The sequence below is a fragment of the Castor canadensis genome, chromosome 12 (assembly GCF_047511655.1).
Source record: "Castor canadensis chromosome 12, mCasCan1.hap1v2, whole genome shotgun sequence".
Lineage (NCBI taxonomy): Eukaryota > Metazoa > Chordata > Mammalia > Rodentia > Castoridae > Castor > Castor canadensis.
Window position 1 is genome coordinate 33,787,536 of NC_133397.1, and position 121,896 is coordinate 33,909,431.

The window sequence follows — 121,896 nt, forward strand, 5'->3', positions numbered from 1 at the left end:
ACACAATTCATTAGAAACTCCTTGAAGAATCAAGAGTTCTAGTTACAGAATACCTATGTGCATCAGTTAAGAAAGATATAAGAACAATTTGATAATTGTTATATAGCTCAATATATTAGGGTCACAATTTAAAAATATCTTTGACTCATTCTTATATATGCTTAAGTTTTGGATTAGTTTTGTATTTATTTTCAGAATGGTTGATCATACTGAAATTTAAATGCAAAAGGAAGGATATACCCTATTGGAAACTGAAAATCTAAACTAAAAGAAAGAAGACTAGTAGGAACTTCAAAATGTTGAAAACTCACAACAGAAACTAAAAACTGTGATGATCAAAATCATAAGTACAAGAGCCATAACCACAAGAGTAAAGAAAACAAAGATAAAATGGTTGCAGAAGAGGTAAAAATTTTATAGGATTTGGGGCATTATGGGACAAGAAACAAAAGAACAGAAGAAAGGTACAAGTCATGTCTGCACAAGGACATGGATTATAGCAGGTTAATGACTGTTGCTCATTCAAAGGACGGTAAAATTGGCCATTAGGTGAGAGACTTGAAGTGCCATCACTCGTGTACCTCCCATAAAGGAAAATGGATAAGGCTTCTCTCAAACTTGACAAAACTCTAAAAATTTTTATATATTATAGCGAGTTGGAAGTTGACAAAACTTTTCTAATTAATAATTTAGAATAGCAATGCTTTAGTCAACTGAATTATCTCTTATCTCTCCTGAGAAAAGTTATAGAAAAAAATTTAATCATGGAAAGAGGCAGCTAAGCAGGGTATGGTGGCTCACGCTTGTAATCCTAGTTACTTGGAAGCTGGAAAGCCAAGTGATAGAAGCTTGAGGTCAGCTCAGGCAAAAAGGTAGCATGACCCCATCTTAACCAATAAAAGCAGAGCATGGTGACATGCACCTCTCATCCCAGCTACATGGGAATATAAAAAGGAGAATCACAGTGCAGGCAAGCCCCAGGCATAAATGCCAGGCCCTATTTGAAAAATACCTGAAGCAAAAAGGGCTGAAGGCATGGCTCAAGGGATAGAGTTATTGGTTGAGATGGCATCTTGTGAACGTTTTGTCCGAGTTGGATTGAACCATGATCTTCCTGATTTCAGCCTCCCATGTAGTTAGGATTACAGATGAGAGCCATGAGTGCCCAGTTAAAAATTGCCTTTTATTAGGATATATATCACTTCATTGTAAATAAATATTCAACTTGTGCTCAGTTTTTACTTGTAATTTGGTACAATATTCTCTTTTGGTATAAAAGGTCTCCCCAAATTACACAAGCTAGAGGCCCTCTCATTCCTGCATCTGTCACTGCATCTCTATTACAATATCCTTTGCAGAACAGTGTTTCTTAGACTTCAATGTGGATTTGAACTCTCTGGGGATATTGCTTCTGAATGTAGCTTCTGAAATTCTACATTTTTAATGAACTCTCAGGCAATGCTAACACTGCTTGTCTAGGGACCACACTTTGAGAATCATAGATGTAAATCAATGGTTCTTACCTGGCTGTGCATTGGAGTCACTGGTAGTGCTTTTAGAAGACATACAAGCCCCGCCCACTGTATAGATTCTTATTCAGAAGGTCTTAAATGGTGATATATATATATATATATATATATATATAATGTAGAGAAAGAAGACTTTTCATATACTGTTGGAGGGAGTACAAATTTATGCAGCCGTTTTGAAACTCGATTTGGCAATATCTTCCTAGAAGAAATTGCAAAGAAGCCACTTGGCAAGCCAACCGGGGAAGACAATATATAGATTCCCACCCTGGGGTCACAGAGCCAGGTGAAGGAGGATGGGCTTTGGCTGGGAGGCAGTAAATATACAACAGGCACAAGGTATGTTCTCTATGATGCAGGAGCTCCACTTCTGGGAATTTACCCTAGCAATAGTGTATGTATCAAGATGACATACAGACTTGTTTAATTCCACATTATTTATAGTAAGGGAAAATTGGCAGCAGCAACGTCCATTAATTGATTTATACAAATTATGGAACACCTTTCTAATGAAATAACAGTAGCTAATCTTAATTAAGCAATTACTATGTGCTAGACACATTTCTACATTTTTTAAAGAATTAACCAAATTAACCTTCACAGCAATCATATTTCCATTTTACAGACAATATAATTTATATATATATTGGCATGGGAAAATGTCCAAGGATATAATAAGCAAAAAGATGGTAGCAGAATGCTCTGAATAATACATTATGCATTACCAAGAACATACACTAACAAAAAAGAGTAATATATTTGATTCTCAATGCACACTCCCTGTGGTAGAACTGTGGATCTAGATTAGATGCGAAGTAAAATCCAGTTACATCAGAAAAGCTGTTGTAATTTGGTTAGCTGGTAACACTTCAGAAGAAGACGAAGTAAAAGGGCCAGTTTGATATGGTGTTTTAGAGTATTCTATTGATTCTATTGATGGTCAAGAGAGGAGTCATTCTGAGTGATTTCTAACATTAAAGATGATGAGAACTGACCCTTAGATGCTCCAATGTCTCATTTCTCTTAGGACACACACACTAGGAAGAAATACTCCAGAGCAATGTGCTTGGGCTTTTCAGTTCATCACCTACTTTGCATTAGGCTGTTTTTATCTTTGTGGTTCCAAATTTCTGGTCCATAGCAAGAATTTTTTTGAATATGTATTTCCAATATTTCATTAAATGAATTTTCAAATGTACAGAAAATATTTAAAAAATTACAGAGGACACTCAATACTTATCATTGAGATTCTACAGTTAACATCTTACAATGCTTGCTTTATCGTATGTCTATTTATTTCTCCAGCTAACCATTGATCCACCTTATTTTTAGCATGCATTTTCGAAACAAGTTGCTGACTTCACACTTTCCCCTGAATACTTCAATATGCACATAAATAACCTATGCTTTAATATTGTTCATTGTTCTTTTCCTTTCTGTTGAGAAAAGAAATGTAGAAATGTGCTAATCTTCAGTGTACTATGTGATGAATTTTGATTGATGCCTGTATCTGTGTAATTCATACTTCCATAAAGAGAACATTACCATCCCTGAGAGCCTCTTCATGCCCCTTCGTGGGGTATTTCCCCACCTTCACATCAAGCCCTCCCAGGCAACTGCTGTTCTGATTTTTTTACCACCATAGATTCCTGTTCTAGAACGTCACATAAGTAGAGTGGTTCGATATGTTTTGTATAAGACTTCATTCACTCAGCATGTTTTTGCAATTCACTCATGTTATTGTTGGGATTAGTTCTTTGTTTGTTCTTATTATTCAGTAGTATTACAGTGTTTAAATATAGTGCTGTCTGTTTTCCTTCTGATGGATGTTTTTTGGTTGTTATGAATAAGACTTTTGAAAAAATTCTTGTGCAAGTGTTTTTGTGGGCATGTATTTTCATTTCTCTTGGGAAAATAACCAAGGAATGGAATTGCTAGGTTGCAGAATATGTGTATGTTTAGATTTGTAAGAAGCTGTTAGATCTTTTCCCAAAGGGGTTGCACCATTTTTTATTCCCATTAACAGAGTTCAAGTTTCTCCACATCCTTTCCAACATTTGGTTTTGTGGTCTTTTAAATTCATAGTCAGTTTTTGTGGATGTATTGTGGAATCTCATTTGTACTTTCCTGAGTATGTGTATGCATGGATGGATTTGTGTATATACACTGCTTGTAATAGATTTTCTTTAATTTGTTTTGAAAAAAGTTTCAGACTTTCCAGAACAATACCAAGAACTCCCATATCCTTTACCAGATTCTCTAATTGCTAATATTTTATTACACTTGCTCTATTACTCATTGTCTCCCTGCTGCAAACTATCAAAAGTCTTCTCTCTGAACCTTTTGAGAGCAAATTGAGAACATGATATGATTTCACCCCACACATTCCAGTATGTGTGTTCCCTTAAGCAGGAACATTTCCCTTTAGAAACAGCATACAGCTTTCTACATCGGGTTATCAAAATTGGTATAATACTGTTCAGACCCTATTCAAATTTTGCCAATAATCCTGCAAATCCCTCTTTTTCTCTTGTGTTCTAGAATCCTGTCCAAGAACATGTGCTGCATTTAGTTGTCATGTCCCATCAGACTCTTTCAGACTGCCACAGCTCTCCTCTGCCTGTCCCTGTCTTTCATGTGCTTGACAGTTTTCAATTCTGTTGGGTGACCTCCAACCCTGGCTTTTCTGATATTTTTCTCATGGCCACCTTGAAATTATGCACTTTGGGCAGTAAGTTACTGAAATACTGTGTTGTTCTCAGAACTTTGCATCTGGAGGCACATGTTGTCACCCTGCTAGTCTCTCTGCCTCACAGTCAACATTTTCCCTTTTGCAACTGATTAGTGTTTTATGGGCACACATTCTGAAATTAGTTAGTATCCTGCTCCTTATCAAACTTCCAACTACTGGTCTTAACAGTCATTGCCTAAGTGGACCACGTTTATGTAGGCTTCCAAATGAGGAATGTCTATTGTCATCTCTTCTTCTATTTTTTTATTAGTTTGTGTTCTACTGTAAGAGCTTTTCTTTTCCCTCTATTATTTGTTCATTTATTTATATACATGGATTCATGGGCTCCAATTCTATTCAAAGGGGGTAACCAATTACTGTCATTAGTTTTGAATGCTTAAATTATCCCAAATTTGACCCTTTCAAGCTGGCTTCTTTGTCCTTTTGATGTAGTCTCATTGTTCATAAAGAATTTCCTTATTTTCAGACATAAGAAATTTCAACTTTAATTTGTACATTACCTGTTGCAGCCATTTTCCTAAAGATTGCTGGTAATTTTTAATAAAGGATAGTATTTGGAATCCAAGATCTGGGCACTCAGATGTTAATTGCTACTGTGGTGTCATAGCTTTTAAGTCCACACGGTGGACAGAGCTAGAAAACGTCCATGCTTTCCAAGTCTATTTATAAATGTATATATGTATATATGTTTACATACATACATATCTATAACTATTTCTGTATTTATGTATATGCATGCATGTATACATAAAACATACACATAATAAAAACATAATTTCACACCAGTACCTCAATTTCAATTTATTTCTTTAGGGTTTTTTTTCCCTAGATTTTTCTCCTTCAAGGTTTATAAATATCTTCTCCATCAATGAGAATTTTTGGCTCATGTTATCTCTGATATATTTACTTATTTGCTCGGTCTCCTAACCATGCCCATTTCTTCCTTCCACCAGCTCTACCTCCCACCTTCTTCTTGACGTGTACCCCACTTGCTTCCTGCCCTGTGTCCTGGGTCTCTGAGCTGCCTGTGCATGCCCCTGCATGGCTCCTGAAGTGATTTCAGCTGCTGTGCAGACTTCTCCTGCTGGGAAGGGAAGAGGTAGCTAATTTAAAAAAAAAATCCTGAACAAAACCAACCTTCTATTCCATTTGCAGTAGGTCTATTTCCTAGGTCCTGTTCTTGAATCTTTACAAAGAAAAACACTCAACCTTTAAGAAATAGCAGATGATTGAGTGTTGTGAGTTACAATTTCATTTAAGGTTCCAAATAAAAAGGCTTCTCTAAAAATGGCTATCAGAATTATGACCTGTTCCTGCTGCAGAATCAGCTCAAGCCCATCACGACTTTGCCAGCAGGAGCTAATGCTACTGTGTAAAAAGTGACCATGCTTATCCTGCAAAGGTTTTAGTCAATAATGAGGAGTTTGAGCAGAAGCCTCCATTTGCAGAAGTGTTTGGTGCCCTTCAGCAGGCACAGTGGGTGAGGACCTCAGCCACCGGACCAGTCCTTTGGCCTCCATGCTCCCTTGAGGTTTCTTTGAGGTTGACAAACCTGCAAATGCCCATCTCAGGTTTCAGCCACTGACTTGAACTCCATGGGGTTTTCTCATCAGAGGCTTTGTCCATGACCTTAGGGGAGACACGCTGCTGGAGTTAGTTCCCTATTCCATAAATTGGAGAAATAATCTGGCTTCTAGAAACAATCTGATGCTCCTTTCTGGAAACGGTAGGTGGTAGGCACACCTTTAGTGCACCAAGCACTGATGCAAGCTCTTTGATTTCTAGCATGGCATTCACTCACACCCTCCATTGCATTCCTTTTGCTCATAGGGAATTTGAGCTTAGGTCTTGGCTTAGTGTAGAGGAGACTGCACAGAGCTGGGGCCCCTTTGTCTCCGGCCACATGCTCCCTAGTCACGTGGAGCCCGATTAATCATCTCTGAAATGAGCCTCATCTGCTGACTTAAAGCAGCCTCTACTCTATGATAAAGATGGCAAATACATTTCAATACATATACTATGTTTGATTGTTAGTGGAGGCCTGCATGGTAAAGGACTTTTGAGACCTCATCTAGACTCAACAGGAGAATGTCGTAATAGATTAGTGATGACTGCCATGAAAAGGAAAGGAAGAATTGAGAAAATGTACAACATAACTTGCCATCTCTGACCTACGACTAAGATTCATGTTCTAGTTGAAGCTAGGCAAGACAGTTTGTTGGAGGAAGTTAGTAATTGTATTAATTTCAAGACTATCTTATTGGCAGCACTTTTTTCACATGTTTTCCTTATTTACATTATTAATATTTTACCACAACTGAGTTCTCTGGCTAATGAAAAGATAAGAAAGGTATAGAAAGTGAGTATTTGTTGATCACCTGCTAATTCTTTTAGGAGCTTTACAAAACATAACTCACTATTTGAAACAAACCTATAAAATCAGAATGCCATGCCTCTTTTTTAATAATAAAGAAATCAAGGCCCAGAGAACTAAAATATTTGACTAAACCCTAATAGAAAATTTCAAATTCAAGGAAGACAGTCATTCTGATGTATTTGGGCAATAGCTCTCAATTTGGGGGGGATTTAAAAAAATTTAAACTCGCAGCCCAGATAATTATACCAGAGTCTGCAGGAAAAGTAGGCTCAGGCAAGAAGGGCCTTAAAAATGCCCCAAGAATTCTAATTAGTTGCGTAGGGCACCAACCAATATAGAAGGACAGAGGGAAAAGGATAATTCACATTTATAGAACATCTACTCTGAGCACACCCCCATATCCTATTTAATTTAATCCTCATGCAATTCCTTGAAGAGAAAACTGAGGCTTAAGAAACATGAGTACATTGTTGACGATCATGCCATAGATATGATCTCTGCAGGTTTGTAAACCTCTGGTTCCAAAACACTTGCTCTTTTCACAGTAACCATTTATTTCATTAGGTTTCTGAACCCAGACTCCATCCTTTAACTTTAGTGTTGACTAAATTTAGATTCCATCCAGTTACCAAATCTGACCCCAACCTGTGGTTCCCTTCCTTGCCTTGGTTCTCTGGCACACTGGAAGTATCACTCAAAATCATAGCAATTGGTTTCATAGGAAAGAAATACAACAGGTGTTTCTTAAAATTTCTACCTTTTATACTGTGGACTTGGAGCAGTTCAAGGTGAGGTTGCTTCTAGAGTCAGGAATTCTGGACAGTCACCTTGCCTCTGAAGGGTGTCTACGTGTAAGCTAGGTAAGTTTGGCGTCTCCTCTGTGGTCCCAGGTAGTGCAAACAGACACAGAGGAGTTATAGCCTTTCTTCCTGGCCCTGTGAGTTGTGGGCACCTGTGTTCCTGCTTTGGTTGTGGTGATACCACACTGACTTCAGTGCCTATAATCAGCATCCCGAGTGTTCATGGTATAAGTGAACAAATGATCAGAACCTTAGAGTAGGAAAGGATCTCCAACTTACTCTAGTCCCAACATCTGCCTAAGGCCAAAATACCCTCTCTAGCACCAGTGTCAGATGAATTTGGACTGTTTAAGTGCGTGCTGGGGATGGTAATGCTTGATTTCTCCCACTCATTGACACATTGTTGGGGCGCAGTCGCAGCTCAGAAGCTATTTAAAAATGAAGCTTCTACATTGCTCTCAGTATATTTCAAGTTCCTCAGCTGACTGATTTTCCTCCATCTTATCAAAAATTGATTTCTGTGAAGTTGATCCATCAACCAAGTAGTTTATGCAAATGAGGCTATACTAAACAGGGTTAGTTCTAGGCAAAATTATTAATTAGGTCTCTAGCGGACTTTATTTTCAGTATCTTTAATTGTGCTGCCTTTCTTTGCAGATAGCCATGTCTTAAACCCTCCACTCCATTTTTTTTTCTCCTATTGGAATTCCTGCTGAGAGAAAAAGTTTAGAAACATAGCCACCCTCAGATACAGGTGATTGATCAAGCATGATTGTCCCCTCGCAAGAGCATTTACACTTTATAAAGGATGAAGTCTTGAAAGGTTTAGTGTAAAGGAACAAATTTGAAATAAATATTAGTCTCCAGACAGTTGGAGGGAGGATGGGAGGTAAGGGAACAGCTTCCCAGTGCTTCTAACACCACCTTGTGTAGGGACACCTAACATGTCAACATGAGCCTGGGGCTAGCTTCCCATCTTGAGCTGCAATCTGGTCTGAGCTTCTTCTGCACTATCTGAACACTAGTGGGTCTCATGAGAAGTTGTTGAAGTACAACAAATGGAGTTAGAGACCTGAGTTGTTGGAGGTCAAGGTGCAATAGAGGCTCATTTACATTATGTTAAGTGAAATAAGCCAGGCACAGAAAGACAAAGGTCATGTTCTCATTCCTATATAAAAACATAGACAGTTGATTTCATAGAAGAAAAGAGAATAGTGGTCATTAGAAAGTAGGAGAGCAGTGGGGAGAGGAGAGACAGAGGGAGGATGGATAATGGCTACCAAAATACAGTAAGCAGGAGGAATAAGACTTCATTTTCTACAGCCTAGTGGGGTGACAGTAGTTCACAGTAACCTTATATATTTTATGAAGAATAGAAGAGAGGAGTTTGAAACTTCCCAACACAAAGAAATCATGAATGTTTAAGGAGCGGGAAATGCTAATTACCCTGATTTGATCATTATGCAATAATACATTGCAGAATTATCACACAGAACCGCATAAATTTGTACAATAGAAAATAAAAATGAAAATAGCAAAAAAAGGAAAGGAAAGAAACAAGGCAGCCTATTTTCTAAAATTAAAGCCCTGGAGGATCTCAGTGACCACCTGGGTTTGACTAATGATCTGATTTAATTTTCTTCTCAAAGATGGCACCACCGACAGGGCAGTCTCGGCTGGATCGTTCCTGTTGCCAAGTCAGGAGGCAGCCCTCCTTTGGAGGGAATTTTTCCTTAGAACAAAGAGCCATGTCTCTTGATGTTGGGCATAGACATTCCTTGAAAGGCTTACTGTTCAAAACAGACAAAGTCCCAGCTTTAGGAGAGATGAAAATATCACAGCCTGAAGTAGTTGAGGGCACCGTGGAAACTAAACTTCTTAGCTCTGAAGTGCAATGATGAATGTGTGTGTGTTTTATTTATTATTTACTGAGAATCCAGTCCAAATACTGCATTTTGGGAACCAGCAAGCAATGCTGATTATACTGCATTTTGGGAACCAGCAAGCAATGCTGATGGAGGTCTCAGCACGTGAGGAATAAAATGGGCTTTGAGTCCAGGAAAGGCTTTCATTAACACATACCTGGGCTCCATGGGGTGAGGCAGTTTGCACACACTCCCCTTTCCTCATCACAAACCAATTTTTCAACTTGGTTTAGACTCCAGGAAGCAGTGAAATTGGGGATTTCAAATGAGCCTTTCAGTCCAGATGTGTCCATAATAGAAACCACGGGGCAATGGGGCATAATTAACCATCTCTCCTTCGCTGAGACCGCAGAATGGCATTAATTCTGCCAAGTGGGCTTGACGTGAATTGGCTGCAATGTCTGAGTACATTTCCAGCTGCTGCTCATGTAGCTCTGGCTTCCAGCAGGATTTGCATTCCAAATAAAACAAGGCCTGAAATAGATGTGCGATACATGTTCAAAGCTATTTTTAATCAATGATCACTTGGTTAGCTGTGAAAGATTATCAGCAGGTCACAATCCATTTCGGATTTTGCTATGTCCTGCAGAACTGATCTAAACACACAAAGGACTTCAGCTTCCTCTGCAGTCCTTGGGTTTCATGGGTTCTTTGGAGGAGGGGAGAGAGGAGGTGAGTGGATGGTGGTGGCATCACAGATGTGCCAGTTACAAAGACCAGAGCTGGAGGGTCATTTGCTTGGGCTAACGCAGTTCTCTACTTCCCACGAGAAGCTTCGTGGTGTAGTCTGAAATCCGAGGATTCTACCTAATTTACCAATTACTGCCCAGCAAGCCAGTCTGTTAATTCACCAAAGAACTAGGAGAGAAATGTTTATTTCTTCATTGCTGACTCCCTTCTAGTTGTGCAGTGAGCACTGCATATTTCTTTATAGATAGCATCATCCCGGAAGCTGAAGATTTCAGTGGAGATTGCTGCCAGTAGCATGCATTAATTTTTTTTGTTTTAATAATAGCACCTTACATTGTTTAGCACACTTACTGTTTGCAAGCAAATCTATAATCTCATTTGCAAAAGACATTTACATAGTATGAATGCTTAAGTACTTACTATTGCATATTAATTTTTGTTTAACTGTTGATATTTCCTCCTCCCCATTCCTCTATTTTCTTTTTCTAGAATATGTTTTGCTTTTTTTTGTTTTGTTTTGAGACAGTCTCTGTATGTTACTCAGGTTGGGCTCAAACTCATGATCCATCTGTCCCCCCACCTCCCTAGTGCTGGGATTATAAGTGTGCACCACCACCTTGGCTTGTGTTTTGCTTTTGAATCCAGCAATTTAGGCATTTTTTAAAAAATACATGTGTTGATGACTATATTTCAAGTACACCACAGTCTTGATCTCCAGGTCCACTGTATTTCCATTTTACTTTTAAAAACTACCACAACCTGCAGAGGTTGTGTACAACTGTAATCCTAGCACTCAAGAGGCTTAGGCAGGAGAATCATGATTGGGACAGAGAGAGAGACCCTGTATCAAACAAATAAATAAATCCAAAAGGCCTACAACCCACTGTCTTTTACTCACAATACTTACTTTTCCCTCATTTTCATCCTTTTCAAATATTAATTTATAGTTTTCAAAAACCTTTTCGCTATAGCTTATTGAGAGTTTCGATGTAGACTGTCTTTTTGTTGTTGTTGTTGTTGTCTCACGTATGTTTCTTTTCTATTCTTTAATTGTGCAAGGATTGACTTGTCTATTCTGGCAAGAATACTTGATTGTCACATACATGGAGGAAGGAGGTAGGAGCCCAGAGGTGAACATGTTCTGAGATATGTTTAAAAAAGAAACAGAGGTAGGTGACCCACTTAGTTGCTTGGGGCTGTTCTGGTTTTAGCACTGAAAATCCTGCATCCTTGGAAACTCCTCTTATCCTGGCACACTGAGATGGTTAGCACCCTAGCTCCCTATGTGTCCTTTATAAGAAAGGGAGAAAATACAACTGACCAAGGAAGCTGAGATTTGATACTTCTACCTCCTTGTTTATATGCTAAGGTGATTAAAGCATATCCAACACCTTCCTGGGTCCATAGGGGCTGGTTTGTCATCAACTTTTCCTGACCTTACTTTTCCTTTATCTTTTCCAAGCCCATCCTCATCATCCAAAAATTCTCTCCTACCATTTTGGCTGTAGCAGCCAGGGCAGACTTTAGGATGTAAATAAAGAAAAGCTAAGTAAGAAAATTACAGTTCCATAGACAAAATGGGATTGCCTTAAATTAAAAAGCTACTGCATATCAAAGGAAGCAATTACCAAAATCAAGACACATCTCACTAACTGGGAGAAAATCTTCACCAACTACTCAATAGATAGAGGATTAATATTCAGAATATGCAAAGAGTTCAAAAGTTAAACACCAAAAGAACAAATAATCGAATTAATAAAAGGACAAATAAACAGTTTTCAGAAGTAAAATTGGCTAATAAATAGATGGGAAAATGTTTAACATCCTTAGCTATAGAGGAAAGGCAAATCAAAACTACATTGAGATTCCATCTCACCCCAATCAGAATGGCTATCATCAAGAAAACAAACAACAACAAATGCTGGTGAGGATGTGTGTGTAGGGGGAAGGGAACCTTCATACACTGTGTGGGAAAGTAAAGTAGGATAAGCACTATGGAAATCAGTATGGAGCTTCATTAAAAAAGCAAAACAAAATAAAAGGAACAAACAAACAAAAAAAGAAAAATAGACTTATTTTGGTCCTGTCAGGCCACTCTTGGGCATATGTCTGAAGGAGTGTAAATTAATATACGAGAGAGATATCTAAATACTCATGTTTTTAGCATCATTGTTCACAACAGAGAATCTGTGGAAGCAGCCTAGCTGCCCAACTACTGACAAATGAATAAAGAAAATGTGATACACAACTGAGGCCAGTAGGAGAAGGGGACCAGGAACTAGTTAGATCAAAAAGAATTAACCTAGAAGGTAACAAAGGAAATTAATGTGAGTCAACTCCCTGTATAGCTATCCTTATCTCAACTAGCAAAAACCCTTGTTCCTTCCTATTATTGCTTATACTCTCTCTTCAACAAAATTAGAGATAAGGGCAAAATAGTTTCTGCTGGGTATCAAGGGGGTGGGGGGGAGAGGGAGGGGGCGGAGTGAGTGGTAAGGGAGGGGGTGGGGGCAGAGGGGAGAAATGACCCAAGCCTTGTATGCACATATGAATAATAAAACAATAAAAAATTTTTAAAAAATTAAAGTTAAAAAAAAAAAGAAAATGTGGTATATATACACCATGGAGTATTATTTAGCCATAAAGAAGAATAAAATTATGTCATTTGCAGGAAAATGAATGGAACTGGAGATCATTATGTTGAGTGAGATAAGCTAAGCTCAAAAATACAAGTATTGCATGTTTTCATTCATATGTGGAATCTACACCTCAAATGATGGGTGATGCTGATGATAATGGGACTTGAGTGTAAAAACGGGGATGTCTGGGGAGACTGGCAAGAAGGGGAAAGAAGAGGGGACTGGGAGATGAAGAGGATCAAAGTATGTTACATCTATCTATCTGTCTGTCTATCTGTCTATCTATCTATCTCTACCTATCTATCTTACATATACACATATAGCATTATGAAACCTACCAAGCACTGTTTGAAAAAATGGGAAGGATGAAAAATGATTAAGGGAATACAATGGGGGGAGAGTTTGTTCAAAGTACACTGGACTCATCTATAGAATCATCACAATGAAACCCCATTGCACAATTAATGTCTGCTAATAAAACAATAGCAAAAATTTCAATTCTAGGGTAGGGGCTAGGGAATTGGGGAGAGGGTAGGTTAATGTATACCCTACATGTATATACACATTGTCTATGTTTATTTTAATTAATAACATATTATGGGATACATCTCACATTTTCACAAATTTTTAAAAACTTAAAAATGCTTTCATTGGTAAACCCACTATCAATTTCTGTTTTGAATAGAAGTAGACTCTCTTCAATTATTTTTTGTATATATTTTGCTGATTTTTCCTTTTGAGATCACCAGCCCTTTATCTCAACCTTACTATTATATTCTACAAGTATATTTATAGGTTTTACCTTTCTGCTTAAAAAAAACTAAAGTGGAGTTCACATTTCTACTGTCTTTTAATATAAGTAGAATTTGTTGTTTTTTCATTATTGTTATTTTCTGACTTATCAATACCAAAGCAACATTCAACTGAAATGAAAACAAATTGGCAGTGCTAGGCATGTGCTCTACCGTGAGCTCTGTCCTCAGCTTCTGAAATAAATTGTTCATTTGTTTTGTCTCATTAATTTGGATTTATTGTGCCATTAGCCTCTTTCTAAGTTTCTCCTGATTGTCTATGTGAGAGCAGCCTCCTGGATGGTCCCAGTGACTCCCCTGGGACCTTGTGTACCCTCTCCTGAATTAAATAGGACTGACGTGTAACCACTGGGATATTGCAAAAATGCTCCTATGTGACTTCTGAGACAAGGTCATAGAAGACATTGTAGCTTTTGCTTTGCCCTGTCTTGGATCACTTATTCTGAGGACAGCCAGTAACCATCTTGTAAGAAATGAAGCAATCCATGGAGAAACCCATGTGAGAGGACCTGAGGCCTCCTGCCAACAACTAGCACTGAATGTGCCATCTTGGAAACAGACCCTCCAGCCCCAGTGGAGCCTTCAGAGGTCTGAACCTTGACTGCAGCCTTCAGAACTGAAACCACCTAAGTAAGCCACTCCTAAGATATTGATCCACAGAAATTGTGTGAGACAGTAAATGTTTATTGCTGTTTCAAGCTACTATGTTACATAGTGATAGAGAACAACTACAGTCCATAGACCTCAACAGAGTTTTCCTTACACCACAGATCTTCATGGGATGAAAGTGCAATTAATAGAAAATATACTGAACACTAGAAATGACAACTTCCAAATTCTTCCCAAATTTACTTTTTGTTCTTGCTTTCCTTATTTGCCATTTTTCTGCTTCTCATGCCCTCCACGGTATATAAAATAAATTGCTATCATCACTTCATTTTCTAACATTTAAAAAAAATTTTTGTTGGGATTGGGCTTTGAACTCAGGGATTTGTGCTTGCAAAGTAGGTGCAAAATAGCTTGAGTCACACCCCCAATTCATTTCACTCTGATTATTTTGGAGATGGGGGTCTCATGAACTATTTGCCCAGGCTGGCCTTGGACCTTAATCCTTCAGATCTCAGCCTCCCAAGTAGCTAGGATTATAGGCCTAAACCACTGGTATCCAGCTCTTAACATTTTTTAATACCATGATATTTTTGTTTTTAGTTTAATATATTTGTACTTGTTCTGTTGATTTTAACCTAATGTTTTCTTTTATGATTATGGCAACATATGCTCTAGAATATTTTATCTTTAAAGAACCCTGCCTTGACTCCCCATCATCTTTTAGTCAGTGCTTCATTTCTTGACTCTACAGTGATCTGCATGAAAAGTCATCTTCATTGTTTTTTAACTTACCTCCTTTGATTCTCTCTTCAATTAATTTCACCATTTCACTGAGGTTTTTCTTATCAAGATCACTGATAAGATAAGGGTTAGCTTTTCCAACACCAAGGCCATGCAATCTGGTTTTCCAGTATAGGAGCTGACCTTCTGTGGAGTTCCATCAAACCCCACCATGGCCAATTGCTTCAGTAGTCAACCACAAGAGTTGGACTTCAACTTCCTTATGATTCAGGAAAGAGTTACTTTTTCCTTAAATAAAAAATGTGGAGAGGAAAGATAGAAGATTCCATAAAGCATACCACTTTTGCATCCCAGATGGTGCATGGTAAAAGCCCTCCAGCCCTATGGTTGTGTTCCCTGGAATCTGATGTCCAGTTCTGTTAGATCTCTGTGCATTGAGACAGGGAATCCCCACATTCACTACTGCTCTTATGTCCTTGTTGTCTCCTGTTAATGCTGCTCCAACAGACCTGGAAATATATGCTGCCTTTTGCCTTTGTTAGCATGGCAACCAGTAAACTCCATGTTATCACATTGAATGGCCATATCTTTGTCCTGATGTCACTCAGTATGTAAGGAGCATTCAACACAGCTGTCTTCCTTCTTGTACAAATGGTACTTTTTCTCTTGGCACCAGCCTCTACAAGTTCTTCCACAATATCAGCTGCTTCTTGTTAGTCTATGCTGCTCTCCCCTCATTCTCCATCAGACCTCTAAATGTTAGTTACAGGCCACTGCCAGGACTTTTGCTCTCTTCTCTGCTTATACTTCCCTCTTGGCTTCATGTGTCAACTGTTTTCCTGGTACATAATATAATGTTACTAGACTGTCTCGTTCCTTATCTGAAACTGGAGATGTCTAACAACACTGATAAATGAATTCTTAAAATAAATTCATACAATTACGTAGACATTATGAGTCTCAACTTTCTGCTTTGAAGTTGCTTTTGAACACTAGCATGCTAGGCCCAACTGTCTTGACATTTCTACTTAGATGACTAATTGAGGACTCTAAATGAACATGAATGAAACATGCTGATTCTTTATCCCCGAACCCCCATCTGTTATTTCTTCAGTTTTTGTCTAAAGAGATTCTCTCCCTCTTCCTCCCATCCATTGTACCATAAGTTACCATCAGTTCTTCCCAATAATATTATCTGGGTATGGATCCAGAATTGGCTCACTTCTCTCATTTTCTACTGCCAGCCTCACTCAAGCCATCAGCATCTCTTCTCTGAACACCTATTGTAGCATCTTAACTGGCCTCCCCTGCCTGCTCCCCTACCCCAATTTTTTTCTCTACTCTTAAAAGTCTTTTAAGCCCCAATATTACCATTTCATTTCCTTCCCTTCTTAAAACCTCCAGTTGTTTTCATTACATGACTCTTGTCCATCTTTCCTGCTTGATTTCATAGTACACTTCCTCTTGCCCATTAGCATCTAGCTGCAGAGACTGATTTGATGTCCATGGATAAGCCAGAATTGCCTAAGGACCTTTGTGTCTGTTTCCTCTCAGTCCAGAGCTGCTCTTTGCATGGTTGCCTCATTCTCATCATCCAGGCCTTTCTAAAAGTCATTTCCTTAGCAAGATCTTCTAAGACCATATAACAAAAGAAGTACTCTCTTCCCACTCATTCTTGTCCCTTGCAACCTTGTCACTATTCTTGTATCTACATTTCTTTCCCTTTCTTATTCCTACTTATACCACTCTTGAAAAATATCTAGCCTGACAGGCAGTCTAGCATAGCATTTAGGAGCCTTAGCTTGGAAACCAAACCAGCTCTTCTTCTCAACTCTTATACACAGTTGCTAATCTCTCTGTGCTTGGTTTCCTCATCGGTATATTGGGGTTCTTTAGTTATTTTGAGGATTAAGCAGGTTATTACAAGTAAAGTGCTTAGAATATGCCTGGCATTCAACTTAGAGCTCTCTAAGTGATAGCTATATTAAGTCGTTTGTCCTCCTCCAGTAGAATAATGCTTTGTGAGACAAGATTGGTGCTGAGAACCTTCTGCCTGCTCTCCATATCCATGTTCCCCACTTCTCCACTCTGCTCATTGTCCTGATCTATTAACCCAGGTGGATATCAGCAGTCTTTGTTTCTGACTTCAGATGTGTTTACCAACACAAAGCACCAGCAGGAGTAGAGGAGAGTGAAGAGTGAGTTTGGTTTTTCCCTGTAGGGGTCCTTGAGGATAGTTGTGTCCTTAACTAAAAGTCAAGAGTCCTATCAAGTGATCTCTCCACTAACTGCTCCTTGCCTGCCTTTCCTGCTAGTGTTAATAAAGGTGAGCATCCTTCTCTGTTCTCTGCCCATGCGTTCTTAAACTATCACTTTGTTAAATTCCCCTCAAATCACCCAGTTTGAATGTGCCATCTGTTTTCTACCAGGGCATCAAATATACAAGGACCTAGTCCTTATTGTTTATGGTTGATCCCCAAAATCCTGGCATAAAATAGAAACTTACTACAATTCTGTGATGTGAATGTAATCCATGAATGGATGCACAAACCATGTGAAGGACTGATGGCAAGGTGTTAGTCTGGGCAGTGTGGCATAGAAAAATGTTCTAGAAAAGAAAGAATAGAAAGTGTGGCAGAGATAGCAGTATTTTGCATGAAATTATGGTTGAACTGTGAGGTGTGAGAGAGAAATGAGTCTGAAAAGGAACCAGGTTCCTTGTTCCCATGGTCCTTGTCGGCTGTGTTGAAGAGTTAGCCTCTTCTACTGGCAATGAGGAGGTAATATCTTAGTTTGTTTGGGCTGATACAACAAAAATAACATAAACTGGGTGGCTTATAATGAGCAAAAGTATCTTTCTTATCATTCAAGAGGCTGGAAAGTCTCATGTCAGTATGCCAGTAGCTTCCACTTCTGGCTAGGGATCACCCTCTTGATCATAAATGACACTGATTTACTGTCCTTACCTGGTGGAAGCGGCAATGCAGTTTCCTGAGACCTCTTATAAAAAGACACTAATTCCATTCATGAGGATTCTGCTCTCATGACTTAATCACCTTCCAAGGCCGAACCTCTTTCTTTCTTTCTTTCTTTTTTTTTTTTTTTTTTGGTGGGATTGTGGTTTGAACTCAGGGCTTCATACTTGCTAGGCTGGCACTCTATCAAGTGAGCCACACCTTCAGTCCATTTTGCTCTGGCTATTTTGAAGATGGGGTCTTGTAAACTATTTGCCTGGGCTGGCCTAGAACCGTGGTTCTCCTGATCTCAACTTCCCAAATAGCCAAGATAACAGGCATGAGCCACTGTCACCTGGCTCCAAGGCCACAACTCTTAATACTGTCACATTAGGATCGGTTTCAACGTATGCACTTTAGGGACAACACAATTATTCAGACCATAGTGGATAATGAGAAAAGAATTGTATGACTGTGTGTGTGTGTGTGTGTGTAAATACTATAAATCTATGGTATGATATTTTAGGGCCCATTGTTTTTTATAATAAAACTGTTAAAGTGAATTTGAAAAGTACAGAAAAATATAAAGATGAAAATATGAGGAACCTGCAAGCTCCAAAACCAGGTAGTATTTTTTGTGTGGTTTATGTAAAAAAAAAAAAAAACTGCATCAGCTAACTTTGTTCTAGTGCTCACATACGGGCTAGACACTATTCCAGATTCTTCCTATTTAATAACCAATGTAGCCCTCAGGCAACCCTGTAAGGCAGGTTCTGTAAAGGTTCCTATTTTACAGATGAAACAACTGAGGCACAGGGAGGATAAGTTTCATCTCCAAAGAACAGGGCAATTCTAACCAGACAATTGGGCATCACTTCCCATGTCTAATCACAGTATGCAATTATATTAGATTTTTCACTTTCTTTTTAGCAGTATTGAGGATAAAACCCAGGGCCTCAACCATGTTTAGCAAGTGCTGTACCACTGAGCCACAACCCAGGCCCCTTCACATTTTCTATACTGATATTTGGCACCGAAACATTTACAGGTGTAGATGAACAATCAGGCGAAGTACTAGTCACTTGGAATTAACTTTTGGACAAGACTGGGTGCGTTCAGGGTGGCATAGCTGTAGACTAGGATTAACTTTTAAAATAAAGAAATCCTTCTTCTGATTAAAAAGAATTATATTGCCTATATATTTCTTTGACGAAATTGTCCCTTCAAAGTAGAGATATATCGGGACCAATTAATTGCAGTGGCCTATCCAAAATGACTTAGCAAAAGTGTGGGGATACCATCCAAATAGAGGGAAAGATAGTTCTTGAATTAAAGAAGGTGTGTGGCCCATGAGCCATATGGATGGAGAGGTGGCCTTCCAGTGGCCATCTTTTCTATATTTTAATAGAGTCTATCTATGACAGGAGAAACGGACACCAACATAAATGAAATTAAGCAAGTGAAAGACAGAAACAAGCAGAATCTTAGAGGTTCACAGAGAACTGGAGGTGTGGCTCAAGCAGTAGACTACCTGCTTTGCAAACCTGAAGCCCTGAGTTCAGACCCCATTCCCACAAAAGAAAAAGCATCTACCAAGTAGGAGGTTCACAGAAAATGAGGCATAGACAGACAGATAGCTGGAGGGAATGAGAATGAGAAAGTGAGAGTGAACTCTGGTAAATTGTTCGAAATCTGATCAATCTGTGCTTGAAGTCTTAGTCTTGGCGTTTCATTTTTCTCCCTTAAGTTAGTTTGAGTTGGTTTTCTGTCCTTCACAACTAGAAAAAAAAATACAGAATGGTACTAGAAATAGGCCATTGCCAGAGACAGATTCTCCAATGAAGAGCTGGTGGAGTATAAGTGTGACCCAGGATGGTGAGGATTCTTGTAGCAAGGACTGGAAGACTGACAATCTTTGTCATGTTTTCTGAAACATATGGCTTAACGGTCATCTCTTATTTCTTTGATTTAGATCAGGTTCTTGTTGAGATTTGAGCTTTAGGGGAATCATCAAAAATTCAAGATGTTGTTTGCTTCTTGCTTATCTTTCAAGGAAAGCAAAGGCTTCAGTATAAATTGGTCCCTGTGAAAGAGGGAAGGAAATAGTCTAGAACTTCATTAAGTGATACCTTTCTTCCATCTGCATGTGACAGTAATCTAAGACTGCTGTGAGTTAGATAATCAGGTACCTTGTGGAACTACAAAAGCTAACATCTCTGCCCCAAGCTGAAGTTAGTGTTGGCAGAGGCCAGAAGGTGGAAGACAGTGGGGGATGTGATTGAGACTCAGGGTGAATTTGGGAAACCTGGAATCCTGGTCTTTTAAGCCCTTTTCCAAACTATCTTACTGAGAACTTGCTGGTGGTGAAGATAATTGTTTGTTCCATAGTAAAGAGCCAACCAGTGGAATTCAGCTTGGGCACAGGGCTAGATTAGTTCTTTCTCAACACCTTAACCTGAGACATTTAGGAGTCATTCAGCTGAGGGCTAAGACCTGTTGCTAAGGAGCAAATATGCAAAGTATCTGGTCCAAAACCAAGGAAAATACAAGACAAGATTTCTGGTGTTGTTCACTTACAGAAGTATGCTCAAACTGTAGATAACTAGGGTTTTAAAGAAGCCATAGACCGGTTTGACCAGAGAAATGCTAACTGAAGGAAGCTTGAGGTTGCTGGTTTCTAAGGCAAAGAGACTAAAAGTGAGAGGGTGCTCAGGATCAAGGCCTCCAGAAGGAACCGTCTCCTATCATTTATTTCAGGCCCCGCTGTAGAGGACAATGCACTTGAGTGATCTGTCCATAGGGGAAAGCCAGGGGCAGTCAGATTGGTTCCACTCTCAAGATGCAAATCCTTGCTACGTTACTCAGCTGGATATGGTATATGTGTGCCTATATCACACTACCTTTCTAAATGGAGTTTTAATTGAAGACATCCTGCTTTCCTTCCTCTTGTGTGTAATGGAACTAAAGGACATTATTGCATTAGTCCTTTAAATTGCAAACTGTTTGACCAGCAGGGACCACATCTGGATGTGAGAGCCGTGGGTATTGTCTTGAGATCCTGGATGTGGAGATGGATTAGAAACTGGGTGTTACTTGTGGTTGTGGCTCTTTGGAATACGTGTGACTTGGGATATCCTCTAGTTACGCAGACATTAGGTGGAGACACTTTTGAAATTATATGTGCAGAGGTATGTGTCGTATGTGGTAGGCAGATGTGGAAGCAATGTAGTTGACATTTGCTCTTCCTGTTTGTTCATCTGTTTTCCTTTTCTGGGAAGGAACTGCCTCTGTCCAGTCTCACGAGGTTTTCTGTTAATAATACTGCATCTCCTGGCTATAAGAGTGGCAAGTGATCCAGGCCTGGCCAATAATGGTTCAAACCCATGGCCACGGTGACCAGATATGATATGAATATAGGCTACTGGAGAATTTTTATGAGATTTTAAATCATGGGTGCAGAACATCTGCCTTCCTTTTGAATCATGAGCTAAAACAATGTCACTAAGGTGACATTTTCTAGGATTAGGAAATACTTGTAGTAGAAGAGAATGAGGCCATTGTAGAAAGAAAAGTAGAGACAGGATGAAGCAAGAGAGGATGGAATGGAAGAGAGAGAGGGAAATTTGAGTCTCTGGCTCCTGCTGTACCTAAGTAGACCTTGGAAGTCTTGTGAACAAATATATTCATTTACTTTCCCTTAAAGTTAGTTTGAGCTGGGTTTCGTCTCATTTGTAATGAAGGATCAAAAGAGCTGGATATCAAATCATGAATTATAATATTTGCCCCTCAAAATTCTGTACATTCTGCTTAATTTCTTTCCAATATGTGAAAAGACAAAAGAAAAGTCTGAGATCATCTTGATTTCCCCCTTTATGTGCAATTTATTACCTGTCTGGACACTTGAAGAGTTTTTTCTTTATATTAAAATCTTCTTCCAAGAATGCATTTAGTTGTGGGCATTTTTTCATATACATGTAATTTTTTCTCTGAAAAATTGTAAGCTTGTTAAATATGTATACTAGAGGCACAATTTTCCAATTCCTGATCTTTTTCAATTATGTCTTTGATTATAGCTTCCATTCCATTTGCTTTGGTTTCTAGGGCCTCAAATCCATAAGTTGAATCTTCATAAATTGCAAACAGTGGGAAAACAGCAATATTTTGACAACCTAAAAAGCAGCAGCTAACCTATAATGGTCAATATGGGTTGGGACAGATCTTACATCCTTGTTCCAGGCATCCAAACCAGGAGAAATTAATGGTATTTGTACCTTTTTTTTTTTTTCAGATGAGCTATCTTTCTGTTGAAGAGGATTAACACAAGGTTTTACCAATTGTAGTCTTCAGCACAGTTCCATCAACCTGGTGGTTAATGAAAATGACTTAATTTTCAAGGTATTATGTTTTTACTTTTTACCTCCTTTTAAACTGAAATACATTTCAAGAGAAATTTTACAAAGCTTGTGTCGGGCACCATTTAAAGTTGGAAGTCTGACTTAAGAGCCAGCTAAACAAAGCATCATGTACTTTGTGTTTCTAACATTCACTTAATTAATTCACTCACAAGCAAGCATCAGTGAGCACCTTTTATTGTGCCAGAGCCTGTGCTCCCTAGGCTATAAAGTTGAATGTGATGCCATCCTAGTTTTTCAGGAGCTAGCAATTTAGTGGGTATAAATCTATAAATGACTGATGAGTGTATGATCTAGACATTGCTCTGAGAGGAATTTGGGGAAGGCATCATACAAGAAAGGTACAGACATTTGTACTACCAATCTTTGTAAAATTGACAGGAGCATACCAATGAATTGGAGAGGTGGCACTGGTGTTATTTGTTATCATTGTCTGATGCCCTTTCAATGGGGGTATGACTGGGGTTCAGCCTGCTGGTTGACATTCTTCTTACAATTTTATTCCACTGTTGTTACATCTCATAGTGTTTTCTTTTGAGTGGCAGGTCTGATGTATAGAATTGCATGGGAAACTCTGCCTCTCTCCTGGTTGGTTTAATTTTCTCTCTACTCACTGGGTATGGGATCCGTGTTCTTACATGTTTTAATTGCTTATCTACTGCAACATGTATTTATGCCATTTTGAAGAGAAAATAATGATTTAAATAAGCAGAAACTAAGAAAATTTAAAATAATCTGGTCTAACCTCCCCATCTCTACTGCCATTTTCTAGCTGGGAAGGCCATACAGCTAAGCAGGAACTGAATGAGAATAATGATGATGATTAAATAATACTGACAATTTATTAGATGTTTTCACAAACATCATGGCACTTTGTGTTCACAAAAATCCTCAGAGCCTGATGTTATTGTGAAACCCTGTTTACCAGTGAGGAAACTGAATTTTAGCAATGCCAAGTCATTTGTTTAAAAATATCCTATTAAATCCCGGGGCTCTCAGCTCAGTATCTATTGCTCAGTAACAGTATGCTGTTTTTGTTTGTTTAATTGAATTCTAGTTAAAAATACATTCTAAACTTGCATGGTCTTTCAAAAATCTTGATGAAAACGGATACAAATGATATCTAGCGCCAATACTTATTTTCCTATATTTCCTGCAGTCTGTGTCACAAATGATGCTTCTCACAATACACTGCTTTGTGTTATTGTATAGTTTGTGTTCATAGGATTTGTGTTGTCAGAGCACAAAGATTTTTCCATGCTTAAAATCTAGTAAATTTCTGTTGTTCCCTCTTTGTGTTTTCTCTTACGTTCACCAAATTGTCAGCTCTTTCCCCTCTCTTGGCAAGCTGCCAGACTTCATTTATCATGCCTTTGGCTGTTGTTGTCAGCCATTGCAGTGGTATCTTTGCAAAAATCTTATCAACAGTCTATTGCAATACCAGTGGCTACTAAGCCTTCCTTCTCTTCCTTTTAAGTAATGCTAAGACCCTATCTTAGTGTGATTTCTGTTGCTATAACAGAATACTTGAGATTAGATAATTTAGAAAGAAAAGAGGTTTATTTTGGTTGAAAGTCCAAAATTGGATGGCTGGTCACATGTGACAAGGACCTTGTGCTGTGTCAAAACAGTACAGAAAAGAAGGAGGGCTAGAGGCTGCATGTAGAAGGGAGAATGGGAGGAGGGGCCTTCCTTTGTTAAACCCATTCTCAGGGTGACTAACTCAGTCCTTCAGAGCGAGATCTTGCTTATGTGAGCAAACCTCTGTGAGCCTCATCCAGAAAAGGAATCACATTGCACGTATGCACCTGGCAGAACTGAGAAGATGGAATTAGATAAGGAAGGAAATTGCCTAGAATAATGCCAGACATATAACAGGCACTAAAAAGAGTTAATTTCTGCACTTATTATTCCTGGGAATAACTGTGTGGCTGAGTGGTTGCCATCCTAATTATTCAGTTCAATGTCACAAACTCACCAAAATCCTCCTTCTTTTGCAACATTATGTCAGCTCTTCTGCTTGTTTTTGCTTCAACTCTGAATTTCTTGATCCAACTATCTCTTTTTAAATATTTTTGCCCATTCTTTAAGAGTTTTTAGGGCCTATAACTCTCTGACATCTTTAGATTGGAGAAAATGATTCCTCTGGGCCATTCCTCTGATATTTTTCGTCACTTCTTATTCTCACAGTAGCTTGCTAACTCCACATGTAATCTAATAAACCAACTCCCAAGAAGCAAGTTTTCATTGAGATTGTGGAAAAATTGGTTTCTGTCACTTAACAGTGATGTGTTCTAGTAGTTCCATTGGCTTGTTTCCCGTTTTCCCCCAAGTTTTTAGAAAATTGATTCAAATAAATATTTCTCAATTCCGTATTATTCACATTAACTTGCAGGCTGTGAGGGGTTACCTTCACTTATAACCTTCTCTAGTTAAAGGACAGGCAAGTTCCTCTTCTGATTTTAAAGCTTCACTTTATGATCAGAAAATTCATCATTTGGCAAACATTTATTGATAACAATAACCTGAAACAAGTTCAGGGGCATTGTGGTAAATAGAAGTTTGTCTAACCTTCTAGTGAGTTGTCCCTTCCTTATTTCTTTAAAAGATAGTCATATCTTTGTATTTTTATCATCATGAAATTTGGCTTCTTACACAGATGTGAATGCTTGTGCATAGAATAGTTCTCACCAGCAGGATTATCCTAAGGCTACATTAAGATGGAAAAAATTAGACAGTTCCCAAAATAATGACTTGTGGGTTTATGGTTTGGGTGTAATTTGCCTTACATGTGCTTGATTTAAAAAGGTATCTTGTTTCAAGTTGAAACAATATGGCTGAAAATGAGAGTGATGATGTGTTTTGCTTTTGGCTACCATGATTGCTATAGATTGTCTATTTTAGAAATATCTGCGCAGAAGTGATTTGACAGGTAAATGGAACAGAGAAGAGAGAGAGAGAAAAAAAACACAAAAGATCAAGAAATCTTCTAAGAATAGCCCCTGTCTGGACTTTCTTCTCTCTTATAGGAGCTTCTGCAGGTAATTAGAGTGCAACAAGACCAGAGGAAGCTCTGTCTACACAATGCGAGTTGCTGGTTACTCTTGTCTGCCTCATTCTCAGCTTTTCCCCTTACTGGTCTTTGAGTTGGGGCATGGTCAGTTTTATCGTTAAAATCAAAATATTTAGCCATAGAATCTTATTGCTATAAGGGGTCTTACAGATCATTATGCCACAGGGGTTCCCAGGAATCCCTTCTCAATGTCAACAAGTTTTGGACTACCATTGAATAGCACTAAATCTTAGAGCATTCACAACTTCAGAAGATGTATAATGACAACATGTCACTATGAATTCAACAGCCATTTTACATGAATGTAAACTGTGTTAATCAGAAAAGCAATTACACATATTTGAAACAAATAACTACCCCTACATGAGTGAGACATGCCATTTATCTCTGTAACTTGCTAGGTGCACACGTGGGTTTCGTGGGTTTGGAAACCCCATGGATTCAGAGGCCCCCAAAGACTTACACCTGGGGAACCATTGGTCTAATTTAACTTCACATTTTAACAGAGTAATTAAATGTGGCTATGGATATTAAGTGGCTTTCCAACTCAACTGGTGGCAGAGCCCACCTCAGCAACATCTTTTCTATTGTACACCACAGTCTTCAACTTTTCTGAAATGATTATTCATGCAGATGAGCAGAGAGAAGTATTGTAAATGAACTAGCTCAGAGGAAACTCGGACATGCATCTCACGCAGACGAGGATGGCTCCCATATTTAACAACAACCACCACAACAAAACCCTTTCAGCTAATTAGACTGTGAGTACAGTTCTTGCATAACTCTCCCACTTGAAAAATATTTCTTGAGGGCAGCAAGGAGGCAGAGGGTTAGTATGTTAGATACTTTTGAACCTATAGAGTAAAACTTGGAAAGCATTAAATTTCTGATCACAGATCATAACTCCTTCCTCCCCACAAAAAGCAAAGTAATTTTTTTAAACCTTTAGGATTCTGGATTTTGGCAATGTACAGGCACAAAAGTCAGCAACAATGGACATTCTTAACTTCTGCCAAGTTGGGAGAAGCAATTCTGGCTGTTGAGTTGAGAAAAGAAATGAGAAAAATTACCAGCCAAACAATACATTATAATATTGGCAGACAGAGGAGGAGGAGTGTGTGAAAGACATTAAAAAGCCATTCAGTGTAAGAATGACTCAACTCAGCTGGAGAAAGATGAAAAGAACAACTGATAGTTCTTGGATATTTTTTAATGTTCAGATACAAGTGGGTGTCTCAAGGGTAGTCAGGTCTTCAGCCAAGGTTTCTGTGAGTGATTAATATGAGGTTAAAGATGCTGAACTGAAGGCTGATCAAATTCATGTTTTCCCTGGATGACCCATTTCTGGCAGTACTGCCTTAGTTTAGAGAGCTTCAGGAGTCCAGTAGATTAGCCCTAGGCCTCTGCCGATCTGGATGACTCTAGGGAGTCTGGGATGATTCTAATTCCTGTGGAAATGTGGGTCATTTGGGGGTGGATCCTGCATAGTCCAATCATACCTGTTATGTGGGTGTAGTAATCATGAGTTCATTTAGTTAGATCTGACCGTTTAGTAAGATGATAAAGGCTGGGCTGGTTGCTGGTGGCTAATGCCTGTAATCCTACCTACTTGGGAAGCAGAGATAGGATTGCAGTTTGAGGCTAGCCTGGGCAAAAAGTTATTGAGCTCCTATCTCAAAACAAAAAAAAACTAGGTCAGGTGGGGTGGCGGCACACAATGTAATCCCAGCTACGTGGGAGGCAGAGGTAGAAGGATCACAGTTCAAGGCTGGCCTGGACAAAATTGCAAGACCCTCTCTAAAAACAAACTAAAAGCAAAAAGGACTGGGGATGTGGTACAAGTGCTAGAGTGCTTGCCCTAGCAAGCATAAGGCCCTGAGTTCAATCCCCAGTGCCTCCCCCAACTAAAAAGAAGATCAAGACTGCTTATCTAAATGTTACTGAGTTTTCCCTAGATAAAGGATCTATCTTATAACTAAAAATTGGCAGTCTTCATCTTAACCAAATGATTTGAAACTATGAGATTCCTAAGAAGGAAGGTGGGGCCAGCCATGCAGAAACCAACTCCCATCTCCTGCTCCTCAGGAGCAGGAGCTCTGCCTGCATTGTCTTTGGGGGACAGCACATTTGGGTCTTAGACAAGTCAAGAGTAGATGCAATCAGTATTGACAGAAAAGCTATGAGAACAAACCATGGTTGATTCCACATTCCCTGCAGCTAAATGTAATAAAAACCGGGTCCAAGGAGTCTTGCTGGACCTGGGTTTCCCTCCCTCTCCTTCCCAAGCCTCTCAGGGAGGGAACAGTGTTTACCATGGAGCAGAAATCCTTTCTCTTCCCATTAACTCTCCCCACGGTGCCGCAGCGCTGGCAGCCATCCTGAGAAAGCTCTGAAAAGCATGTTGGTTAACCTGAGCGAGCGTCTTTGCTGCTGGGCAGATTCGGTTGCCTTGGTGAAGTCCCTGTGCATCTGAAGAGCGGCTCATCTGTTCCCGGCTGGGGATCACTTGTGTTCACCCAGGCATGGCACCCACAAGAAACCCTGAGACTGGCGAGCTGGTGCCTGGCCAGCTGTGAATCTTTAAGAAGAAGTGAATAAGCCAATTTTATTCCCTATATTCCAGGAGCACTCATTCTTGAAAGAAAAGTAGTCACAGGAGAGTTTGGTACTGGGGGGCTGGGGCATGAATGGCAAGTTGAGGAGAAGGGGGAGGGAAAGCAGAGAACAACAGACTAATGATGTGACTGAGGCTAAGGTGGTGGTGAGAGATTCTGGCCAGTTGCCTTGGGTGAGAAACTTTGTAGAGAATTGTCTAGAAAGGATTGTGAGGATGTAGCCTAAATGATATGCTGCTTTACAAAACCTCTTGCTCCTTTTTTAAAAGAAAATCACAGTGCATACCCATATTCTGCTCTGTCCAGTTGTGGGAGCCAGCAGACACAAGTGGCTATTGACTGCTCTCAACAGAGATATGTGGTATCACATATACACTGGATTTTGAAGACTTAGTAGGAAAGAAGCAATGTAAAGTATCTAGCTCATTGATTATTTTTTTACATTAGGTATACGTTGAAATGCTAATATTTTAGCATACTGGGTTAAAAGAAAAACAAATTATAGGCCAGGCATGGTGGTTCACACCTGTAATCCTAGCTAATCTGGAGATTGTGATTAGAGGATCAAGGCCATTCCAAGCAAAAAGTTCTCAAGACCCCATCTCAACCAGTGGTTGGCTGTGGTGAATGCTGATCATCACAGCTATAAGGAAATGCACAAATTGGAGGTTCATAGTCTGCACTGGCCCAGGCATTAAAGCGACACTCTTTCTCAAAAACAACTAACACCAAAAGGGCTGGTGGAGTGACCCAAGTGTTAAAGCAACTGCTTAGTAAGTGGGAGGTCTTGAGTTCAACCACCTATACTACCAAAAAAAAGGTGTGTATTTACTAAACTTAATTTTACCTTTTACTTTTAAAAATGTGTCTACTAGAAAATTTTAAGTTACATATATTGCTTGCATTATATTTCTCCTTGACAGCATTGATCTAGATTATTCTTTGAAGCTTCTGGAGTTTGATTTGTGTTTACTTGGGTTGGTGCTGGTGGTACTGCAGGGCTATACAAACAAATAGCCACACCCATGCCCATCAATGGCCAAAGTGGAAGTGTGTTGGGAGGGGTCAGACTTGACCTATCCCAGGCCCCAAAGGAGTGGATAATGTAGTCTCTGTTGTATGCACCTGTTGCTGAATACTTTTTCCTTCAAGTATTTGCCCATGTATTCAATGTTGTAAAGAACAACTGACCAACCATCATAAAATTTGTGCTCAGTTTTAATTATTTTTAGGGAAAATTCTTATAAGCAAAATTACTAAGAAGTGTGCACATATTTAAGGCTTCAGAAATACATACCCAAATTACCTTTGGTAAGTATATGTGTATGCAGACACCTGCAGACATTCAGAAAGATTTGGAATCTGGTGAAACTAGCACCTGTCCTTAAATACATAAAAAGGAAGAATGGAAATGGTTGATACAGAAAAATCTCAGGGGGCAAGTACTGGAAATAAAAGGGTTGCTTGAGTAAGGGATGGAGAGAAAAGAGCTTCTCCTCAACTATAACTATCACTGGTCTTCTCTCAGTAAGAATCCCTGAGAAGGAAGAGAAAGGAAAGGAAGATGGGAGAAATGGGAGAAACCAGTGAGAATGAAATGGAGAGAATAGAGCCGAGCAAGACTAGACATGGTTTGCTTGGTTTCTAATAGATCTTAGGAGCTTGAAACAGCTTGGGAATGCCACTCCACAGAGCAGAAACCTTCTGTAAAGCCACTGTAAGCTAAAAGCCTAACAGATTTCAGCAATGCTCAGTAGCAGCAGCCTTGAGCGGATTTATCTGAGAAGTGGCCTTGAAGCAGCTGTAATTCTTTGTTCAGTCAGGACTGGGTAGAAAAGGGCATTTGCATAAGTGATGAGATAGAATGGCTCCTAGGGTCCTCAAGGTCTGAAATGCTCACTGTGTATCGCCCTTCAGCCTCTCCATGGAAAGTTGAAGGAGGTGGAAGTTTTCAGTGACCTATCACAGGGGTCCCTGATGACATCCCTGGCATGGTATGACTGTGTAGCATTGTCTGTAACTATCTGGAGCACAGATTCATCAGAATAGTGTTCTTTATGTCACATTAAGGCAAGACAAGATACTCATTCTGAAGACAGTAGAAACACATAAAATCCTTCAACAGAGTTCAGCCTATGCACTGGATCTGAACAAATTCAGTGCAATTTCTTATGCTGTAACTCCTGCATCTTTGGGACAGAGCAATGAAAACGAATGTTCTAAATGATGACCCAAGGCACTGCCGGGGTGTGAAGTGCCTCACAAATCATCAAAGAAAGATTAAATTATGCCTTGTACTTACCAAAGCCAAAAAGTGAACTAATAATATATTTTAGAAACCGTTGCTGCAGGAGCTGAAACTGAAAACATGACAGTGTTTATCCCCAACGTGACTAGAACTTCTCAGTCACCATAATTAAAGGTTTTCATTTAATTCTATTTTACATATGGATAATAGGTGTGAGAAGCTCTTATGTGTTAGGACTTCTTGAAGGCAAATTGTTAACACCTGCCAGACTGGCAGGCCAGCTGCATTGACATCACTAGGGACTAGTTAGAAATGCAAATTCTAAGCCCTAATCTCCCTCCACCCCAACCTCCCAAGGCATGGAGCTACACTCCAGCATTGTCTCCAGGGAATTCATATGTGCACTGAAGTTTGAGAAATGCTAGCCTAGGGGACGGAAGAATATTCAGTCTCTTGGAAAGGAAGGAACCCCTTGAACAGGGCATCTGGGGCTAAAACTATTTCTTTAATGCTTATTTTATGTTATAGGTACTATATAAGTACTTTCCATGACTTGTCTCATTTTAATGAGGATAACAGTACTATGAAGCCAGTATGAAAATTAATTCCATTTTATATATAAGAAAACAGAGATACAAACCCAAACTCATACACACTAGGTAGTAGAACCCAGATTTACGTCTGGACTACCACTTGTTGGCAGGACAACATGCTGTCTCTCTTCCTCAGGTTTTAAGCCATCTATAAGGAGGGCAAATATGAAGTCCGATGGGTCTTGGCCCCATGAGTTTCTCTATCCCCTGGACTTTCGTGGTTCAAGTTATCACAGAATGTAGATGGTGGAATGGCTTCCCAAAGCCATCAGTTAATGGGAGAGTCCTGGGTGGAGCTCAGGCTTTCTGATATTTCACTTCATGCATTGCTATTGAAAGGAATAGGAGGTCTCAGTGGGCCCCAACCCCCTTGTTGGAGAAACCAGTACCAAACATCCCATGTAGATAAGATAAGCAATGCGGCAGGGCTCAGTTAGGGCATATAGAATGTGGGGAATGTGAGCGGGGGGTACATGCAAGATGTGAAGTACGTGCAAGATGTGAGGTATGCGCAAGATGTGCTCTGCCTGCTTGCCCAATGTTGATAACGAAAATATGCATGCCACCGCGGTCTATATAAGATTTCCCCTAAAGAGGCTCAGGGTCATGTTTTCCTAACCGGTCCTGCGTGTCCGTGTGGGAGCTCGACCCTGGCTAGCCAGCCCAATAAACTCTGCTTTGTTGATTGCATTCACGCCTGGCTCTCTGTCTCTCGGGGGAATAGGATTCCGGGTCCTAACATTTGGAGGTTCCACCGAGATTTCATTTTCTCGAGAGACAGAACCTGCCTGCGAGAAAGCAGGGGCGATCCCAAGTCCTAGGCGTTGGGAGGGGATCCCAGACCCTCATTTGGAGGAACTTGAGTGTTCCATTTGGGCCGCGGCAGGGATTCGGCCAATCCCCAGGGAGATTCATTCTGGGAATCTCGCAAGGAGGACCACAGGGTCCTATTGGGAGAGGCTTTCCTCTCATTTGGGCTTGAGCATTTTAGGAACCCTGGCGCCAGGTGAAGAACTAATTGAGCTAGTCGACCGACCACCCGTCAAGTGGACGCCTTTCGGCCTGATATCCCAGTTGGATGGTGAGGAGGTTGAATGGGGTGCGCACCAGTGTGAGAGAAGGACCCGTCCGAGCGAGTGCTGGAGAGTGTTGTGTGTGTGTGGAATTATTGTTGCCTTTACCCTTTTTGTTCTATCTCTCTTGGTGTTTGAGTCTCCTTCCACAATGGGACAGGGACAAACAACCCCAAAGTCTCTGATCCTTTCTCACTTTCCAGAAGTTAAAGAAAGGGCCTTAAATGCGGGTCTGGTCATCAAGAAAGGTAAGTTCGACACCTTTTGTTCTGCAGAGTGGCCCACCTTTGGAGTCGGGTGGCCCATTCAAGGTTCCCTCTCCCTAGACCTGATCACTAAGGTTAAAGCAGTCATTTTTCAGCCAGACAATCGAGGCCATCCAGACCAAGTTCCTTACATTTTGGTTTGGGAGGATCTGGTGAGGAACCCTCCCCCTTGGTTAACAGTTTTTCTGACCCACCCCTCCAGTTCGGCCCCCGGGGCTAAAACCCCAGTCACGCCCGCCTTGGTCATAAAGGAGGAGGAAAAACTTCCTCTTCCCACCTTGACCGGTCCTCAAATTAGGGCATCTCCTTCACCATCTCTGGTCTTACCAGAGAGTTCCCCCCTTTACCCATCCCTCGCAGGGGCAGAGGAAGATCGGCCGCCTCCATACGTGACTCCCCCTGGCCAAGCCAGTGCCCCGGAGGAGGAAATTTCCTCATCCTCCTCAACAGGACTGGCAGCAGGAGGAGGAATGGGTCGAAGACTTCGCCCCCGAGGGATCCGGGAAAGGGAGGGGGAAGACGGGCCCCCCTCATCAACACAGGGGGAGGAAACTGTCCCTACACTTCCAGTCCGGATGGTGGGCCAAGGGGGACCGGGAGGAGGGCAACAGTTTCAGTACTGGCCCTTCTCCTCCAGTGATCTATATAACTGGAGGATGCAGAACCCGCCCTTTTCTGAAGACCCCAAGTGTCTCATAGATCTCCTGGAGTCCATCATGCATACACACCGTCCCACTTGGGATGACTGTCATCAGCTGCTCAATACTCTTTTTACGACGGAGGAACGAGAGCGCATCCTCAACGAAGCGAGGAAGAACGTCTTGGGGGATAATGGGAGACCCACAACTCTCCAACCGGCCATAGACGAGGCTTTTCCCCTACGCCGCCCTAATTGGGATTTCGGGACCGCAGAAGGTAGGGAGCGTCTTCGGATCTACCGCCAGACTCTTATGGCCGGTCTCCGAGCGGCTGCCAGAAGGCCCACCAATTTTGCAAAAGTGAAAGCAGTCGTTCAAAGGGAAAACGAAAGCCCAGCCGGTTTCTTAGAGCCCCTCTATGAGGCATACTGTCAGTACACCCCTATTGACCCTGAGGCGGACCTCCACCGGTCTGCTGTGGTACTCTCATTCATTAATCAGGCAGCTCCAGACATTAGGAGAAAACTCAATAAACAGGAAAACTTAGGGGAGATGACTATAAGGGAAATGCTGCAGGTAGCGGAAAAGGTCTTTACCGCTAGGGAAACTCCAGAAGAAAGGGAGGAAAGACAGAGAAAGGAAGACAGGGAGGCCCAGGAGAAATTGAGAAAGGAGGACCGGGAGTTCCAGGCTAAGGAAAACCGAAAGCAACAGAGAGAAATGGCTCGTATTTTCCTAGCGGGTGTCCGGGACCAACCCAGGGGAGGGGGCCACGCCAGGACCCCGGATAAGGAACACTGTTTTTACTGTAAGGAAACGGGGCATTGGAAGAGAGAATGTCCTAAGTTAAAGGGAAGAAGAGGGTTTGGAAGGAGACCGGGGGAAAACAGGGAAAGGGAACGAGCAGTAGAGCAGGCCAGAGTCCTCCTAGCCGGAGAAGAGGACTGAAGGAGACAGGGCTCAGACCCCCTCCCCGAGTCCTGGGTAACAATGCATGTGGAGGGGAAGCCAATGGGGTTCATGGTGGATACCGGTGCCCAATATTCGGTTTTAAACAAGGCACATGGACCTTTGAACAAGGCACGAACAAGTGTTGTTCAGGGGGCCACCGGTACGCAGTTATATACATGGACTACCAAAAGAAAGGTGAACTTAGGAAAACACCAGGTCACACACTCCTTCTTGGTCGTCCCTGAGAGCCCCACTCCCCTGCTCGGACGGGACCTACTCACCAAAATAGGGGCCCATATCCATTTTGAACCAGATGGAATAATTGTGACTGATCGAGAAGGGAACCCGATTCATGTCTTGTCCCTATCATTGGCTGATGAGCATCGTCTGTTTGAGAGTCAACAGGAACCAGGAGGGGACATGACTCATTGGGTAAAAAGATTTCCCACGGCCTGGGCAGAGACTGCGGGAACCGGCCTCGCCAAACACCTCCCACCCGTAGTTATACAATTGAAGGCTTCTGCTCTCCCCATTCGGGTGAAACAGTATCCTATGCCTGAGGAGGCCCGAAGAGGCATAGCCCCTCATATCCACAGGCTAATAAAGGAAGGAGTACTGCGGCCTTGTCAGTCTGCCTGGAATACTCCTCTGCTCCCTGTCCGAAAGCCGGGAAGTGGGGACTATAGGCCTGTGCAAGACCTACGAAAGGTAAACGAGCAGACGGAGGACATTCATCCCACCGTTCCGAATCCCTAAACCTTGCTCAGCCACCTACCCCCCTCGCAAGTATGGTATACAACCCTTGATTTGAAAGATGCTTTCTTCAGCATTCCATTGTCAGAAATTAGTCAGCCGCTATTTGCTTTCGAATGGCAAGAAGATGGGGGCCAATCCGGACAGCTCACTTGGACCAGACTGCCGCAAGGATTTAAAAACTCTCCCACCCTGTTTAATGAGGCCCTGAGCCAGGACCTGGAACCTTTTCGTCGGAGCCACCCACGAGTCACTCTATTACAGTATGTTGATGACTTACTGTTAGCGGCAGAAACCCGAGAGGAGTGCATCAAGGCTACTGAACACCTGCTAACGGAATTAGGTGAGCTGGGGTATCGGGCAAGTGCCAAGAAAACTCACATCTGTAAAAGGTCAGTGACATATTTGGGTTATCGGATTGCAGATGGGGCAAGATGGCTGACTGATGCCATGAAACAGACTATTCTGGCTATCCCATCCCCGACATCCACTAGGGGGGTGAGAGAATTCCTGGGCTCCGCGGGGTTCTGTAGACTCTGGATTCCAGGATTTGCGGAAATAGCCAGACCCCTATATGAGGCCACCAAAGAAGCTCCAGATTGGAGTTGGGGAGAGAGAGAACAACAAGCCTTTGATCAGCTAAAAGACGCTCTTTTGCAGGCCCCTGCCTTAGCCTTGCCAGATCCTACAAGACCATTCACTCTGTTTGTAGATGAGAAAAAGGGGGTAGCCAAAGGAGTCTTGACCCAACAGCTAGGTCCCTGGAAGAGACCAGTGGCATACTTTTCCAAGAAATTAGACGCAGTAGCGGCAGGATGGCCCCCCTGCCTCCGCATCATAGCGGCCATTGCCGTGCTGGTGAGAGAAGCCGATAAACTAACCTTTGGACAGGCCCTCTGGGTAACGGCCCCTCACCCGGTGGAGGGAATCCTTAAACAACCCCCTGGAAAATGGATGACGAATGCCAGGCTCACCCACTACCAGGGGCTCTTGTTGGATTCCCCTCGGATCACATTCACAGATCCCGTAATCCTGAACCCTGCCACCTTGTTGCCTAACCCGGAACTGCAGACACCTGTCCATAACTGCAAAGAATTCCTCTCTGAAGTTACACAGGTACGGGCTGACCTAAAGGATACCCCCCTGTCCGGCTGCAAATTAAACTGGTACACGGATGGAAGCAGTTTTTTCCAAGATGGAGCCCGAAGGGCAGGGGCAGCTGTAGTCGACCAAGAAGGAAATACGGTATGGAGCAGCGCCCTCCCACCCAGAACATCAGCCCAAAAAGCGGAATTAATTGCCTTGGCAGAGGCCCTGGAGAGGGCAAAAGGAAAGCGAGTCAATATCTACACCAATAGCCGCTATGCTTTTGGTACCATCCATGTCCACGGGGCCATCCAACGCGAAAGAGGATTCCGCACAGCAGAAGGAAAACATCTAAAGAACCTAGCCGAAGTCCAGCGTCTATTAATGGCAGTGGAAAAACCGAAGGCAGTGGCAGTGATGTATGTCCCAGGCCACCAGTCTGCCAAGACGCCGGAAGCTGTCGGTAACAACAGAGCAGATCAAGAAGCAAAGAGAGTAGCAATGGTGAGTCCTCCCATGGAGACAGGGCAACCTTCCACGGTTGCGGCGATAGACGTGCCGGTCCCAGAGCTCCCTCCGCTACCCCCCCGACCAGAATACTCCACAGAGGATTTCACTTGGATGAGAGCCCACTCCCCCTTTAGAGAAGGGGAAGACGGATGGAAAAGCAACTTGGAAGGCAAGTTAATTCTGCCTGAAAAACTCGGACGATTCCTGTTGGCTAACTTACATAAGTCCACCCATTTGGGGCGGAGAAAATTACTAGACTTGTTGACATCTGCGCAGCTCCGATTTCCGAACCAGACCATAGCAGTCCGCCAAATTGTGGAAGATTGTGCCAGCTGCACAATCATGAAACCAGGACGAAGGGAGGGGCACCATACAGGTACTCGGGAACGGGGGAGGGCTCTGGGAAGAAGTTGGGAAGTGGATTTTACTGAGGTAAAACCGGGAAAGTTTGGGTACAAATATTTGCTGGTATTCATAGATACCTTTTCAGGCTGGGTGGAGGCTTTTCCTACAAAGAAGGAGACGAGTCAGGTAGTGGCAAAGGCTTTGCTAGAGGAAATCATACCCAGATATGGGGTGCCTGAGGCAATTGGGTCAGATAACGGTCCGGCTTTTGTAAGTCCTGCAGGGACTAGCCCAGACTATGGGGGCCAATTGGAAGCTACATTGTGAATATAACCCCCGGAGCTCAGGGCAAGTAGAAAGGATGAATAGGACACTAAAGGAGACTTTAGCCAAATTGGCCCTGGAGACTGGCGGTGATTGGGTGACACTCCTTCCCTTGGCCATCTTCCGAGTCCGGAACTCCCCCTATGTCCATGGGCTAACTCCCTTTGAGATCCTGTATGGGGCTCCACCCCCCATCATTCAGAGGACCTTAAGCCCAGAACTAGGTGATCTGGCCCCAAATTACCTGACCATGTTGCAGGCTTTAGCTAAAGTGCAACAACGGATTTGGCCCTTAATTCAAGCATACCACGCTGTTAAGAGGGACCCAGCTCCGGAACATGGCATAGTCCCGGGTGACATGGTATGGGTTAAAAGGCATCAGTCCAAAACCCTAGAGCCTAGATGGAAAGGACCTTATGTTGTACTGTTTACTACCCCTACCGCCCTCAAGGTCGACGGGATTGCAGCATGGGTACACCATTCCCATGTAAGACGGGCTCACCCTCCGGAGAAAAAACAGGAAAATTGGTCCGCACGGAAGCATCCAACAAACCCACTCAAGCTCCGGCTGATACGGGATGCTCCGAAAAACGAGAACACTCCAGATGCTCCGCAGCCCTCCTAGAATGGGATTATCACCTGGGTCCACTACACCCACATCAGACTGGCAGATCCGGTAGCTATGAAGAAAGGCTTCCTGCCAACAAGAAGGGTGTCCCACCACAAGGAAAATTTTTTCAAACTCAAACTTCATACTGGACCTTGGTAACTTTATTCCTTTTTCTAACCCTGTCCACCACTTGCTGGGGGCATACAAATCCACATCAACCTTTTAACCTGACCTGGATGATTGTAGATGTGTCCACAGGAGACATTCTTAACCAGACCTCCAAGGTGACCCCTCCCAGCACCTGGTTCCCAGAATTATACTTTGACTTAAGGGCCTTATTCACTGGCAGGGGACAATGGGATTTGCGCCAAAGTTACTTCTATGTCTGCCCCGCTCCCCAACCCAACCACAGAAAAAAATGTGGAGGAATCGCAGACTATTATTGTAAGTCATGGGGTTGTGAGAGCTCAGGGGATATATGGTGGCCACCCCCCAAACAGGGGGACCTTATTCAATTAAGTAGAGTCTCTCAATCTGGCATTACATACCACCAACCTAGACCTATAAATAAGGGATGCCCAACTCCCCCCAATTGTAATCCCATTATGATAAATTTCACTGATTTAGGAAAAAAGGCAACGAATTGGGAATTGGGTAAATCCTGGGGAGTCAGACTCTACAAAACAAATCATCCAGGAGCCCTTTTTACTTTGCGGCGTGTGCAACAACCAGTCTCTACTCTAACAATAGGCCCTAATAAGGTACTTAGGCCACCCTATGTAAAGCCACCTCCCCGACCTTCCACAGCTCATCACCTTCCCTCAACCATAGCCCGGGCTAATGTTACAACTCCAAGACCATCAGAAACCAGCCCTCCCCTGGTGAGGCCCAGTCTCATGACCAGATCTAAAGACCCCCTCTGGGAGCTAGTGGGTGCTGCCTTCCTGACGTTAAACCACACCAACCCTAACATGACTAACTCCTGTTGGTTATGTTATGATGTGAGGCCCCCATTCTATGAGGCAATAGGGCTAAACACCACTCACGATACCTCATCTGAGGAAAACCCTACTCAATGTTCCTGGGGAGACCGTAAGAGAGGTCTGACCATACAGCAGGTAAGCGGCCAAGGAACCTGTTTAGGAAAAGTGCCAAAGAACAGACGGGACTTATGTACTGTTATTAACGCCAGTTCTACCTGGGAAAATGCTATTAAATGGGTAATTCCAAAGGACAATGGGTGGTGGCTATGCTCGCGGTCCGGACTCACCCCGTGCCTATCAACTAAGGTGTTTAACAGCTCTAAAGAATTCTGTGTTATAGTGACTGTGCTGCCCCGCATCCTCTATCATTCGGAAGAGAGTCTATATTCATACTGGAATACAAAAATGGTTGAAAAAAGGAAAAAGAGAGAACCTATTTCCACAGTAACTATTGCTACCCTACTCAGCCTAGGGTTAGCGGGAGCAGGAACCGGCATAGCTTCTTTGGCCACCCAGCAGAAAGGGATGTCTTCGCTGCGTGCAGCCATAGATGAAGATATAGAGAGAATAGAAACCTCCATTAGCCACCTAGAAAAATCCCTCACTTCCCTGTCTGAGGTAGTACTTCAAAACCGACGAGGTCTGGACTTGTTGTTCCTCCAAAAGGGGGGACTATGTGTTGCTCTAGGGGAAGAATGTTGTTTTTACGCTGACCATACCGGAGTTGTTCGTGACTCCATGTCTAAACTTCGAAAGAGCCTGGAACAAAGAAAACGAGAAAGAGAGGCCGGGGAAAGCTGGTTTGAGTCTTGGTTTAACCAGTCCCCATGGTTGGCTACCCTTTTATCTGCATTGGCAGGGCCAATAATAATCATCCTATTACTTGTTACCATAGGACTCTGGATTCTAAACCGACTTATGACTTTTGTCAAAAGTCGAATTAATACTATCCAACTTCTGGTCCTCCGCCAACAATATCAGGCTCTTCATCCCCTTGAGAATGATTCCTCAATTTAGGCCATAAGAAAAGGGGGGAATGAAAGGAATAGGAGGTCTCAGCGGGCCCCAACCCCCTTGTTGGAGAAACCAGTACCAAACATCCCATGTAGATAAGATAAGCAATGCGGCAGGGCTCAGTTAGGGCATATAGAATGTGGGGAATGTGAGCGGGGGGTACATGCAAGATGTGAAGTACGTGCAAGATGTGAGGTACGCGCAAGATGTGCTCTGCCTGCTTGCCCAATGTTGATAACGAAAATATGCATGCCACCGCGGTCTATATAAGATTTCCCCTAAAGAGGCTCAGGGTCGTGTTTTCCTAACCGGTCCTGCGTGTCCGTGTGGGAGCTCGACCCTGGCTAGCCAGCCCAATAAACTCTGCTTTGTTGATTGCATTCACGCCTGGCTCTCTGTCTCTCGAGGGAATAGGATTCCGGGTCCTAACACTATCAGAAAATACTGAGACCACAAAATGTATTTCTAATCCCATTTTTCCAAAGTAATATCTGTTAAACTTGAGGTTTACTTTTTTTTTCCAGCTTGAGTTATAATTGACAAATAAAAGCAGTATATATTTAAGGTGAATGACATGATGTTTTGATATATGTATACTCTGTGAAATTATTACTGCCGTGAGGATAATCAACACATCTGTCACCTCATATAGTCACCTTTTTATGTGTGTGTAGTTAGAAGACTAACTCTCTACTCTCTTAGCAAGTTTCAAGTATACCATACAATCTTATTAATCCCGTGGCCGTGGGGAAAAAAAAAACAAAAACAAAAACAAAATACCATGCTGTATGTTAGATATCCAGAATTTATATGACTCAAAATAGCTTAACCACAGGAGACTTATTTAACAGTGGGGAGAGGATGTAGACAGTGACACCCCTCCTTAAACCCATCAAAGTCTCCTGTGGCACTTATTTCCTGTTGCTCCATTTGCTCTAGTTCTGTCCTTTGTGCAGACAAGTGTCCCTCTGCTTCCTCTTCCTTTTGCGGGTGGATGAAAATGGCCACTCCAGCCCTGACTTGACAACATCCTTCAGTACTCGTGTCCACAACCACGTGACCCTCATCATTGTGTCTATTTCCAATTTCCAGAAACAGAACTCCAGGGTTTTTATTGGCTCCTCATAACGATCTGCCAAAGTCAAGTTGTTATAAAAACACAGCCAGGAAGCCACCTCTTATAGTAAGGTTTGTGAGTGTGGAATAATTCCAAATACAGCCCTCCCTTTGGCTCCACAGGAGATTGGCTGTAGGACTTCTTCTTACTCCGTTACCAAAATCTGTGGATGCTCAAGTTCTTATATAAAATGGCCTGGTATTTGCATACAGTTTGCCCACATCTTACTGTATAATTTATTATTATTGTTTCTACTGGCAGTATTAGAGTTTGAACCAAGGGCCTTGCACTTGCTAGGCAAGCACTCTGCCACTTGCGCTACATTTCCAGCCTCATACCACATGCTTTAAACCTTTAAACCGCCTCTGGATTACTTCTAATGCTTAGGACAATGTATGTGCTGTGTAAGCAGCTGTTATACCGTATTGTTTAGGGAACAATGACAAAGGAAATTCTGTACAGATTCAGTATAGATGGAATTTTGAAAAATATTTTCAGGGTTAGAGATGAAGTTCAGTTAGGAGAACATTTGCCTAACATATGTGAAGCCCTGGGTTTGAGCCCCAATATTAAAAAAAAAAAAACAAAAACCTATGGTTTGTTAAATCCATGGATATAGAAACCGTAAATGCAGTAGATCAACTGGAGAGGATTATAGGCTAGGCAGGCTTGCCCAAAAGTCAGTAGACACATTGTTGAGATCATTTATTTAATATAAAAAGGAGATCATACACTTTGTAGTTATTTTTTCATTAATATTTTTCCAACACACTTCCCTGCCTGTAATATTTTGTACTCTCCTTTTAGGGACTCTGTAGTCTCCACTCTACCAGTTCGCTCAACCAATTGCTGTTTCTGGACATTCTTCCCTCCAAGTATTTGCTAATATATCCAGTGTCGTCAACAACCATCATAAATCTTTGTACCTAGTCTCAACTATTCTTTAGGATAAATTTTTGGGATACATTATTAAAAGCAAAATTACTAGAGTTAAGGAATATGAACATTTTTAAGACCTCAAATTACCTTCTGGAAAAGCTGCACCAGTTCATAATCCCTCATCAGCAGCACAGTCAAAGGCCTGCCTTCCCACACCTCACCAGCACTGGGGATTATTCTTTTTTAATCTCTCACAATTTGATAGGCAAACACTGGGCTGATTATTCTTATAATTTATGTTCTTACTGAGATGAAACAATCTTTTATATGTCCATTGGCTTTTTGTATTTTTTATTTTGTGCCACGTTCATTTTTAAAACGCAAGTATATACAAGGGAAAAAGAAAGACTCCAGCAACTGTCATTTGCTGTCTGCTTGATCCTTGCCCTAATTGTACTTGTGGCTTCCTTAAGTTGATTATCCCCACCTAAAAATAAACCAGCATCACATATCTTCCTTTGAACATTATTATTTGAGTCATAAAATGATATGTAAAACCAACCCTTTATTACACATCACTGTCACATTGACCCTTTTTGCAGACATTCTAGGAAAGGTGAATTGATATTCCAAGTTGTGTGGTAAAATGTCTGAGACCAGAACATGCAGGTGGATTAGAAGGATGAGATGGGAATGAAGGAAGAAGGTGAGATATTGAATTCATCTACTCACATGGAAGTTGAAGTTTAGAAGAAGAGAGTTTTTTTTTTTCTTAATTATTATCTTGATCTCTAAGGAAGGAGAGAGAAATGTATATGGGGCTGTTTACTTTTAATCCTCATATTACATCCAACATTAAATGATAGACCACAATCTCCTACTAAAGTTGAAGTGTGAGCAGTATTAATCTTCTCACAATTACTTCTTTAGGAATGGAAGATATCCAAGATATTAGGTTTAGGAAAGAGGAGGCTCCCTGAGGACCACAGGTCAAACATTGTGAGACAGAGGCAGAAGATAGTGGAGCTTGGCTAGTTACTCAGAATATCTTTCTCTGTAGGAAGAAAGCCTCTATGGTTTGATTCAACATGGTTTCTCAACTTCCTTTATGATAAAAAAAATCACTTAATGCTATTACTAAAAAATAGACATTACCAGGCCCTACCCAGGCTCACTGATTTAAACTCTTCTGGCTGTGATCCTACCATTAAAAATTTTAGAAAATGCAAATTTAAAGGGTCTGAGGAAAGGCCCTTTGTCTGAGATAGCTTTTAGTGCCTAAGACACCATCCAACAAAACTCTCAACTCATAGGCAGAGTCCCAATGTTCATATTTGAGCTATGTCAACTCTACATCCCGGGTCATGAAGAGAGCCAAGCTGTGCCAGTCAAATCTCTCTCTCTGAAAAGTAGAGATGGAATTTAGTGACAGCCAGTCAATCTTTGAAATTTTAACATGAAATCTGAAGAAGATGGGACAGCCTCATTCTGCCACATGGGACAGAAGAATGAAACACAGATTCCTTTTTTGCTTGAAGAAACTTGATTTGCTTTCAGTAACTTGCACCCAAAGGCCAATACTTTAAAAAGTCGCTTATACATTACTAAAGCCTTTAAGCTAAAGATGAACTGAGGTTAATGGTCTTGTATTTTAACATGCAAATTCTTCTGGAAAGGCTATCAAGTATTTATAATTTAGAATAAATTACTTTAACTGGGGGACAATGTGGTATTAGTAGGGAAAAAGGTAGAAAATGAGCAATGAAGGTGACCTGAGGAAAGGAAGGCTAAGCAACAGGGCAGCACGAAGTCCAGATGTGGCCTTGGTAAGCAGTGTGTAGGGATTTCAGATGGATAACAGATGCCATTTAGGATCTGTTGGATTCAGTTTTCAGTTGTAAACAATACCTAGTTAAGGTTCTTCAACCAGAGCTTAAAGCACGAGTAGCTTCATTCAATATGGTCAGTAGAGTTGAATCAGTGTTCATTCATCTAGTCAATTTATTGCACAACTAACTATGCTTAGTCCTGTGTCCTTATAGAAAAGTGAGACAAATTTTTCCTCAATCAAGAAGATCTTGCAGTGGTTGTCTGACTCTTGGGGCTGGGTATATGCCTCATCTGGCTATCTTTGTTCATGTTTCAAGGTCTTATGGACTCCTTTGGAAGTTATCTCAGTGCTCCATTATGATCACAATTACTAGATTCTTCTATGGAGTTTTAAAAATGCATCTTCTAGTTCCTGACATTTCTTTTGTATTCTAAACTCTGTAAGAAGCACCACTTTCTCAGTCCTCTTTAATTCTATGTATCCAGTTTGTCCTCACAATTACTACATATTAACTTATGTTAAGTATGCAAGAGGGAAGATTATTATTCCCTGGAAAGGATTAAATATCTGATTTAATCCTTAATATCTGGTCTCTAAGGTCCTTATGTTGCTCTTTTATTAGTGGTAGCCCACCACTAAGAAGGCATGAACCCATTGAACTTGGAAAATGTGGCCAAACCTTTTAGGATCTGATGCACTCATACATTTACTCCTTTATTGCCAGGGAGATAACTTCAAATTTTACTCTAAGATCTCTAGAAGGCTGAAAAAATGGGATTATTATAGGTTGTTTGGTACAATTAAAACTTTATCTTGGTGATACATTTATAAAAGGAAAACCGGAGGGCTGATCCTGGGAGTCCATCCCTGGGCCCTAGTTGAGTTCACAGGGGGAAACACATTGTAAGGAGGACATATCTGGTCTCTTGAGTTAAACTGAACCCCAAGGCTACCCTTGGCCTGTAAGTGAATAGTTGCGATCTCCTGGTGCAGGTTCCTTGGCTGTGGGCTGAAAGGGCTTATGAGAATGAAGGTTAGAAAAATCTGTGCTTTCTATGCATTCATATAAGATTATGCAGTGATTTGCAAATACAATACACTCTTTTTTGCTATTTTTTTTCTGAAGTAAATCTTTAAGTTTTTTGCAGAGTGTGAACTCCCAGTTCTTATTAGATCTGTGCATTATTTCCCTCATTTGTGGCTGGGCAAACAGAACTGTTCAGAGATTCAATGCCCTGTCTGACATGAAGAAGTAAGTGAAACAGCAGAGCTGGTGCCCTGATTACCCCTTACTGCACTCCTTGCCCAGCTAGCCTACCTCACACACTGTCTTCCATGACAGCTGCTATCCACAGCTTCTTGGGGGAAACAGGGAAATTCAAAGTGCAAATGGAGGAAAACGAAATTATTTCAGTACAGAATTCTCTTAACATTTAATCTTTAAGATCTAAGAAAATATACTGTAAAGAAAGTGTGCTAACACTAATGCATATTTGGGGAGAAAACTGCAGATTCAGGGAAAAATCTATGTTTACTTTAACCATACAATGACTGCTTTTTGTTTCTTTCTGTACACTCAGGGATTAAACTAAGACCAAACAGCCTGGAACAGCTTGATGACTCCTCCTCTAAGCTTTGGAAGGTGCCAGGTGTCCTTTTGAATTTGACACCCTATAGGTGAGAACAATACCCAACTGGTAGCCCCAAGTGAGCTTTACACTCTTTTTTTTTTTTTACATTTTTAAAAATATAATCTTTTAAGCCCTTCTGCAGCCTGATTTATGTTTGAGTTAACTGTGATGTTAAAAATAAAGCAGAATGATGTAGCACTAAGAGCATGCCCTTTGGAGACAAATAGTATTAGGTTCAAATTCTGCCATTTAGGAATGGTGTGACTGGAAATTCCCTAAGTATATCTCTCATAGGTGGATAGTGGTAATGATCATTAGATGGTGCATTAGAGTTTGTTAGAGGAACAGAGCCAGTAGAATATATATGATTTATTGAATTGGCTTATCTGATTAGAAAAGGTTGTGCTGTCCATCTGCAGGCTGGAGAGACAGAGAAATTGGTAGCTGCTCAGTCCAAGAAGCTGGACGTCTCAGAACGAGGGACACCAATGTAGTCCTAGTCTGAGCCTGAAGGCCTGGAAGCTTCTTGGAGAGTTGCTGGGGAGTCTGTATTGAAAGGCTGAAGAAGCTGGAGCTGATATCCATGGGCCATGGCAGCAACAATCGATGCACTTGCTTAGGAAGAACGGGGATGGCAAGTGCTGCCTGGCTTTCTTTTCTTTCACTCTTACTGCATTTGGGCCCCAGCCTATTGGACAGTGCCACCTGTATTCAGGGTGGGTCTTCCCCTCAGCTCTTCCCCCACATGTCATTCCTCTCTGGAAACGCCTTCACAGATGAATCTTTAGAAGTGTGTTTTACATTCCAAATTTTTGTATCGGTTACTTTTTTAAATCTCTTTGACAAAATACCTGACTTAAACAACTTAAAGGAGGAAATGTTTGGGTTCGGTCCACAGGTGCTTGGCCACTTGTGTTTGGGGAAAACATAGTGGTGGTGGAGAAACTTATTCACCTCGTGGTAGACAGAAGCAGAGAGAGAGATGAAGGAGCCAGGACAAGATACCCCCAAGAACCTGCCCACAATGACCTACTTCCTCCAACTCGGTTCCACCAGGACTTCCCAAAATAGTGCCCCCCAACCAGGGACCAATCCCCCAATGCACATGTCTTTTGGGGGAACAATTAATATTTAAACCACAAAAAGCAGCTATTGTTAAATAATTAACTTAAACAATAAATATGACTGTACTAAGTGATGTCAACAATCACTAAACTATGTTATCTCATGTAATTTTGTTTTGTTGGTTTGAGTCAGAGGCTTGCTATGTAGCCAGACTGACCTTGAACTCGTAATTCTCCTGCCTCTACCTCTCAAATGCTATGATTACAGGTTTGTGTCCACCATGCCTAGACTAGATCCTATGCAATTTTTCCGAAAACTCTAGTAGATGGGCATACTAATAAGTGTATAATTAATTGATGTTGGTTGCTTTCTTCTTTGACTAAGCAATGTTGTACATAAAGACATTGTATTAAGTACTAGTGGTTCAACATCAGATAAGTCATGATCTGTTTTCTCACGGAGCATTCATATTCTTGGGGGTCAGTGAATGAGATAAAGGAAATACAGTATGGCAAGGGCTATTGAGAGTTCCATGGGAACAAATGAGGAAGAGAATATAAAATACACTGGGAATCAGGGAAGCCTGAGTCCTTGAGGCTGTGTGATCTAAAAGGTCACTGAAATGGTAGAATCATGGACTTTTGAGTTCAAGTACAGTGCTGTCTACTTTTTGGATGTTATTAAGACAAGGCTCTGTGTGCCTCCATCTTCTTAAGGAAAGGACCACTCTAAAACACCACCACAATGTTTTATGGGGAAGCTTTTAAAATTCGTAAAAATATAATTGCTTTTAATAGAACTCATGTGCTCAATTCCCCCAGATTTGCCGCCTAAGCTATGTGAAAAGAACACTTTCAATGTTCTTGTGATTCTAAGGCAGGCTATAAGGTGATTTTAAAGGGATTGAACAGATCTCATGTCCATTCCCCTTGTCCATGAGCTAGATCCTCTCTTTTTCCTCCTCTGTGAAGGGACTATTCCTTCTAAGAGGGGAGTTGTTTGTGGGGTTTGTAATTCTATCACCGACAGAGTAAAACATGATGGAGTCACAGCCTTCCTTTTAAACTGAAGTGAGCATTATTGTTGCTGTAATGAGATTTGAATTCTGCATATATGACTTTCTTTTTTCATCAGTCAGAACACTGGTTTGGTGAACAATCAATCATCACGTGACTGGTGGCATCTTTTGGATTGGACATAATGGGCATCACAGGTAAGAAGCTGGGTCTCATCAGGTAATTGTTGTCACTCACATCCATTACTTGGCTATCATCTGGTGAATTGTAGACCTGATTGTAAAAATAGATTTGAACTGTGTCTTTTTTTCTCCTTTTCCTCCATCAGCTCCAGTCTCTAGAAAGAAGTCTGTATTGGGTAACGTGCCCTGAGTGGCAATTTCAAAGGCAGGATTTTTTTTTTTTTTTAATGAATGCTTAGATGACTAACCCATGGAATTTAATTCCTGGTGCATTTTTTGGATTACAAAAGAATTGATTGAGCTTATGGAACAAGAGTAAGTCATTCCTGTAAGGGAAGTCCTTTTTAGCATTCAATAAAGAGACCGATTGAGGTTTACCAAAGTTAGAATAGTTCTGCTTTTGCTAAAAAGGAAGCAATTTGGTACAGAAGAAAACATTTTAGATTGTTAGACAGGAGTCTCAAGTTCAAGTCCCAGGCTCTGTCTTTGATGAACCAGGTGGTATTTGGCAAGGCATTTCATACTTCTGAGCCTCAATTTCCTTACTTGTAAAATATGCAAGATCCTCTTAGCTATTTTTTTATGATTTTTTAAGAGGGTTTACTGTAGTGTGGTGATTAAAACAAAACCTTCTGGAATCAGATAAAACTGGTTTTGGAGCTGATGTCTGCTTCTTGTTAGCTTGTGATTTTGGAAAAACCCACTTAATATTGTCCATTTTATCTTCTGTAAAACTGGTACGAGAGCAATAGCTTCAGTCCAAACTTGCCATACAGGTTAAATGTACTGTGCTTAGCACAGAGCCTGGCACATTTAAACTCCCAATAAATGGGAGCTGCTATTATTATGTGTCCTTTTCCCACTTGTGTTATATTCTGCTTAAATAATCAGAAATCCAGGAAGCCCTCAAAAGTTTTATAGAAAAATTAAACAAAATATTCATATTCAGCTATCCTTATTTTTGCAAGAGCTTTGCTCTGACCTAGTGCTAGTATGCAGAGGAAAGGATGCATTTTTGCCTCTGTGTCAAGTCTATGGTTCATATTAACTTTCAGTCATTTAAACAGTGAACCAGCATCACTAAGTGCCTTCTAGATTCTTGACATTCAGCTGCCTCTCAAGATAAAAAAGCAAGTGTGACACCTTTCTTGCTGTTATGAAACTTTCAGTAGATATAGAGGAAGTAGATATAAGCAAGTATGTTGTTTATCAGGACTCTCTTTCCTAGTGCTTTGTGGAAGTCCAATCAGATTTGGGACTTAGAAGGCTGTGTTTTTAAGTTTTCCCTAAAATTAACTTTTTATGTGATGATGTTTGATTCAGATATATCACAGCTTATATTTGAAGTCCACATAACTTCAGATGGTCCTCATTGAAGTCTGCAATTGGTAGAATTCTTCTCTTTCTAAAAGATTTTTTTGTACAGTTATTTTGAAACAAGCAAACAACAAACAAAACAAGAAGATGGAGCAGACTCTGGTTCCATTTAAAAAAAAATGAAACATGGCTGACTTACACTGACTCCTCACTGTGCGCTGTGGTCTAAGCTCTTTGGATATAATAATCCATGAATCTTCTCAACAACCATGTGAGTAGATTCTATTATAATCCCGTTTCACTGGTAAGAAAACTGATGGACAGGCAGACTGAGTGATTTGTTGGACAACTAGTTAATAGCTAAATTGGGATTTGGTCTCTCTCAGTTTGATCCCAGAACCAGACAGGTCACCGGAGTTTCTGAATGGCACAAGATACTTGTAATAGTTTTTTTTTATTGTTTTATTAAATATTGAATTCTAGAAAATTAAATCACAGCAGGCTGCAAATATAATTCTGACTTTTATTAAATGTCAGAATATTGGATCCTTGGATGCATTTTACTTCTGGGCAATTATCCAGGTTTGAAGCATATATTTAACTATTTGCTGTTGTGATTATTGTATTGACTTACAGTGGCAAATCAGAACACACAGTGAGGAGAATTGAATTACTGACACACCTTTTGATCTTGGTGTGAGAGTTCAAATGCTACCCATGACCAGCAGGCCTTCTCCCTTGCTTGAGTATTTCCTTTGAACTTGTTATTCTACTCAAAGAGTTGTCCTCTAACTTGGACCTAGTGAGTTCCACACAGGAAGTTTATTCATTCTTATCCTTCAGCCAGGTGCACACTTGGTGTAAATAAATGTTCTTGGTTTGTGAGTGAATTTATAGCTACTATCACAATTATTTTAGTTTGAAAAACCAAAATTGCTAACTACTCCAATTTTTTTCCTTGCTAAAAGTTCTCTAAAACATTACTTTTGGAGTGGATATAAAACATCTTTTTTTTGGTCTGTCTCACCCAATCCTATGATGCATAGTCATTTCTAAGTCTACATCTCTTCCAAGTAAATATACATATCACTTACTTCTTGTACTCATCTTTCTTCTTACTGTGTCCTTTCTATCTACTTTAAGCTAGATTTAAAATGGTCCCAACCTCATGTCCACCTCAGTTACAATATGAATCCTGGCAGGCAGAATCCTGGCCTCACCTTCAGAATTAGTTCACACTGGTGTCCAGTACGTGATCACAAAAGCTGGACTCCACAGTTGACCCCAAGCACTTCCTTATTATCAGGACTCCACCGCCCAACACCTACCAGAAACTTCCTGCCAAATACCAAATGCCTGCCCTGCAAACCTCTCGCTTCTATGTTCCTGCCTCTGGACCATGCTCCAGGTATCCATGAACTCTTGACTATTCCTGATTAACTACGCCCTTTGAGGACTGAGCCTTGAGATGGACTCTGACTCCCTCTGTGCCCAGAACTGTGGGCAAATGGTAAACTGCGAATATTGGGCTGAATGCCTGGGCTCCCTCTGGAGACAGTCACAGAAGTGAGTCCTGAAGACAGTCTAGAGGGGCCACGATGCTTACAATTCTAGAAAAGCAATCTAAACCTACCAAATGAAAAAAGAAAGGAAATGCCACGAGCTTCAAAGTGAAGTGATAGTTGCTGTCCAAGGGAACAAGTGAACAGCAGTGCCGGGTTGAAGCTGGAACTGAAATGAATGACTAGGAAGCCAGAGAGCAGGCAGGGATGGAGCAGGGGCAGGTGAGGGAGTGAATTTTGTGGGTCTTGTGATCCTTTTATCGGCAGTGAGTGGTACCTGTCAGATTGGTCAGGATGTAGGACATTCAAGTTTGCAGCTGGCCTGGCTGTACTCTGCTTCCTTCTGCCTGTTCTTGCCTGTCTTTTGTTGCCAAGGCCCCAGCAAGCCTCCTGTCTGCCAGAGTTTGTGCTCTGTTCCAGTTTTGGTTTAATAGAATTGATGTTCCTTGGCGCTCCCAAGACACATGGTGTTGCTCTGTTTGGCTCTGGCACTGCTTTCCACGGAAGGAGAAAAGAAAAGCGGACTGCCAACAGGCCATTTCTTTCAACTGAGGTCCCACTGTACTTCCTGCTTCTTATGAGTGAAAACCTGAAAGATTCTGAGTAAATTTTTAAATGAAAACATTTTATGTTTTCTATCATGGAACATAGGGGATCGTCTCTAATTAAAGTCAGCAAGTGTTTATCAAATGTAGTTAGCAGCATTACTTACATCCCTATTCTTTTTATAAAAACCAGAGAAGCAAAAATAATGTAAAATGTGGTTCCGGACTTCAAGGGCATACACAGAGGTCCTGACATTTATCTATCTATCTGGCTGTCTGTCTATCTATCTATCTATCTATCTATCATCTATCATTTATCTTTCTATCTGTCATCTATCTATCTATGTCTATATCTATCTATCTATCTATCATCAATCATCTATCTATCTTTGTATCTATCTATCTTGCAGTACTGGAGATTGAACCCAGGGCATGGTGCATGCGTGGCAAGCACTCTCTCACTGAGCTTATCCCCTGCTACACTTTGACTTGAATACATATAAAAATGTAACTGATACTACAATATGGTTCATGGGCTTAGATATGTCATGACTTAAATCATGACAACTGAGAATAAATCACACATTTGTTTCAGTCTCACTTTCCAGCACCAGATTTTTAAAATAATTCTTTTTTTCCAGCTTTACTGAAGTATAATTGACACATTGTAACTGTACATATTCATGGTGCACTACTTGATGTTTTGATACATGTATTTCATTGTGAAATGAGCACCACTTTCAAACTATCAACATATCTATTACATCACAAAGTTTCCGTTTTCTTCCTTTTTTTTTATTTGTGGTGAGAACATTTTAGATATGCTCTTTTAGCAAATTTCAAGTATACTAACTGTAGTCACCATGCATATGTAGTCATGTTAGATCTTCAGAGCATATTCATTTTGAATAACTGTTATCTTGTACCCTTTGGCTGACATTTCCTCGTACCCACATTCCACCTTACATTTCTTGATCACCACAATTCTATTTGCTTCTATGAGTTGTATTTTAGATTTCACATAAAAGTGAAATCATGGTGTATTTGTCTTTCTGTGTTTGGTTTATTTCACTTAACATAATGTTCCCTAGTTTTACCCATGTGCAGACATTCAACTTGGCATGACTACAACCATCTCAGTTGTAATCACCATTTTTTTGAAGGTGACCCTGGCATCCATCCCAAATCCTGTAGGACAAATGAAGTTGTCAAGGTAGTCAGCTGAGTGTGGTGTGTGAATCACTGACACCCACACTGATGTGGGAGATATTAATCATGTCCTACATGTGAAAGCCAGGTACATTCTGGTTGGCCATGCCTTATCTTTGTCTAGCTTAGTATTTAAACCCCTTCCTTCTGCCTTGTTGCCACCCAAGACACACTTCTGTGTATAAATCCCCAATAAATTTTGCGTCGTGCAACCCTGGATCCATGTGACTCTTTGATCTCATGGAACTTTCCACTTTAGAGACCAGTTCTTATACACCAAGACTGGTTATTTTTTTTCCCCTTTGAAACACCATGTTGTCACAAATAGCAAGATTTGCTTCTTTTGAAAGGTTGAATAACATTCCAGTGTGTGTGCACCTGTGTGTATGTATGTGTAGATGTTTTCTTTCCCCTTCCCTTCCCTTTTCTTTTTTCCTTTTCTGTTCTTGTGGTTCTGGCAATGGAACCCAGGATATAATACATGCTAGGCAAACACTTTAGTGCTAACTATAACTCTATGTCACATTTTTAAAGAATTCTAACTTCAAACTCTAACTTTCTATGAATCCACAGGGATAGAACTACTAACAAAATTACACAGATACAGACACACACACACACACACAACAACATACACTCACACTTCTTTGCATTACTACCAAGTCATATCAATCATAAAGCTGACCAATGAATAGCTAATAACGACTGGCTGGATGATCAGCCCATATATTGCTTGGCAAATTGGATCAAAGCACAGACAAGTGGCCTCAGACTAAGTGAACGATTTAACATAATTTATTTTCTCATACCTAGGGGCTTCTATTTAATTTTCACAATCCTGTGTCTAGTATCTTTTAATAAAATATAGTAGTCTGTTTCTCAAAACTTCCCTGCTGGTAAAAGCCATGAATTTATTTTAAAATACTTTCTTAATTTCTGGTCCATAGGAATAAACTATGCCTCTGGGAAAGAAATGCATTGCATGGATACTCTTTGTGAAGGTAAACACACAGAGGCACTCTGCTTTCTGTTAATTAATGATAGTGATGCCAAGTTTTTATAGGAAACCAATTTTGCTTTTGAACTCCAGGGAGATATTTGAGCACAAGAAATGTTTCAATTTAGGAAAACTATAACACAGCCAAAAGTCCGAAAGTATCAGGTGAATTACCATTTGTCTAGACAATTGGATGTACTAGGAAGAGGTCCATGAATGTTCAGTAAATACAACTAGATCCTGAAAATATTTTCTTGAACCTAAAGACAACTCTGAAAGTTGGGTTTTGCTCCAACATTTTCCCAGGAGTTGGAGTTCAAATGCATAGACTGGGACTGTGGGAGCTGAGAGAGGCACACCGGGTATCACCTTGCCTTGGGCATGCAAGGGCCTTCCCAGGCTGGTAAGGGATCGATGTTCCCTGTCTCCAGTGGAGACTGAGTTTAACCTTTTTGCAGAGCAGAGGTTTGGGCATTCAGTTGTTTCTATTCATTAGGAAGTTATTTATGAACACTTACTAACTGTGAAAGGACCTCTTCGGTATATGTACAGCAAACCTACACTGGTGTTGTCAAAAGTTTCATTGAACAACAGATGCCACTTGTCAGTAGGAATGAAGAGTTTGACAAGGTGAGAGGTGAAGGATGTAGGGGCTGAGTCACCCTGCAGAACTCTCCAGATACCTTCTCCAACTTATGCAATGGGTGCCATTCCAGTTCTACACCATTGAGGCTGTGTCTGCCTTGGGCTTGTGCACAATTGTCTATGGGGAGGCACAGGTGGTGATCAGAGTACTAACTCCAGTACTGATCCCCCACCACCCAAAAAAAAAAAAAGAATTACAAATTGGAAATAACCTAAGTGGGGGGGGGCATAAATTATGACACATTTATGCCATGGAGTATTATGTAACTATGAAAAACAGCTAGGACGCTTTATGGGGACAGATGCCCACCATAGATTGCTAAGGAAAATGTCAAATGCACCACTGGTGTGGACCAGTGCTACCTTCAGGGAGTGGAGTTAGTGGGGCAAGGGAAGGTCCATACCTTTGTCTTTCTGTATTTTTGTATTCCTGCAAACTTTTCAATTGACATGTATTCTGTAGCTAAATATATATTTGAAAAAGAAGATTAAATAATTTAAAAGTGTTTCAGTCAAGTTTCCCAGAGTAATCCTGGCATTACATAGTAGCCCAAAACAAATCATAATTGCAAACAGAGGTTCTCTGGTAACTTGAGGCTAATAGATATTTCATCCAAGTGTATTTGTAGGATGTGCTCTATCTTCCAAGAGGGGGTGGGGCTGTAAGCCCAAACTAATCACTGATCTGGTCCCTTTCTGCTATCAGATTCATGATAGAACTATTAATACATTGTGACTCAGTTTTTATTTTGTGGTTTGCAAAGCATGTTTCAAATCTTGAATAAGACAACAAACCTGGGAGGGTATCCTATTATCTCCACTTTCAGAAAAAGTAACTGAGATTTACTTTTTCAGGAAGTAAATTTTTTTGAGGAAGTTATTGATGTGCTGACACACTGACACAAGTAGTTAAGGCAGAACTGAAGAATGAGTCAAATAGGAATTTTATTCCCAGCAAGGGCATTAATTCCAGAAAAATCACCATTTTTCTAGATCTCAGGTTCCTCAACTATCAAACAGGGAGGGGAAGTTTTCTAAGTATGAAAGTACAATTGTTAAAGAAGACCAAGTAGGCCTTCCCTATCCAACCTGTACCCTCAATTAACTTTGAAACAATTCCCTGGCTTTATTTAAGGATGTTTATATTGTGCAGACATGGAAGATATTCTTTCTATTAGCATGTTTAGGTGTAAGTCAAAAGACTGCATACTGTGAAGTGACTTAAAAGACAGATTCTATTCTTGCAGATTGCTGACATGGTTGTGTCATCCCTGCTGTGGCCCTCTTCCCCAGGTGGCAAGCTTCTTCCCAATCAGAAAGCTCCCAGATATTGTGCATCTGTATTAACTCAGGTGGTCATGGCCCATTGGAGGTGAATAAGTCTTCTCTCTTGAGCCTTGTAATTTCATTTTATATAAGGATTCCACTTGAATTTAAAGAGGAAGTAAATATGGTTTTACACAGGTGTAGTTGGTACGTGATAGCTGTAAATAAACATATGCTAAATAATCAGATTTGCTGTGTGACTATTTGGTAATGGGTCAGAGTGAAACAGATCACCTTTTCCTGTAACTGAACTAAACTATCACCTTAATACCATCTCCCAAACAACTGAATCTTAATCTTAGGCTGATCAATTAGATTTTAATAACCTATGACCATAGGGTTATCCTTTAAGGTAAAGGTTTTATTATTACTCAGATAAAGTAAGGAAAACAGGAGATGACTGTCATAGAAAAGAGAGTTTATAACTCACAGTTCCCAAGAGGATGGTGCACACCATGCAGGACCATGAGGGGAAATAACAGGGTTGGTCAGTAGGCAGAGGCAGGGAGTGATGGAAAATATGAGCCTGAGCTGTTACTGTGGTTTCACTGGGAAGGAGTGGGGGAACAGGATAAACAGGATTAGGTGAGTTTGAAAGTTCTTGAGTGCTCTAGGGCTTAGGGAATGAATGTCTGCCAGTTTAGAGAAGGAACAAGTCTCAGGACCAGAAGCTCTTTCTGGTGGAAGAGCCCAAGTTAATATCTTGAGATGTAGATAATTTCTTTCTTTCATGACCTCATTCATTGCTACATAACCTCCTCTCCACTGAACTTACTCAAATTTCCATCCCAAATTGTGCTAATTAGTCACATTCCAATAGCTAATGCATGTACATTTTTCTTGTCATAACATCGTTAACAAGGGAAAGAAGCCCCACTGCCAGAGCATATAGACTGGGACAGGTACAATCCAACTTCACTTGAACTTCCTGCTCCATATGCCTAACTTCCACTGTGCTCTTCACACTTTCCACTTTGACTTATGGTGCTAAGAAAACAAACATTATTTTGTTGTTGTTTTCTCAATGTCTAGTCCACATTCCCCTGTATTTATTAACTTAGCTCCTTTCATTTCTACTTGTTAACTTTGATGTCTTTTCTTCCTCCTGTACAATACAGTCCTCCCCTAGATCAATACTGCTCACTCAAGTATAGCTATACCTTTAAGTAACTCTCAAAAGACTTGAGTCCTTTTTTAGAGTCCATATGCAGAGTCCAAAGGCTACCTTTGGGCTCTTGACAGCTTGAGTTAAGGTAAGTAGGGCAATAGCTACAAATACTTTATTCTGTTAAGTGCCAGGCCAAAATCCATTCTGATGACACTCAAAGAGTGGTTGAAAGGTGGGGAAAAAAACCCGAAAACAAACAAACAAAAACTCTTCCCAGCTGTTAGAGACAGGAAAACAGCTCATGGTTCTACATGAACCCAAAGAACTCCCTGGATTGATCTTTCCTGTGACTGTAAAAGACAAGATAATTTTCACTTGGGCTTTTCCACTGCTTTCTGGAGCATCTCCCACAATAATTTCCAAACCTTTCCTGTCCTGGATGGCAGATGGAGCAGCACCTTGGGTGACAGAGAGAGTGCTCAGGTGAAATAAATGCCTGAAGAGAGAAACGGTGCCTAGCTTGCAGGAAGACAGGCTCAGACATTCACTCTCTAGCTATTAGGAATTCTAATTTCTGTATGTTTTGGAATTCAGGGGATCCTTGGAGCAGGATCAAAGAAGGAGCAAAGTCAGGTAGCAGGGGAGACCATGGTGAGTTGGGGGCTACCTGTTTGAGAAAGGAAGCAGTTTAACCACTGTATTTAGTTTCTATTGCTGCTATATCAAATTACCAACAACTGAGTGCGTGAATACAAGACAATTTATTATCTTATGATCCTGTAGTTCAGAAGCCCAAAATTAGTCTCACTGGGCTTGCACCAAAATTGGCAGGGCTATATTCCTTCTGGAAGCTCTAGGAGAGAATGTGTTTCCTTGCCTTTTTTACTTTCTGGAGGCTGTCTGTGAGCCTCAGTTCATGGCCAGCTTCTTCGACCTTCAAAGCCAGCAGTGTTACATCTCTCTGGCCCTTTTCCTATTGTCACATTCTTTCTTTCCCAGAATGGTCTGGGAAAGATTCTCTGGTTTTAAGAATTCATGTCATTACATTGAACCCATCATTACAATCCAGGATAATCTCATTCCAACAAGACCCTTAACTTGATCACAGCTGCAAAATCCTTTTGCCATGTAAGGTAACATATTCTTAGCTTCTGGAAGGGGAACAATTATTGAATCCTACCACATTCACAAAGCTGTTATCCTCACCAAGAGAAAAAGGAAGATTTACTTGAGCTTACTTTGTCCATCTCCCTGAGAGCTAATGGATAGCCAGGTTTTTTTTTTTTTAGTTATATATTTTATTTGACATCAAACCAGTCTGTGACAAATGAAATTTTATGAGCAGCAACATAAATATTATTCATGACCTACCTAATTTTTCTTTATTCAAATTATAACTTTAATTTCAGTTGTAGGGGCAAATTTGGTTTCATCATCTTTATACCTCTCCTTCAAACATACATAAGTTTTCTCTACCTTTAAAAAACTTTAAAGACTGGGAAATTAGCTCAGTTGTAGCATGCTTGCCTAGTAACCATGAGGGCCTGGATTTGGTCTCCAGCACCTAGAAAAACAACCTTTAATCTTTTTATCCTCTGTAGTTACAGAAGGACTCTTCTTCTTTCTTTGCTAAAATTTCTTCCTCCCCCACAAATTAACATGTGTTACCTTTATTTTTTTTCTCACCTTCTATTTATTCCTTAATACCCAGAAATTTGATTCCTGTTTTAAACTATTGACACTCATGGTCTCAGGGGTCACATTTCCCTGGAGTCCTTTCTTTTTTACTGATTGCTGAATGCTCCTGTAATTCTCAGTGCCACTGACCTTGTAACTGTACCCTTGGCTTTTGTGGCTCTCCTGATGAGCTCACATTATGCTGCCAGACTCTGGTTCCTCCTCTTCCTCTTAGTCCCTGCCTCAGGACACTATTTCTGCTCATTTTCTATGCCTTCTTCCCACAGACTTCTCACAGGTGCCTCTCGGTGGAGGCTAAATCGACTCTCTCCACTATCTCGTAGACATTTCCCCACATATATCTTGCTATCTCTCAAATGTAAATGGCCAAAGCTGCAATCCCAAATCTGTTTTCCCTCCTTATTCATTCATCTACTCACTTATCCAAAGTCATTTATTTATTTTAGTCAACAGACCCATCATCTCCCTAGACAAGTTGTTGTGAGCAGTTGACCTTCAGCATTTGTATTTGTCTGCTTCCCTGCTTTGGTTGACTTGTCCATCATAGTATCTCTGATGTTTCTTCCCTTGCTTCTAATGTGGCTGTCATGAGTCTCGATACCCAGAACTGGGTGACCTAGAGCCTTTGTCACCATCTAATTCATCACATTGCTGGATTATTTCCTAACACCTCTTCTTCCACTATACCCTCATCCTTCTTTCCATTGCCTAAGGTCTTGGTGCGCTTAAACCCTTTACAGTCTGAATTTAAGTGACACTGCCAAATTTATCCTGAACTTTCCATCACAAGTCCTCCATCCTGGTAGGACCAGGGTGCTCACTCTCCCATGAACTAACTCTGGTTTCATGTGGTTTTCCATTCCTGAAATGGAATGGAAATGGAATGGAACTTGCTCTAATAGATCTTCAAAAGTTTATGTCCCATCAATACTTCTATGCCATCTCTACTGATAAGACTTCTCCTTCCTCAAATACATTAACGTTTACTGAACATATTATGGAAACTTCCATAAGGCTCAGTCAACGCATTTACCTATCTACCTGTGACTTTCACTATGTCCTCAGTTCTTTCCATTGTTACTATGATGTGCCACTTTTCTATTAGATTCTTTCCCCTCTTGCCCATACATGAATCTCTTAATCTCACTTCTAACTTTAGGTATTATTCCTTTCTTTCTCCTTTTTTTATGGAAAAAATTCCTTGAGTGATCTATACATACTGGTCTAATGTCTCACTTCCCATTCTCACTTGAACTCATTCTAATCAAGTTTACATCCCCAACACTCTGCTAAAACTGCTCTTATTAAGGTCACTAGAGACCTTTTTCTGCATGGCTAAACCTAATGCTGAATTCTTGGTTCTCCTCTTGCTGGAGTAATCAGAAACTTTGAGACACTGACAGTCCTCCCTTGTTTGAAACATTTTCTTCTCTTGACTCCCAGGACTTCATACTCTCTTACCTTTCTGGCCACTTCTCTTCAGACCCTTTTGCTACTTCTACTGATCTCCTAGACCTCAACAGATAGAAGTTTTCCATGTCTCAGTTCTTGTCCTTCTCTTTTCTATCAATTACTTTCTTCTTGGTTGATATCCAGTCTGATAGTTGAAGTCTTATCTATATGGGAATCCTCTTGGTGCCCAGATTTACATCTTTAGTTTGAACCCCTTCTCTAACTCTAGACTTGCATAGCTAACTGCTCTCTTAACATCTCCATGTGAATAGCTAATAGGAACCTTAAACTTATTGCTGAACTCCTGATATTGTCCCCACTCCAATCTATACCTTCCATAACCTTCCCTGTTGGTAACAACTCCACCTAGTTCTTTTCTCCTGTGCCACACATTGTACGCATCAGCAAATTGGATTGGCTATACTTTCAATATCCTGAAACCAATCACTTCTCACCGCTCTACCTCTGTCACCTGGTCTATTTCTTTATTACATATACCAATAACGGTTAAGAGCACAGGCCCTGAAGTTACAACATGCAGTTTGGAATACTGGCTCTGCTACTTAATAAGAATATGACCTTGAGCAAGTTATTCACCTTCTCTGTGCTTCTCCCCACTTTACTCATGCAGAAAATGGGAGTAACAATAACAAAACTACTACTACTAATTGTTATAAGAATTGAAGGATAAAAACATATAAAGAGCTTATTAGGGCCTGGCAAATAGTTTGTGATCAATACACGTTAACAACATATTATTATTCTATAAAAGTATAAAAGCTCCATAACAACATGTAGAAAGTAGTAGGCAAGAAGATTAGAGAAATTATGGAGGTGGCCATTCTCCTAATTGTAAACCATACAAATCTGTAAATATCCAAACCCACACTAAGCCATGCTGGGAAATTATTTTTCCAAACCACTCTGATCTGTGACTGCTGCTTGGTAATGTTGCTTATTTTGCGCAGGTTTTATCTAACTATAGATTTATAGACAATCCATTGATAAAATTTCTGATTATGTACTACTTCCTATTATCCCTTCTTCTTCCTTTGTTTTGACAATAATTTCTATAGTATTTTTCTTCCAAATCTCCTTTCAGATCCCATAAATCTAAGATAGCCTTAGTTCTAAGCCCAGCTATATTCTGAGTTGATTTCCCTGGCTTTTTCAGGTTTCCATATCTAGTTTGCTTTCATTGCTACCAATTATAACATTTTAAAAGGAGCCCTATAAATGCAGTTAACACTGCTATGAGAGTCATTTTAAGTTCTCATTTTATTGGCCCAAAGAACCTGGGCTTCTTGGCAAAAATAGTTGATATGGAAAAAGGTAAACTTCTGCATAAAGATGGAAAAGGGCAGTAAGTAAGTAAAACGGTGTCCACAAAATCAGGACCAAGACAGCAGGCATCTTTCAAAAAACTTAATATATAAAAGGAAATTGAGTAATTAAAGAATTTCTTTAAATGCTTAGAAAATAGCCTTTTGTTTTTGGAATTAAACTTCAGCATTGGAAACTTCAGGAATTTCTTTTGGCTAAATATAAGGACTCTTAGGAGAGAAACTCCTTCTGTTGTGTTTGGATTTCAGTGGGGTTCGGAAGAGCACATGATGACTTGGCTGGAAAACACTAAGAGACATCTCTCCCACTGCCAGCCCTCTCTGACTTGCCACTCACATAGTCTAAGGCTTTCGATCACATGCAGATTACAGACACCAAATAAATCAGGCAGATGGAGCTCATATATCAAAGCCACCTACTTGGATTCCTTTTTGGCCATTGGTGCATTTCCTTTCTCTCTGTTTTAATCAACCTCATAAATCTGACCCTGACAAGGTCCTGCCTCTCCACACCATAGTTGGAGGTGAGATGGTAATTCGTCCCCAAGCCTTTCATTGGCTTTTTCACTTGAGTGACCATCAATGCCACGTGCTGCCCATTTATTACTGGGGCTCAGGTGCAGCCATGAGGGGTGTATGCCAAGTCCTGCTAAACTGGTAACTCTTTCCAAAAGGACAGGGTAGTTTTCCAAGCACTGTGCACTTCACAGTGCCCACTGAAACCCTGGCATGCTGAGAGCTGTAAATAACACACACATTGTTGGGTATTCTTCTGAGTATCTGGTTCATAACAGCTATTCACAGTCTGACTACTGAGTACCTGAACTCACATAATTTTTCAAGGGGTTTATTCAAATCAGTAATTGAGAAAAACTTAACCGCCTAGGGTGGTGATCTTGATCTCAGAGGTGAGGGCAAATGTCTGTGAACTTGTGTCGAATTCCATTTTCAGGGACATCTGTCTCAATTTTTGTCTTTCTGGTCTTGACGATGAGAATCTGAAATGTTGACCCAACTCATGTCGGCAAAGTTTGGATTTCTCATCACTTGTGCAAAATTGCCTTCTTTCTGCTAGGACTTGGGTCTTTACTAACTTCTATCTCCTTCTCCTTCTCCTTCTCCTTCTCCTTCTCCTCCTCCTCCTCCTCCTCCTCCTTCTCCTCTTTCTTCCTCCTCCTCCTCCTCCTCCTTCTTCTTCTTCTTCTTCTTCTTCTTCTTCTTCTTCTTCTTCTTCTTTCTTCTTCTTCTTTCTTCTTCTTCTTCTTCTTCTTCTTCTTCTTCTTCTTCTTCTTCTTCTTCTTCTTCTTCTTCTTCTTCTTCTTCTTCTTCTTCTTCTCCTTCTCCTCCTTCTTCCTTCTCCTTCTCCTTCTCCTTCTCCTTCTCCTTCTCCTTCTCCTTCTCCTTCTCCTTCTCCTTCTCCTTCTCCTTCTCCTTCTCCTTCTCCTTCTCCTTCTCCTTCTCCTTCTTCTTCTTCTTCTTCTTCTTCTTCTTCTTCTTCTTCTTCTTCTTCTTCTTCCTCTTCCTCTTCCTCTTCCTCCTCCTCCTCCTCCTCCTTCTCCTCCCCCTCACCCCCTTCTCCTCTTCCTCCTCCTTCTCCTCCTTCTTCTTTTCTCTTTTTCTCTCTCTTCCTCTTCCACTTCTTCTTCTTCTTCCAGGGATACTGTCTCTTTTTCTGTTCTCATCCAGATATTGTCCTTCCTAACTTAATTAATGTCCCTTTCTCTTCTCAGAGCTTCCCTGTTCCCTATTTGAGGGAGGGAAGGTGCAGGCACCCCCTATTCACCTAGCATGATTTGTACCCATAAAATGTAGTAGCTATGGGCAGTCATTTTCTACAGAGGCCTTTCTGTCTAGCTCATTTTAAGACCTTGAGAAATGGAGATACCTTATCGTGCTCTGGCAGCTTATTTCTGCTAGTCACAAAACAGCATTAAACCCCTTTTATGGGCTCATAACAAAATAGCCTATTGAAAGAACATAATGGCTCCTCATACTTTTGAATGCTCATCATTTCACCAATACTACAGATGATTTATGTTTTAGGGGTTTTATGGTAGGACTTCATGCTTTTCATTAGGACACAATCCCTAGGAGAGTGAAGTTCTGTACCACATTCAGGATTATGGCCTGCAAATGTGAATAGTCTCCAGTTATTGTTGGAGATGACAAATGACAACAGCTGTCATTTATACATTGAGCAGTTATTATGTATTAACCTTTGCATCCATTATGCTGTTAAGTGCTATATATTCATTGTGTTTGGGGATTCTCCTAGCATCCCCTACTTTACAGATGATGAAGCAGAGGCTTGGAGAGGGCAAATAATTCCTTCAAACACAATCCCATTGGAATTTGAACCCAAGTGTCTCATACTTCTCATCTAATCACCTTATTTCTCTGTTGCTATGTCATTACAGTGTATTACTAGGCTTACCTGTGTTGGCTTCAGGAACCTACATTTTCTAGCTTTCCCTCCTGTTTTCCTTCCCAGTCTCCCCTGTGGTGCCTTCTCCTCTATTGGAGCTCTATAGTTTCTTCTGCCTCAAAGCCTGGACCTTGACTTAGTTTTTGTTACTACACTTTCCCCTGAGTGATTTCATCTAGTTCCATGAATTTAAATATCAATATCCACATATCACCTATGTGCTGACATCTCTAAATTGCAATCTCCAGTCCAGACTGCTTTTCTTATTCTTAGATTCACACATCCAACTGTCTAGCTGTCTGGGATTGCTAAGTGGCATCTCAAACTCAACATGTTCATGATGTTTTTCTACTTCTCCTCCTAAGTATATATCTCCTCTAATCTAATACATGGCACACCATTGAAACACTTAGACCAGAAATGGAGCATAATTCTTGATTTCTTTTTTTTTCCTCACCTGCTTCTTTCCATCTACTTCTCTCTGTTTCTATTACTATCTCTTTGGCCAAGTCGCTAATAATACCCCTTGTCTGACTGGTTGCCTCCTGACTGGTTACTCTGCCTCAAACTTGCTACCCCAACCCCAACCCTAACCCAGTTGTCACATAGAAGTCTGAGTGACACTTAAAAACATTAATCAATTCATACCCTTTCCCTGGTTAAAACATTTCAAGGATTTTCTTTTGACTCAAATCCAAACTCCACAGTATGGTTTTCAAGGCCATGCATGATAGGCATTGTCTAACTCTGCAATTCCATCACTTATCATTCCCCTCTCATTCACTACTTTCTAGCCATAGTGGTCTCCTCTCAGTTTTCTGATGAGACAAAGTTTTTTCATGCCTCAGGACCTTTGTAGTAGCTAGTCTCTTTGTCTGGAATACTCTCTCCCTGACTCATAGGTACTCACTAAGGTTAATTGAATAAATTAGAATGATAGATTGCTTCCTTTATTTGAATATTATAAATAATAACATGGAAAATGTGTCACTAATAAATTATTTAGCCACTTATATTTATGACACTTAAATTAGATGGTCTTAATATAATAGACCTATGGATTTTCTGAAGCATGCTTATGTGTTTACATGGATGGAGTAGGGCGGAGAGAAGAGTGGGAGGAATGTTCCTAGCATGTGATGATCAGGACTCACTCATCCCGTGAAGTAGATGTTGATAGCTCTGTTGTTCAGATCTCAGATGTTTGGAGGTTGGACAACTGGTTCAAGGTGCAAGGTAGAGCCGTGTGTTTCAAATGTGAATTCCTAAGACCCTGGTGCCTTTAAGTAGACATAACGGCAAGAGAAGGTTTTCAGGGAAGAGAGAGAGACACCTGGAAAGGGCTTTTTTGTTCATCTGGGCAGCACCAAAAGAGACTGTGAATCGGAGACACTGGATATCTCAGCTACATTCAATTCTGCTTTGGTTGTCAAACATGGCCTGAATAGCTGAATCAAACCCTAACTTCAAAACCCAGTATCTGCACACACAGATAAGGTGGTGAATACAGTTAGGTATGGCAATTAATGAGTCACCATCTGCTAACACATCACACTTTGAGTGGGACTTAACATGGTTATGGGTTTCTTTGAACATTTTTTTTCCCTTGCCATATGTGCTTAAAGGATCCAAAAAGGAAACAGCTTAATCCAGGAATGTGAAAAAGAATGGTGACATTCTGTGGTGTGTCAGTGAAATGAGAAACTTATCAGGAACCATCTATTTCAGGGGTTTTGTGGTATTTTATGGTTCCCAGCATCTAGTTGGTGACAAAATGGCACTGTCAGGATGACTTACCACATGTGTGGGGGATAGAAGATTACCATGGGGTAGGTGCTACTTCTAAAATTTACTTTTGGCTTTTCCCTGGACTGGGTTGACACACATACAGAAAACAGTCCCTTTCTTCCAAGGGCTCGAGATAGTATTATTCCACTTGGCTTACCCATATTCCTCCCAATGGAAACCAATTTCTCTGTACTAGATTTTCCTCTTGCAATTTGTTTATATCTCTGTGACAGCACTCATCCCAAGGTATTCCTGTGCATAGCCTCCTGTATTTTTGGTTTTTTCCCTCACTAACTTAAAACTCCCTGATGATAGGGACCATGGTTCATTCATTGTAGTATAATCCAGTGGGGTCTACTGCAACTTACATTGGAGGCGTGTGATATATACTATTGAATTAAAATAAAATTGCTTCAGGAAACAATTTAGAGTTATGATTTTCAGATACCTCAAGTATTTACAGAAATAACATGCTATAGATCAACAATATAATTGACTGTATCTTTACATTAAATGCTGGAAAAATGGCTGGTATCACCAGGAAATATTCCTGATTCTTTATGAAAGGTAGCATGTAGCTTTGGGTCAAACTATATTGACTCAATTGTGAATTCTGAGTGTTTGAAATCAGGAAGGATGTTGTTTTGAATCTTGGCACCAGGACAAAAGGTAAAAGTCTCTTAGAATATTCATGGTTGGTATGGTTAGCTTAGCATAGGTATGTCAATAAGTCATTGCATTGCTCTGGATACCTGGAGAGCTGTCTGTGCGTGTGTGTGTGTGTGTGTGTGTGTGTGTGTGTGTGTGTGTGTAGTGTTTTCATGGACATTTTTATAAGGAATTATTTATTTAAAGAACTTCTGACTATAAAGACAAATATGACGAATATCATAAAACACCTAGATATTATGGCAAATATTTTTGTTTTCTAAATATTTAAACATGGCCAATATATCAGTTGTGATGTTTAAACACTATGGGAATACTGGCAGTAACAAAAAGTGACTCTAGAGGAATATACTGGATAATTCTCTCTATCCTAGAGAGTCAAGAGCTGAAAGGTGACATAATCAAAGTAACATTTGAGCAAAATGTGTTGGGACTGTAATAACTGTAGGAAGGGTTGATCCTGGAATCACGGAGGCAAAGAAGCGAGCTGTAATATTAATCCAGATGTAAGGTGTTAGAGGCATGGCAACAGCAGAAATGTAAAAGGAATGAGTGGATATAAAAAGGAAAAATGTCTACAACTTGTATAATTCTAAAATATGGAGTTTGTGACTTGTCAACAAGAGAGAAAGAGAAGTTGGGAGTGGCAGCTAGATCACAGAAAAATATGAGAAATTAGTTTTATACATGTTGAATTCAGTGCAGTGAAACACCCAGGTGGAATTTTCTCACTCTATCCCTGTCATTTTAGGACACAGTTGTTCTCTGAGGGATTCACTGGGGTATTAGATGTGAAGACAGCAAAGAGAAATTTAAGACAAGCAAAGAAAAAGCAAAGTGAAAATGTTGAGTTCACAGCACAGCCAAAGCTGAGACAAACCCTCATGTTCTGGCTAGATTCTTAATCTCCAATCACCATCACTCCATGCCAGCCCTAACTGCCCTCAGACTAAGTTTCTGTTGTCACTCGCAAACTTGCAGTAAGTCAAAAGAGTAGTTCAACTACATGACTTAAAATGTAGAAAAATACTTATTTTACAGTGTCCCCAAATACTGAAACCTTCAAATGTATTAGGTAGACATAAAATCCAAGAAGTATATCTGACTGTAATGCTAATATGTCTGATGTTATCCTCTTGGTAAAATTTAACTCTTCCTTTGAGAAGCAATTGAAAAGTCCACCTGACTCCTCCAAGCAGTTAGTTTCTTGTTGTTCATGTTATCATGCTACAGCACTAGCCTCTTGTTCTGTTTATGGGTCTTTTTCTTGGCACTAGACTGGGAGTAACTTGAAGATTGAAACCATTTATTTCTTCCTATTCCTCACTCCCTTAACAAAGTGGAGGTTTGAGGGTGATAGTTCATTGTTGGAAATATCCAACAGAGAAATTTAAAAAATGTGGATGGAGCAACGTGCAGTTGCTGTAGCAAAGCCAGTGTACATATCATATGTCACCTCCCTGCCAACGCCACTAATGCTGCACCAGCAGAGGCAGCGCTCTCATTACATACTGCTGGCCCATATTTGTAATGTGCGGCATTTTTTATGAAATACTGTCAAAGGCAATCCATCATATAGTAACCTTTGGATTATATGCCTAGACTGGTCTTAAACAGAGACATAAATGAACCTCAAAGATAATGCTATTTTCTCAGAAGGGTCTGATCAAAGAGTTCTGGCTAGGAAAATGAGGCAGAACAGTATGTTCTTTTAAGTTAAACAGCAGTGCCTGGAAAGAGAGGCTTCCTTCTATCTAGCTCCAGTTAGGGACAGTGTTATTGTGAAGATCAGTTAACTCTTAAATGTGACTGAATACTTATTTTTTGTAGAACATCAGGTGAGAACGTGACAAGGGAATGAGGACATGCTAAAGGGTTGACAATTTTTAAGACTCTCAAGGTTTGTAATAACTTTATCTCAAGAGGCATCTTTTAATATAAAAGGACACATGACAACTTAAGTGAATCTCTGACATCAACTGTGGACTCACAGTTAAAGGCATTTCTCTGTGTATTGTTAAAGATCTAGCATTTTGTACATATCATGGAACATAAATAAAAGAATGCTTCTACATTTTGTCATTTTTGTGTAAATCCAGATAAAATTCTTTGATGAGCTCAGTGTTTCCCATTAAGGGAAAGCTTATTGCAAAAGGAACACTAAAATTACAATTCTTTGTCTTTCTTAATTAGACTTGAACTCACCATAGTTCTTGCTGAAGCTATGAGAAAATCCAAGCAATAATTCACATTGTCAGGTCAGCAGAAACGGACATGGGGGTCTGATAAGACTGAAAGATTTGCTTAAGGAACCTGTCTGTGAACTGAATAGCTCAAAAGTACACGCTCTTCAATGGAAAAATACCCTTGGAAGATGCTGAGCACAAAAGTCAATGAAAATAAATCCCAGCAAGATTCGCATGCCACCTTTACAGATGTCGTTCCAGCGGAAATATATAAATCACATTAATACCAATTGATGTGGGGCACTAATTAATAAGTCCCATTAAATCATGGAGTAACGACATTTAACATCTAATGAATGCCTCATAATCTCTTGATCATTAATATTTCATAATCAGAACACACCAATTACCATCCCTGGGCTCATGCAGCAGAGTTCCCTGTCTCTGACATGGGCCCAAGGACGTTAAGAGACACAAGAGTATTGCACCTGTGCTGTACAGGCTATATACCTACACAATTAACTCCTAATATCCTGGGTCTTAACGTTTCTGCATTTTGCAAAATGAGAACCTAACTTGCTATTCTTGGAATTAACATCTGTGACTACTGTAAGCCCTGGAAGAGCTCGGATGTATACTTTGGCGCACACTTCTTTGCGGATTGACCTTCTCAACTCAGGAGGAAAACTTGCACAGGATAAAATCATTACTTTGGTTTATCACTGGGGGCTTTCTTTATTCAGAGGTAATAATCACTGAGCAGGTGCCATTGCAAGGGCTTATTGATCCTATGCTCTTCTAGGAATTCCAGGAGGCCATCACTCTGGCGGGAGGTGGATGGAGATGGTCAACAAAGAAAGAGTCCATCTCAAAACCGGCTGAACGAAGTGGAAGACAATCTCTGGCTGTGGTTCTGTCGCTCCAGTCACACTGGGTGTCTTCTTTCAGAAGAGGGACTGGAGCAGAGAGCTTACAGCGCCTGAGAAGGAAAGAGCGACGACACAACAGAGCGAGCTGCATCCTTCAGGAGGAGGCAGGAGAAAGGTCGGCAGCTTCATTCAGATCAAGGCTCCCAAGAGTTAAATACTGCCGCCGCGCAGCCCGACTTGGAATGAGATTTGCTCCTAGGTACCAAACGGGACACTGATCACAATCAACTTGGACAAGTGACAAGAATGAATTTGATGGTGGTGCAAGTCGTTTAAGGTCGTGGGAGAGGGAGAGGACGAGAGGTGCTGTGTTGGGGGTAGGTGAAGAGAGGCATGAGCCCAGGGCAGAGATTTAAGGCACAGGAGTGGGGAAAGAGCGACAGGAAGAGTTGCAGAAAAGTAAGGGGAAAAGTAGGGACCGGGTGAAGGGGCGAGAGGACGGTGAGAGGGAAGAGTGAGGGCGGCGAGTAGGGCTTGAGAAGAGAAGGGGATCCGTAGAGAGCAGGGCGGACAGTGGGACCTGGAGTAGGGAGAGGGGCGCGGGCGTGCGCGGGGAGTGGGCAGAGAGAGAAGAGGGGGCGGGGAGGAGGGGGGCGCGGGGACCCGCCGGGGAGGGGCGGCGGGAAGGAGCGCCCAGGCGGGGAGGGGGAGCGGAGCCGTGGGCGGGAGGTGGGGGGCAGGTGGGGAGAGGGAGGGCGCGCGGAGGAGAGCCGAGGCCAAGAGCATTGTGTCTGGCGGCGGCGCGCGAGCCCACCAGCGGCTGCGGCGGGGCGGGAAGCCATGGAGCCGCGGGCGCTCGTCACGGCGCTCAGCCTCGGCCTCAGCCTCTGCTCCCTGGGGCTGCTCGTCACGGCCATCTTCACCGACCACTGGTACGAGACCGACCCCCGGCGCCACAAGGAGAGCTGCGAGCGCAGCCGCGCGGGCGCCGACCCCCCGGACCAGAAGAACCGCTTGATGCCACTGTCGCACCTGCCGCTGCGGGACTCGCCCCCCCTGGGGCGCCGGCTGCTCCCGGGCGGCCCCGGGCGCGCGGACCCCGAGTCCTGGCGCTCGCTGCTGGGGCTCGGCGGGCTGGACGCCGAGTGTGGCCGGCCGCTGTTCGCCACCTATTCGGGCCTCTGGAGGAAGTGCTACTTCCTGGGCATCGACCGGGACATCGACACCCTCATCCTGAAAGGTGAGCGGCCGGCGCGCCCCGCGTCCCAGCGCCCGCGCGTGGAGCGCAGCCCGGGCTCCCCGGGGCGCGCGGGTCCCCGCGGCCACCTCCCCGCCGCGGCCCCGCGCTCTGCTGCCCAGCGCGTTCTTTCATCCTTCCCCGCCTCCTTCTTTCCTTCTCTCTCCATCCCTTTCTCTCTTTCCGGGTGCCCCCTGCTTTTCTCTCTCCCTCTTCTTTCCGTGCCTCCTCTTTCTTCCTCATCTGCCCCCTGTCCCCTTTCCCCAAGTCTCTGCTCGACCCCTGGATGCTGTCTCCTTCCCTGCCTTTGCTTGCCTCTTTCTCTTCTCTGTCCGTGCACCTGCCTGACTTGGGATGTTTGTGTGGATTTTCTTGACGCTGCTCCCCATGAGGGTAATAGTTGAAAATCTGATTTTCCCCAATTGGGCTCTTTCCCTCAAGTTGTTTTCCTTTTAGAAATACCCTTTGGAAAGAAAGTGGTGCAGACCTCAGAGGGGAGGGGAAAGGGTTTTCACTTGGACTGTGCTGATGTTGCAATCACATTGAACTGATTTGGGGGCATCCCAGCCTGGCGGGCTCATGGGCAGCGAAGGAGGCCAGGCCCCAGGAACCTTTCTCCGAACACCCCAAAGTGCAGGGTTTATGTGGCCTGGACTTCAAACACCGGCAATTCACTGTTGGAGGCAGCTCAAGAAAGACAGGGAACCTACGTGTTTCTGCCTTCCTGAAGCTCCTATCTCCCACCCTCCCCAGGGTCCAGGCAGGAACTGAGGAGAGAAAATGACAAAGCCCTCTAAAGTAGAAGGGTCCAGACTTGGGCATTGGAGTGTCTGCATATCACTTTCTCATGACTGACACCTTGTCAGGTGTCTTTCATTGTTTTGTTTTTTGGCATGGAGTTGTAGGACATCAGTCTGCTATTCTGAAATCTATTGCAACACCTGGTTCCCATGCATGTAATCAGGTAGCTTGAATTTTTTTTTGGTAATCTCATTCGTGTAAAAATATTCAGTGTAACAATCCTATTGGTGAAGCTTCCTTTAACTTTCAGAACTAAACCTTTAATAGGATTTTTCCCCCTCTGAGAGAAAAATAAATAAATAAACCTCCTTCCCTTGGGCTCATTATTCTGAAAAAGAAAAAAAGTTCAAAGTCAGTTCATTTTAAATATTTAGGAGCAAATGAACAGATGCACATTGAATTACAGCTTGAAATGGAATTGCATAGAAAGGAGGGGTGAATAATGTGCTGGCCTTCCCAGTCTTGTTGGTTGGCATATTCTTCATTTCTCAAACATGTCAACTTCCTTCTTCCTGTGGCTAGCCCAGCTGGGGACTGCCATCCAAATCTGTCTGTATATGGAAGGACTCCAGCAATTTTGGGGGGGAGGGAATTGGATACAGTAATCTCCCTTCGGGAAGTGCACCTTTTTCTTTTCTCTCTTAACTTGCATCCAAATCTGATTTCTCCTCATGAAGATGCTGCATAATTAATTCTGATAGTAACCCAGTCCATGCACAAACTGTAAAAGCTGAATGTGGAGGCTCAGTTATGGAATGCTTGTTTAGGCCAGGCAATTTTGAAAGCTAAGCAGTGTAGTCTGTCTTTGGAAATGACAGAACTGCATTTCCTTACTTGATGTTTGGAGCATTTGATTGCATGCAATTTGGATATAGTGTTGTGTCTGGAACAGAAGGGCTGGGTTCAACCCCTAGCAGGAGAACTCCCACAGAACACCTCTGGAAATGCCTGGCTACTTAAGGTGGCCAGTTCCTGGACAGTCCAGAAGCAAATGATCTTAGAAGTGGAATGACTTCATTAGAGGTCAATCTAATCTCTCATTTGTTGTTCTAACTCCCCTCTATAATTTCTGACAAATGGTTGTCACTTCCATAAGTCAGAACTTACTAGATAAAAGAAGTAGTTTTTCTAGTTGTGAATGCATCTTTTAGATGAAAACAACCTCAGATTGTGAAATTGATTGTGTTTAGCTAATTGTCTGTGGAGATCACTGAAGAGTCTGGTTGTAATCAGATTTGGGGTCCTTCTCTGGCTCTGTTGCTAAATTGTAGTATGTTTCTCCACAAGTGTCCAAAGCCTCTTTGGCCTTTAGTTTCATTATCTCTAGTATTAGGAAGGCTGACAATTCTTTAAGAATTTTCTAGTTCTAAAATTTATCATTGTTGTAATAGTAACAATGTAAATTTAGCTTCCTTAAGAAATGAGCAGTTTGGAGGAAAGGATAACACTTGTCCATGATATCATCCTAATTTGTTATTGGGGAGATGGCCAGAAATGCCTTGAGTAAGTTCAGCAGTATTTTGCTACTAACTTACCTTGTGCTGGTAACAAAACTCTTCTGAAGCTCAGCTTTATCATCTGGTAGATGAATGGGTGACATGGACTGCATTACGATTCTGTGAATAAATTGAGAAAGGAAAATGTCACCAATATTTTACTATCTCAGATGATTTTGGCTCCCATCTTAGGTAAACACTACCTTTGTTTTGGCATCTGACATCAGTGACTGTGGTATGAATTTCCTAAGTGAGTCATATAAAACTAGAAATTGATAATGCATTGAATTAAAAACTGTGGATAACTAGGGTCCCAAGTTCTATTCTAATTTTCCCTCCCTGTATTACCTTTCTTGTGAGCCCTAAAATTGCTTATTACTTTGAAAAGTTGACTCAGATGGGAGAAATGGGGAGTGGTGGGAAAGGGGTATAAGAATTTTCTGTCATGTTAAGTGAGCTTTCAAGAGGCAAATAAGCCAGACTTTTTTTAAATTTGTGGGTCTAGAAGGCAAAACCAGGAGGTGGGTGAAAGTTGCAGAGAGGGAAATGTAGAAGACATTCTCAAAATCAGAATTATTGGACTGGTGGAGTGGTTCAAGTAGTAAGAGAGCCTGCCTGGCAAGTGTGAGGCCCTGAGGTCAAAGTTCAGTGCCATAAAAAAAACAACAAAAAGCAAAACGCAGAATTATTTGTATTTCCTATTACTGGAGCAAGACAAGTATTTCTGAGAGATGTATGAGAGAAACATAGAGTGTGGGAGATGACAGATTAGTTTAGAAATGATTTATGTATAGGCTCTGTGTTATTATCTACTTAAGAGAAGTCAGATGACCAGAAAAGCATTGGTCTCAATGGAAGAAATGTTGGCGAGAATCATCAAATTATGACTTTTGCCCTCTGTCTATGCATCTAGCTCAGACCTGAGAAGGGTTTAGGTTGGATCTTCAACCAGAACCTTCAACAAGACTAGAGATAAAGTTATGATAAACCATTAAGAAATGAGAGTAAATCCCTACTTTGCTCTACCAGGCTGACAAAGAACTATTCACCAGCAGTGTGACCCTGTATGCACAATAGCAGCCAGTGCACACTGCACTATCTTGTTCACCAGGACCTCATGAAACCTTAGCGAATGTTTCAGAGATATTTTGTTCACACTGCATTTTTGTAGTTTTCAATTCAGTAAAATGCCCATTGAAAGCCTATTATATGCAAGATAACACTAGGAAGAGTTTGACTATACTTGTAGGGGTTCTTTTGTGTTTGACTCTAAATTATTCTTCCATTTTTGCTGTTCCTGCAGCACCAGCTAACTTTTAACCCTAAGCAAGCTTTGCTGGTCAAAGGACTAATTCAAAGAAAATGCAAATGAAGTCACTTTCCACCCAATAAGAGAGATCTGGATTAGTCAGGGAGCCTTGTGGTAGAAACTTGAACAGTGGACTTACAGCTTAAGGCTTGAGACTCCTATGTGCCACTGGGGAGGTTGGAGGGTTGAAAGAGGCCTTTATGTATAAAAATCACAGAAAGCTTGCAGGCAAGTGGATTTGTCATGGTTTATATAAGGGTCCCAGGAAATGAGAGGAAGTGACCTAAAGATAGGCTCTTCATTCAGTCATTATCCATTTATCCACTCAACAAATAGATACTGGAATGTCAGGTATTGTTCTAGGCATAGAAAATACACCTATCGTGAATAAAATGGATCAGCATCCCTGCCTTCTTAGAGGTTTGTATTTTCTAGTGAATTATATAGTAACTACTGTTAGTAAGTTCTGAAGATTATCTGACTAGCAGAAAGCACTTTGAAAAGGCTGATGGCACTGGGGAAAAAATGACAGAAAATACAGTGCAAAGTGATGGAGGTCCACACCCTATGGGGGACTCCTAGCCATGCTGTTCAAAGTGCAATACATTTGTTTCAACTACTGGCAGAACAGAAAGATAGGTGAGCAGAGGGAAGCACACTCAGTTGGAAGAATTATGGGATGCTTCTTTCAGTTGTGGAGAGCCCCAACTTTAATAAATAAATAATGGTAGGACCTGTGAATACATTATGTAGAGGCTTGGGAAAATCAATTTTGAATAGGAATCAGGGTCATTGAAATTATATTGGATATTTCAAGTATTCTACTAGCTTTTTTTTTTTTTTTTTTTTTTTGTGGTACTGGGTTTACACCTTGAGCCACGCCACCAGCCCTTTTTTGTGAAGGGTTTTTGTCAAGATAGGTTCTCGCAGAACTATTTTCCCAGGTTGGCTTTGAACCATGATCCTCCTGATCTCTGCCTCCTGAATAGCTAGGATTACAGGCATTAGTCACAGGTACCCAGCTTCTACTAGCTTTAACTTAAATTATTTTTTAATTAAAAATTTCCATTAAAAACAAATTACTTCTCAAATATATGTGCTTTGTGCCTGCAAATCAAACTTTAATGCTATATGCTGCTTGCAATAAGCAAAAGGAAAATTTATGTTGTAGTGTTTTATTTTTATGACATTAAAAATAATAGGATTCCAGAACTGTGAGGATTATAATTCTATATTCATAATGTTAATTTATATAAATCACTTGGGATTGAATGCTTGAGACTTGAACTAGAAATATGTCTTTGTGGTTTTAAAAGCATTTTTCCTTTAATGAGATAAACAGACATATCAAAGACAGTGGGATAGAAATACTTTGTCATTTTGCTCTCTGTATGAAAAGGAAAGTAAGAGCTTTGGTAGGAGTTCACTGGACCTGTTCTTCACGGTGCTAATGATTCATCTACTTCCCCTGTTGCTTATTCTTCACAAAATTAATAGCCTGCACGGGACCTACCAAGTTCTACTTGACACAGAAATAGATTGGTGCTTTTCTTCAGCTCATTTGTAGACCAAAGTATCATTTGTGAGGGAATTAATTATCTCCCAAGAGCAGATCTGGCTAGGGAAGCTGAAGGGATAGCATTCTTTCTCTCCTTGACCCACCGAGTTCACAGATAGTTCTCAGATCTTGTCTTGGGCTAAAAGATGCAACTGGCCAAAGGATTCCTTACTTTTGGGGGAGTTGGAGATGCAATTAAGACTTCTTTTTCATTCTTTACTTCTCAATACAAGTGGTATCTGAAATTCTTTTGACTGTGCATATATATGATGCTCCTAAATATAATTTATATTTATTTTAAAATTATGTGCATTGATTGTACTAACATAGACAATATAAAACATAGACAAAAGCAAACTTTGAGGGGATATGGTAATAAAAAGATATAAATAGAAGTTGAACTATTTACATCCCACCTTCTAAAGAATTGCAAGTCATCCCCAGCACATATACACCCCACTTTAAAGACTGCGTCCCTCACTGCTTGTTAGCAGAACCAAGTCTCTCAAGTTGGCAGAGGAAAGAGGATTTTTCCCATAAGGGCTGAAATTTATGGTGGGTCTCCCAGTGCACTGTTATACCAAACACATTGATCTTGCACAGGGGAGAGAAGATACATTTTATTTCTGCATCAGTTCTGACATTAGGCATAGTATATTAAATGAGCCCTTTTGATTAAACAACTGCCAGTTCACACTACACAACTCTTAATGGCTAGATTTGTAGTTTCATCTTATCCCACAGTGTGTTGAGGCTGAGCATACCCAAATGTGAGATTCCGTTTCAACACATTCTATTGCTGACACTCGTGAAGGTTATCTTGAACAGAAATTAAATTCTTGCCACTCTGTCATCAAAAGAAAATGCTTGTTTCCATTCTTGCCATCTGCACACAGGAAATATCTTTTTAAAGTAATTTATAAACGCAAAAGCGAATGGTGCTTGAAGAGGTTTGTGATCAAAATTTCCAGAATCAATGACATTTTTCATTCACCATATCTTATAGATAACATTTAGCAATGGCCTTAAGGGGAAAAATAGAAGAGATTTTGCTGTGTCATAGAAAGTTCACATCCAATTATATCCAAGTTGCTGTGATTTTTTTCTTTAGCTACTGATTTTTCTTCTTCAAAGCTCAAAAAAGAGTCTCAAACCCCATCAGGCAGACTTCTTATAAGTGCAAGTGCTCTTGATTGCTACACAAGATAAGCTTTTGTTGGGGGAGCATCTGGAGTCACCAAGACTCCCTGTCACTACTAAGAGTGAGACCCTGAGCAGGGGAACATTGAAAGGATTTAGGGAGGTCACAGGATTTTCCCAACACTCACCAAAAGTGGACTGTCCTTCGTCTCTGTGTCTACCTGCACTCCAATTTATTACATGATAACCAAGGATTATGTAATCACAGATTATCAGATTATAATCAGGTTGTTCATCTGGGACATCTGCAAGAAAACCATGACCTTACATTGGCTGTGTCCTCATCTCTGAGCCCACCTTTCTTCTGTCCATCTTATCTTTAAGGGAAATTCCACTGTCTTTCTTTGAATTGTACTTGAGTGAACATTTGTGTTCTATTTTCTTGTATGATTTGCTGGTTCAAAGAATACAAACAATCAAATTTGGTCTGTGCCACTTCCTGCTCACCTCCTTACAATAGCAACTGGTGGGATGGAAGGAAAAAGTTGAAAACAAACCAACTGGAGGATTGGCAGATAATAAAAAGCAAATATGTCTCCTTTGAAGCAAAACATTAGCTCAGTGTTTTGGTAATTCAGATAAGATAATTTTAACCATGTGGGTCTGCTTCAGATTTAAAAATTTTTGTTTTTTCTAATAACTTTTCAAAAAAAAAGAAAACAAACACAAACACTCCACATCATTGATTGTACATAGCTGTAAAGATTTTTAAAAATCAAAATAAAAAGCATTTGTAAATAGACAATGGACTTCATCTTCCAAACCTGGTAAAATTTATGACAGTTTAGTCTTTTGCTCTCTCATAGTGTCTCCCTGTTGTTAAGAGTGGTTACAGTGATTAATCTGTTTTATTGCAAGTTCTAACTAAAAGGATGTAACTGAACATCTTGGAGCGTGAGAGAGCTGGCTTCTGCAGTGAGGAAGCTGACAGTCTTTGTTTGCTGCAGAGTAACGGGAAGCTACATGCTGTACTCCATCTTTCCTGTAACTCAGCCAGATAAGCTGATTGCAGACCAAACAATCATGTCATAGGGACAGCCATCAGGGAATGCATTAGCAATTAAAAAAGGGGGAACAATATAAACCACATTTGACTTTCCCTTTTCTTGGATAACTGCGAACACACTGCAGCAAGTTATTTTCTATAACTTGCTGAATGTCCATCAGTGCTCAGACTTTTTAATATTTCGTCAATAGACAAAAATCAATCAACGCATCTTTTCCCTTAAGAATCAACAAGATCTGTACTCCCTTTTGGTTTTTCCAAGTTATCTGACTCTATACAAATAGATAGAGAACAGACTCTGGAAATTCTAGACATGGGAAATTGTGTTTGTGTAGATAATTCTAGAAAGCATGATTGTCTCATTATAGTAGGTCACTCAACTGCAAACCAACAGGGATACATTCATCTGCCATGCAAAAGCTCTGACTTGAGTATGTAAGGTCTGGAGTGATAGCAGACCAAGAGGGGTAGGGAGGTCAAGGTGGGAGGCTCTATTTAGCTTGGACCTCTTTTGTCTATATTTTAAGGCATTTTTATTTGGTGTGGGATATGTAAGCATTTGCATTCACTCAACAGCAACCACTGTTAGTGTTAGGAAAAAAAAGAAGAGGGTCTTAGAAAACATGTGTAAGTCCTTTAGGTCCAAGGGAACTGAGCTTTAGCTTCCCACACCCAGTGCAGGACGGGCTCTGAGTTGGTGGGGGAGTGGGCTGTTTGAGTTTTACTGCCTTTGTAAAGGCTTTCACAATTTAGAATACTGCTTACAGTAATGTTTACCAATTTTCATGGAATTTTAAGTTTGAACATCCTGTCAGACATTAGTCAATGAAGTCCTGGAGAAAAAACCAAAACTGATCACTTGTCATGTGATTGAAAAATTATGGAACAGTTCATCAGAGTCAAAATTTGACATAGTAGAAGATAAACTGTGGGGTGGGGGGGGGGTAGCAGAATTTTAATGTCCAACTGGAATAGTGAGCCAACTGACAGTTGGCGCTCAGTAGGTGTTTTATCCTGCTGCTAATTCAGAATCATTTATTGCAGATGATTTAATCCTTAGTCTCTACCATACTGCAGGGAAACTTTGCTTGGTGTTCCGACAATGGAAGTATTGGTCTAAGGAGACTAAAACTCCTAAGGACTGGAAAAATTAAGAGATAGGCTGAACATAAGAGTGGCAGGAAAAGCAACAGTGACTGCTAACATGAATGGTACTGAAAAATACTCTTTTCTTCAGGTGTTTGAAACAAACAAAAGACACAAGGTAAGTGTTGACTATTCAGCAGTAAAAGGTAAAATCCATTCAGATGTCCGCTGAAGAAGCATCAAAGTCATGTTGTTTTTCCTTCCTTTTTTACTTGTTACCTTTTCCTCTTTGAAAGGAGCTCAAATTGGTAGGAGGCAAATGGGGAAGCACAGGTAGAATCAAAGATTCATGGAGCTGAAAGGAACTTCAAGCAGTGATGCTCACCTGATTTTTATACTATGATGCTCTTAGTGGGTGATTTGCACTTGTGCTGCCAACTCCTGTCAATTACATGCAATTCCTCTAACTCCCTCCTTTCTCTTTGAAAGCTTATTATCAGAAAACCTGTGAGTGAGAGGGATGTTGTTATTAGCATAATCTCAAATATCCCTTTGGAATGGAAAGCGCCTTGATTTTGCATAGAACTGGGGAGTGAGGAGGGCTTAATCCAGACTGTGCACTTTCTGGGGATAAGGGATGGAGATGATGGTGTGGGTGCTTTTGTCCCTTAAAGTTAAGTGGTGGTCTAGGTGCCACCACTGATTTAGAAAATTGGCAGCTGTATAAATAACTCATTACCCATTAGTCCTCTGAACAGGTCCCCAAATACCTGATTTGGGTAGTTCAAAAGAAAATGACAGGAGAAACCATAAAAGGGCACAGTTGTGTATGCCCTCCAAATGTGACAGTTATTGAAATGAATGTGTCTGAAAGGCATTAAATAGAGTAGTTCTCTGTCCTCGTAGCCATGCACACACATTATTGTGTAGTCATATTTTGATTATGCCATGGGGGAAATTGAGCGCTTTGTATTTTGGAAATTTGTGGCACAGGTTCTTTTTAGAGTGTGCTTTTATTTCTGAAGTATCACACAGTTCTTGTTTTAGCACTCTTCCAGTTCTGTGTGCAGGTTAAAATGACAGACCTATTTCCCAGCATCCATCCAGTTATCCCCACAAATATGTACCTCTTTGGAGTTGTCTTTATTTCTAGAAGGGTCAGATACAGCAGCATTTCTGATGAGGTATGAAGCATTATAATTTGGGTTGTGGGTGTAGTTTTTAAAAATGAAGTTAATAAGGTACTTGCTAAACATTTACTCATTCCTGTAGGTAGGTTTATTAGTTAGGAATATTTTAGTGTCAAGTAACAGAATACCCAAATTAAAAATAGCTTAACCTATAAGGATAATGCCTTATCTTGCATAGTAAGTCTGGAGGAATCCTGCACCCAGGCTAGTTAATTACTAAGATTCGCTGCTGGAAGCTTTATCAGTGTCCGAATAGGCAATTTTGCCTTGAGCCTTGTCTCTTCTTGGTCACAGCAGCTCTGAGTCACTTTCTCACATGGCAACAGTTAAAAGGCTAAGAAATAGGAGAGGCAATACCCCCTCCTCCCATTTTTACCATAAATGTAATTTCGCAGTAGTGGTTTAGCAGACTCTCCACAGTTCTCATTGGTTACAATTATGTCACATGACTATTCCCTAAACCAATCCCTAGCAAGTGGAATGTGGAATGGAATGCCCGTGATTTCTGTAGACCAATCAAATTTTACCCCTGGTGCTGGGGCGGGGCAAATCCTCTCAGGAAGTTCTTGGCTGCGTGGCATCTGAATAAAATGTTAGCCGAGCAAGAGTGTCTGCTCTGTCACAAAGGTAGAGCCTGCCACAGCAGGGACATTCAAATGGCAGGACCACCTTAGTGTGGTCATTCTGTAGCAGGACAAGACTGAGAAGAGAACCCAGAGGCCTTTCCAGCTTTACTGCTTTCTCTGGGTCCTTCCCCGAGGACACACGGAATTGTCTTGAAAGCCCCGTGCTTTTCTTTTTGAAGAGTGTTTTGTGTCTCCTTAATCCCTCGCGACCCAGCGCCTGCACAGTTGTTTCCAAGGAGGCTTATTTATAATTGCACTTTTTAAATGGACGGTAAAAATGTCCATAATTGTTTTAGAGGATATCAGTGTGCTGTAAGATCAGATGGCACAGTTGGTAAAATTTAATACACATTTGATTGGTTTGGTCAGTGTTAATGCAATTCCCAGATACACAGCCTTGGTCCCTCTACGCTCCCCAAAATGGAAGTTCAGTGTATCCCATGGAGATCATTATTGTGAACATGCCCCACCCTGCCCCACCTCTCAAGCCAGTTCATTATAAAATCTGTTCAAGCCATGGTCTGCGTTCTTTTAATTTCTCAAGCCCTTAGAGGAAAACAACGACAATATTTATTCCTATCCCTTCACTGGTGCTGAGTGACCATCATTACAACTTCCTAGTACATCTATAACTATAATAACTTTGAGAAAGAAAATTAGCACAGCACTCTCTGTGTCCTGGTGTGTTGATAGAAGCACAAATTTAAAAACTGAGACATTGAGCTGGCCTATAATCCTAGCTACTTGGCAGGCTGAGATCGAGAGGATTGCAGTTTGAGGCTAGCCCCAGAAAATAGTTCAAGAGACTCCCATCTCCAAAATAACCAGAGCAAAACAGACCGGAGGTGTGGCTCAATCGGTAGAGCACCTATTTTGAAAGTGCAATGCCCAGAGTTCAAATGCTAGTGCCACCAAAAAACAAAACAAAATAAAACAAAACAAAAACCCAAAGAATGCACATACAGAAAACCTGAGAAACTAAACAGTTCTACTTCAAAGAAAAGCCAGTTTCCTAATCCCTGAAATTCTTGTGAAGAATCATTTTCTTTTTGAAATGACAAGTTTAAAAGGCCAGCTGAGGAAGTGGCTGTTCAGCTTTCTGTGTTTGGATGAGGGGGATGGAGGAAGGGTATGAGATGAACTCTGGTTACCTCAGCAGAGATGTTCAAGCCAGGCCTATCAAGTGAACTTTGTGTTTCTCGATGGAGTTGCTCTGCACCTCTGGGCCTCTCCTATTTATTAAATCTTGACACCTCTTCAGGGCAGGAATCTTGAAGCAAGACAATCTGAACTGTTGCAGATGGGCTGAGCTAGCAGGATTTTGCACAGAAGCCTCAGAAGATGGTGTAAAGCCACAAGGTATGTGGGTGGGCATATATTTGAACCACCAGATTCCATGCCAACTTGTAGGCTCAAAAAGAAAAAAAAACAAGGGAACAGAGAGGAAAGGAGATAAGAAGGCCAAGAAGGCAGGCAGTAAAGGGCAAGTGTTTGATAGGTCTGTGGGGAATTATCCCGGTAGGATATTATTTACTTAAACATCTGTTAGGTGCATTTAACTTTCTAAAACACAGTCTTAGGTCTTTGATTGGACTGAAAACCTTTGATGTGTTCCCCAATAAATTATACATAGAATTACCAAATAATCAAGTAGTTCCACTCATAGGTATATACAGAAATGAACTGAAAACAGATACTCAAACAAAAACCTATCTATCTATCTATCTGATCACAGCAGCAGCACTCTTCACAATAGCAAAAAGATGGAAACAATCCAGCTGTCCATCAACTGAATGGAAAAAGAAAATATGGTATATCCATCCAATGGAATATTATTAAGCCATCAAATGAATGAAATACTGATACATGCTACAACATGAACCTTGAAAACACTATGCTCAGTGAAAGAAGACAGGCACAAAAGGCTGCATATTGAGTGATTCTGTTTACATGAAATATCCAGTATAGGCAAACATGTAGAAACAGTGAGGGGAAATGGAGAGCAATTACTTAATAGGTATTGGATTTTCTTTTTGGTTTATGAAAATGCTCTGGAAATATCTAGGAGTGATTTACGATGTACTAAATGTCACTAAATTGCATACTTTAAAATGGTTAAAATGGCTGGAGGCTGGTGCCTCATGCCTGTAATCCTGCTACTTGGAAGGCTGAAATCAAGAGGATTATGGTTCGAGGCCAGCCTGGGCAAATAGTTCAAGAAACCCCATCTCCAAAATAACCAGAGTAAAATGGACCTGAGGCATGGCTCAAGTGGTAGAATGCCTCCTTTACAAGTGCAAAGCCCTGAGTTTAAACCCCAGTCTCACAAAAAAATAATAAAACAATAATTATTAAAATGGTTAAAAATGGTAAACAACAAAAGACTCCCAAATCTCTGATGATTTCTGTGTCCACAGCTATAAGACTAAATTTCTCAGTAGGTCACATTAAAGCTGTCACCACGAGGCTCCAGCTACCTCTAGTTACATGCCCAACTCTTTCTCCATGAAATCTAGGATCAGGCTATGTTAGACGACTGGATGTTCCCTCAGTACACATACCCTTTCATGCGTCTGTGTGATTGCATATCCTGTTTCTTTTGTCTGAAATGCCATCTTTCCTTATCTGTCTGAGCAGTGTCCACTTTTCCTTGAAGCTTATTGCCATTATTTTCTCTCTAGCTTTTCTTGACTCTACCTTCAGCTCCTTCCTCATTTTCTGCAGAATTACTTGCTTTAAAGTGGTCTACTCTTACTCACAGTTTTACTTTCCATGATCAACTGTGGTCCAAAAATAAGAAATGAAACATTCTAGAAATAAATAATTCATAAACTTAAATTGCACACAATTCTGAGCAATAGGGTAAAATCTCATGCTCTTTTGCCCCTTCACCAGTGGTAACCACACTGGTCATATGCCACCTGCCTTTGGTCACTTAGTAGCCTCTGTTTCCAAGACTGCCTGTCTTGGTGCTTTGTTCAAGAGATCCTTATTTTATTTAATGATGATCCTAAAGTCTAAGAGTAATGATGCTGGAAATTTTATTACAGTGTATTATAATTGCTTTACTTTATTATTGTTGTTACTAAACTCTTACAGTATCCAGTAGATAAATTAAACTTTTTTCATAGTTAAGCATGTGTGGGAAGAAACATGGTATGGCTAAGGTTTAGTACTGACCACATTCATGCCCCCCTTGAATGAAGGGGGACCAGTGTATTAATGAGGACCCCATTGTGCTTTATACAAACCTCTGTTCTAGTCATTTCTACATTGTACTATATCTTATTTCCTTGTTCATTTTTCTCGCTTAGTATCTGGTTCATGGAAATCTCATAGAATTGGAATTTTTTTTTTTTAACAAAGAATCACCGTATTGGGTTGATTCAGCGATGACAGTCATCTCTGATCTATTCTCACCCACTCCAGAGCCCTTTGTCCTTTGTTCAAGGACAAAGAGAAGGGAGAATTATTCTCAGTTTTCAAAGACTAAGACACTAATAATTCAAAAAGACAAAATACTTGGCCTTAAAATAGAAGAAATAATAGATGTAAACTACAACAACAACAAAAAACCAAAAAGCCAACATTCGTGGTCTGCCTTTATTTTGCAACTATTTAGAATATCAGTATAAAATGAACAGAAAGCTTCTTCTGAGGGTTTTCCTCATAAACCATTCTTAATCCTAACTGAAGGGTTGCATTATTTGTTCTTGTCTTGCTGCTTATCTCCCTATGAAGTCCCTACCTTCAGGAACTCTTCCATTGTCTCAGTTCTTTCTTAGGGCCTAAGTAGGGTGGTTTTCAGATCATAGGAATTCAGTACACTGGTAGTATTTTGTAAGTTCACTCTATGCATACCATTGTACAGTTTTGGCTTATTAAGTGTTTTTCCAATAAAATTATTGCAAGCCTAATGACATCCTTCCCTTGACCAGAAAGCAGAGTAGCTGGGATGCATTGCTGCAGAACTCTGGATACTGCCCATCATTGAGCTCTTAACTAAACCATTTTGCTGCTGTCAGATTGTTAGCAGGGAGTTCCTGTGTGCTAAGAAAAGCCTGGAGAATCACGTGGGGCATGAGAGTGCTCTTTGGGCTCTTCACTCAGAGGTGGCTCTTCAAGAGATGAGGGGCTTGACTGGCATTCAGAAGTGATCTTCCCTAGCGAGTTTATTCTGCAGTTTATTGAGGTGATGGGAGTCAGGAGACTCTGGTCATTTCTTCACTCTGCTCTTAATTGCTGTGTGACCTTGGGCAAGTCATCTCACCTCTGCAGATCTTGATTTCCTCATTTATAAGTAGAGAGGTTGGATTAATGTAACCAGTTGGGTCTGTCACAGCACTTACTGCTGTGATGATAGGATGTGGAAAACAGCAGCTTAATTAACTCAGTCAGGTGTCAGGCTGGGGAAAGTTTGGTTTTCTCTAGAAGTGTTAGGACAGCTCAGTTGAGGGGCCATTTCCTGTTTTCAAGTTGTTCACTCCCACACGGCTTTCCTCTACTCTTTGGAATGTGACATGCTTTCCTATCACTAATTTTCTTTTTCATTTCCTGAAAGTTTTAAAGGAGAAATAAAACTTTACTCTATTACTTCAGGAATTCTGTTTCGTGGTGGGAGCAATGTTTGCCCCTTGGTTGGAAGGACTCAACTGCATACTATTTTTCTTCTTAGATGATTTCATAGGGAATTGGTATTAATAAGGTATATCTGGTTTTGGGAAATGGAATTTGAGTTCATAATGGAGAGCAGAAAAGGAGACTACCCTTTAGAAAATTGCATATTATGATATGCATAATTTAAATTCTGCCTTCCTTGCTTTATAATCATCTTTGAAGAACTTTTGAAAAATTTTTGATTTTATTACTGTAGGAAAAATTTCTAGTTTGCTTTACTTCTCCACTCATGAGAGTATCTAATTTATATAATCCGTATGAAATCAAAAAGAAGTCTACAGTTATACCTCATTTTGTTCAAAAGTTTTAGAAATGTGCTTTCTAAGTTTAATAGTCCACTGTGTTAATTACCTGGGAGTTATGTTTGATCACTTTAATTCGTATTGTGAATCTTCATCGTTCATTTTTGTTTCTTGCTTTTTTTTTCTTCAAATGATATTTCTGGATAGCTTACCTAATATTGTAATAGACATAATAGTTAATTTCCCTGGAAGTATTATTCAAAAAACTTGAACATGGTATGACTTTCCTTGATTCCAAGTTTCTTCCTTTGTGCAGATGAAGGGACATGCTGTAATCAACATGACAGTGACTATAATGTCTGGTTTCCTGCAGGGTTGAGGTTTGAACTTAGGACTTGGCACTTGCTAGGCAGGTATTCTACCACTTGAACCACTCCATCAGCCCTTTTTTGTGTTGAGTATTTTTGAGATAGGGTCTTTCAAAATATTTGCCCAAGCTGGCCTCAAACTGTGTTCCTCCTGATCTCTGCCTCCCTAGTAGCTAAGATTACAGGTGTGAGCTACCAGCACTTGGCTGCTTTGGTTATTTTTGAACTAGGGACTCCTTGGCATGGACTGCCATTCTCCTATTTATGCTTCCCTATTAGCTGGGATGACATGTGTGATACCATGCTCAGCTCTTGGTTGAGGTGAGTCTCACGACTTTTTCCTGGGCTGGCCTCAAACAGCTATCCTCCTGATCCTTCTGATCTCTGCCTCCTGAATAACTAGGGTTGCAGCTTGAGGCATGGTACCTGGTCAGGACTGTTTTGTTTTTTCCCGTCAATCTTTCTACCCCAAGTAGACATGAGGTGGCCTGCAGCACCTGCAGCGGGTCTGGCTGGTTCTCATTGAGAGAGCTGTGCCTTTGGCCTGTTTGTGAGCATTTTGGTCATTTGGAAGACTTACTTCAAAGAATATCTAAGATGAGAAAAACAAACCTGTTCAAAATTAGTTATCAAAACTGCACTGAATGGTGATGAAGACAGAGGTGAGGGGCCAGGATATAACTGGTCTTAATTTTGACTCTTGGTTTGGGAATATGTTTCTTAGCATTTTTTTTTCATTCTTTTGGGGTGTTTGTTTGCTTGTTTCACTTTACAAACAGTAATACAAAGGGAAGAGTCTTAGACAATCTGTGTGAGATTATGAATTAGGAAACTGAAGTTATTTTGTAGAGGCCATAAAATAAGGAGTGTGCTGCTTATGGCATACAAGACAAGACACCTTAAGTTTACACAGGCACTTCCTTTCACATAATGCAAAGTAGTTTTTACAAAGGAGATATGTGTGTTTTGACTAATCCTATGTGTTTGGGGTGAGTAGTGCTGGAGCTATAGTAATTGCTGCTTGCACACTCTATATGGTGGGGATGATGAGAACTCTGGGAGCTGGGTGTTTTTGGCCTGGTTCTTCCGGAGCCCTGTGAGACATTGGTGAGTCATTTAACCCTCTCTAGGCCTCAGTTTCTCATTTTTAAAATGAAGGGTTGAACTTCATACTTTCTAAGAGATTTTCAAACTACTGCATTCTGTGACTTATTCAGAGCATCAGGAAATAAGGGGTGAGTTTTCCAAATAGCTAAAACCTACCTTTATGCACGTCAAAGCTTGTTTCTATCTGACTGGATGGATAAATTTATTCAGTGCCTTATGTGTATTTCTGTCTTTTGAAACAGAAATCGCTAAATTTAACTTCTGCTAATGACTCAAGGTTATCTTTGTGTGCTATGATGTAATACTTACATGCCCCAAGGGGATGTAGAGGTGTGTAAGAATGTGCCTTAAAACTACATGACGCAGACTACTATCCTTTAAAAAATGATTGTGCTTGTTCCAATTTTTTGTGTGTGTGCTGGTGTTTTGCTAAGTATCATTTTCTTTTGCTTCTGTTGTCTGCCTCTAGCTGTCTCTTTTTGTATTCCCCTTTGCTGTTTCTAATGGGCAAGAAATAGCAGCCAGAGATGACGCAAGTTGATAGTAGGTCTGAAGTTAGGACAAGTAGTCCTAGGTGACATTTTATGAGCCACTTTGGGACTTTATTGTCACTGCCTGAGGCTTTTGGGGGTATTTTTCTATATTACAATAAATAATCTTTAATAAATATAGTATCAAGATACATGACATTTCTGATTTACAGAATGATGTGGAGTTTGTGACTATTCTTCCTAGAGGAGAAAATGAAAATGAGAGTGGGACAAGAATGATACAGCCAAGGGACTACCAAAGGGCTCAGAAATATAAAGAGGTTATGCAGATGGGGGCGGTCTGTGAGCGTGTCTGGATGATTGACAGGCACGACCAGTCTCATTTGTAGAGCATCCCACACAATCGTCATGTTCACAGCCTCCTTTGCCCATTACCACCTCCTTGAAATAACGTGGATAAAGGGAAATTGGTAGCAGGGAAGGTTAACTTAGGACCTGTGGATGCAGAACTTTGAAGTCATTGTTATCCTATTGACTCTCTAGACTACTTTCAGTAGATTAAGAAAATTTAAATTCGCTACTCATGTTCTGGTATTTACAAATAAAAGCTATTTATTCACTTGCAACCACAGTAATGTCCATTTCAGAATAACTGTGGACATTGACTAATTTGCACTTGTTTAATCTGCAAGGCTGGTAATTTTGGGAAGCCACCTACCTCCTCCATCTTCCCTCCCCATGGTCTCACCTCACCCATCCAACAACAAAGCAAGAGGGCTATTTTAGGCTTTGGAAGCCATATTAAAAATATCACCGGGGTTCTCTAAGCTTTTCTGACATTTAAAAAGAAATAAATAAAAGTAGGGCCAGTCTTATGCAGGGTTGTCTTTGCTGTGTTTTCTGAGTGCCCACTGGAAAAGAAGCAGCATGCCCTGCAGTGAGATCTGGCACTTGCTGGGACCACACGTTCCCTGTCTGGGAGGAGGATGGTAGCTTGGAGCCCGGAGAGTCTAGTTTTATTTGTGGCTGTAGCTTCATCTAGAGTTGTGTTTCTGTAGCTCATGAAGGTGATGGAGGAGTGTGGGGGAAAGTTATTAGAGAACTAGGACTCTGTGTACCACCCATTTTGGCATGGAAGTTAAGCACACTACAATTATGTACACTTGTTTTAGCTTTTTCCTTTCTTTTAAACCAATCACTGTGGATAATCATGGGCACAGTGTGAAGGCAGCTTCTGCTTTCTGCCCTTCCAATGCCTCCTCCTCACTAGAAAAACTCTATCTGAATTGAGCTCAGGATTCTGAATTACAGTGCCTTAGCACTGTAGCCTGTCTTATTTATCTAAGGGTTGGGATTGACTTCTTCTTTATTGATATGGGCTGATAATCATGCAGTCTATTGGGCTGTTTCTGATTATTCTGGCTATCTTAATTATTGGATTGTGCATGATCCATTCTGTTCAAATAATTTCGCAGCAGAAAGAAGCTGAAGAGCACATGCATCTACCTAATTCCTACCTGTGTCTGCCTCCAGCCCTTTGTGTCATGTTAAATGAATCATTTTGCTTCCCTGTTTTTCATTTCCCTCTCTGTGAGCATGGAGAGAATGGCATTTATCTTGTGGCTTAAGACTTAGGGTCACTAAAGATTCAGGTGCTATTGGAATATAAATTGTTGCTATCAGCTTGATAGGATCATTCATGCTGACTTCATGTGTTTATATTTTTTTCTGGTTATGAACTTTTGTAAATATATATAATCATTGTAGAAATTGCAGTAAACCAGAATGAAGGAAATAAAAATCATTATAACCCCTAACTTAGTTATATCAACCTGTTAGAAGATTTGTTTTCATTCAGTCTTCATGCACATATATATATATATATATGCATTTTGAGAAAATGTCAAATATATCACTTCAGATCCAGCATTAAGCCACAAGAATGTTCCACATTTAATCATTTTTTATATCTTCATGGTATTTTAGTGTATGGATGTGTAGCTATCTAGTTAACTAATCTTTCTGGTTCCCATATCTCCTCATATCCCTTATTTACCCAACTGACTGAATCGTCTATCTAAAATAATATCTAAAATAATAATATGATATGATAGATCATATCACCCACTGCTCAAACCCTGTGGCTCCTGATAACTTAGTGGACAAGACCTGCTAGAGTAGGGTAGGAGATTTTCTCGTCTGGCTTCTGTCAACCTTTCCTTTCAGCTCCTATTTCTCACACTATTTGTACCAGAAATACCAAACCTCTCATCAGTTCCTATAAACACTCCTTACTTCTGCTCTTGGCTTTGGCTGTTCCACTATGTGGAACACCTATTCCTTTTCCCCCCAAGGATACTCTGAACCTGGCTGCTGTGCTCAGGAGGGCTTCCCCCACCTCCCCTCACCAGGAACCATTTCTCCTGGCAGTGTTTTAATGTCTGTTTGTGTCTCCATCACTTAAATTATTGCTGGTCTTTGCCAATCTGTTCTCCACGCTGGACTGGAGTGAAATTTTGTTGTTGTTTGTTTGTTGCTTGTTAAAAAATTCAATTCTGATCATTCCTTCTACTAGTTTACAATGTGGAGCCACTTTCATCAAGGCTGATGGTAGAGTCCAAGTCTCAACCTAGATTTCAGATCTGCCACAGTGTAGACCCCACTTTCCCTTCCAGCAACACCTTCCCCAACACCCCCTTATTCTCTGCACCCTAAGCCTGCAGCCCTTCCTGTTCAGGAGCGAACTGTTTTCCTACCACAAAGCCCCTGTGCATTCTTTTTTCTGCTGCACATGGGTAATCCTTCCCATCCTTGGGACCTCAGCCTTTTCCCCTTTCCCTTGTGGCTCAGAAACCCTGTTCTATGATTTCACTGTGTGTGCTTCTCCTTTATGTCACAGCTGAAAATTTATATCTGGTTGTGTTACTGTTTCAAGAATGACTATGTCCTTCACTACAGCCTAAGCTCCAGGAGGGAGGGCTTGTGTTTGTTTTCATTTAATGCAAGGTGAGATTGGATGGGAGGAAAATCACAGAGTCCAGTAGCTGAGGTTAGATGAGCTCTTCAACCACTTGAGCTACATAAGACTAGTTAAGTTAGAAGTGATCAAGTGGGGTAAGGCAGGAAAGTTGGTTAAAGGGTCATCCATAAGAAGCACCTGAACTCTTCTAACCCTTTGAATATCCAATGAAATCAGCTACCAGCCCTGTTTCACAACTAAGAACCAGATAAAGGAGAATGATGGGGGAGGTGAATTCAACTAAGATATATTGTAAGCACTTTTGTAAATGTCACAGTGTACCCCCAGTACAACAATAATATAATAATTTTAAAAAGAATCAGAGATTTGGTTTGCTGAAGGTCATAGAACATTGGGTAGTGTGACCATAACCCAATGTTAAGCCAACCTCCAGGAGAGGGAGGTGATGCAGAATGTCCAGGCTGTGTCTTAGGAAGTGACACACGCCCTGGCGTGCAGTTCATAGAACCTGTGTTGGTGTGTCTGTCTAAGGCACACGTGTTCACATCTGTGTGGCTCACTGTGGGCCTTAAACCAGCCAGGTAGAGAAGTGGTACAGCCAGAAGCAGGGGAAGCTTATCTCATGCTCACAGACCATGTCCTCGTGATGTGTGGTGCTCTTTGACACCTTTTGAAGGCTCTATATCTGTGTGGACAGCTGTTGCCCAGGGTGCCTGGGTCCTTAGAGAGCACTGTGCTAAGCCCTGAGGCGGAAGTCACCAGGTGCTCAGACTTTGGAAAACTCAGATACTTCTGAGACTTGCAGGGAAGAAGAGGTAGGCTCTTCACTGTCAGGGTTGGGCTCTTGAACTGCCCCCTGGGAGGCATGAAGACTGTGGGATGCCCTAGAATATTGGCTATCTAGCCCCAGGCTTTGAAAAACAAACAGACTCAAAACAGAAGTCTTCTGGTAAAAAAGAATAATCCATAAAGGATGTTGCCTGAGAGATTTAAAAAAAAAGTCTTCAGAATTTTCTTAAATTAGGTTTTTCTTTTAATTACCTACTTATCCTTCAGAAACTTGGAGCGGTCCCATTCCTTATCAACATATCCCCTGTCAATTATGCACAGGCTCAGGCTGATGGTGCCGAGGGTGACGCTTAAGCACAAGGCAGCTGGAAAGTGTCCCCGTGGGTTGAGGGGAGTGATAGGAATGCTGATGCACTGCAGCTCTGGGCAGCCGCTGGCTCTGTCTGCTGAGGGGCCAACTGAGCACAGCGCAGGGTGGGGGGCGGGGGGGGCAGGGTGCCAAGTGGATGGGGCTGCCGGCCTGGGCTGGGGAAGGGGGAGGAGAGGGGCAGCGCTGCTGAGTGACGGGTGGGTGGGGGCTGGGTGCTAACCTTTGATTTCTGTGATCCTGGTTCTCAGCACTGAATTCTCAAACAGCTAATTTAAGGGATCCTTAGCAAGATGTCTAGTGGCACTCTCCCTGCCTGATTGACTACGTCATCATGTTGTTGGATGTAGTATTAAAGCTGGAGACATTGTGTGGGCACTCTTGGATGAGCTGTTGGCTGAAAGGTGGGGGGTGTGTGTGTGTGTTATGGGATGCAATGAGAAGGGTAGGGTACAGGTCTGGACAATTTGCAAGTTATCTTTTCCTCTCTTTGTCCTCGATTAGGCAGTCTGTATGTCTTTGCTAGGTCTAGATGTGATAAGGACAGGTGGTAAACAGAAAGAATTATTGTTCTTCTTCATGCTGTCATTGGACTTGGAGCAAAAATCCATTTGTTTTTCAAGCTCAAACACTTGCTGGCTATTTGGCCTGTTTGAACTATGTGGGTGGGAAGGAGGAAGAACGGAGAATTCAGTTTATGAAGTGTGCTCTGGGGGATTGGCCCCCTTCTCCATGTGTACAGAGATCCCCGTCTGGAGAAGTCAGTTACAGGCCTTGGTCAGGTCCTGAGGTTTTCTTTTCCCATCACGACATTAGGGTTTAAACCAAACCTCCACCCCTGATGGACTCATGTGTGTTCCAGGCTCTGGGATTCCTTTCCCTGGCCTCCCTTCTTCCCTTCACTCACTTCTGACACACAAAAGTCATACATTTGTTTTTCCTCAGCCCTAAGCAGGTATCTAGGTACTTGAAAACCTGCTCCGCACCAGGGAAGGATATCTTTGGACAGTGATTTCCTTGAGCCTCCGTTCTGACTTCAGTGTAGAGAGCAGCTTCCATGTATCAGAACAAGAGCAAAGGCGATAGGAACATAGAGATTGATACGATGATAAACGCAAAGCCACATGTCAGTGTGGGCCTGTCTGCTCTGTCCTTGACCATTTAAAAGGATTCATTAGGCATCATTAGATGTAGTCATAGTGATTCTTATCTGCAGAGGTTGGTTAGATCTCTCAGAAGTGGTTTTGGAGGTCCATGCAAATTCTGTCTCAGCTCTGTTAACCCTTAGAGTGAGTCTTCACTTGATCTTAGCCAAAAGACTGAGAAGCAATTTTAGCATGAGTCTTTAGGCAAATTATTCTCTGAGCCTCAGTTTCCTCCGCTGCATGAAGGAAATGAGCAAGGCTCTCAGCCTGGGGCTGGCATTAGTACATTATTATCATCACTGTTTACTTATGTGGCCTTGGACAGGACTCTTAAGTGGCCTGTGCCTTGTTCTTATCGTGAAAGAGGAAAAATACCTTATGTAACAAACAGTTATGGTGAGGAGGCACTTTGAACAAAGCATAGCATTCTAGATAATAAATAAAAACATGATTATCATTTTCCTATAACTAGACTACAGCAATTCCGGTGGTCTCAGAAGTGTGATATCTGCCCACAGACTGATGGAGTGATTTAGAGATTTCTGTAGAGCTGATGGAGTAAGCGGAGCACAAGGGAAATAGCTATAAAGGCTGCCAAAGGAGGAAGGCCCTTCCTTGATTGTCACTTCCTGAGGCTGCCACTAATAGCTTTAGGATTTGGCTTTTCCAGGCTCTTGTGATTGGAAGGTGGGCAATGAGTATTAGAGTGTACCCTTGATAATGCAACCAACTTGTAGACTTTATTGCATCTTTTCTTTTTGTTTTCTGGCACCTACCAAGCCAGCTAACTATGGAGGGCAGGCTGAAGAAGTAAAAGGAAAGGAAATTCAGACTTCTCAGTTTTGCTTTATCATTGCTAAGAAAAAATTGAAAATCTTGTTTAAAATCAATTTATGTTTTTTAAAATTGATTTCAATCATCCATAAATGCCCATGAGGACAGCTTTATCAACTGTAAAGTCATCTATAAAATAGATTCTCTTTTTTAAAAAAATTATTTTTAATGGTCACATAGTAATTATACATATGTCAAGTAGGACATAACTTGACATTTCAGTACTTGCACACAATGTGTAATGATCAGCTCAGGGTAATGGGCACATCTTTCACCCCCGGCATCATCAACTCTTTGTGTTAGGAGCCTTCAAAATCACCTGTAATTGTTATTTTGAAATGCTCAATTAATTGCTGTCCACCATAGTTATTCCACTGTGCTCTAGCGGCAGTACCTGAAGAAGCATTCCTTCTCTCCAACCGTGCTCCTGGACTTACTGACCATCCTGTCTACATCCTGCCCTTTTGCACGCCCTTATCAGGCTTTGGTAGACTCTTTAGATCCTGGAGACCAGTTTTGAAAGGGCTCCTAGTTTCCATTTATCTTGATATGTATCTTTGACACATTTTGTCATAAATCCAGTAGCCCATCTGGTGAAGGGAACACAAAAACATCGTTCATGGTAGCAAATGTGTTTAATTTTTTTTTCACAGTGTGAACAGAGTTATTGCCCTTGTCTGTATTTTCATAAATTAGCTGTACTAAATGTTGCATTCTTAATCTCCATATACAGTAGTAATTAGTTAATTCAACTTGATTCCATGTTCATTTCAGAAAGGAAAAAACTTCAGAAAGTGTAGCTCAGTTAGAAGAACTCTATCATGACGCCTGTAAAGGACCAGCTGTGTATTGTTTTTAGGATAATTTTCCTTGGAACACTGCCAACCCGTTCTAAAATGTGTAGCCTTTCTCTAGTAAGTTGCTCCTTTCTGAGTATTTTCGAAATTGCTGAAGTCATCAGAGTTTGTAACTCATCATGAAGCAAGTAGGAGATCTTGCTCTCTCTGTTCCTCCTAATGTATATATTATAAAAAGGGACTAAATCATAATATCAAAACATAAAATGTATGTGAAAGGGAGAAGTAGAAGTTTTTGCATACAATCGAAGTTAAGTTTTTATCTACTTACAATAGTCTAAGACAAGCACTATGGCTCGCATCTATAATCCCAGCTACTTAGGGAGCAGAGATTGGAAGGATCACAGTTTGAAGTCAGCCCAGGCAAAATGTTAGTGGCGAGACCCCATCTCAACCAATAAAAGCTGGTGGTTGTGATGCACACCTATCATCCCAGCTACATGGGAAACAGATGAGAGGTCACAGTCCAGGCAGGCTCAGACATAAATGCAAGGCCCTATCCCCAAGATAAATAAAAGTGAAAAGGGTTTGGGGCATGGCTCAAGTGGTAGTTGCCTGCCTACCCAGTGTGAGGCCTTGAATTAAAAAAAAAAAATCTGCTTTAACTGTATGATGTTTTATGTAAGCCTCATAGTAATTAAAAAAAAAACCCAAAAAACCTGTAGTAGATACACAAAAGATAAAAAGAAAAGCAATCAAAATACAACACCACAGAAAATCATCAAATCACAAAGGAAGATAGAAAGAAAGAAAAAGACAACGGAACTACAAGACAGTCAGAAGACAAGGGCACACTATATGTTCCCAATGGGAGACTCACTTTGGCTTTAAGGACATACATGGGATGAAGGCTGGAAAAAGACATTCCATGCAAATGGCAATCCAAAGTGAGCAAAGGTGACTAATATCATACAAAATAGTCTTTAAGTCAAAAACTGTCACAAGAGACAAAGAAGTTTACTAAATGACAATAGAGGAGTCAGCCCATCAAGAGGGTATAACAATCATATATGTGTGTGTGTGAGTGTGTGTATGCATTCAGTATTGGAGTGCCTAGATATATAAAGCAAATATTAACAGAACTAAAGAAAGAAATAGACAGTAATACAGTAATGGATGGTAGGGGACTTGAATATTCTACTTTCAACATTGTACAGCCCAATGTGCATAGTGAATATTCTCCAGGATAGATTATACGTTAGGCCACAAAGCAAGTCTTCACAAATTTAAGAAGATTGAAATCATATCAGGTTTCTCTTCTGACCACAATGGCATGAAACTAGAGATCAATAGCAGGAGGAAAATAGAAAAATTTATCAAACAAGTGTGAGGATACAAAATCAACATACAAAAATCAATTGCATTTCTATAAACTAATGATGAACCATCTAAAACAGAAAATAAGGGAAAAAAATCCCATTACAATAGCTTTAAAAAAGAATAAAGCACTTAAGAATGAGTTTAACCAAGGTGGTCAAAGACCTGTATGCAGAAAACTATAAAATTTTGATGAAATAATTGAAGAAGACACAAATAAATAAAAAGACATCCCACATTCATGTATTGGAAGAATTAATATTATTAAAATGTCCATACCACCTAAAATAATCTATGGATTAAATGCAATCCCAAATTCCAACCCCAAAAGTTCCTACTGACATTTTCACAGAAATGGAAAAAATTATAAAATTCATATGGAAACATTAAAAAAAAAGCATGAATAGCCAATACAGTCTTGAGAAAGATGAACAAAGATGGATGCGTCACACTTCCTGATTTCAAATGAATTACAAAGCTATGGTAACCAAAAAGTGTGGTTCTGGCATAAAAACAGACACACAGATCAATGGAACAGAATAGAGAGCCAGACAGAAGTCTACATATATGTGGGCAACTAATCTTTCTTTGACAAGATTGACAAAAGAACCAAGAATATACAATAAAAAAGATAGTTTCTTCAACAAATGGTTTGGGAAAATTGGAAATTTATATCAAAAGAATGAGATTTAATACCTTTACCATACTCAAAAAATAACTCAAAATAGGTTAAAGACTTAACCATACCATACTCAAAAAATAACTCAAAATAGGTTAAAGATCCTAAATGCAAAATGCTAGAAGAAAAAAAAGTTCTTGATATTGGTCTTGGCAATTATTTTTTTTTTGTTATTAATGACACCAAAAGCATAGGAACCAAAAGCAAAAATAAAAAGAGTAAGATTAGTCCCACTAAAAAGCTTCTGCCAATAGCAGAAACAATCAACAAAAGGAAAAGGCAACTTATGGGATGGGAGAAAATGTTTGCAAACCATACATCTTAAGGCTTAAGGGGTTAACATCCAAAATGCTTAAGGAACTCACATACGCAATAACAAACAAGCAAACAAAAACCAACAAGAAGACAATATGAATGGCAAACATGTATATGAAAAAGTGATCAATACGACTCATCAATCTTCAGGAAAATACAAACAAAACCATAATGAGCTATCATTTCATACCTGTTAGGGTGGCTATTCTTAAAAAGAAAAGATAAGTGTTAGCAAGAGTGTAGAGAAAAGGGAAACCTTATACACTCTTGGTGGGAATGTAAATTGGGATGGCCACTATGAAAAATAATACATAGGTTCCTTGAAAAATTAAGAATACAGCTACCATATGACCCAGCAATCCTGCTTCTGGGTATTTATAAGAATTCAGGATGTTGAAGAGATACTTTGCATTTTTATGTTCTTTGTAGCATTATTCTCAATAGCTAAGAGATGGAAGCAATCTAAATGTTCACTTACCGATGAATGGATAAAGAAAATGTGATATAGACATATAATGTGCTCTTATTCAGCCTTAAAAAAGAAGGAAATCCTGTCATTTGCAACAACATAAGTACATATTATACTGAGTGAAATAAGACAGTCATAGAAACACAGTACAGTGCTGCATGGGGTCACGTGTATGTGAACTCCAAAACAGCCTCCTAGAAAAAGAAAGTAGAATGGTGGTTACCAGGAGTTGGGAGCAGGGGGAATGGGGAGAAGGATGTGGGCTAAGGGCACAAGGTTTCATCTATACAAGATGAACAGGCTTTGTAGACTTAATTTACACCATACTGATTGCATATAACAATACTATTTTGCATACTTGGAATTTGTTAAACAGTTGATGCTAAGCGTTCTTACCCCCCCCCCACCCACACATACACCACACACTCTCACGAGAGAGAACTATGTGAGGTGATGGATGCTAACTGGCTTGATTGTGATTATTATTTCACAATGTGTATGTATGCCAAAACATCAAGCCATACACCTTAAATATATACAATAAGAAGAACTAAGGTAGTAAGTTTTACAACATGTATTTTACTATGAGAGAAGTTGGGAGTTAAAAGACAATGATTGCCACCTATTTTCTCATAAATGGTGGAGCAGAGAATGACATTACAAGAAGTGTTGCAGTCTCTAGGCCATAAGGAGGGCAGAGGAGAATTGAATGACACCAACCTTTATGAAGAATCAACTATGGGCTGGGCACTGTGTTAGGATGTTTTGTATATATTATCTTATTTATCCCCATGAGAATTCTGTGAAATTGGTGACCACCTGTTTTACAAATAAGGAAATACACATTCCAAGTGGTTGAGTTTGTTGCTGTAAGTTACACAGTTGATTACCAAGCTAATATTGTGGTTTACACTCTCACGTGCCGCTTCTTATACACATGTAGTAAATGCAGAAAAAAAGAATACATTCCCAAGTTACTCCCAATATTTGGGAGCACAAAGGCATAACCTTACACCAGAAAAATTTATTCATTGATATTTACACTAAGAGGGAAGGAAGCTAAGGTTTGCTTTTCACACTGACTCTTTGGATGCCTTCCTGGATTCAGATGTTAAGTTCAGGTGTGTATCAACAACACCTTTAGATCCATGTAATATAAGACAGCTTCTGTTGTGACTGTACTGATGTCTCTGAGGTCAGTATGTGATAACCAGAACAAGAGTAACCAGCAGTGATTGTCGAGCTTGTCTTTGTAACACAGTATTTCCCTTGGACAGGAAACTACCACTACCACCATGTGTTTGAATTGAGCATGTGCTGGGTTGCTGGCTGTATTCAGTTTCACTTGAGTCAGTGGCTGAGGGGACAGGGTACAGGATGGGTGTCAGTTCTTGTCTGCCTCTGCCTTCCCACCAATGGTGTAACTGACCATATCCCTTTTTTTCACCTTGGTAACTCTGAAATGGGAAAGAAAGAATAGGAATTCTCTCTGCATTGTGGCTCGCTCATATCCTGCTAGAGGAAGAAGATAAAGGAAAACATAAGAGGAGAATGGGGAGGAAGAGAGAAGTACAAAGTACTCAGCTGGGGCTGAAAACTTCCATAAGTTAAACAAAATACTGTCCTGACTTTAGTCTCAAATCGTAAATACCAACCACACCAACCAAATTATGATGGCTCTGAAAAGCTGAAAATTCCTGTTTTGAAATTTTAAAGTATTTTATGACCATTTGTTATAGACACAATGTAATAGCAACACTAAAGAACATTTAGAAATTAATTCAGCGAGTCAGTGGCCATTCACTACCTTAACCCAAAGACATTTTCAGCTTCTGTGCAGGAATGCTGTTATTTAGATGCTGTTATTTCTTATTTGCTCCACTACCACTTTTTTTTTTAACTTCCTGTGATGATGTTTACTATTTTTGGCATGCCTTGAATCTGTCTGGCATTGACCCTTCATCTTTGGCTCCAAGCAATCATGTATTTACAGTTCAAAGAACTTCACTTGAGTCTTGTCATTAAGAAATAGTCCAGTTGCTTGTATTCATTCAGATCTTTTAAAAAGTAGCAGCAGTAATGATGATGATAATGTAAACTAGCACTAATAATAAATGATTGCTTCAGTTAATCCTTCTGTGAGACAGAGGGGTGATCACTGGCTACCACAGCTGAGGGAACTCAGAGTTTGAATAACTTGCCAAAGGCACAGAATGTAAATTCAGGTGGTATTGCCCAAAGACAATAGAGTGAACTGATATAATTACATAACTACCAAGAAGTCCATCCTGGTAGTAGTAATAAACAGTTTGGGCAGAACAAAATAGTATGTTCTGGAGAGAGAACTCTAAACACAGATTAACCTTTGGTACACCTCCCAGGTACTTCCTTTTTCAAGGATTCTCTTTCATTTCTTTTACTTCACTTGGAGACTTACTCACCTTCACCTAGACATCTCCCTTCTCTAGTATAGTGGCCACCAGTACCATGAAACTGTGCCCTTGAATGAAGCCTGTCAGGAAGGAGATGTGCTATAAGTGGAAAAGAAACACCAGGTTCAGATTTTGAAGTAACTTTCAAAATATTGATTCATGTTAAAAATATTAAATGTTAAATTTATATACCTATGTTTACATATACAATGTTAAAGTAAACCTCCCCTAATTACCTTTATTGTGACTTTTAGAAAATTTAAAATTACAGGACTTGCATTATATGTCCCCTGGGCAGTGCTGCTCAGGCTCCTAATTTTGTCTCTCTCCAGTGTGTTTGCCCTCTGCAGCTTTGCCCTCTGGACTGCTTTCAGCCATTTGAGGCTCAAAAGTCAGTATGAAGCCACTAAACTTACTCTACTTGGTTTGTTAGTATAAGTCAGAGTTCAATGAAGAGGTGATAAGGGAAGCATTTTCTTTTGACTGCTTAGCACCTGAAATTAATTTCACTCTGAAATTAAATCTCTCTCACAAAACATAGCCACTAGCCTGCCCTGTGATCCCCACCTTCCTTTTTAAACTGGGATGCAAGTTGGCAGAGCTGATGGGAAAAGAGTTCTTCATTTTTCTACCCACAGGCCAGTTATGGAATCCCAAGTTGCCTTTAAAATGTTTTACAAAACATTGCAGACTGCCACTGGCCCTCTCTGCTGGAGCCTTAAGCATCAGTGCTACTGCTGTTGTCGACAGCTGTTTCAGATGGACTCTTAAATGTCATGTGCTGGGAACAAGGACACAGCTTCCACTTATAAGGAGCTTGGGTCATTGATAGGAGGCTGACTTTTTGATTTACTAGGAAATGACAGACAGTAATCAAGAGGCAGGTTATGAGACTTCATCTCTACCTTCAGTAAAAAGCTGGAGAAGAGAGTGCTGTGTGGCAGGAACATTTGGGGAAGGCTTTTTCTAGACAAGGGACCTGGAGGTCCTAGTAGGCTCTGGAATGTTTTAAGGTGAGGGTTGTAGGTGGAGGAAGGTCACAGAAATGGGCATAACACTGCCAGGGGAGACATTTCTGGAATGGGCAAAGGTAGCCCCTGGGCACCAGTCCCAGGTAATTTGCAAATGAGATGGGGTCTGGAGAGTGATGGGAGAGGCCTAGTGTCTGAATTTGATTCAAGGGGAAAACACTTATATGTTCTTGCTCTGGGGCATGACAGAGACAGACAATGAAACCCCAGTCTTATCCTCTGAGGGACCATGACAGATTTTCTCATCTTTTGACTGTCCAAGTTTGGAAGTTGGCACATTGACAAAGCATTAAAGCTATTTAATCAATAAGTATATAGCACTTATATGTGCCAGGTACTTTATTGTAAAATAAACACATAAATTATATCATGACAAGTAAAACTGTTTCTTCTTTACAATGACAGTGATCAATTTAAAGCAACAGAAGCTTATGACACTATAAAAGGCAGGCAGACATAGCAAAAACCATAAACGTTTTCATATCCATTTGACTGATGGGCCACTCAGTCCCCAGAGGCCCAGTCTTCACACAACAGGTTTCTTTTCTTTTTCTCTTCTGGTGCTGAAGATAGAACCCAGAGCCTTGTGCATGCTAGACAAACACTCTACCACTGTGTTATAACTCTGTCCTTTGGTGTTTTGAGACAGGGTCTCACTAGGTAGCTCAAGCTGGCCTTGAACTTATTATGTAGACCAGGCTGGCCTCAAACTCACTAACCACCTGCCTCACCTTCCAAGTGCTAGTATTACAGGTCTGCACACCTCACCCACCCCCCAGCTCATACAGCAGATCTACCTAGCAGTTTCTTGATGACAGGTTGAGGGCTGTGAGAACTGTGGACAGGAGGTCAGCTAGCAATCCCTTTGGGAGTGAGATGACAGAGTCTTGCACTGAGGTGGTGAGTATGGAGAGGAAGTGTGAGAGCTGATGGCTGGGCCATTGCTCAAGTAAGTGTCGCACATGTCTGCTTATCTCCCTGTCTGCTTGGGTTAATCTGTGATGGCCACTTACAGATTCCTGGAATATGGCAGTGGTTCTGTATAATGAATGTAGACAAGTACCTACACTTACAGGGGTGTTTAGATGAGGCTGCGTCCTATGCTGAGTCCTGAATGACTCTTTCATTCCTCACAATAACCCCTTGAAGTAGTTGCCATTAATTCCCCTCTTTTGCAGGTGAGGAAACTGACTCAGAGATGTTAAAAGTGTTCAAAGTCACACAGCTGGGATTCCAAGGCCTTTAAGCATCACCTATACTGCCTCATCCTTCCTTGATTGATAGTAATGGCTTTTTATAGCATTTTCTGCTGCGTCTCCTGTTTCTTTCTCATTTAACCTCCAGTGAAGATTTCTGTGACTTAGCTTGGAACTAGATAATCTCTGTTAGCACTGAAAACAACAGAAATTCCCCAGATCAAAAGCTCCATTCCTCACACATGTACAATGTATTTATATATCTTATGCCATAGTTTACATCATCATTAAAGTGACTCTACTTGGCCCTTTAAGAAGCTAATTAATCACTAAATATAGACCACAACTTGTTCTTTTCAATCCTCTGCATGTTTCTTCCCCCCATTGTGTGATGCCATCTGGTGCTATGAGCTCATGCTTTTTGTGTTCCTTTTCAGAGAGCCAGATTCATCGCTATCTAAATCCACAAAGCCAGGGTGATTTCAGAGTTTGCATGCATGGCTTTAAAAACATTGGCGTCTAATGCCTCCTTGTGGATTTCCGTTGTATCACTCTGCTCCTTAATGTAACATTGCATGGAACTGGTCTCTCCCCCACTCTCCTCCTATCTATATATTTACACTTGTCTTTTTTTGATCAAAAGGACCTACTTTATCTTTGGCAAGTCACCAAACAACTACAGGTCTTTTCCTATGTGATTTTTTTGGTCAGGTTTCATTTTGTCCGTTTAATGTGCATGCTGCAGGAAGCCAAACCTTACTGACCTGCTTTCCTCTTCAGATCTATTTGACTTCTAGCTGTAACAGTGGAACAAGTTTTTAAGACTAAGGGAAAGGCTGGACTCTAACACTACTCTCACTTTCTCTTCTAAAAATCTCTCATCATCCCCTTCCAAGGGAACTGAGCACTGGGACCACAGGATGGTTTCTTGTAAACTCAGCCCAGGAGATGTGAGTTCATTGCCATGGTGACCCCTAATCTTTGGGATCTTTGAGTGCTGCTTGTTACTGTCTGGGGTAGATCTGGTCACCGTCTGCCCCTCACGCCCCCCCAACTCCTTTTTCTTCTCAATTTGGAGCTCCCCACACTTTATGTTTGGCCTGACGTGCTGGTGGGGGTGGGAGGGAGATTTGGGGAGGGGTTGGCAATGCATGCCACTAGATAGATTCTTGGTACATGCCACCTCCTCTGGGAAGCAGGAGGTCACCAGGCCAGCTGCCTGCCTTCTTCCGGCTTTACTCCCTGCCCTCTGGGGTCCTGCAAGAGGCAGAGGAGATAGGCCCTGGGGACACTTGCAATTATTTGAAAGGGACCACACTTTCCCTAGCACAGAAGTCATTAAGGCCATAGGGTCTGAGAGAATCATTTCTCCTCAGTCCATACCTCATCTCCAGCATTAAGCAGCTTCTGAGAAATGCACACAAGGGGAAATCATTGAGTCAGCTATGTGGGCAATCCAGTCTCCAAGTAACATGTAAGGTTAATATACAGACAGAACATTCAATTAGAATTCAGCTTTGTTTCCAAAAGTGCATATGTTGGTACAAAAAGTGGAAAGAAAAAAAAAAACTTACTTCAAATTGATGAGACAACTTTAACAACCTACAGAATTAAGATGGATTTCTAGAAGATTAAGGATTTCTACTTTACTTTCGGAGTACTAGATTTGGGTAACAGCATGTATGTTAAACCTTGGTTACTTCCTGAACTGTGGCCCCGGGCTCATTACTTAACCGCTCTGATCTTCAGGTTTTTCATGCTTAGTGGAAGCAACAATACCTTTCATAGCTAGCTCAAAGATTCAGTGGTGAGTATTAAATGGACTTTGTCAAAAGCTTTTTCTGTGTCTTTGAGATGATCAGATGGTTTCTGTCCTCTGTTCTATTGATATGGTATATCACATTAATTGATTTTCATATATTGACCCAATCTTGCTTCCCTAAGATAAATCCCACTTGGTCATGAGGTTTTACTCTTTTTAAGTGTTGCCGAATTCAGTTTGCTAGTATTTTGTTAAAGATTTTTGCACGTATATTTATAAGGAGTATTACATAATTTCTTTTTCGTTTGATGCCTTGGGGGAATACTGTCTTCATAGAAGAGTTAGAAAGCACTCCTTCCTCTTTCATTTCTTTCTTTTTTTTTTTTTTTAGGAATCTATGAAGGATTATTAGCTCTTCTTTAAACATTTGTTAAAATTCACCAGCAAAGCCATCTAGTATTGGACTTTTCCTTGTGGGAGCGTTTTTTTTAGGAAGGGTGGTACTAGAGTTTGAACTCAGGGCCTTGCACTTGCTAGGAAAATACCATTTGAGCCACACCTCCAGCCCTTCTTGTGGGGAATTTTTCCTAAGTTAATTACTAACTCAATCTCTTTGCTTGTTATAAATGTATTCAGATTTTCTGTTGCTTCTTGAGTCAATGGTGGGGTTTGTGTCTTTCTAGGAATTTGCTATTTCATCTGTCTTTTCTAATTCAATGGCATGTAATTTTTCATACTATTCTCTTTGTTATCAGTAGCCTTTGGTTTAGTCTTGACTTTAGTAACTTGAATCTTCTCTTTTTTATCTTAGAAAGTCCAGCTAAAGATTTGTAATTTTGTTAATTTTCTCAAAGAACCAATGTTTGGTTTTATTTTCTCTATATTTCTATTATTACATTTATTTCTATTCATCTTATTAATTCCTTCTGCTCTGGGTTTAGTTTGCTTTTCTTTTTTAGTTTGTTAAAGTGGAAAGTTAGTTACTGATTTGAGATGATTTTTTAATGTAGGTGTTTATAGCTATAAATTCCTAAGCTCTGTCATAGCTGTATCTATAAATTTTAGTATGTTATGTTTTGTTTTCACTAATCTCAGCCTGTCTTCTAGTTTACTCTTGTGATTTTCTTCTTTGACACATTGATTATTTAGAAGTATGTCACTTCATTTCAATGAATTTATTAAACTCCTAAATTTCCTTGTGTGATTATTTCTAATTTAATTTTATTGTGGTACGAGAACATACTTTGTATGAATTTCACACATTTAAGTGTATTGAGATTGGTTTATTGCCTAAATATAGTGCATCCTGGAGAATGTTCTGTGTGTGCTTAAGAAGAATATGTTTTCTGTTGTGGGTAGAGTGTTCTATAGATGGCTTTTGTGTTTAGTTGGCTTATAGTGTTATTCATGTCTCCTGTTTACTTGTTCTACTATTGTTGAAAGTAGCTTATTGAATCCTTCAACTACTAGTGTTGAATTGTCTATTTCTTCCTTTAGTTCTGTTAGTTTTTCATGTTTTGGGAGGTTCTGTGGTAAGAACACACCACACGATAATAATTATATCTTGCTAATGGATTGGTCCTTTGTATTATAAAATTACAGTAGACCCTTGTTATCCTGGGTATATGGTTCTAAGGAGACTGCTATTGAGGAAAACCACAATGGTCAGAACGTATAGCGTTCAGTGCTATACTGTGGATACTTGATTCATTTTTCCTATTTAGCCCAGCTTCCACTAAAGTCATGCCAGCTTCAACAAATCTAAAAATTTCACTTTATGACTTAAGTGCATTCGGGTTGCCATTTGCCTTTTGGGAGGGGGATTTTCCACAAAATGAAGGGCAGGGAAATAGCAGATTCTACAATTTAAACACACAACTGATGAAAATGTGGGATTGACTGAGAGCTCCTCCATAACAACTGAGCTGCAGAATGTGTGTGGAAAATTAAAATTTTTTGTTTTAAAATTTCTTTTGAATTAAAAAATATGTATTATTATTTTTGACTGTGCTGGGTCAAAACCATTTATAATAAGTCCACTAATAAGCCGGGCTTACTATATCTTTTTTTTGTTTCTTTTATCATGAAGTTAATTTTGTCTGATATCAGTATAGCCATTCCATCCCTTTTTTGGTTACGATTTGCATGGTATATCTTTTCATATCCTTTTACCCTCAAGCTATTTTTTATTTTTGAATCTAAAGCATGTCTCTTGTGGACATCATATAGTTGAATCGTGTTGCTTTATCTGTGATGCCCATCTGCATCTTTTGATTGGCATCCTAACCTATTTGCAGTTAATGTAATTCCTGATAAGGTAGGACTTATAGCTGCCATTTTGATATTTGTTTTCAATATGCCTTATTTTTTTGTTTCTAAGTTTCTGCATTATTGCTATCTTTTGTGTTAAATCTATGATTTTTAGTGTGCCTTTTTGAATTTTCTTTTTGTTTTTCTATGTTTTTGGTTAATTTCCAAGTGGTTGTCCTGTGAATTAAGACTGATATCTTAATTTATATCAATCCAGCTTGCATTACTACCAATTGAATTTCAATAGCTCCATTCCCTGTCCTCTCCTTTGTACTGTTACTGTGATATAGATTATAACTTTATATAATGCATGTGTGTCGACACAGATTTATAATTATTACTTTTTTTTTTTATGGTGGTGGTACCAGGGTTTGAACTCAGGGCTTCACACTTGCTAGGCAGGTACTCTGCCATTTGAGCCACACCTACAGGCCTTTTTGCTTTGATTATTTTGGAGATGGGGTCTTTTAAACTATTTGCCCAGGCTGGCCTGGACCACAGTCCTCCCAATCTCAGCCTCCCAAGTAGCTAGGATTATTGGCGTTAGTGATTCTCTTTAGTTTTTCAACATATTTAAAGCAGATGATTTAGTTTTTGTCAGGTAAGTCCAATGTCTGGGCTTCCTCAGTGACAATTTCTAGTGACTGCTTCTTTTTTTTCCATTTATAACCCATTCTTTCTTTTATTTCTCCTCCTTCTCTCCCTCCTTCCCTTCCTCTTTCAATGTCTTATACATTTTAAGCATGTCCTCTACCACTGAGCTACATCCCCAAGCCCTAGAACATATTTCTATGCTTGACTTGTACTTTCAGGTTGCAAGCTGAGCATCTTAAATAATACACTGTTGCAACTCTATAAATTAGATACTCCCCTCTCCCAGGGTTTGTTATTGCTGTTTATTTCTTAGTGGCTTTCCTAAATTAACTCCATAGTTTGTGGTGTGGTATGTGGTCCCCGAAGTCTCTCCTTGATTAACTTAGTGGTAAGTTAATGATTGGACAGAGGTATTCTTAACATCTGGAATGAGGAAGTCTCCAAGTCTTTGGCAATAGACTATGTGTGTGTTTGTGTTGGGCCTTGCTCCTATTCTGCTTTAACCTTTTACTTCCTGCTTATATCAGCGATTCAAGGTCAACCTAAGAATGAGTATCAAATAGAATGGTAGTTTTGAAAAAATACAAATGTAAGCTAGAACTACATTTGCAGTCTATTACCTGTTATTGTTCCCACACCAAATTATTTGCTTTTTGCAAGCATAGACTCTTTCTGACTATATGTATATATTATGTAAACATCTAATTTAAATACCTTTGACCTCTCAACAACTATGTGGGGCATGTTACAAAGAAGAAAACTAAAAGAAATTTGTGCTTTTAAAGAATTTGTAGCATTAGAAAGGTAAAAAGCTTTTTAAAAAATGAGGCAGTTTGGATAGTGTTTTTTTAATGTGAGCTTCAAGGACTACTTGCCTGAGAAGTCAGAATTTCTTGAGTTATTTTTTAAAGCCTTGGGACCAGGCTAGGTATAGACCAATTGTTAAAGTAGGCAATCTATTCCTGGCACCACCTCATCTCTCTGCTCTGCAGTCCCAACTTTGGAGTCTTATGTGCTGTGTCCTTTGCTACCCTTTGCACAGCTGTAGCTTTGCAGATCCAACGGCATACTTCTTTGAGTTGCTTCATATCTCAAAATTGTTCCATAACCCCACTGTGGACTCAGTGGTAAAGCATATGCTTAGCATGGATGAGGGAGGCTCTGGGTTTAAGCTCCAGAACCAAAAAAATAAAGATTCTTTCATAATCACAGTAAAATAAATAAATAAATAAATAAATAAATAAATAAAATTGCAGGATCTTGGCTCCACCCTAAATCTTTTGATTTGGATTACCTCCTGGGGTCCAGAAGTTTACATTTTTAACTCCTTCAGATGATTCTTACACACACTAATGTTTGATCCTGTTAGGGCATGTTCACAGGAAGGACTTGTGATGCAAACCATGCTCAAATATTAATCTCCACCTTTCACTGATTTAAAAAAAAGATTTCACTGTACTCTTATACTTACTCAAATTCCACCAATTAAAGATTAATTTGTGCCTATGAGGATACTTTTCTTAACAGCTGCCACAGTTAAAGGAATTACCATTCACTCATCTTTTAAAAGTTAAAGGAGATTGAATTTATCCCAACAACTGGCCAAGATGTTTGAGAGAAGAAAGTTATGTTTGTTATTTAATTTTAAGAAAAGGCAGATGGTATTCATGGATTCAGAAGAAGGCTTTAGTAGAATAGACTTGTATTAATTTATGTAATAAAAGTATGGTGTAGGGATGAGGAGGAAGTGAGGGTACAAGATAAACTGGGGGTACACTTGCCCATATTGAAATATTGTGCCTAGGGCTGGCCATGCAACCAGATCAAGGAAAGAAAAAGATTTTTTTTCCATCTCTTCACTTTCAGTAACACCCTTTCACTCAATACCCATAATTCAAGTCAGTAACACTCCTATTAAGGAATGATATCAGCTGCCCAAAAGTTAAATAGGCTGTGTCTGGGGAAATAAGTACTACCTAAAGTACCACATAGAAATTGTCTTTTTGTCTTTATGGAACAATGTCTTTTGGTTTCCAAATAACAAACTTCCTAATGAACTTCTTGGTGTAGCACATTTGAGAGTTTGAGACTGGATCAAATTTAGACATACATTTCATATGTTAACTTAAAATTCTAAGTTGATTTCTCCCAACCATTTGTACACGTTTAGGTCATTTTTCCCTGAGTAGTTCTGTGTTTAGGGCATATGAACTCAGTATTGAAAAGTGTTCAGGGGAACATACACAGCCTCATAAAATTTAATACCTTAAAAATGGAACCTGATTTTTAAAATTATTTCATGGTTGAGGTTTTTAATACTTTGACTTGCCTCTGTTAATGAGAGCAATCATGAAATTCCTATTCCTTTGCCCAGTCAACTCAGTTTAGGATAAATTATTCTTCTTTAGGTCGCCAGAATTCTGTTGCATATGAGCAGCCTGGTAAATCACATTTCTTGTTTCCTTCAAGGTATTGCGCAGCGATGCACAGCTATCAAGTACCACTTTTCTCAGCCAATCCGCTTACGAAACATTCCTTTCAATTTAACTAAGACAATACAGCAAGATGAATGGCACCTGCTCCGTAAGTATTTCTGGGTACAGATCAGAGAGGAAATGGTGTCTTTCAAACAACGTTTCTACCACTTTGTCAAGTTCAGTCTGAAAGATGCTTATCCTATGTGAGGCTCTCAGTGCCACTGACTCAGTCAGAACTATAGTGAGAGTCATTTCACTGTGCCACAGAGAACTTGTTTATAAACCAAGCATGGGAAAGTCAAGTGTGAGACTCTGTGAGACAGTGTAGTGTTCCTGTCCGCCTGGGTGGCATCCATACATAGCAGGTGCCTGAATCTCCTTTATTAAGTTGTCAAGTACAAGATACCTGTCCTACCATGTGTCATAGCTTTGGTGCTCTTATTTTTGATTTGTTTACACATACTTATTTTAACTCTCATGTTTAGCTCAGACCTTCGTACTTGTGCTAAAATACTTTTATGAGTCTATGTTATAATTTTCTCAGAGGGTGTCTGTTACCTCTATTTCTCAAAGGGAAGAACTGCTCTTTTTCACTGTCAGGAAAATGTGAAACTCTAGTTTGGATCATGCAATGTGAAACTAAAGAGGGTGATATTTACCTGGAAATGGTTGATGTGAGCTGTCATGTAAAACCAAAACACGATGCTGAATTCTTTTCAGTGTTTCCCCAAGTCAGAAGTTGACACTGTCACTTTTTCAAAAAAAATAAGCAGCAAAGATTGCAGTGATCTTGTTTGGTGGCAAAAGCCACTGTAGAAGACCAAGCAGAGTCTCATTCTGTAAGTAAATTGCCCTGCAGAGCAAAAAGCTCTGTTTTGAATCTCAAACACATTCATGGAGGCTCGTATGATATGACGGAGGTCTAATATTATCAATATTATGACTGGAAATTTTAGGACCAGGAAAGTCATTGGATAAAATGGGGGTTATCTCTGAGTAGAATGACTTCCTGAAGGTTCTTTCTGGCTGGCAAATTTTAAGTCACTTCTCAGCAGATCCAAGGTTGAGTCTTACCTGAGTGTTCTTACTTCTTCATTCTTTATGAGTGTGATTGGAGTTCTTTGTCTTAATTGTCTATACAGATGAGCCTCATGGTTGCTGACTTTGGCCAGGTTAGAAAAGATCACCACAGGATCCTGAAAAAGAGCCTTACCTCTTCACTAAAAGTTTGTACCCAGCAAGGCAATATTTGAGCAATCTCCTCTTAATTTTGGAGGGAGGACTTTTAACAGTCTCTTGTATGGTTCTTCCTAAAAAGGTCATACATGTGATCTGTACTTCATTTCTTAGGTAAGGCTGGCATGCATGGCATTAATGCGAGTCCCATGTGGATTATACTTGATCCTTGTGCTTTTAGTAATCACAGAAGATAGAATTATCACTCATACTGCAGGGAATTTGGGAGGTTGAAAGATAATAGTGGCTGAGCTGTTATTATGTTCAGACATGAATAGCTATGAATTTCTCATATAACATGCCATTAATCTCAGCATCTTTAAGTTGTCACTCCCCCGACCCCTTGATCTGTGGCATTTACTTCTCCTGTTCTAGGCAGAGTCCCTGTTTTAATATGGATGTTCTGAGCTGGAAATGAGGAACCTCTAGTAAGAAAAGGAATGGTCTGCATGTGGCTAAGATGCTCAGGCCAAGATTGGTAGCTACTATAATCCATCTTCCCTCCATTGTACCCCCTGAAATGCCCAGGAACTGTACTCATGCTGCTTGGGCAATTCCACATTAGCAGAGAAGCCACACTTCATCTTGGCAAGGCCTTGCTAGGCACTCTACCACTTGAGCCATGCCATTCAGTCCTTTTTGCTTTTGCCCGGAGCTGGCCTCAGACTATGACTCTCCTACCTATGCCTCCCCCTGCAGCTGGGATTATAGAAATATACCACCAATCAGATCCTTCTTATCTGTTGTTTTAAGAAGCATTATCATCTAACAAACCTACGTCCCTCTCAGTTCACTAATGAATTTGTTCTTTGTTATCCAAATTTACCCTGGGCTGTCCTCTCATCTGTTCTCTTCTGACTGGACTTCTCTCCATGGACTTAGAAGGAGTTAGACTTGACCCCTTCATTGGTTATATTCACAGTTACAATGGAAAAGAACTCCCCGCATCCTCACGCTGAGTGCCCTCCACTTGAAACTTACGTTCACAACAGATACGAAGCTCGTTGTCCCATAATTTTCAATCGCTTTCTGACCTTTTGTCTGATTTTGAGTGTCTGATTCTCTTCTGAGATTAGATTTAAGAAGAATCACCGCTGGCTTCCTGGGCATGGCTGTGGCTGTCCTGCTGTGTGGCTGCATCGTGGCTACGGTCAGCTTCTTCTGGGAGGAGAGTCTGACTCAGCATGTGGCTGGGCTCCTGTTCGTCATGGCAGGTACGCCGCACCCCCAGCTCCTCCCGGCAAGGCGAACACAGCTCTGTGTTGAGCTTCCCCTCATTGTATCCCCGCTAATTTTCTTTTCACCGACGATAAGAGCAGCCAGAAGTGCAGCTGGTTTTGGTGGGAAATCCAGAATTAAAAAAAAAACGCATCCCTGATTTCTCATTGGTTGCCTGTTAGTAGGTCAGATCGAAGTGTCCTGGGTTTAATCTCCATTTGAGCCAAGTCTGGTTTTTTGGGGTTTTCTTTATTGTCTCATTCTTTCTTTCTGTGCCCTAAACCTTGGCCTGTATACTTGGCAAAGGTGGGCTACTGCTTATTGCAAGCCTTCCAGGACAGAGAGGGTGATAGAAAAGCCACTCCATTCCAGGGCTGAAAGTCAGCTCAAAGTCCATTCTTTAGGGACATTGTCATCAGTCATTCACCAGTCATCCATTCCTCTCCACAGATATGGCTTGAGGACCTAGTGTGTGTCTGATACCGCTGTAGGTACTAGAGACACGCAGTGAAAAAAGCAGAAAAAAAAAATCCCTGTCCTTTTTTGTAATAATGACTGTGACAGTGAGAAAAACTATAAAGAAAATGAACCAGGAGGGCCATGCTGAGGATGTGATTTCTGAGCCAAATCTTGAGGGGCAGCCAGGGGTTGGGAAAGTGCTATGGGTACAGGACGCCACCACTGCCAAACATTGGGGTGAGGTGGGGCACAGAAGGAAGACCAGCATAGTTTTAGGGGAGCAAAGGAAGGGAGATTGTGGAGCCATGACAGTGGCCAGATCTTTAGGGCTTTCTTGGTGAAAAGCGTGCATTTGAAGTGGAGGGTGATAGAAGCTGCTAGAAAGTTATAAGCAGAGGAATGGCTTTACTTAAAACCTGAGATTGGGAGGGATGTTGAGATGTGGCTAGGGAGTTTTTGATTAACAAGTGAAGGATGTTTGTGTCTGAAAAGGAGTTGGGAGTTAAGCTGATGGCTTATGCCAGCTAAAGGCAGCTGCTGGAAAGAAATCTTTCCTTCCTTTTCACCCTTCACAAAAATTAATATGTTAGTGATGGGTGAATGCCAAATTATGTTTCACAAAACTAATACTGGCTTCAGAACTAATACTGCCTTAGATGGCCATTTTTAATAAGCTTGTTTCCACTTCTCTGGAGTTCTGTTACTCAAGTGAGATTTGCCAGCACTTGTCACTGTAATGGGTCACTTAACGAAGCCTGTGTTGATGCAGGGTCCCAGTGCTCCTCCAGCTGGTGCTGTGTTTAGTTCACCTGTGTCAGAGCTGACAGATAGGTGGCCCTTTGCTTTCTGGCCTGCTCAACCTTGTGGACTTACATAAGACAGGTTGGGTTGCTCACACCCATCTGCTCCTTTCCATGGCCTTGTGTAGGGATTATCATAAATATCTTGACACACATTCAGAATTCCCAGGGACCCTACACAATTTGGAGCAGAAAACACAGTTTTTCCTGATCTTGTAGCTGCCAGGACTGTAGCAGAGGGAGGCCCAAAACTAGTTCCAAAGGCTTAGAAGGAGGATTTGAACCCTCAAGACCAGCACCAGGAGCCTGCCTAAGGATGCATTTCAAATCCAGAGTGTAGAGGGAACAGGTAAGAGTAGCAAAGCAAAACAGACTGTACTGCCCAGAGGATTTCTTTAAGACTCTCCTGGTGGCTTCATGGTCATTAGAAATCCCTGCTTCCTGTTCTCTCTTTTGTTAGTTGTCCCCCCATTTTCTTGATTTCTATCCTCAGATACATCAAAGATGTACAGATTTGCTTCCCCAAACTCTGGAAAGGCCCCACACCACAGTCCCTTGTCAGGAAAATGCAAAGATCTCTAGACTTGACAAAAAACCTCAATAGTATTATGTTTGGGGGAGGGGGTTGGGGACAGTACCAGGATTGAACTCAGGGCCTTCTGTATCACTCACCGCTTAAGCTACACCGTCAGCACTTTTTGCGTTAGTTTGTTTTTGATAAGGTTTTGAGCTTTTGCTCAGCTAACCTTAGGCAATACTCTTCCCATCTCTGCCTACCAAGTAGCTAAGATTATAGATGTGCACCACTGTGCCTGGCCCATTGGTATTTTTTTTTAAAGAATACTTTTAATGTAGGTAATACATGAATAATTTAGGACCCTCTTAGCATATACAACAATTGTTCCCATTAAAATAAATCACAAGACCATGAAAACCATGATAAAAGCGAGAGCACACAAGGAAGGGGTGAGGATAGGTAAGACACCTAAAAAATTAGCTAGCATTTGTTGCCCTCAATGCAGAGAAACTAAAGCAGATACCTTAAAAGCAACTGAGGCCAATAGGAAAAGGGACCAGGAACTAGAGAAAAGGTTAGATCAAAAAGAATTAACCTAGAAGGTAACACACATGCACAGGAAATCAATGTGAGTCAATGCCCTGTATAGCTATCCTTATCTCAACCAGCAAAAACCCTTGTTCCTTCCTATTATTGCTTATACTCTCTCTACAACAAAATTAGAAATAAGGGCAAAATAGTTTCTGCTGGGTATTGAGGGGGTGGGGGGGAGAGGGAGGGGGTGGAGTGGATGGTAAGGGAGGGGATGGGGGCAGGGGGGAGAAATGAACCAAGCCTTGTATGCACATATGAATAATAAAAGAAAAAAAAAAGTAAAATAAATAAATAAATAAATAAATAAATCACAAGACCATGAAAACCAGGCCTGGTGAGTGTTCCCTCAGAGGCCAAGGGGATGGTCTGGTTTTTAGGCAAAGGAATATGGAGATTAGGCATTGATTAGGCACCGGGGAGAACCAGCAGTCTCCTGGGTGCCATATTCTTCTGTCCCATGCTGTGGGATTTATTGAGGTTTGTTTTGTTGTTGTTATAAATAAGGCCTTGAAATTTCCTTTGCAAACTCTCAGATAAACATGTTAATCCATTGCATGAGCTAAATTAGCCAGAGAGCATTCACACGCAGTAGCAGCAGACAAGAACAAATAAGGGTTAAAGATTTGATTTTAATTAAGCAGACTGTCTTCAGCACAGCTCCAGACAGCAGCCCTCCCACAGACTTTTGATGCTAAACTTAGCCCCATCTACTGCGCTGGCATCTTCATTCCCTGCCTGAACTCATTAGCCAAACCTTTGCTGGAGATCATCAGTGGTGTGACAGTGTGAACTGTTGAGATGGAAACTGTGGAACAGCCTTTCTCCTTCTGCCTTACTACATGCAGACAGGTCTTGATTACCCACAAGTGGACGAGCAGCTTTGGGACTATCAGTTCACATTTGGGAGCCAGGTTGCATCCCCTTTCCTCTTCCCTGGGGCCTGGTGTGGTGTTCTTGACAGATTGGGGGCAGGCCTCACATCTACCAGGGGCCTCAGATTTGGACTTGTGATGTCATGTGCTCTGAGGTTACACGCACAGGCACAGAGGCACACAGAGAGGACTGAGAGAATGACTCTTCACTTCCACCTTCAAGCTTCTTCCCAGTACTAAGCACAGTACTGTGAGGAAATGTTTCTCTCACATTAAATGATGCAGTCTACTAGAATGCCATTGTGGTATATTTGTAGCAATTTTAATTTAAATTATAAATATGTTAAAGGGTTAATTTATTCAATGCTAACATTTTAAATATAATTTTTATATCTGTTGTAAGATTTTTAGCTGTCTTTTAATATATCAGGAGTCTCACAAATTGGATAAAGCTTGGACCTACCCTCCTAGGTGGAGGTGGGAGGGGCTTCCCAGTGCCTACTAGATCCTCTGTCCTTCACAGGATGTGCCATTGCCATTTTGGAAGAACACACCCAGCATGTAACACTCCTGTCCTGACAGCAGAGACAAAAGAGACAGAGTCCAGGAAGCCCCATCATCATGTCAAGGCAGTTAACACCCACTCTGGGTTACGCGTTCACAATGCATCCATATAGAAAAAGACTGCTGTAGTAGGTGTATTGAATTATCAAGGATATTCATCAATCATACCTAAAACTACCAGTCCTGAATCCTTATCTGAAACTCGTGAGGTCTGATGTGTTTTGAAATTCAAGATATTTCAATTTTTATTTTAGCAAGGTAATATGGTGGATGTGTCCTGTGTTATCTAACATTCTCAGCAAATTCTGGAGCTGTGTCTTGAAATCACATACATTAACATTTCTGTTAAAACATATGAATATTCAGACAGGCAGGCTCAATAAGGACTATAATCGCCTTATGTTAGGGTAGGTCAGGCTTTGCCCCTAAAGAAGATTGCTGCATTCTTACAGAAAAAGATTGGATTTTTTTTTTTTAATTTAGGAATTGCAGATTGTGAATCTAGTTTGGGTACGTTTATTTACTTTTTTTTTTTTTTTTTTTAAGTTTTGTCAGTCTCTGTTATTCCTGCCTAGTCATTTCATTAAGATAACGTAGGCATGGCTTTTTGAGTAATCTATGAGAAAAGTAATGAAGCATTTTTGCTGGAAGGGCAAAGAGACTGAAAAGATGGGCAGGCCATCTTTTGAAGGAGTGGAGAAATAAAATCAATGTTTATGCCTTTGGGTGTTGTAGTTAGGTTATTTATCAAGCAGGCTAACCAGAGTGAAGCAACTTCTACTCCTTTTAGCCTTTTAAGCACATCAAAGGAGGGAGGTCAAAAGAATGGGCCCAGATACCCTAATTACATCTTACCAGCTGGCCACAGGCACCATGAAGATTTTAAGGTATGAAATTAGGTTGATGATGGAGGCAGTAGCATAAATTTACTGCTGCCCTCATCTGAAAATATCCCTTCCAGTCCTGCAATTCTGTGGTATCCTGGTATCTTCTAATTAAAAATATTGGCAGAAACCCTTTTAATATTTTATAAGAAATGTAGCTGCATACAGGGCTTGTCAGGGAACCAGCAATTATTCATTCTTTTGAAGATGCTGCCAGCAATAGGGAGAGGAGCAGGCTATGGACTCAGGAACTTCTCTCCCCTGAGGCTACCAGCTGGGCTGCAGAGTATTGGGTCATCAGAGAAGAGGAAAGGAAGGGGAAACCTGAGGGAAAAATGGAGAAGCAGCCTTTCCCGTGGATCTTCTTCCATCGTGAAGATAAATATCTTATTTATCTTTTCACACCATCTTTACATACCTTTCACTAACTACATTGCTAAGTGCTAAAATTGCAGTATTACCTGAAATCACTTGCTACATAGGTAAGTCCTTCATGGCGTAATTTGGGAAACTGGCTCTTAAGTGGGTTGAACTCAGTGTAGAATTCAGTTTCGTTCAGCAAGTTTTCTTGATTCTATGTGCTCAGCTTTGTTAGATAACATACAGAGTGAACAGGAAGTCCAAGAAGTCTGTTCTGCCTCAGCCTGAGATGCACACTGGAAAATGGAGTGGAAAGAAAACTTTTAAGTTTTTGACCCTATCTGTGTTGCTGTGCCTCCAAAGAGCTTGTGAAGCTAAACTACCTCTAATGTCATTAGAGTGAGGTCTGAGACAAAGTGGCTAATCAATAATTGTTGAATAACTGATTAAATAATACTTAAAATAGTACATTCTTGCTAAGACCTATAAAGGAGAGAAATACAGTTTTAACTGAACACACACACACACATACACACACACACACACACACACACACACACACGGTGTTGTATCTCCCTCAGTTCTTATGTTGAACCCCTAATTCCCAGGACCTGAAAAATGTGACCTTACTTGAAAATGGGGTCTTCAAAGAGGAAATGAAGTTAAGTTAGGCATTAGGATGTGTGTTTTTAAAGGAGAGGAAATTTGTACAGAGGGAGGACGTGGAGACAGCGGAAGGATGACCATCTCTAATACAGGGAGAGAGGTCTCAGAAGCAGATTCAGAGCCTCCAGCACTGTGAGAAAAGAAATGTGCAATGAAACCACCCAGTCCATGGTGCTTTGTTAAGGCAGCCCTATCAAACTCATGCACATGAGTGCCGTTAGGTCTGCCTGTGGAACCTGCAATAGAACTGACAGTCTCAAAACTGACCTGCATTGTGACTCCAGCCACAATAAGCATGCTTTCATTATTTAAAACAGTGCTTTTTTTCCCCTGATGTCATCAAATTTAGCAGAATTTCTTTTTCTTTGAAAATATCTTGAACAGGACAGGCTTCTTTTATAAAACTTTGTTGTAAAAGTTGGAAACTTTTGGAAATGTCTCTTAGTACATTTCCTTGTCATAATCACAAATAGTTCTGCCCCTCCCACAAATAATATCTGTGGCAGCTAGATATTTGCGAACTTCCTCAGAGATCTGAGGGTCTAAAAGCCAGAGCTCTTCTTGTTCATCTCTGCTTTACTCTCCTTTCACCCAAAACAACTTCAAGAGCATCTTTGAAGGAAAAAAAGCATCACTGAAGGGCAGCAGCCTGTGGGGAAAGAAAAGGGGGAGCTTATTTGTGGGCAGAAAGCTTACTGAGTGAATCAAAGCAACAGGAAATAAAGCAAGTTTTCATCAATACTTGATGAGTACCTACTCCAGAAAGGACCCAAATGGCACAGAGATACACAAATAACTATTTTATAATAAAATTAATAAAAATAAATAATAAAATAAGAGAAACCATATTTGCAAGGTGCATTAATTAGCTTTCTGTTGCTGTGACAAAATATCAGAGAAAATCATTTAAATTGAGGAAAGATTTATTTTGATTCATGGTTTCTGACATTTCAGTCCATGGTTTCTTGGCCCCCATTGCTTTGGGTCTGTGGTGAGACGGAACATCATGGCAGGGAGTGTGCAGTAGGGCAAAGCTGCTCACTTTAGGAAGGACAGGAGGGAGAGAGAGAGAGAGGGAGGGAGGGAGACGGGGGGGGGGGAGAGAGAGAGAGAGAAAGAGAGAGAGAGACAGGGTTGGGTTCCTAATAGTCCCATTCAAGGAATGCTCCCTGTGATCTAACTTTAAAAAAAAAAAAAAGATCCAAACCATAGCACAAAGAAAGATGGATCCAAGGGTTACAGTAGAAACAAAAAGCATGCCAAAAATATTCCACATTTTTGCTGATGGGGAAGGGGTGCCACAGATTTAACTGTAGGGAGCGTCAGTTCTCTGGTAACTTGGACAAAGAAAGTAGTACGATTACACAATGTCCATGAGGTAAGTGCACACTAAGTGCCAAGGTCACCATAGCCACTCTGACACATGGGGGAGAGAGACAGCTTTGCCTTGGTGAAATCCTCAGATTAGATTATTTTTTTCTTGTAATCTTTTTCTACTCAGTAAGAGTCTGTAGAATAATGATAAAATTCATTTTAGCAAAACAATCTTATGGAGGGTGGAGAAAGGGCACTAATAAAATCAACTTTTTAATATAAAATCAAAGGGAGTAAATGCAGAGAGAAAAATACATAGGATATTTCAATGTTTTTAATTTAAATTAGTTTCATAATGCCAAGTGTTAAATCCTCTAGATTTAAGAGGTTTTAAGAAGTGTGCTTGTTCCTTGATTACTAGAATTGCAGGAGTTTGACACTGTAAGGGACTTCAATAACCAAGTCCCCACTTTTTTTCCTGGGTGAAAATACTAGGGCTCAGAGGGTTAAGTAACTTCAAGGTCACACATGAATGGTGGTAGAGCTGGGGACTAGAATACATATTTTTTACATCCTGACCCAATGCATTTTAGACATCAAAGGATGCTTGAAAGTCTAAGTTTGAACTCAAGCTTTCAGAGGTCATTAAAACCATGTTACCTGTGAAAATGCTTGCTTTTAGGCATTTAGCTGTGTGCAGATAGCTAAATGCAGAATGAAGTTGTTTTTCCTGTGACTAGGTCATTGTTCTATTATTTATATTTTACCTGATGATACTCCAGAAATCACTTTTTTCTAACAGCCTTATTGTTTTATTCCTAAAAAGGGCCTTGTTGTACTTAAAAATTGTTTTTATTTTGATGTTCTTGAAAACATTCTTGTGGATGTAAGAGTATTTGCTCTTTACAAGGTTTAGAAAAACAGTGGATATTCTTTTTTGAATGGTCTTTTTCTTTATGAAAGAATGATTTCCAACTTGATCTTCCTTTTGGAGAACTCAAAGTGATACATCTGTTGTAAAAAAAAAAAAATGGAGCAAGAAGTCAGAGGATGAGATTTTACCCTTTATAGAAGAAGAAAATCACTTTAGCGTTTGAAAACAGAATTAGGTAAAGAGTAGGAAATATCAAATGATCTCAGAGCAAGTATCCTTTTCATTTAGAATATTTATTTTCTAAATGCACATTTGGAAGAAGATTGAGGTAATGTGCCTTACATTAATTTGAATGGAAGCAGAATTGTAGCATTTATAAAATGGCGTTAAGGTGAACCTTTTTCCCCTCCAAATTGCTGCCTACTCTGAATTTGTTTTCCTGCTAGTAGTTTTGATCTCCAGAGGTATAGATTAAAATTTAAAAAGTGAAGGGGGAAGTTGAAGGGGGAGAGTTGCTCCTTTTAGGGTTCTCTTTTCTGTTTTAAAGTCTGTGTTTGTTTCCAGTGGAGATGCTGCGGATCCGTAAGGATGCCAAAGCAATTTTCCAGCAAGTAGAAGCTACCTCCATTGTCCGCAGGCATAGGCAGCGCATGGGAAGAGGGGTCCAGGACTCAGAATAGACCTGGACAGTCTGACTCTTGACTGGCTGCTGCTTTCTGTTTTCATGACTCACCTTCACCCCGGCAATTGCCTCGTTTTGACCCCATGCCTGTCCAAAAAGAACATCCTTGAGGGCCCTTGTGGAGTGGAAACACCTAAACCTTGGAGCATCTCTTGAGCCCGAAAAACCCTATGGTTTGGGTTTTTGAGGAATTTTATTAAAGTCTTGATTTTAGTGTTCTCGAAGGGTAACTAGAGGGGCAAATGAAACTAAGATATATTACAGGCACTTTTGTAAATGTCACAATGTATCTCCAATACAAGAATAATATGCTAGTAAAAATAAATTAAAAGAAAATAAAAAGGATAACTATATGTACACATATTGATTTCAAGAAAAGGAAAATTTGAGGTATGTCTATTTTCCTTATGTTTCTCAATTGCCTACAATTTGAGTGGTTGAAATATATGATCTCCTTATGCAGTTATTTTTATGTAAATTCCAAATTTCTGGATTTAATTTATATTATTTAAAAGCATTTATTCATCCATTAAAAATATTTGTTGAGGCTCTAGTGTATGCCAGCCAGTGTACCTTTTTTTTTTTCAAAAAAAGATGTACGTGTGAGGCCCTGAGTTCAAATATGAGGACTGACAAAAAAAAAAAAAAAGAGCTGCTTGTAAGAATTCATTTAAAATATTATTTACAGGCAACATAATAAATACTTGTGATAATGTTCACTGAAAAAGTCTTTGTATAATGATCACGATGATAGATAATGTTTCCAGTCCCGTGTAGAGCAAAGGGAAATGACAACTATTTTGCATTAAGTTTGGGAGATTATAGAACATAGTTTTCCTTAAAAGTAATTAGAATTTTTATTAAATTGTTTTTAAGAATCAAAACCAAAAATGAATTCAAACATGCATAACCATTTAAACCAGATAGTTGTGAATAATTCAAGTTATCAGAATTTTCCCATCCACCTTTGCCCTTCTGTTATGCCAGTGTTTGCTGAGTGAATTCATTCAAGTACAGGAATTATCGATGTTTATGAATTTGGAGTGATAGCTTTACTGGTTGATCTGATTTTCACAAAGGCCTGCCTGGCATTTGCCTTGTAGCAGGCAAAAAGCTGCAACTGATCACTCTTTGTATTATTTATAGGGATATTTTGCACCATCTCCCTCTGCACATATGCTGCCAGTATCTCTTACGATTTGAACCGGCTCCCGAAGCTAATTTACAGCCTGCCTGCTGATGTGGAACATGGCTACAGCTGGTCTATCTTCTGTGCCTGGTGCAGCTTAGGTTTTATTGTGGCAGCTGGAGGTCTCTGCATCGCTTATCCTTTTATTAGCCGGACCAAGATCGCACATGTAAAGTCTGGCAGGGACTCTACAGTATGACTGTCTACACTCAAGGCCTGTCCACAGTGTGGGTGACTCCCGAGGGGAGTTGGAGCAGTGGAGTTCACATCAGGATTCCAAGCACAATCTGGTCTTTTTACATTCCAACCTGTTGCCTGCAGCCCTTTCTGGATGACTGATAGAAAATCATGCAAAACCTCCCAACCTTCTAAGGACAAGACTACTGTGGATTCAAGTGCTTTAAGAACTAGTTCTGCTTTGACTGTGAGAAGTAGGGAGTAGCGCCATGGAACATTTCTGGGTATTGGAAAAGAGGAACTGCAATGGAAAAATTTGTATGGTTCCTATTTATTTCAGAAAGTTTGTATATAATAATTACCTGAGAGTCATTTCTATTTGCAAAAAAATTTGTAACAAAGCGAGTATAATTTTCTCGTTACTGTACCATGCTAGTTAAACTTTGATGCAGCATCTTCAGAACTTGTCTTAATGGTGTCTTCTTGTGTCAAAGCCTGATATTTGTGCATTACTTGTGAATGTTCCTTGTCACAGGAGGATTCTTCTTCTGTTGCCTTATTATTATTATTATTTTTAATTGAAGACTACGCTCTGTCTTTGTACTGGATTCAAAAGCATAAGAAAAACAGACGAACCGTGTAAGAGCTAATTTGTGACACTATGCAGTATTGTTTGAAGTCCTCTCTGTTGTTTGGCTTCTGTCTCTTTATGTTAACTGGATTTCTGCATTAAATGACTGCCCCCTTGTTAATCTAGGTGTGCTAGTGTCTATCATCTTTTAGTGGTGCCAACAAGACTCCCTAGCTGTAGGACAGATGAAAACGCCATTGTTTTAATGAGATTCTTTTTGAGCCTATTTTAATTAGGTTGGTCATTATTATTTATCTTTGCAGTAATCACATGCTTGTTATTGACAAAAGATGTCATTTTCAAACTTCTTTTTAAACCTTACTAATATACTTTAGTCTCCGTCCCCACCAAGTGCCTGGTGTTTACCCAGTGAGAAGGCTACTTGGTCTCTGGCCTTGATCTTGGACCTTGTAGGACCTTTGGGTTCACATTAGGATCACCTGGTGAGTTCTTCAGTGGTACCTAACCTAGGCCTCACCTCAGACCAATGGACTCAAGGTCCATAGGTGAGCATAGGCTTGAATTAAAAAACAAAATCAAAACATCCCAGATATTTTGATGTGCAGCTGAATTGAGAGCCAAAATTGTGCTGTGCTCCTTGACTACTAACTAAACTAGCTAACTTATTATAAGCTAGTAACTGGGTTGTGTTTTTTTTTTCTTGGAGTTGTTTTACCATTCTTCTCAAACACTTTAGGATGCAGGCCCTCTTTCATGGAAGCTATAAGA

The 121,896-nt window shown here is 40.5% G+C and overlaps 2 protein-coding genes across 3 annotated transcripts; both read left to right on the forward strand.

Moving 5' to 3' along the window:
* Window positions 1–34,094: 34,094 nt before the first annotated feature.
* LOC141414796 (uncharacterized) lies at window positions 34,095–39,670 on the forward strand. Its single transcript, XM_074049555.1, has 2 exons — window positions 34,095–36,422; window positions 37,167–39,670. Exons 1-2 carry the CDS (start codon window positions 34,901–34,903, stop codon window positions 39,323–39,325), a joined length of 3,681 nt encoding a protein of 1,226 aa, XP_073905656.1. The 5' UTR covers window positions 34,095–34,900; the 3' UTR covers window positions 39,326–39,670.
* A 29,270-nt stretch (window positions 39,671–68,940) lies between these two features.
* Tmem178a (transmembrane protein 178A) lies at window positions 68,941–121,288 on the forward strand. 2 transcript variants are annotated; one of them, XM_020187065.2, is made up of 4 exons: window positions 68,941–69,422; window positions 108,123–108,236; window positions 110,443–110,580; window positions 120,317–121,288. In XM_020187065.2, the coding sequence occupies exons 1-4, from the start codon at window positions 69,023–69,025 to the stop codon at window positions 120,556–120,558; spliced, it is 894 nt and encodes a 297-aa protein (XP_020042654.1). In that variant the 5' UTR covers window positions 68,941–69,022; the 3' UTR covers window positions 120,559–121,288. The 2 variants fall into 2 exon arrangements, with proteins under 2 accessions (XP_020042654.1, XP_073905657.1); XM_074049556.1 differs by lacking the exon at window positions 68,941–69,422 and adding an exon at window positions 80,353–81,050.
* Window positions 121,289–121,896: the final 608 nt, after the last annotated feature.

Excerpts from the sequence above, each read along its gene's own strand:
- LOC141414796 (XM_074049555.1), top strand. The coding sequence starts at position 34,901 with ATGAAACAGACTATTCTGGCTATCCCATCCCCGACATCCACTAGGGGG. Across the intron at positions 36,423-37,166 it reads AAGGGAGGGGCACCATACAG|GTCGACGGGATTGCAGCATG; the intron begins GTACTCGGGAAC and ends ACCGCCCTCAAG.
- Tmem178a (XM_020187065.2), top strand. The coding sequence starts at position 69,023 with ATGGAGCCGCGGGCGCTCGTCACGGCGCTCAGCCTCGGCCTCAGCCTC. Across the intron at positions 69,423-108,122 it reads CGACACCCTCATCCTGAAAG|GTATTGCGCAGCGATGCACA; the intron begins GTGAGCGGCCGG and ends GTTTCCTTCAAG. Across the intron at positions 110,581-120,316 it reads GCTCCTGTTCGTCATGGCAG|GGATATTTTGCACCATCTCC; the intron begins GTACGCCGCACC and ends TATTATTTATAG.